The sequence below is a fragment of the Talpa europaea genome, assembly GCF_964194135.1.
Source record: "Talpa europaea genome assembly, chromosome: 4".
Lineage (NCBI taxonomy): Eukaryota > Metazoa > Chordata > Mammalia > Eulipotyphla > Talpidae > Talpa > Talpa europaea.
In genome coordinates, this window is record NC_140070.1 from 2,385,403 (window position 1) to 2,502,268 (window position 116,866).

The following is a 116,866-nucleotide window of genomic DNA, read 5'->3' on the forward strand; positions in this document are numbered from 1 at the left end:
GTTGTATTCGTTGTGCACACGCCACGATCTCCCCGCTCCGCTGCCAGTTGTTGGGCATTCGGGCTGGTTCCATCTTCCTCTTCTCAGAAAGGAGAGAAGGTGGGGGACAGCGGAGGATGCAGTCGCCGGTACTAAACGCAGATTATTCTGTGATGACGGTCACCAGGCAGCCCAGGGCCGGCCAGGCCCACTGACCCGATGCCCGTGCAGGCCCCTCACCAATGCCCAGGATGAGCACAGAGCTACCTCTTGCCTGGTTACCTCCCATATGTCAGGACGTCTTTCTCCTCTGAGGTGGCCACTTTCCAAACATAATAAATGGCGAGCTTGGCGGAGGCGGACTCCAGAGGAAGCAGGGCCGTGGCGTGGACGTGGCCCCTCTGGCTCCCCTTCACTCCCAGGTCCGCAGTCTTGAGTCTGAGGAGATTTGGGACAGCCTCTGAGGAGAGACGCCAAGCCACTGGGGAGGGCAGCGAAGCAGCTCCCTGCGAGTGAGAGCTGGGGTGAAGAGAAGGGGCCTGGTTTTTTCAGGAAGTCAGGGACTGAAGTCTCCCCGCTGAGCTAACTGTGGGGTTTGGTCTTGAATTTCAAAGTTTTTTGGCTCCTCAAGCCTGAGAGTTTGATAAACACAGTCGCCTCCTATGGTGAGTGCTCTTAGCAGGAGAGTGATTAACCAACCACAAATATTTCCGCGTCAGCCTGGCTCCTGGAGACAAATGCAAGGCTGAGAAAAATGCGACTCTCTCTTACTTAAGAACCAGGGGGGGTCAAGGGCCGAACTCTTTCACACATTTGCAGCGAGCTTTGCTTAAAAAGTAAAAGCAGAAACAGTACTGGCAACAGGCGCTAGCTCAGGGCTGGCTCATGAGCCTGGCAGAGACCAGGTGGGTTTGCCACAAGCAAGCCACGTGCCCTGGTCCTTCTGAGCCTCAGTGTCCTCATCTTTATAATGGGGATAATATGGACCCAGATATTTAGGATCCTTTTGTTTCAACCCCAGACTCTTAAAAGAAAGGGGGAAAGAGCAGAGCCCATGCACTTGTTTTAAAAAACTTTTTTTTTCCCTCAAAGGAGGGTTCACAGTCTCCTTTGAGGATCTGGTGAGACCATAGACACTGTCCCGGAATATGCACTTGTGCCCGCCCGAGAGCCGGCCCCCAGACACCCCAGCCCCGCGAGGTCTGGGATCTCAGACTCAGAGCCTTGGTTTGATGGTGGGAAACACAGGCCGAGGCCTGGGCTTGGTTTCCGCGTGAGTCATTTCAGTGCAGAAAGTCTGTCTCTGGCCAAGGACTGCACGGTACCACTGCCAGCACCATGGCCGACCCAGGGAGGTCGACCTCTATGAGGGGGCTGGGCCTAGGTCAGAGCCCACTGAGCCTCTGTCAGGGGCTCTTCGTTTTCTGCATCACGCCCTCCCAGGAGGGACAGGAGGACAGCCTCCTGCTGTGCGGGGCAGTGCGTCAGAGTCAGAGGGACTTTCAGAGCGACTTTGCAAGCCATGTGCTATTTTTGGTTTTAATCACAGCCCTGGAGAGTATGCAGAGAAAAGAAGCAAAGGTCCAGTTGAGGTGGCAAAATGGAGTTAACACCATGAGATGGCAAGCTTCGCAAAGATCACTGTGGCGACCTGGTGCCCTTGGGAAAATGCTCAGGGCTGGGAGGGAGGGAGGGAGGGAAGAAACTCAAGCAGGTCCAAAGTGCTGCTCCCCCACAGCTGGGGACTCTCTGAGGCCTGTGTCAGTGGCCATCCTGGCTCCCAGGTGAGTGGCTGAGAAGGTGGAGGCTGGTACCCTGCTCCAGCAACCCCCCACCAGCGGCCAACCCCACCCAGCCCCAGGGAAGGAGCCAGCGAGAGCCCAGGCATGGATTCTGGTGCCCAGGACCCTGCAGATTTGCCCTCAGCATCGAGCCTGGGCCTCTGGGAGCTGGGCACAAGGCACCAGCCCTCTCCACGCCCACAGCTGCGTGAGCCTCCGACTTCTTCATCCGCAAACCCCACTTGCAGGCTAATGTCCAGAGGCCTGAGAAAGTGACAGGCTCAGGTCAGGAGCCATTCCTGGGGGGCTGATGGCCACTCTCCCGCCAAGCCTGGGGCTCCCCTGGCTTCCTGCTCCCATTGCTGATGCTGGAAACAGACACAGGGTCCCCATGGGCGCTGGGAGGTTAGAGACTCTCCTGCCAGGCACAGAGAAAAGCATCCCAAGACTTCTGCAATACAACCCATGGGGGCAGGGGTGGGGGCCCCCACACATCAGCACAGAGGTCACCTGGCAGCTCTGCCTCTAGGCCCAGCTCCCCAGGTGGAGCCCTCCCTGCCCCTCCCACCTGCCTGCCTCCCACCAGGGGTGGGGTCTGGATGGGGAGCAGTGCCCTCCTCCTCCTGGGGTCCCCAGGGTCCTCCTCCCCTGGGGGGATGAATGAGTGAGTGAGTGAGTGAGTGAGTGAGTGAGTGAGTGAGTGAGTGAATGTTGAGTGAGTGCCTCCCTTGTCTGTGGCGCTGCTGACAGCCCCATGCAGACAGACGCTGGCCCTCACAGCCACCTCTTGCCCAGCTCCCTCAGGGAAGGTTTTCGGCCTGTGTGGATAACATACCCGGAGGGCCAGAGGCAAGGAGGCTGGAGCTGGCGCAGGTGGGCGGTGCCCGGAGCGGTGCTCTGAGAGGCAGGTCCTGGCCCACAGAGGCTCTGAGCGCCCCTGAGACAGAGGTTCCAGGCGGCCTCCCAGGCGGGGGACACGGGGCACTCACGGGAGCTCCAGCCTGGGGCTCAGCGCTTCAGCCAGCGGGTGTTGCTCACCAAGCGGCTGCCCAGAAGGGACACCGGGAGGCCACTTGCCTCCCCGACCCATTTGCCAGAGTAGGAATGTCGAGGCCAGAGAGAGGAAGGGACCTGTCCCCAACCAAGCCAGCACGGCCAGTGCGCTTCGGGAGCCGTCCGGGACACGGCTGGCCGGGGCGAGCTGGGGCCTGCTCCTCGGCTCCCCGGCCCTCCCGGCTCTTTCTTTTTGCGGTGTTGTGCTGCGTTGCAGCGCATGGGGTGACAACACCGCGTGCTGAGGTCCAGGGTAACATTTCTCCAGATGTACGTCCGCGTCACGCCGCCGACAAGGCGCCCAGGCCCTCCGCCACCCCCAAGGCCCTTCTCCCCCTTTGCGCCCCACCCCAGTTCCGCCCTCCAGTCGCTTCAATCGTCAGCCCCACTCCAGGCTTTGTTTTGGTTGAGCTTTTCTGTTCCTTTTTTGTTTCTCAGGAGTCCACGCGGGAGGAGATCACCCAGGGTCTTGCTCCTTCTGGCTTCACTCAGCGCCGTCCTCCAGCACATCCATGTTGCCCCAAACAGCAAGGGCTCATCTTGTCCGCAGCGGCATTGGATGCCGTGGGGTGCACGGCCATCTTCCGTCACCTGCTCAGCTCGGCCACACGGTGCCGACTGGCGACGAGGACAGGGTGAGCGTCCCCCTGGAGAAAGCGGGGGAGCCCTGGCTGCAGGAACGCAGATGCTGCCACTGGCTGTGTTGCTCCTGCCTGAGTGTGAATGGGTTCACCCCCACACCCCAGGGGGCTGCTCCCCACCACAATCCCTTGAGCCAGGCAGACACTAGCCCCTCTTCTGGACACGGAGGGATGGTCACAGAGGACACCAGCCCTGGCCATGACTTCAGAGCAAGAAAGACGTTCCCAGATGAGGAGGTGGGGTTCCAGGGGATCCTGGGGTGCCCTGGGGGCAGCATGTGGTTGGGTGGGCTAAGCGTAGGCCGGCAGTGGGGAGGCAAGAGGCTGACAGGAAATGCGCTCAGGCCAGGCTGCTCTCTGCGTGCCTCTGATTCCACCTCAGCGGTCTTCCTGTGGCTGAGCGGTCCTGTTTTCTCTCTCACCTGCTTCCGCAGCGGTGCTTTCATCTGGAGGGGACACCACCTTGGGACCAGGGCACAGCTGCTGGGGCCTCTGTCTCTGCAAACCTGAGCTCGCAGGCAAGGCCCTTGGTGGCTGCAGTTTGAGGGTGGCAGAAGCATGTGGTCCCCAAGGCCTGGCCATCACCCCGCAGCAGCTGGCTCTGTGTCCCCCTCTCTCTGCAGCCTCCGCTGCCCTCCCAGGGGGGCTTCTCAGTGCAGGCCACAGCTGCCGCTGGCCAGAGAGCCCACGGATGGTTGAGCCGGGGCAGATCTGGGGATTTCAGGGCCTTGCGCCTCGCTAGCTGCCTTATGGGGAGGGTGAGAGTGATGGCCTGAAGCTGCAGGGTGTGTGTGTGTGTGTGTGTACCCGTGTGTGTGTGCGTGTGTGTGTGTTCAATCCTAAACCTGCGGATAATAGAGCGAGGGCTCAAAAATGCACGCTGGTTGAAAAACAGGTGAAGGCCGAGACGCGTCACAGGCGCCCAAGTGCAGAGGATAGGGTGGAGCAGACCCAAAGGCCTGCCCGGTTCCCACGAGTGCCCACGTCTGCCTAAGGCGGGCGAGTATAAGGTTTTTTAGCTTTCATTTTGGAATAATTTTAGGTTTACAGAAAATTCTAAATAGTATCATGTGGAAACCTCCCGCATGGCACTCGGCGTCCCCTGCGCTCCGGCTCCCCTCCACGGTCCACCTGTCAGAGCGGACATCTGCGTGGGGACTACACGCGAGCAAGCCCCACACCCACGCGGGTGTCACCACGACTGTTCTGCTGGTCCGGCGTCCGGCCAGGACGGGACTTAGGGTCCAGCTGTCACGTGTCCTCGCTCTCCTCTGAGCTCTGACAGTTCCCCATCTTTCCTTATTTCCCATGACCTTGACCGTTTGAAGGTCAAATAACCTGGGCGGTGCAAGAGCGGCCTGGCCGCCAGGGTGGCGTCTGCCAGCTGCTCCGCCCAGGACAGGGGTCGCGCTCCTCCTGCGGGTGGGCACGCAGCTCCTTCCCTCCAACCCCAGAAACACCTGCAATCCCAAGTTCGCGGAGGGAGGAAGCAATTCAGACACGACCAGGAAAGGCGTGGAGACTCGTTCCCCTCCACTTTTCCTTTGCCCTTTTGGCTTTTCGCAGCAAGGCAGAGCTCTGAGCCGGAAAGCTCACCGCTAAGTCTACTCTGTTTCGTACCCCACCTACCCTGAGGGTCCACAACATGGAAAACCTTATTCAAAAACAAACAAAAATCGAACGAAGCAACGCCCATCGTCCACCCCGACTCAAGCGCTCACGCGCGACCTCTGGCCCCTTGGCCGCCTGTGGACACTGCCCGGCTCGCAGGAGGCCAGCGGCGGGGTCCCTGCGGCTGGGCTGGGCGCCCCTCCCCGCCAGCTGTCTGCCGTCCTCCGGGCCACGCTCACTGCTCTCTCGCTCAGAAGGCCCGAGCAACCGGCTCGGCTCTGCATGGATGAACTTTTCAAAATAAAAAGTAAACAAGCCACGGGCGACCTAGCCGCAGCTCCCGCCGAGCCTGTCCTCTGTCCTCTCCGGCTGCGGCGCCCGCTGCGCTCCCGCCCACCCGCCGCAGGCCGCAGAGGACACGCGAGGCCGTCTTCTTACCTTGGCAGAGCTCAGCGCCCGCTCACCATGGCTCTTGAAGGGCCCCGGGCAGCCATCAGCCACAGCCCATCCCGGGCCTCAATCTGGGCCCTGGCTTCCTGCCGAGGAGGCAGGGGGCAGGCCGGCGGCAGGCAGGGGGGCAGGGGCCCATCTGTGGCCACAGCTTCCCCCGCCGTCCCTGGGAGCCCCGCCCTCAGCTTCCGTGGTCTCCCCGGGCCGTGGGCTCTGCTGTCCCAGGAGAGCTGGCGAGGAAGGGCCTGGGCAGTGACCCTCTGGCCCGGGCCTCGTGCCCCAGTGCCCTCCTGCTGCCAGTTTTCCCTTGGGGTTTGGGTCCAATGGCCGGGGTGGGTTTTTGCTGCAAGGAGCGGGCAGAGTGAGCCGACTGCCAGGCTGACCTGACGAGGTGTTGGGCCCTGCCGGAGGGCCGGGCTGCAGGAAAGGAAGGCCTGGGCCCGTGGCCAGGCGCCCGTGTGAGCTGCCGCCTCCCGCCAGCCTTGCTGGTTGGTTTTCCTCTTTCAAATGGTGCTGGACATGGTGACAGCCAGCCCGGGGCCACAGAATAGGCTCTCCCTGGGGCTCATTTGCCCCTTTTAAGGTGGCCCTTGGCTCTGACCTCAGAGTGCTCAACTGTGTCGCTTTGCTGGGCTGTGAAGACTCAGAGGCGCAGGGACAGCGGGGCCCACAGGGGGCCGGGTCTGTCCCACACCAGCCAAGGAGCCGAGGCGGCCGGGAGAGGAGCCAGTCAGCCAGGAGGTCCGCTGCAGGTCCCACCCTGGGGTCCTGGGCCGATGGGAGCCAAGGGTGAGCCTCTCCTGCCCTCATGTCCAGGGCCTTGGGTGGGGTGGGTGTCAGAAGGGCCTGCTTCTGCCCCCCGTCAGGGACCACAGCCCGATCTGTTTCCTTACGGACTGTCTTCCCTTGGATTTCAGGACCGAGGCAATTCCTGAGACCCTACTTTTCTGACATCTGTTCATACAATAGCAGCTGCACCATGGAGTTTTGGGATTTGAGTTGCCCTGAAACAGTCTGCTTCATTTTCCCGAATGTTTTTGTGAGATTAAATGAATCAGTGTTTTCAAGGAAAACTCCAAACAGCTGGTAGTGATGGGGCTGTGCCCGGCCTCAGGCCCAAGTCTGACTTTGAAACTGTGTCTCCTCCCAGTCACAAGGCGCCCACAACTGGGCCCAGAATGCCGGCCCCACCCAGCACGCCATAACTATGATGGAGTCCTGTCCAGTCACCTCTGGACACGTAGGTGAGCGGTGGTCCTAAGCATGAGACACAGGGGAAAGAATCCCAGACTCCTTTAACGTGTGACTTTTAAAAGTTACTGAGATGAGATTGTCCAGTCTCGGTACTTCAACCCAGTGAACACCACTGGCTGGGACACGGTTCACTCCGGGCTGAGACTCACCAGCAGCTGGGGGGCAGACGCAGGCGGGCACGCCCTCCCCCAGGGGCGGGCAGACACAATCAGTGTGGACGCTCGGGGTGGACCTCACGGGGAGCAGAGCCTGCTGTCCCGAACGGTGCACTCCGGAAACTTAGATATGGCGCCTGCGATGGGACTTCATTAAAAAATCAAATTAAAACGAAATAGAGAATGTGGTGAGTGTGGCCGCAGAGCCTCGCAAGGCGCAAGGCGGGCTTAGAACAGGCGCTCCGCAGGGGGCCCTGGGGGGCAAGAGCGAGGACATGATCTTGACTCCGAATCCTGTAAACTCTCGGGGGAAGAGGCCTGGTTGAGCCTTTACTGAGCGCCGAGGCACTGCCTGCGTCATGCCCAGTGGTCTTTTTTGTTTGTTTTGTTTTATTTTTATCGGCGGAGCCTAATTAAGTGACTCTGGGACAAATTTTATACACTTGGACCTGAGGACGCAGAGAGCAGAGAGGCAGGGAGTCCACCTCCCGGGGAGAAGCAACCCCCCCACATCACCCCCCCCCCCGCCCGAGGCTCATCTCGTTGAGGCTGGAGCTGAGGGGACACGAGAGTTTGCAGGGGGTGGGTCAGGGAAGTCGGCCTCTGTGTGATCTGGAAAACAAGCCCCCGTTCTGTCCACCCCAACAGGGGTCAGGAAAGAAACCCAGAATGGGTCCCAGCAGCCGCTCAGCAGAGACAAGGAAACGACTTGTGGTGTCAGATGTGGGAGCAGAAGTGAAAGTTGATTTCAGCCATTTCCCCCCCACAGAGCCAGGGGACCCGTGACAGGGGTGTGGGCGGTGGGGGAGGCTGAGAGGAGAAGGTGGGGTCTACGAAGGCCGGACGGTGAAGGGGGGTGCTGCGAAGGTGGGGCCTTTGTGCCCCTTCTGGCCTTTGTGCCCCTGTCTGTGAACAGACTCCAAGGGGCTCATTGCCCAGAGACGACAGCCGGCTCTGACACCCCTCTTGGTGTTCAGCGCCACTGGCTCCCCCATTTATTTTTGCACATCTGAAAAGACTTATGCAAAACCCAGAGCTCTCCTACATCTCTGAGGCCTCATTTCTGATCAGAGCACAGAGTCACTTAAGGGTGGTGAGCGCAGGGCCCACTCCCTTCCAGGAACATAAGCACAAAGCTAGGCCCGGTATCAAAAACATGACCAAAGGCAGGCGACCATGGAGAAGGGTTTGACCTTGAAAAACCGCTGCTCGTCTTAACAGCCATGGCCAGAGTCTCTGGCTTGAAGGTTCTGTCCCCTCGCCCCAGCTCCGTGTGGGTGGGGAGCCCCACAGCCTCCCGGTGGGTGGCTCAGAGGCCATGGAATCAGCTCTAGACAGGAAGCGACCAGCGACCAGGACCAGCGGCAGCTTTCCTGCCTCAGGTTCTGTACAGAGAGGGTGGGTCAGGAATGGAGTAGGGCGACGGTGGGGAGAGAGCGCCGTGAGGACTGAGGTGGTGAGCTCCCCCTCCAGCCCTCCCTAGCTGCTAAATAAACACGCACCCTGGGGAGAGGGTGGGCACAGGGAAAAGTCCCCCACTGGGGACCTAAGGACTTCCTGCCTGTCCTCCAGCCTGCACCTCCTGGGGAAGGCTCACCTGCCAGTGGTGTCCGAGCATCTCGCCTGACCACCGCATGCCCGTGCAGGAGCTGGGCGCACCCTGCAGGGCCCAGGCTAGAAATTAAAGATAAAACTCACGCGGTCACGTTGGCGGCCGCACACCACAGGCCGGACCAATTGTGACCCTCAGGTGCAGACAAGTCAGTACTGCAAAACCCAACAACCGCCAGGAAAATGAAACCAGAGTCACAACAATGCCCAGTTTTCAACTAGAAATGACTGGACAGGCATAGAACCAGGCAACTCTGACCAGAAAAAAAGTCGGCAGATTCTGACTCCCAGCGGGCCTAGCTCTAGCATTTAGCAGACTTTAAAGTAGCTCTTACAGCTATGAGCAAGGAATTAGGGGGAAATAGGTTTAAAGAATCCAAGAAACGTGTCAACTGTGAGTCAACAAATAGGGAATCTCTACCGGGAAATAGAAATTCTGAGAGTCCGGTGGAATTTCTAGAGCTGAAAACTATAAAAACTGAAGTTGAAAATTCAGCTGCAACAGCAGAAGGAAGAAGCTTTGGATTTGAAAATGGGGTGATAAAAGCTCTGCAAGCCAAAGAAAGACAACAGGTGCGGACAGCTCCAAGGTTGTGTCTTAGCCCCTCGCGCAAAGATCGACAACAACTAAAGATTGTTAAGTAGATGAGCGAAGCCCCAGCGACTCGCTGGCAATCAGTGTACAGTGTGCGAAGGTCAAGGCAGCCGGGCTGCCGAGAAGGGGAGAAAGGCGGAGAACCATGATGGGAGGAGAAACCAGCCGGAAATTTAAGCTTCGCGCTGGGAATGTGTTAAGACCTAACCCCCAGCACATGGTTTGAGGAGGTGGGGCGTTCGGTCATGAGGGTGGAGCCTCACGCAGGTCAGGTAGACAAAGGTTTTCTCGCTTTGGTTTATCTGGAAAAGAATGAGCATCAGTGTCCTTGAAAAAGGCGCCAGCGAGGCCCCCTCATCCGCGTCCGCCTTGGCCAGCGGCGGCAAAGAGATGACCCAGACACCGGGTCTGCCGGCGCCGTGGCCTCCAGAACAGTGGGGGTTCCGTTTCCATGTCCCACTGGCGGGGACAATGGCCTTCTCCAGGCTTCTAACCCTCCTCGGGTCGCCTCCGTCACTCTCCCCGAGTCACGCTGCTTTACTTTCTTGGTGGTGCTTCTCAGTAGCTGGAGTTTCCTGGCGCCTTCCTTGGCCACTGCAGCAGGGAAGCCCCACAAGAAGGGCCCTGGCCATTCTCCCTATGGGTCTCTGTGACCCCAGCCCCAAGCAGCTGTCAGCACACGAAGGTGCTCGGTCACACTGGCAGGCGCTCGAAGGCCTCCTCCTCTGGTCTCCCGTCCCCGTCCCACAGGGTTAAGAGAAGGAACGCAGTTCGCTCAAGGCTGCCCGCTGGCCGGTGCGGTTACCAGGAAGCGGTGCCGGGTCCCGACCTGCAGTCCAGTCCTCATGGCTCCCTAACACTGGCCTCTCCCAAAGCCCTCCCCAACACCCACTCCGCAAACCACTAATGACGGGTTTGAGTTGAAAATAAAGGTTCTGGGAGCACCAGATCCTGAAGGCTAATCAGACTTTTGCTGCAGATCAGACTTTCTCAGCTACGTGGGCAGCTCTGGGTCCAGCCCCCCCAGGGGCCGCCTCCCCAGGGAGTCACGAGAGAGGGAGCTGGCGCGGGGGCTGCTCAGGGCTCTCAGGACTGAGGCTAAGGAGGGCCCTGGCCTCCCAGAGGGACGTAGCAGAGCTGAGCCTGAGTGGGACAGAGGAAAACAGACCCAGCCTGGGAGCAGGAAGTTGGGGGGAGGACTGGGCTGGGGCTGCAGGGCAGGGATCCGGAGACGGCTCCCCAGGGAGGTGGAGGCGGCCTCTGAAGGCCTTGGGGCCTCTAACTCACTGGGAACAGGCCCCAAATAGCTCTTGCCCTCTGCACCCCGCACTTGAAACTTCCGTCCACTCATCACCTGCTGTGGCCAGGCTGAGTCTAAGGACAGACGCACGCCTGCGGCATAACACGTTAGAGCAGCTGCGGGAACGTGAGTCAAAGGGGAAAACAGGTGCAGGGGAGTAAGGTGGAGCCAGGATGGGGAAGTTAGTGTGTGTATGTGGCAGGGGGTGGGGGTCAGGAAGGCGGGACCCCATGGGGATGGGGTTGCAGGAGGGAGCAGTGGTGGATCTATAGGCCAAGGGCACCCAGAGAGCTGTGTGCTGGGGCTCGGGCTGAGGATGGGCGCTCACGCAGGGATGGCAGGGAGGGGCTTGGAGGGCTCTGCGTGGACGGAAAGGACAGAGGCCAGCAGCCTGTGGACCTTGCGCTGGGGTTCCTCCGCAGGAGGGCAGGGTCAGAAGCCTGCTCTTGCCTCAGTCATCAGTGGGGACAGCAGACAACAGACTCCCCTTCGCTCAGGGGCTACCTTAGTCCCTGGGCTACCTTTGGGGCTGTGCCTGTAGGTGAGGCCACAGGCCCAGAGTGAGCAGTGAGGAGATGCAGGCTGCCGTGGCCTCCCAGGCCTCAACTCCTGTCAGGCCTCCCTAGAGGCAGCCTCCATGCTGACCGCTTGGTGTCATAGTGTCCTTCTCCAGCTTCTCCCCCACAGACTCTGCCTTACCTCAGCCCTGTCCCCTCACTACAACCCAGAACAATCCCCCCTCAGGGACAGGACACTGTGGAGTACTTAGGCCCGCACAGGGCCTAAAACCAGGGGGCCCAGATGCTCAAGCCTGTAGGAGGGATGCCCCCACAGGACACCCCCTGCAATGCTCTCCGGCCTGCTTCCCCCACACGCCAGCTGTCAGGTGTCCGTACTTCGCCATCTGGGCCTTGGGGAAGGAGGGGCAGCACAGACCTTTCCCAGGTGGTAACCACCAGTGGACACATCATGCCATGCCTGGCTCCTGCGCTCCGGACACTGCAGGAGGACAGTGGGGAAGGTGGGCAGTGTACGGTCCCCACACTCAGAGCTGGACTGGCAAGTCCAGCCCAGAGCCAGCTTCCCTGAGAGCTATGGAGGGACTTTTTCTAACTGGCATCTCCGGCTGCAGAAAGGTCATCTTGAAATTTGCCCCTGCTGACTTCCTGAAGAAGGAAACAGAAGGCCATATATCATAAACCTACAGCCAATGGTATACCTAACAGTGAAAAACAGAAAGTTTTCCCTTTAAGATTAGGAACAAGATAAGGCTGTCCACTGTTGCCACTACTGTGTTTTTTTTTGTTTTTTTTTTTAATAGAGGCATGTTTTATTTATTTATTTGTTTGTTTGTTTTGTTTTGTTTATACAAGCACTGGGTACAGTCAGAAGCGCAGGAGGGTGAGAGAATTCACCAGAGCCAGAGCGGGGAGCAGAGCAGGCAGAAGGACCGAAGGACACTGCTAAGGGGAGCAGCAGGGGGGCAGGAGGGGTCTGCGCGCCATGGGGGACCCTCCTCCAGTGGCCGGGGAGCAGCCGGGGATCAAACCAGCGCAACCCAGCGCTCAACTGCTGCGCCACTGGGGAGGCCCGTACTGTTTTATTTATCATTAGAGATTTTGGCAAGAGTAATCAGACAATAAGAAATAAAAGGAATCCAGGTTGGAAAAGAAGTAAAACTGTCACTGTTTACAGACAATATGAGGCTATATATAGAAAACCTGAGAGACACCACCAAAAAGCTACTAGGAACATAAACTAGAAAAGCGGTGGCTGCAAAATTAACACACACAAAAAAAACTGTTACATATTTATAGGCAAATGATGAATGAGAAGAAAATAAATTAAGAGAACAATTCCATTTACAATTGAATAAAAAGAATGTAATACCTAGGAATTAACCAAGGGGGTGAAGGATTTATAAAATGAAAACTATAAGATACTACAGAAAGATATGGAACAAGAAAAAGAGATGGGAAGACATTCCATGTTCATGGATGGGAAAGTTAATGTACTCAAAATGGCCCCATTATTCCAAACCAAATGCAACATATAGATTTCAAGCACTCCCCAATGAAATTCCAAGGATCATCTTCAAGGAGACAGAACAAAAAATACCAATTTTTCTATGGAACTGTAAAAGACCCTAAATAAAGGAAGCAATTGTGAGAAAAATAAAAAGAAGAAAATTAGAGGCATCATGTGCTCTAGTTTTAACTATCTTATAAAGCTTTCTTTAAAATAATATGGTACCGCAATAAAAATAGACACATAGATCCATGGAATAGAGTCAAAAGCCCAGAAACAAATCCGTACATGTATCCCGGTTTATGACAAAGGAGCCACAGCCATAAAATAGAGAAAAGAGGCCTCCCTGGTGGTGCAGTGGTTGAGCTCTGGGTTGTGAAGCTGCCCGCAGTCTCTGGTTCGATCCCTGGCTGCTCCCCGGCCACCGGAGGAGGGTCCCACATGGCGCGCAGACCTCTCCTGCCGCCCGCTGCTCCCCTCAGCAGTGTACTTCGGTCCTTCTGCCTGCTCTGCTCCCCGCTCTGGCTCTGGTGAATTCTCTCACCCTCCTGCGCTTCTGACTATACCCAGTGCTTGTATAAATAAATAAATAAATCTTTAAAAAAAAAAAGGATGCTGGGAAAACTGGAAGGTCACATGTCAAAGAACGAGGCTGGATCACTCTCTAGCTCTTTACACACACAGGGAGTGTCGGGAAAAGGAGAGAGAGAGACAGAGAGAGAGCTGCAGTGGGAAGGTGTGATGAGGCACCTAAGCGAGGCTGGCAGCAGCCCAGGCCTGTGGGGGACCGAGGCCTTGGGCGGAGTCGGGGTGAGTCAGCCGGCCAGTTTATTAGCACACACACTGGCCCCCGAGTCCAGGACACCGGCCAGGGTGGAAGGATGGGCTCCACCATCTTACTCCATCTCCAGCTACGAGGCTCCAGCCTGCGGGCTTGATCACAGCAGACAAGACAGCTCCCGTTCCGGAGGCTGAGGGCCTAGGCCCAGGTGCTGGCAGACCCGCGTCTGCTGAGGCCCCTCCTGGCTCACAGACGGTCATTTCCTGGCCGTGTCCTCCCGTGGGGAAGGGGCCAGGGAGCTCCCCCGGGTCTCTTTGAAAGGGCACTAATCCGTCAGGAGGCTCCGTCCTCTCATCCTCACTGCCTCCCAAAGGCCCCCAATGCCCTCACACTGGGGCTTAGGGTCCACCACGGGGACGGGGAGGGGGCGTCCATTCCGGACATTTTCCTCCTCTCCTCCCCTCCCCGACCCACCTCCTTCTCTCTCCTGCTCGCCCTCTTTCCACAGGCCCAGGGCATCATCCCAAGCAGCCATTCTCAAGGACTGCTGATCTGTGTGCTAGACGCTTCGATCGGATCACACCCTCGGCCTCTGCGTGCTCAGCCCAGCTCCGTGTGCTCAGTCCTCCCTCCCTGTCTGCTGCCGGCTCCCCATGAACCAGAAACAGCCCGTAGGAGGCCGCTGTCCGTCGGATGGCGCCAGTCACGCGGGCAGGTCATCCCCTGGCAGGGCGGAGCCGTCCACTCGGCCTGTTTGTGGGCTCTCTGCTCCGCCCTGTTTCCCTGGAGTCAAGAGTCCAGCAGAGCAGCCTCAAGAACACGAGCAAGGCCGCTGACGCACTCTCTCTGCAGCGTCTTCTGGAGATTCTTGCAAGTGTCCAAAGACAAATGGGCCAACGGGGCAGGAGGCACAGAGACTCACACTGGAGAGGAGTGGCCGGCAGCAGCGGCTCACCACTGGGCGCCGTGTCCTCTGCTTCTCAAACAACCCGTGGGTCAGGCCTGTAATCATCCCTGACGTTTGAGAGGCCACGGCAAACGCATGGACGCAGCCCACGCGCCACGTGTCCAAGCGCCAGAGAGTTACACACCAGGCTGGCGAGTCATTAGTCACGTTTACTCTTGACTGGACAAATACGTCTCTATGCCAGTGGCAAAGGCTGGCTTCCCTCCCACACCCCTGACTCTGGGGACGAGGCAGGCAGGCGAGAGAGGCCTCAGCCCCCGCCCTGGACCTGCCTCTCCCTCCTTCTGCTTAAGGATCCTTGTACTTAGAGGGGGGGGTCTCCTGTCTGAGAAGCTGACCTCTACCCTGCTCCGCAGGCAGGTCAGAGGCCTGCGCAGGCTCAGAGGTAGCCGTTCGGGCAGGAAGTTCCTAGGTCTTGTGTCCTGGGGACGCGAGCAGAAGGAAGAGTGGGCTTTGAGTGGGGACGTGCCCTGGTGCGTGGCCAGCTTACCCAGAGGAGGCCAGAGCAGGGGTCTTCAAGGACAAGCTCCCGAGGGTAAGGCCAGGGCTGGATGCAGTAAGTGTGGCTCAGAAAGTACGAACAGTCCTGGGAGGCGCCCATGGGCACCACAAGAGTCTAGGCTCCAGCTCCCTGAGGCCCCTTCCGCAGGCTGGGCCTCCGTCACCTGGAAAGGCAGCCATCCCTGCTGTGGGTCTGTCAGCCACTCTTTCTCCGTCTCCTGGCTTCCCGTCTCGCCCCCTCGTGCGTGCAGCTTCTCTAAGACACCAGCTGCCACCAGCTCCCTTCTTAACCCCAGGCCCAAAGATCTGCCCTGGTCCACAGCACTCCCAGCTCAGCTCAGCCTAGCTGATGCCCCCCCACCACAGGCCACTCCCCGCCCGGCCCCTCTGCCCCAGGCCTCCCTCTCCTGCCCACCTCAAGCTTCCTGCCGCGCTCCAGTTCCGAGGGGGATGCTGCCTTCCTTACCTTCCCACACTAATAAGCTCAGGCCCCAGTCCCATGCCCTGCCCCAGGGGCCATAAAACAGCTGACTGGACTAAAGGGCGCCATAAAGCCAGCCCCCCTCTACTCGCCCCCCCCCCCCAGTCCTTCGGCGATAAGGGCCACCTGGCTGCTGTAGCTCAGCATCTACCAGCGGCAAGCACTTCCGGGGCCGGGGTGGGCAGTCTCCGCATGGTAAATGGCCAGGCAGGTGGACTCTGGCCCAGGCTGCCAGCTCCAGTCACATCCTGGACCAAGGTGGGTACGTCACCCCCCACCCCCCACCCCGTCTGCCATACAACAGTCAGACAGGTCTCCCTCCTGCTCTCATGCAGTGAAGGGGTGGGCGTCCAGGAGCTGAGGCGGCTGAGCCCATCTTGGAGGAGCCAGCATCCTGCTGGGCACAGACAAGGCTCCCTGGCGAGGGAGGGCGAGGGAGGCCAGAGCAGGATGATGCCCACCACGCAGGTGCCCTGCTCATGGATGCCACCTTGCCATGTCTTGGAGGCGCTTGGGGTGAGGGCAGCACTGTATGAAGCACCCCAAATGGGGGTTCTCACCCCCTGGAGCCCTGTGCTGCCTGCTGTGCCTCTGAGGAGGCTGCGAGCTCCCCGAGTTTGGTGCTCCAGGGGTAAGAGAGAATATTTCTCGCCTCTTCCCTTTCATGGGATCCCTGTAGGGCCCAGAAACACCTTCACTCACCTCGGGTGCCCAGGCAGGAGGGCTCTGGAGCCTGAAATGTGCCGTGCTCACGTCAGCGAAGCTGCTGGTGGCAACACCTTTGGGCCAGACACCTGGGCCGGCCACCCACGTCTCACCTCAGGGACGTCCAGTTGGACCCACAGGGCTGACCCAGGCTCAGTGTGACCCCAGGTCCAGACTCACCCTCCGCCTCCGGCCAGCTCTGGTCCCATCGGCCACTGCGTCCACCCTGCGCTCCCCCGGGAGCCACACGCCAAGCGGAGGCCTTTGGCTCCCCTAACCCAGGGTCATCTTTTCTCTAAAACAGTATTTCTGGATGTTCCAACTACAAAAACTACACAGTGTAGAAAATGTAGTTCATGAACGCAAGTCCGCAGAGGAGATGTAGACCCTCCCTTCTCCTGCTGCACAGAGGTAATGGCGTCTTTTCTCTCCACATGTAAGAATTAAGGATCAGCGATGAGCAGGAAGGTTTCGTCATGTCTTCTTTGACATCTGGTGTCCCGTCTTTGTCACTTAGCATGAGGTCCTTAGCATCTTCCTCTGTCATCAAATATCCTTTGAAAATATCCTCCGTGTGGCTCCACACCACTCTCTGCTAGAACTCTCCGACTCGCCTGACTGCTGCACGTGGTTCAGAGTGGAGCCAAGATGGTGCCAGAGGGGCCTGGCCCCACCCATCCCCACAGACTCTCCTGTGCTCACAGGAACATGGGGGCAGGAGGATCGGGGAAGACCCCAGCCCTGGTTGCTTGTCCACGTGAAGACAGACCGCAGTGCACCCACAACAACCCAAAATGGAAGCCACGTGGCCACTGAGGGGAAGGGTGAAGATGGGGGAGCATTTCCAGATGAGGTGGCACAGCCCCACCTCAGAGGCACTGGTGCACTCAGCAAGCGCTGGCGGCAACACGTGGGTGGCAGGGTGGGCGGGGGGGGGGGGCATGTGCCCTGCAGTGGCCCTGTGGCTAGGGGATAGCCAGGCCCATGGGAAGGCAAGTCCCCAATGCCTGGAGGAGGCTTCTGCCTGCTGACCCAGCTCCTGCCCTCCAGGAACCTACAGTCTCAGCAGGAAACAGATACCAGCCAAATAAAGGTCAAATTATGCTGATGAGGGTGAGGTAGGTGGGGCTGTGAGGATGTGTGTCCTGGGGTTCACCCACTGGGGTGGAAGGATGGCCAGCCCGCTGTGGGAGGGGCAGGTATGTAGAAGGTTCTGGAAGAGCAGAGGAGCAATGCAAGGTGGCCCGCTGGGAGGAGATTTATAAGGGGCGGGGAGGTTGAGGCAGCAAGAGCGGGAGCAGGGCCTTCAGGAGAGGCTGGGGCTGGGGCTGGTGGCCGGCCCCTGGGCTGGGGCAGTGTGCGGGACCGGACAGGAGGGATGGCCGGCAGGGAGGAGGGAGAAGGCTCCTACTGTGCACCCCTGCTGGCGGGGCGCACTGCCTGGGGGCATGGGGAGGGGCCCACTGAGCAGAGGTCTCCTCAGACAGCCCCGAGGGCGGGACCCAGCACAGGGGAGGTGGGGCAGGGCCCAGTGGGGGACTGCAGTGGACACGGGCACCAGGGCGGGCAGCACCAGGGTCCTGGGCAACTGCCAGGGCTGAGCCCCACAGAAAGCAGGGCGAGCCTCTCACCCCTGGGGCCTGGGGAAGTCACGGGTGGCCCGGCACCCCAGGTCAGACAACACCGGAGGGCCCTGTCACCCCCAGCACCTACGGGTCTTGGCCACGTGCAGGCTGCGAGGAAGAGGCCTCCGTCCAGCCACGCGTCCTGGCGGGGTCCTGGGAGGAGGGGAGCGCGCACCCCACCCCGGCCTGCAGTCCAGGGCCAGGGGCCAGGACGCTGCTCCGGGCGAGTGGGGGGGCGCTGGGGGGGCTGCGCAGAGCAGGGGCCGGGGTGGCCCAGCGCCTCCCTGCGCGTCTGTTCCCCGGTGTCCAGAGGCCCCTGCGCTTGGCCGCGCACAAGCACCCCCTCAGCTGCGCGCGGGGCACAGCTGGAGGAGCGCGGCTGCTACTCCCTCCGCCTCTGCTTCTTCTCGGGCTCTGGGTCTCCGGCCCCTCGTCTGGAGCCCGGGGTGCCCGCTCTGCCCGCGGGGAGGCCGGGCCGGGGCGCGGGGCGCGGGGTTTGTTCCCAGGAGCTCAGCGGGGGCCGCGGGGGCGCGGGGCGCGGGGCGGGGGGCGCGGGCGGGGGCGGCGGGGCGCGGGCGGGGGAGCGCGGGGGGCGCGGGGGGGCGCGCGGGGGGTCGGGCGGGCTCTCCCCGCGTTCCCCGCAACCCGCTGCCCGCGGCCCGGCCACGTCGCCCCGGAGGGGCAGCGGCCGGGCCGGGGCGGAACCGGCGCGCACGCGGGCGGGCCGGGCCGGGCCTGGCTCTAGGACCCGCGGGCGTCGGGCCGCGCGGCCGGCCGGGGCGGGCGAGGGGCGGCGGGAGGCCGGCGAATAGCTCCGCCGTCGCCAGGCAACCGCCTGACGCAACGCAAAAAAAAAAAAAAAAAAAAAAAAGTCCGGGAGGGAAGAGCCGCCCGCGAGCCGCGGCCGCGGAGAAAGGCGGGCGGAGCGCTCGGCCCGCGGCGCCGTCGGAGCAGGAGCGCGACCGGTGACCCCCGCCCGGGATCGGGGCGCGCGACCCGGTGACCCCCGCTCGGGATCGGGGCGCCGCAAGGTGGGCTTGGCGCGCGCTCCTGGGCCGGACCTGGGGGGCGGTGCTCCCGAGGGGCGCAGGCGGGCTGGGGAGCCCCGTCCCCAGCGCCCGCGGGGACGCCCCGTCACCGCTGCCTGCCCGAGAGTGGGGCGCTCCGCTCTCCGCCGCCCCAGCCCGAGGTCCCCCCGCGGGAGCGGGGAGGCTGCTGGGCTCCTCCCCCGTCTCCCGCCCCTTCCAAGGTCAAGAGCTGGGTGGAGAGGTGGGGCCCGCGCGGCGCCCCCTCCGCTGTCCTCCCGGGCCACGGTCTTGTCCCGGTCCACTTCAGGCTCAGCCCCGCGGAAGTTCCCGGCCGGGGAGCAGCCCCGAACTCGGGGAAGTGGCCGGGGCGGTGCCTCAAGGAGGCTCTGAGGGGCTGAGGGCGTTGTGACCCCGGACCGGGCCTGTCCAGAGGTGTGTCCCCCCCCCCCCCCCGCCAGAGCAGGTCAGCCCGTCCCTGAAGAAGGGGGGACGGTCCCGCGTGACCTGGTGGCAGGCGACACCTGCCCGTTTGCCGGTCGGTCCTTGTGCTTCTTTAAAAACAAACCTCCCTTCTGTGTGTGTCTGGTCCTCGGTCCCTCCCCGGCGCGCTTCCCTGCCAGGGAGGCCGGAAAGGCCACCCCTCGGCCTTGACCCACAGGCAGGTTCTCCCAAACCCACTTTCCGGGCCTCTCAGCACTCCAGGGAGGCCGGCTGGGATGGGCCCATCCATAGGATGCCCCCCCCCAAGTCCCTGGGAAACTGGCTTTTCAGAGGCGTCGTGCAGTGCCCCCGGGACAGAGCTCCCGGCCCCCAGGCGAGGGGTGGCGGGTGGCGGGAGCAGGCGGAGGTGGCCCGGCCCTGACTAGCCTGACCGCCAGCCAGGAGGGGAGCTTCTGCCCGCAGTTTCTAAGCGGCTGGGAGGCCGCCAGGGGCTGTATCAGCAGATGCAGATGGCAGGGCTGCTTCCCCGAGCGTTCCCCGTGGCACACCCACCGGCCGGGCTGCCCTTCCGCATCGTGTCCCCACCGGCCGGGGCGCCGGGAGCTGTAGTGACTGGGTGCAGCTCACATGGAACACAAGAGTGGAGAGTCCACCTCCCTTGCCTGGCTGCGAAGAGGGAGCTCGGGGCACGGAGGCGTGAGCCCAGTGGGCGACAGCAGAGAAACCGGTGGCTCTGGTCTGGGACGGTCTCTGGCCACCTCCCGGGAGCCACGAAAGCCATTTCTTGAGCCAGGCGCTGGAGAAGGAGCTTCAACCACGTTGGCTGGCCTCCCTCCGCCCTCACCCTCCCGGCCCACCTGAAGACCCTCAACTTCGCTGGCCCTTGCTCCTGTCCTCTGGCTCAATCGGGAAATAACGGTGGAGTGGCTGGGCCTGGCTCCAACAGGCCTGGGGGCAGCACAGAGCTGTGTGCGAGAGTCCGAGCCCCAGGCCCACCAGGAAGGAGCTGCTTGTTAAGCTCCTCACACGCTCCACATTTCTCTTGGGAAATGTTGTCAGGGGGCCTCTGGCTCCTTCTGGGAGCCATGCTTCCCTACGGGGCTCCTTCTGGGAGCCATGCTTCCCTACGGGGCTCCTTCTGGGAGCCATGCTTCCCTACGGGGCTCCTTCTGGGAGCCATGCTTCTACGGGGCTCTGAGCCTGGCGGGTGCTGAGCTGCTGGCAGAGGGGAGCAGTTTGCTGGGGGTTTACAGAAGAGGGTGGGGCGGGCTCACTGGCTGACAGGAGTCCTTAAGGGTTAACTGGGATGGCTTTTATTATGCAAATACTCCCTGGGGTTTGAATTGGGGTGAGGGGGAGGGGCTGGGGAGAACTGGCTAGGAGAGGGCCGTGAGCAGGTGGGAGCTGGAAGGAGGGGGGGGGGTCCTCGCTTTGCTTTTCATCAGCCTGGGGCATCTGAGCTGGCACCAAGGGTCAAAGGCTGCAGATACAAGCTCTTCCGAGGTTAGGACAGTAGTCTGCTCCGCTCACCCAGCGGCCCCCACCCCTTCTCTGCCGTGGGAGAGGAAGGAAGGAAAAGGAGTCTCAGAGAGGGTGAGCAAGAGAAGGTGGAGGCTTGCCCCGTGGCGGCTTCCTGGCTCCCTGGCTTCAGAACACCAGCCAGCCCCGCCTGCAGCCGAGCTCTCCAAGAAGAGGGGAGTGTGGCATGTTGGGGGGGGGGCACAGACTGCTCCCTGCGGGCACTGGCTGCCAAGGAAGGTGGAGGGGCAGGAGAGAGTGTGGAGCTCCAGGGGCCTTGTCAGGCCAGAACAAGGAATTGCAGAGTCCCGGGAAGGGGTGGGGGATCAGCTTCACAGGGGTGGGCAGGGGGCGCAGACTGAGCCTCCAGTTCTTCCAGGTGGTCTCTGAATACGCCAGAAATTCGCTGTGGGATCCTGATCCAAATGTGGGAGCTGGTAATGGCCCCCAAAGACTTCCTCCTGGGGCTTATCCCTTGGGACCCTCAAGGCCCAGGTCAGAGCTGGGTTTCCAAGTCCCCTCCGCTGTGACTGCCCCTCCAAGGGTTCCTGGCGGCCGAGTGGCATTTCCTCATTCTGGGAAGCCAGCAGAGCCTCGGAGTGTGAGTGAAACTGGGTGGGGAGCGACCAGGAAGCTTCCAGATCAGGATCCTTGGCTGGGAGGCCAGTTAGGGCCGTCCCTCCCCCAGTGCCCCATCGAGTCAAAAGTGACTCCTGTCCCTGGGTCGGTGGCCAGGCTCAGTTCGCGTTCCCTGCTGAGAACCCAGAGGGAGGCGGAGCACCCGCTGGTGACAGCGGGATGACTTTTTCTTCTCCAGCTCCCAGGCCGTTTCTGTTTCTTCTCTGCCCTGCCCCACCTCACGGAAGCCCTTCACCCTGTTGTTTCGAGAGTCGAGAGTCTCACACCGGTTGGCTCACCCACATATCTGGAATACCTGTGTTCACCAGGGAGAAGCATTTCATATGTTTACTGTAATTATCAAATGCCATGGAGGTGGGGGCTGCTGCAGCACCTCTGGGTGGGGACTCTGCAAGGGGCGGGTGGGGCCCCAATTTGAATGCTGCCTCTCCCTAGAGGACAGTGGAGGGTTCCCATGAGGAAAGGATTCGCGCATTGGACCACCAGCCGGGCTGACGGTAAAGCCATGCTTTGCGCCTTCCAGACCCCACAGATGAGCTCATTTTGAGGGTGCAGCTGCTGTTCCCCCTTTCCATAGCCAAGGACAGTGCCCGCCCCTCTGTATGAGCAGGAGCTGCAGCCCTGTCAGAGGCTGCGTGCGCACAGGCGTGGTCTCGTGGGATCCTGCGAGGCTGCGAGGTGGTCCCGTCATGGACCTGTTTCATGGGCGAGGAGCCCGAAGCCTTGGGCTTACCCCGACTACCCAGGTGCTGAGCTAGCCAGTGTCCTCCTGGCCACGCGTCGCCCGCCCTCCCCAGCACCATCTCCTCCTCCTACCCGACCGACCCTTCCCTCGGCGAGGTGTGAGCTCAGCAGCCCAGCTAGGTCCGCTCAAGCTCCCCCAGTGCAGCTCAAGGTCACCACCCCGTTTCCGTCCTGCCTCCATGGTACCTGAGCCGAATGTCCCCTGCACGCCCCTGTGTGCTGCGGTGCTGCACCCCGAGAAGCCTGGGCCTTCTCAGCTGGTGAGGACCATGCGGTGCCTTCCTGCCTCCCTAGGCCAGGCCCTGCCTGGCCAGGGGATCCCCAAAGGCCTTCCACCCCTGAGAGGTCAGCCTGCCAGAGCCTGAAGGCAATTCAAGCTGTATCAGCGCTGACACCCGTGAGGCCCCTTGGGGTCTTGCAGATGCCCAGACTGGGAGCCCTGAGCGCAGCGCCCAGCGGAGAGCAGGGCCGTTCCCCCCAGAGCAGGCCTTGGTGACGCTGCTTATTTGGAGTTAGACCCGATGAGCTGTGGGTTTGCATAGACCTTAGTCTGCCTTTTGGGGGGCAGAGACAGTCTGGTGGGAGGGCTGGAGAAGTCCTGTGGTCCTGGCCCCTCCGGGGCACCCCGTGCGTCCGGCTGCGCATGGAGACCCCTGCTCAGACTCCCTTTCCTGAGCAGCCTTGGAAGGAAGGGCGTCCTATCAGGGGCTCGGGGTGGCCTCACCCCAACCCTCCCCACCCCTGTGCTTTCTCCTCTCCTTTCAGTGAGGCCACAATTCCCTCTGCCCCCGGAGCCAGGGCGCCCCCCCGGGAAGCACAGTGTTTCCTTGGCCAATCCTGTCACTGGGCGAAATGGTGGGAAAGGTCTCCCCATCCCGGCCTGTGCCAGGGGGTGTCCCCGGCACAGAGCCCCTCAGCCGTGAGTGGACAGGGCACTGCAGATGGCTCGGGCTCGGCAGGCGCGTCATGGCATCCTGTCCCAGGGGAGAAGCCCCCCACAGCTGAGGGCTGTGGCCGTGGCCCGGGGGCCCTTGCTGGGAGCTGTGACCCCAGCTTGGCCGCGTCTCTGCGTGCGTTTCTCTGGGGCATAATCTCAGGCCTCTCTGCCACCCACGCCAGAGCGCGCGGGAGGACCGTGTCAAGGGCAGCGCGACTTCAGATGTTTGCGTCCGCTCTCGTTGCTCCAGGTGCAGAAGGGGGCTTCGCGGGAGAAGCGGAGGGTGGCCGCGAGTGCTAGGGAGGCCCCTGGAGCCGCGCCGGGGCTTGCCCCGAGAACACGGGTAAGTGGCCGCCTCTGTCCCTGCCCCGGGGGGGTCACCACTGCCGTGGCCTCCATTCTGCACACATCGGGTGGAAGGACATGGAGAGCCGCGGCACCTCAAGCTGCACATGGCGGGAGAGTCCCGAGGGGAAGCCAGTGGCTGCGTCTTGGGGTGACTCCCGGGACAGGGCTCTGTCCCTGCCCGGCCTGGTCTGTCCAAGATGGATGTCTCATCCCACCCCCAGCAGAGAGCTGGGACCCGGGAACAAGGGGGTGCTCTCCCATCCCCTACGCTGGCAGCCTCGAGTCTAGGGGGCCTGGTCCAGGAGACCCCCAGTAGTACGTAGTGCACAGATGAAATAAGCCTGTCCCGTGTCGGCCACGGTCCTCAAAGTCCAGGAGTCACGTGACTTGCCCAGAGGGTTTCACAGAATGCTGGAAACTTCCTTGGGCTCAGGTCCCCCTGCGGCCAGGCCTGGCCTTCAGCTCCCTGCTCAGTAGAGAGTCCCTCTCGCTGGGCATCCTTGCACACCAGCCTGGGCAAATCGGGGCTTCAGCCTCATCTCCATGCGGTGGTGCGGTTTACAGGGATCAGAGCACCCACGGGACAGTCAAGCGTCTTACTGGCCTTGGGCTCCTGGCGCCCGGCCCGAGGGCCCCGGGCTGCACAGTGTGTCCCTGCTCCCTATACAGAAGGCTGTTCGGGGACTGGCCAGCGGTGCAGGGGGCAGGGGCCGGGTGCCTGCGTCCTCCAGGTGGCTGTAAAGCAGGGGAACCTGCTTCCAACCTCAGGGGAGGCTCCAGGGACAGCTGGACATCTGCCTTGGGGCCTTGTCCGTGAATGTGCCACAGGGACATATGGGGGTGTGCGCTGCCTGCTGCGTCACCGCCCTTGGCCCTGTGGAACAGCTGCTCCTTGCAGAGCCCTGGGCTTCGTGCTCAATAGAGAAAGCCAGGCCCTCCCCTCTGGGGAGAGGAAGGCCTCTTGGGGAGACAGGATACTCCTCAGTTCAAGGTCGTCCAGGCCAGTGTACAGTAGATGACAAAGCCAGTGCTGGAGAGGGTGGGAAAGAGGGGGTACCCTTGAGACAGCGCCAGAGAGCCTCCTGTCACCCCTGCAGTCAAGGAGTTGACTGAGTACCTACTGTGTGCAGGCGCTGTTCTAAGTGGAGGGCACAGCAGAGAAGGAGAAAGTCGCTCCCCCCCGGGAGCATAAACAAGTCAGCAGAGCCACAGACTCGCCGTAGTGAGGCCGAGAGCTTCCCAGGGACGAGGCAGGACACCCGCGCAGCCAGCCTGCTCAGAGCAGCCACGCGTGAAGGGCGTGGGTGATGGCCAGGCGGGGGCAGGAGCCACTGGCTTCCCACCGGGTCTTGTGTCCAGGAGGCAGGAAGTGGGGTTCTCTCCCGAGGTGCTGGGGAGGAAGGCCCGCTGTCACCAACTCTGACCATCCCCACTCCCTCCGCCCACCCCCGATCCAGCCTGCACTCCCCCACCCTCCCAACCCCCTGCACGCTCACGATCCCAGCACATTCCCCGACACACCCCTTGGCGCCGAGGGTCCCGTCTCTGCGCGCCGCCCCCGCCTCGCCACACCGGCGCCCACCCAGCCCTCGAGCACAGAGGATCCGGGAGGACGGTCTGGGCAGGGGCCAGCCCGGCCAGTGCCGGTCACCATGGCAACCTCGGATGAGGCGGGAAGCCACGTCCCTGGCAGCTCCCCCAGCCTCAGGCTCCTGTGGGCAGCTCTGTGGGGTGCAGGGCGGCGCCCTCCCACGCTGGGCTCCACACGTCCACACAGCGCAGACAAGGATGCCCCTTGTCCTCGGCCGCGGTCAGTTCCGAATCCCCACCTGGGCTTCCGGGTGAGGGAGCCCCGCACAGAAGCTGCCTTGCCATGTTCTCCCTCCCCTGGGGGACGCGGCCCGCGGAGCTCCCCGCACACCGGGAGAAGGAAGGAGTTGGCGGCTTTGGAAAAGGAAAGCAGACGGGTGGGGGGCACCCGCGGCTGTGCCCCCCGACGGCTTCATCTGCCCCTCTGCCGAGGCCCCCGTTTGTGACCGGTGTTGAGGGGTCTCTGGCTGCCGCGGAGAGCCCCGGGACAAAGCTGGCCGTGGGCGCCGAGTCAGCGCCGGCTCATGCCCCATGACGCGCCCTGCCCGCCAGCTTCTCCTTCTCGCGTCCGGGACACGGCCTGGGAAGTCCGGGAGAACTTCCTGAGGGAGGAAATCCCTGGGGCTGAGGGAGGGAAGGGCTTCGGCTGAGGCAACAGCATGTGCGAAGTCCTGGGGAGCCGGGGGAGATGGTGTGTGTGGTGGGGAAGAAATGGAACAGCGCTAGGGAGACGGGGAGGGAGGGGGCACCCCCAGGGCGCACCCCCGGGGCCTGGGGTCACTCTGAGAGAGGGGGAGGAGAGGCAGGGCCGGAGCCCACTCCCTGCCCGGGGCCCACCGAGGAAGTGGGCGGGAAAGTTGTCAAGGGAGCCGTGTAAGCGGCCATGAGCAGGGCGTGGGCTGGGCGAGCCGGCAGCACCCGCTGGCTGCCCCGGCAGCTGAGGATGAGCTCACAGCTGGCACAGGCTCCTCTGGGCAGCTGCCTGGGCGGGAGCCACCAGCCAGGGAGCGTGTTTCGACAGTGGCCCCGTGTGCCCCGTCGGTCCTGGCTGCTGGCGCCTCACTGCTGCAAAAAGGCGGGCGGGTCCCGGGACCTGTCTTCACCCTGCTGGGGAGTCTCAAGCCGCCTGCGGTCGGGGCTGCCCTGTGGGGGTTGGAGGGGTTACGGTCTGACCTTGCTCCTCCCGTGGCCTGGCAGCGACCTCGGCTTTCCTGCCCAGGCTGCCTGCGAAATGTGCTCTCAGAACAGGAGCCCCTTAGGTCAGATGTACAGAAAGCCTATTTGCCCGGACATTGGGGGTCGTCCCCCAGGGCCAGCGCCCCCAAATCTCTGCCTTGTCCGAGGAGGAAGCCTCTACTGTCCAGGGAACTAGAGCTGGCCTGCATGGGTCCCCTGTGGCAGGAGGGGCGGGAGCACCCCCACTCCCAGGCCTCTGGGCATGGGGACAGCCCCAGGACCGCGCCAGGCCCCCAGGAGAATAGGTCCTGCGCAGCAAATGCTCTCAACACATGGCGACGCCCTCGGGTCCTTGTCTCCCTCCTGGCTTAGTTCACTCGGCGGGCGGCGCCTCCGTCCCTCCACACGGTCACGGTCACGGCGGCAGCCTCTTTTTGTTGCTGAGTCGAAATAACATTTTTAAAGGCATCTCTGGGAGCCTGAGCTAAGGGCTCAGTTTATGTTATTTTATCCGATCCTTACCATGTTGGCGTTTTAACCCCAGGGTGGCTACGTGAATGGGGGGCCAGGGGCCCACGGTGCCCTGCGCCTGGGTTGAGGCTTCGCTGCCGGCTCAAAATCTTAGTGCTCTTTTAACAAGAAGCCTCCATTTTCATCATCACCGAGCCCAGCAGCTAGTGGGGTCACCCTCACTTCCCAGAAGGGGCTGCAGAAGCACAGAGCTGGGTGCCCTGGGGGCTTGAACCCCGAGGTCCAGGCCTCTGCAGCTGAGAGGCAGAGCAGAGAGCCCACTGGGGACTCGCTTTACCCTCCCAGCCTCAACTTCCTCATCTGTGAAGTGGGGTGCTGCCATGGGCTCCTTGGGGCCCCTGTGCACTCGAGGGTCTTCACGCACCCCATTAAGCTCTGCTCATCATGGCACCCAGCCTTGCCCCCAGTCCATGCTGACCCCTGCTTCGCAAGCTTTCTCTGAATGATTTAAAACCAATAATAAAATAAGCCGCCACAGAAAGTCACCCAACAGCTGTTTCCCACCCGAAGGGGGGAAACTTCCTCGCAAGTCCTGCCAGCTGGAGATGGCCCTGCCTGCCCTCTGCAGACCGTGCTTGGGGTGAGGGGGCGACCTCGACCTCCCACCCACTTCATCTGCTCAGATGCACGCAGGGAGGGCGCCCCAGGGTTCGACTGCAATCTGATCCTCCCCAAGCTTGGCTGGAACTCATCCAGCCCAGGGTGGAAGAAGCCGCCTGGGCACACTCCAGACGGGCTCTGGCACCTCCGCCAAGCGGCAGCGGCGCCTGGGAGGGGCCAGAGGCGACTCCTGGCCTGTGGGTCTAGAGGGAGCTTACGGAAGCCGCACAGGAAGGCCCTAGGAGGACACCCCACTTCACAAAACATGCTAAACCCGCGGCAATTGCTCAGTTCTTCCTTCCCCAACCGCCCCCACCCACGCTAGGAGGCTGGTGTTATCACCCCCATTTTACAGGTGAGGAAGCTGAGGTAAGCAGGCCTGGTGGGCCCAAGTCCGGAGTTTTCTGTCTCCAGACCAGTGATTCCCAACCCTGCTGCTGCTCAACTCGGGCCCCTGGGGAGACTTAGAAATATACTGATCCCGGGCCCCAGGCCTGGTTCATGGAATCAGAGCCGGGGGGAGCAGGGCCTGGGAATCAGTGTTTGTGTAAGTGCCTCGGGGGCTTCTCAGCTGCAGGGCTGGAGGTGAGAACTGGGTTTCTCTGCAGCGGTTGGGTGGGGACAGTCTTCTTTCCTTGGGGGTTCCCCCAAGCAGGGGCCAGCCCGGGAGGGTAGCAGCCCTGAGCAGGCCATGGTTGCAGAAACCTCCAGAACGGCCAGCTGTGCTCCTCTTGAGGTTCTCCGTGCCCGGACCGGGGCTCCCCGCCCCCGTGCATTACCCCCGTCGCTGCCTTTCGCCCCATTCCCGTCGCCCAGAGAGGCGCCACAGCTCCCGCATTGCTGACTCCTGCCAGAGCTCCCCTGCCCAGGCGGGTCCAGGTCCATCTTACCCCTGCCTCCCCGCCTGCTCACTCCGAGGTGTCCCTGTCCCTGTTCTTCGGGGGCGCCCTCCCTGGCGTCCGTCCGCATCAGCGCAGCGGCGCGTGCTCGCTCAGGGCACTGCCCAGACTTGAACCGGCCTGAAGGTCAGGGACGCTCTCCTCACCCACTCCCTGCGCTGCCGGCCCAGCTCCCGGGCCTGGGTCTGGGCACAGGAGTCCTGGCTCCAACTCAGGCCCTCTCTACCCGCCCGACTCTCTGGGGCAAGGCCGGGCTCAGCCTCCCCAGAGGCCGGGAGGCCCCAGCAGCCGAGAGCTGGCGCCCTGGCCGGGGGAGCCGTCGGGAGCCGTAGGTGCCCCTCTCCTGGGGGTGAATCACAGCCTCGCCCGCTCTGTCCTGGGCCGCTGCGGCCACTGTGGCTGGCGGCTTCCAGGGGGGGTGAGGTGAGGTGTTGGTCTTGGAGGCGGAGGCTGAGTGTGTCCCGAGGACAGGCTGTGGCTGGGGGGCGGGGCAGGGACCCAGGGGGCCTCCTGCCCCTCGAGAAGCACCCGCGGCCCGGTCCTCCCGGAGGCTCTCGCGAGTCCTTGCGCTCCTCGGGTCCTGCCTGTGTTCTGGGGACACCAGGGGCCACGGGCTGCAGCCGGCACTGAGAGCGAGGCCCCACGGCCACACGGGCTCACGTCAGCAGGCTCACCCCGCCTCGCGCTGGGTCCGGCCGTGGAGCCGCCTCCCGCCGGTGCTGAGCAAGCAGCCGGTCACCAAGCCGCTCTGGGCCTCAGTTTTGCCCTCGGGCCTGGGCCGGGAGGGACAGGGCTTACATCCTTCCGTCCTTCCTGCAGGCCCGCACCGGCCGGCACGTCCCCGGCTGCCATCCCCGCCAGCCTCTGATCTGCCGCCGCCAGGGCTCCCCAGTCTTCTTGGCAAAGCTGCCCAGAGATTCCTGCTCGCGCTTGTCTGTTCCTGCCTTCGGGGAGCCTGGCACCCACGGGGCTCCAGGCGGAGTCTTAAGCCCTGACGTCGGCAGCTGCTCCGGAGGCCTCGTCCGGGACCCCGGCAGCCACTCTCTTCCCAGCGATGCCCTCGGGAGCCTCGGCCCTGGCTGGATGAGACCATCCCAGGAGGGACCCGACCCAGCCGCCCACCCCAAGGGCCGCGCCTCCCTCGCCTCCCCCATGCCTGGCTGCCCTGCAGAATGTCCGTGCCCCAGATCCAAGTGGAAGAGGTGGCGGATGGGGGCGAGGGGGTGATGGCGGCAGCCCTGCCTCCTGACGACCACCTCCGGAGCCTGAAGGCCCTCACGGAGAAACTGAGGCTGGAGACCCGCAGGCCCTCCTACCTGGAGTGGCAGGCCAGGCTGGGGGAGCAGACGTGGTCCCTCCCGAGGCTGGCTGCTGAGAAGAGGGGGCAGGAGGAGCCCCTGCTCCCGCCGAGAGGGCCCCCTCCACCCGATGGGAGTGCCGGCGGCGGCCGCGGGCCACTGTCCAGGGGCAAGCTGGAAGGCTTCGAGAGCGTCGATGAGGCTATAGCCTGGCTCAGGAAGGAACTGGTGAGTGGGCACCCCCTAAGGGCCCCCAGAAAGCGGGCCCTTGTCTCGGTCTCTCTGCCTGCCCCCATCTCACTACCTCTGGCTGTTAGTCTCCGTTTCTCTGCCTCTGCGTCTCTGCCTGCCCACCTCTAGCCCTCCCCAGCCCACGCTGTCTCCCGGGAAGTCGGGGGGGGGGGGGCCTCATTGCAGGCAGCCAAGAGGCACGGGAGTGACTGTGAGAACCCGAGCGGGTTCGGGGTGTCCCCAGTCCTCTGATGTCTCTGGAGAACATGAGCCTCACACCCTCATTCCCAGGCCACCAAGGGGCACCTGGAGTGTGGCTGCCTCCGTCTCTCTGACATGCTCCCAGCTGCCCTCTGAGGTCTCATCCACATTTCTCACTGGGCGGCCCCTTCCTAAGAGTTGCCAAAGGCACCCTGTTGGACAGAGCATGGGGTGAATGTGGGGTGAGTGTGGGGTGTGCGTGGGGAGAATGTGGGGTGAGTGTGGGGTGTGCGTGAGGTGAGTGTGGGGTGAGTGTAGGGTGAGCCGTGGGCACTGCACTATGAGCTGTTTCGTGGGCCGTGGACACGGTCAGTGGCCCTGGCCACACCAGCGTGGCTCCGTTCATCTGATCATTTGCTAGAGTGCCTGAGGGTGGGTAGTCGGCTCTGGGCTGGGCACCTGCTAGGTGGCGTCTGTCAGGACGTGGGTGTGCAGGGCCACGGGCCATTGCAGAGCAGACAACCCCTGGTCCCAGGTGTGGTGGCCTGTCCATGGGCCAGGCGTGATGCTAGTTTCCCTATCACCTGCGGTCCAGACCCCACTTGCACCAATTGTGAGCCACAGGTGACTGCAGGTGACCACAGGTGAGCCACAGGTGAGCTGGTGATCAAGGCCCAACTGCCTTTCAGAGCCAGTGGGCCCACTGGCTCTGGGCCTAAGGGGTCAGTTCTGCAGGGTTTGTTCTGCAGAAAATAAATGGGCCAGAAATCCTCACGAGTTGACCTCAATAATGGGGGAGGCGGCCTGGGGTACTCGGGTATTGATTAATTGCAAAACTCTCTTTGGTTTTCGTCTTTGTCACTGCGCCAGCTGCCAGAGCACAGGGTCCCTGTGCATCTGCCCCCAGTAACTGAGCGTGACCGGCGGGAGCCTTGGGCCTCCCCATCACCCGGGGTGCTCCTGGGGTGGAGGCCAGGCCAGGCTGAGATGGTGCCGGAAGTGCACTGCCAGACTGGATTTCTCGCCAAGTCCCGTAAGCTGTGGCATGGGTCACCACAGGCAGCCCGCGGAGAGCCCACATCGGGGCCGGAGGCTGTCTGCAGAGGGTGCAGCTCCGCCTGGGGGCTGCTCTCCCCGCCCTGCCCCTGCTGTGCCACTGTGCAGTGAGCTGTGTGAAAGTGGCTGCTAACCGAGGCTGTCCGGGAGCCCAGCCTCACACGCACACCTCACCTCACGCTCACATGGTCACCTCTAGCCCCCACTTTACAGAAGTAGAAACCGAGGCTCGGTAGTGGCCGTGGGACGGGGCCCATGGTGGCTGGCCAAGCTCTCCTTGCCAACACACTGTGGGGAGCTTTGATTGTGCTGGCTGATTCTGTTGGGGTGCAGGGGAATGTCCCCCACCCCTCCGGGCTCTTCTTGGGCTGGATGAGTAATCAAAATGATATCAGACAGGTCAGCCAGAGATGCAGTCAGTCCAGGGCGTACGACAACTTACATGTAACTCCTAGAGCCATGGTGCGGCCCGCGGGCTTTTCATCCTGCGTCAGGCCCCGGGCATCAGGGACAGAGAGGGGAGGCTTCATGTGACACAGGACAGACGAGAAGGGGGTGGTGTAGTCTGAGCACACAGACGAGATTCTCCTAGAGGATGTGTCTCCTGATGCGAAACCTGCAGCTGGACGGGCCCCCACGGCGTCCTTCTGGGTCACACAAGGGACAGTGACGGCGTCTGCATTAGGAAGGGGCGAAGGATTCAGGCCAGGACGGCGCGCCCCTCGGCCTCCACCTGCCGCTCCCACCCCAAACCACCGCCTTCTTTGAGTAGGGGGCACAGGCCTTCGGGGCTCACGGGGCCTGACCGGCCTCCAGAACCCACAGCAAGGTGACCAGAGGCTACGCTGGGCACATTGAGAAAAGCAACCCCAATTCCTAAAGATGGAAAATGCATGGCACGGTGGCAGAGAAGCAAGATGAATCAGTGTCCCGGCCTCGCTCGCTCCCCACCTCCTGACTCTGCCCACAGACCTGGAGGCTGCCGATAGCAACTCCGTTTGACAGATGGGTAAACTGAGGCTCGTGGCGGCAGGTGGCTTGCCTAGGATTGTGTGACTACTAAGTGGCACAGCCCAGCTTGAACTCAACTTTGTCAAGGAGGGGCGGCAGGAGGAGGGGCGGAGTCCTGGAAATCTCTGTGGCTGCGAGCTGGAGGGCCTCTCAGATGCGGTCCTGTAAGAACAGGTTCCGACCTCTGAGTCGATGGGGGCCTTGATTCCAGATTCCCTCCAGGTTGCACCCCCATGCTGCCCGCTGGCCCACAGACCCTCTCCCCTGCCCCCTTGGGGAGCCAGGACCAAAAGGCAGAGCAGACTGTGCTCTGGGCTGGAGAAGGGGTTCAGAGGGCATCCCAGGACCCAGGCAGAGTCCTGAGCCATCCCTGCCGTAACTGCCCCTTCAGCTGGGGGCCCTGCCTGTGGGTGGACCCAGTAGAGTTCGGTGCACTCTAAACTGCATGGCCCAGGAACCACACGGAAGAGTCGGGGTAGCCTCGGACGTGCAATTCTGCCTGCTCTCGAGATCAGCGGCAGAGGCAGCCTGCAAAATCCTTGGGTCAAAGTGAAAACAAGCTCACCATTTGAACCCCCTGCCCATTCTCAGGTTTTTAAATCCCAGTCAAAATGTTACACACCGCTAGTCGCTGTTTTCCTGCCTCACCTGTTCATGTGTTGAAAGCATCTTTAAAAATAAGCTGCTTTTTTTTTTTTTTAAACCCAGCCAAAGAAAGTGGTTTCAAATAACCTGTTATATTTTGAGCTGGGATCAAGTGTCTGCTCTGCCCAGGACTGCCTCTCTGCCCTCTTGTCAGGTTCAAGTGCAAACGCATTTTCTCCTGTGGAGGCCGAGCTAGCAGGATGGAACTCAGTGGGGGCAGCTGGTGCCACACTCCCGGCTTGACAGGGGCGTGCGGGGCTCAGCCGTGGTGTGTGTCTAGCAGCCAGCCAGCTTGGCCGGTATCTGACATTGTAAGGCTGTCCCCAAGTGGTTAGGACGGGCAGCCAGCTATCAACGGGGACCCCCTGAGACACCAGCCATGGGGGTGGAAGGCCCCAGCCTCACCCAGACAGGGCAGTTCTAAGGCAGAGCAGCTGCCTACACTTGATTCTGGTCTAGAGCCAGTGAGGTCACCCAGCTCCAGGGGCCGCCTGCCTCCCAGCTCCCCTCTGGCGGGAAGAGGACAGCCACCTCTCCCTGGGACCCGCACAGAGGGAGGGTTTTCCTTCAGATTCATGCATCAGGGCTAGGGGCCCTCAAGTTACTGTGACGCCTCCAGGAAGGCCTGACCTTTGGCTCCTGGTCTCAGAAAATGTGTCACCTGGCAGCTGGGGGCAGCCTGATTCCTTCGGGCAGAGGTCCGCCTTGCTGTCCATCGGCCTCATCAGGGCCAGGCACTGTTGGGCAGCTCTGCCTGTCCAGGCCACACATGTGGCTCAAGGCTGCAGCCCCAGCTCTCTACCTCCTGGAACTGTTCTGCAATTCTGGCCTCACGAGGTGGCCAAGTGGCTGGCTGGGTGGGGAACCCTCAACCCTGGCCTGGCCCCTTAGCTGAGTCTGGAGGCCACCTTGAATACTGGACTTGGTCCCGGAGCTCGAGCCCAGGAAGAGGGGCTCTGCCTTGTGACTTCGCCCATTGCTGACCTGAAGACATGCTATATGTGGCTCCCGGCCCCCAGCGCACCCCATCCCTGGGGCCAGGGTCATTCTGCGGTGAGAATTGGGAGGCAGCAGGTAGCTTTCTTCTCCATGCCGCTGTGTGGTCCCCGTGGGGCCCCCTGAAAGGTGTTTATGGTTGTGAGGCCAGGGCAAAGGAAGCCAGTGAGTGTTAATAACTCCAGGGCCTGTGAGCAGAGCCTCAGTGGGACCCTGGGGACAGCAGCTCAATTCCAAGCTCTGCTGGTCGACGCTCTCGGCCGGGCTGCCCACAGGGCCCTGGGAGGACTGGCAGGTGCAGGTGCAGCCCTCTGAGCCTGACGTGACCCGTTTCTGCTGGGTGACATGGGAATGGAGTGAGAAGCCTGAAGGTGACAGTAACTGGACTGTGGTCTGTTTATCGCCCCCGAGGCACCTTTACGTGTAGTGCCCTGGAGCAGGCCGGGCCGTGTCTGCTGTGCCCACTCTGTGGATGAGGAGACTGAGGCTCAGAAAGATGACAGATCAGAGAGGTTAAGTGACTTGCCCAAGGTCGTATGAAGGACATGGCGCCTGTGGCTGCGGGTCCAGACTCTGCTCTGTACAGATGTTCACGGCGGGGTGGGGGTGGGCAGGAGTCATCAAAAAGCCGGGTTTAACGTCCTGCTGACTTCAGAACAGACTCATGTGCAGGTTAAGGAAAGTTAGGGGCTGAAATCCGCCAGTGCCCTTCAGTGGAGACCAAGGCGGCCAGGCCCTCGTCGGGTTCAGGGTGATGGCCCCCCCGGAGTCCCCCATGGTTATTGCTTTCACATCAGCATCCCTGTGCCTGAGGCTGAGCCCTCCCAGTGTCGGGTGGCCCCGCCCGTGTGCACCAGCATCCTGCATGGATTTGGGGGAGGGAAGGACACAGCATTCAGAGCTCAGCAGACTAGACCCTAAAACCTCAAGGGGCAGATACAGTTCTTCCGAAACCCTCACCCCATCCTTCTGGTAAGCCAGCTTCCCTGTGAAGATGGCAGCTTGGCCCAGAGTCTTCTAAGTTTGAAAAATCAAGATGTTGTTGTGTAGAGCTGGACTCCTGCTACAGGGGACAGGGTCTTCCTGGTGGGGCCGCCCCCACTCTCCTCGCGGCTGGCCTGGCCCGCACAGAGGCAGCGGCTCCCCCACCACCCCGCCCGGTGGCTTCCCACCCACTGTGCCCAGGCCCGGGACGTCCAAGTCACCCAGGCCGCCTGCATCCTGTCGGGCCCCCAGGTGGAGGTGCAGAGCTGGCTACGGTAAGGGGGCGTCACCTGCCAGGAAAAGGGTCCCCAGGAAATGGGTTCCAGCCTTGTCTGAGCTGGTAGCTCCCTGGACATCAAGTCACAAACCCAGTCACAGACCAGACCACAAAGCCTGGTCTCCAGGTGTTTGGGAAAAATGGTTCTGATTTTTCCCAGAAGCATCACCCAGCGGCTTGCTCAGTGATCCCACCCGTATCTCCTCGCAGCATATTCTAGCTCTTTCTCAGACCAAACCCTAGATCACATCAGGAGCGCGGTTTTATCCGGACTTCTAAGTGAGTACGCCCATGCAACCCAGATTAAGACAGTGAGCTGCGCCGTCAGGCTAAATTAAATAAACCTCTAGATGGGGACAAACACGGTCTCCAGGCTCAGGGGTGAGAGCAGAGTGAGCACGCTCCGTGCGCTCGTGCTGGGCTGGCCAGGACGTCTGGGCCCCACACCCGGTCATGCTCCCGCAGCACTGAGACCAGCGTGACCTCTGGCCGGAGGGTCGCCTACGAGCCTCGGAAGTGGGTTGTCCGAGACTTTGGATTGGGTGAAGGGCCGTTTGACAGGAGCTGGGGCGCAGGGGCTTTGTAGGTCTACAGACGGCCTTTTGCTTTCTTCCGTGACCAACCGCCGGAACAGGGCAGTTGCCATAGAGGTCAGCAAGTGGGTGTCTGTGTGGGGCTGGCAGGAGCTCAGCCAGACGCTCATCATCATCTCTCTCTCTCTCTCTCTCTCTCTCTCTCTCTCTCTCTCTCTCTCTCTCTCTCTCTCTCTCTCTCTCTCTCTCTCTCTCTCTCTCTCTCTCGGCCCCACCTCTCCTGTAGTCACGCTGCTCATCCTCACTGTCGCAGCCTTTTAGCCTCACCTCTAGGCTCAGGTGCTCATACTTGCACATGACACCCCCTGCTCCAGGTGTCCACCATCAGGCCCGCGTGCCTCGCGCCTGCGCTCCCAAGCGCCTCCTGCATTAGCACCATCAAGGCCACAGGTGAAAGCCACAGAGGCTCGTGGCATAAAAAGCCACTCACCCAGCAGTCCTCTTGCCTGGCCCTGGAGCCTCCTCGGCCCCTCCCCCCCAGCTCACTTGGCAAAGCTAGCGTCTCCCTCCGCCTCCTGCTCAGCAGTTTAATCAGCTTCATTACTGCTTCCAGCCACTTAATCCCTCCCTGGGGACTCACCTTCTGCCTCAGGAGCAAGTGGCTTTGGCTACAGCCCAGGCTGGACCCCGCGCACAGCCACCCTGAGGGGCTGCCACCTGCCCGCACCCCTCCTGGCGCGCCCTCACCCCTGCGCCCCTCACCCCGCCGGCCTGGCCCCCCACACAGCACCTCCCCCCTCGCACCATGCTGGGCCCTCACACAGGCCTTTATCCTGAGGGCCCCAGAGGGGCACTGGCCTCAGGGACAGTTTTAGGGCCAGTGTCTCATTGTCTAAAGGAGGCTTAGAACTGGACGCCCAGGCCCGCCAGGCCTCCACCTCGCGCTCGGGCTGGAGGGAAGGGCTGGACACTGAGGTGCCCCTTGCTCTACTGCTCGCCCGGCTTCTGCCGCTTGGCTGGTTGTCTCCCGGCTTCTCAGCACCCTGAGCGGCCCTGGCCCCTTTCCCTGGCACGGAGGGGCCCGGGTTCGTCCCCTGCCCCAAGCCACACAGCGGGTGAGGGCGGCGCTCGCGGACCCAGAGTCTCTGCTTCATCCCACCAGCGCGTCTGTCTGTCTCTGCGTCTGTCTCTGCGTGAGTCTGTGTGAATTGTGTTGTGCACGTGTCAGAATTTCCCTCTTTTTTCAAGCCCCCCTCTCCCCTCCCTCCTAATCTCCGAAGTGTCTCTGCGTTCATAGCCCCCCAGTCTGCTGAGCGTTCTGTCCTTGTCCCCGCTCCACCCGCGCCCGTGTCCCCCGGTGCTGCCCGGCTCCCTGCGCCGGCTCCCCGCGCCGGCTCCCCGCCTGCTCTAGCGGCATCCGTCTTCCTCCTGGCGGAACCGCGTGGCCTGGGCAGCCGCGGCCCCTCAGGCTCGCTCTGCGTCCTCGTGACGACGATGCTGCGTGAACTCTGTGCAGCGCGTGAGCTTGTGGCTGCTGGTCCCACGCGGTCCAGACCGGCGCTGAGCACGGGCTGCTGGCGGCCAGTCCTCCGACTGTTCGCCACTTCCAGGGAACCCTGCTCTCTCCGAAGTGGCTGCACCTGCTTGCAGTCCCCAGGTGTGCTGGGGCTCCTCTCTCCTTCTCCCAGCACTGTTGTTGGGGTCTTTTAATAGATGTAACTAATGTGTGCCCTCCTCACGGGCGCCAGGGGGCACCTCGTGGCTTTGACCCGAGTCTGCCTGATGAACAGCGATGACTATTTCTCTACCTGTTCACCTCTGGGCATCCTCTCTGGTGAACTGCCTACTCCGTTCCGCTGCCCCATGTGCTAGTTGGTTGCACCCAGATTTTCACCCCACCTCTGCCGCCTGTGGGGCCAGAACACCCCTGGGTGGAGGTGGAGAGGCCCCCAGCTCTGCGGCCCGTGTGACCCAAGGGGCCGGTGCACAGCTGGCTGAGCCCAGCCAGTTCCTCCCCTTCTCTGAGGCGGGTTCATCACCATCTGTAAAACAGGTCCAAGAACGACTGTCTGGAGTTGTGGGAAGAGCCCATGAAATCACATGTGAAATACATGGTGCGACGTGCGGCGGAAGTCAGCCGTGTCCCCCTCCCACCCAAGGGTCCCCTGGCAAAGAGGACAGAGAGGCTGGAGGGCTCCCCCACCCAGACCTGCTCTCCGTGGCACCCTGGGCCTACGGCTCCTCCTGCTTACTCCCAGATGTGTTCAGTGAAAGTTCCTGAAAAGGGTTAATTAGCCGTAGGAGCCTTGGGGCTCTGCCAGGTGAAACGAACCCATCACACAACTACAGATACCGGAGCAGGAGCCGCTTGCAGGAGTGAGGTTCCTGGAGAGACGGGACTCAGGTGGGCAGCCTGGGGCTGGGAAGGGGCGGGGGCTGTGGTTTATTGGCGTGAGGTTGCAGTTGGGAAGATGGAACGTTCTGGAGGTGGGTGGTGGGGACGGCACTTGATGCCCCGGCTGCAGCTTCCCAATGGTTCAGGCGGCGCCATTTTGTTATGTGTATTTTATCACAATGAAGAAACACTTTGGAAAAAGCGCCTATTGGCCTTGCACATTCTGCTGGAGCCCCCGGGAGCTGTGGGAACTTGTTGCATGGACTTGGATGACGACAGCCTTCCCTCTCAGGCGGGGGCTCAGTGAGTAAGTCACTGTGGAGTGACTTAGTGCCGAGTCACTTTGGAGCACCCTGGTGGCCCCCAGTGCCGTGGGACGGGGTCCACAGCTCCCGGGTCGCACTGGAGCGCAGGGTCCATGTGTGGCAGCTGACGCGGCGGCAGGGATCACACGTCACATGTCATCGCACGCCAGCCACTCCCTGCACCAAGACACGGCCCCAGCAGCCAGGCCACCAGGGAGGCGGCGTGCAGGCCCTGCCTCGTGTGCCGCGGGGCACGCACGGGCAGCAGCCACGTCCTGGCCTGCCAGGGCGGCGGTTTGGTTTCTTCTCTCCCTGGGGCAGAGCTGGACGCCTCTGAGCCGAGTGGGCAAGGCAGGGCTCCCCCAGCGCCCAGGACAAGCAGACATGGCCTTACTGTCTGGCTCACTGGCTCTGATGGGTTTTAAACCCTAAATTGTTCGCTAACCTTTGACTGGATGTTTGGGCCAAAGAAAACCAGCCTCAGCCCCCGTCTGCTGACCGCATCTCAGTGACTCGCGGACACCTGCTCAAACCTGCACTTCTCCGCCTTCACCGGATCTTCTCAGGCCTCAGAGCCAATTCCTGAGGCTGAAGTTCAAAGCTGAATCACAGGGCTCCTGGCTCTTCAAAGAGATCTGTCTTCCGGTTACAACATCCCCCAAAGAGACGTGGTTCGAGGGAACGTCCCAGCCGACGTTTTCAATCAAGGGATGAACGTGTGCCCGGACCATCTCAGGCAAGCATGACCGTCTCCCCCAGAAGGGCTCAGGCAGCACCTGCCCAGGCCCGCGCGTGACCAGGGCGCCACATAAATCAGTGACAGGCAACGCCACCGTCAGCGCCCCCGTCATTGAGTTGACGAGACTCTAGGTCCATAGAATTTTTGTGTGTGTGTGTGTGGGACCCTCACCGGCGGCCGGGGAACGAACTGGCGCTGCAGAGGCAGCGGGCAGCCTCGCAGCCCAGGCCTCAACCGCTGCGCCACCAGGGGAGGCCCAAGATCCATAGCATTTCTGATGGGCAATAATGTGGCTGTTCTGCCCAAGGATGAAGTAAACTAATGAGCTGGGAGCTGTAAACTCATGCCAATCTTGCATTACACCCTTGGCGGACCCCCAAGGCAGACCTTCTACCTTGCTCTTCCTCATCCACGAAACGTGGAGCAGGAGCAGATAAAAAACAAAAGAGGAAGAAAAAGCAACAGCAAATGGCTTCCTGCCGCAGTCGTTTGTGTTTCTGCCCTGCTATATGCCGGACTCCACACCCGGGAGGAGAAGGTTCGCGCCTCCCTGGCATTTCACGGTTGATTTTTCCCCATCAGCGAGCGGCACAGCTGAGCATCAGGGCGCTCCTAAAACCATCACCACTTGTGAGCGCCGGCGCGGCAGGCGTGAGAAGGAGCCAGCGCTCACGTTAAGTGGGAGCAGCTGGCCGCCTGGCTTAGTGACGGGGCTGTTAATGGAAAATGCTCCGTAGGGGCATCCTGTGAGGTCCCGGGAGCCCCCCCACCCCTGTTTCTGTCTCCCCCCGCCCCCACCTCTTCTGGACTCGGAGGAGGACATTCAGCCGACCTGCCCTGCGGCCGCTCCCAGGGCTGTGTGCAGATGAAGGATAGAGCAGGGAGCGGTGGGCATCACACCCCTTCAACAGAAGCGACACTGAGGCCCTAGAATTACCACGGACCTTCTGCCTGCTCGCCAAGCCCAGCCCTGGCTCCAGTGCCCCCCACTGCAGCCCCACGGGGGGCCGGAGCTCGCGGTGGGTCGTGTGGGTTCTGGAGTCAGACCCCAGGCCCTGTGCCCGCCTGGTGTGTGCAAGCTGGCGCCGACACCCTTAGCTGAGCCCCGGCTATGTCTGTGAACGTGGTGAGGCCCTAAGACCCCGTCAGAGACTAAGTACCCCCATTCCTGTGTTGAAGCCCTAAGCCCCACAGGTGGCAGTTGGAGGTGAGGCCTTTGGGGGTTGATTTGTCCCGAGGAGGTGGGTGGTCAGCGTGGGCCCGGGGTGGGACGATATCCTGAGGGGTGGGAGGGAGAGCAGAACTTTCCACATCACCGAGCAGGGGCACCTGCGAGCCAGGAGGAGGGGCTGGGCAGGATCCAGCCAGCTGCTCCTTGGCGGGGATTTCTCAGCCTCCAGAACCGTGAGGCGACCCACGTTCCCTCGAGCCAGCCTGGTCCTCCGGGAAACAGTCTCTGTCTTTATATTTGACTCTTGAGAACACAGGAGCATCGCAGGCGTTCCGAATGCTCAAAGCTGCCCAGCTGACCGAAGCCCTTCGTGCCTGTCCCCACCCCACCCTGGCCCGCTGCACCCCCGATTGCATTGACCGCTCCCGCCTGTTCGTTACACTGACCCCAGCGCACAGATCTGTCAACAGAGGCTGAGCTGGAAGCAGGACTGACACGTGCCTCTTCCAGAAGGAGCTGGACATTGGGGTCCAGCCTGGTGCCATGTTCCTTCAACAAGCATGTCTTCGCCCCCCCCTTCTGTCTGTCTTCTCAGCTGCTCACTCTCAGACCCGTGGGTGCCCCAGGCAGACCAGTCGGCCGTGCAGGCCATCAGCGGGTGTCCTGTGGGTGGCTGTGCCTACGAGGGCAGGCCATCCTCCCGCTCAGTGCCCACCCCTCCCTTCCAGGCGGAGATGCGGCTGCAGGACCAGCAGCTGGCCCGGCAGCTCATGCGCCTGCGCAGCGACATCCACCAGCTGAAGATCGAGCAGACCTGCGACCTGCACCGGAGGATGCTCAACGACGCCACGTGTGAGCTGCAGGAGCGGGATGAGCTGTCGGACCTGCTGTGCGAGTCCCCACTGGCCTCCTCCTTCAGCCTGTCCACGCCACTCAGGCTCATTGGCGTCACCAAGATGAACATCAACTCCCGGAGGTTCTCTCTCTGCTGAGAGCCCGGAAGGGGGCCAGAAAGGGGCCGAGGAGCCAGGACAGGGCAGGAGGGCAGGGGTGGGTGGAGCGGCCCTCGGTTGCCCCAGTGCCTCTCTGCAGACCAGGGCTTCCTGCAGCTGGAGAGCTGGGAGCCCCCCAGGCCTTGTAGACAGGAGCTCCCCCGGGGGGGCCTGGTGGTGGAATCTGGGGTCCCCCTGACTGGTTCTGGCTCAGTTCCCTGAGAGTCTGGAAGGGCCACTCCATCCAGACTGGGTGAGAGCAGTTCCCCCCATGATGCTCTCAGCCACACCCCTGCTTCTGGTATCATGGGTGCTGGGAGCTGGGATCCAGAGGACCCCCGAACTGTGATTCTTGTGGAGGCCTTCCAGGGTGTGATCAGACTGTCAGGGTCCATTTCGCTCTTGCTGCCCTTCAGGGCTGAGTCCAATTCACCTGAACAGGTGACCCAGCCACTGTACAGGGATCCTGGAACAGAAAACCAAAATGCATGACAAAGTAGAGCTTGGGGGTGCAGGCCCCACTCCAGTGCCCCACGGGCATGGCCCCGCACCCAGCCCTGGGCGCTGGGTGTGTGAGCACAGGTAACACGTTTCAGACGTGTGCTGGGATACTTTAGTGCCCTGGGTGGGGCATGATATGCGCCCTCTGTGGTGTCCTGGCCACACCTACCAGCCCCAGAGAGCCCCTGGCCACCCCCAGCTGGGCAGCGCCGAGGAGACCCCGTGACCAGCCCCGCAGTCCGTCGTGGGCCTCGGTCCTGGGTGCCCTCGGGGCCAGCAGCATTACCCACGTCACCAGCTTGTCCACCCCAGGAAGACCAGGGCCCGGAGCTCACCCCGCCCCGGGCCCCGGCTGACTCACTCTGCTTGAGTCAGGCTGGTGCTAATCTGTAGCTAATTTGTACAAGAGTTAAGTGTTTGATTTTTGTCCAAGCGGTGAAGTCAGCTGGGCAGGGCAGGGCAGGGGTTGGGATGAGAGTTTTCACCTGTGAGGACAGAGCCCCCCATAGTCTGGAAGGTTTGCCTGGTAGGAAGCCATGGTTGGGGTTCCCATCGGGCCTGTGGGGGCTCCCCTGTGAGGTCCCGAGTGGCCCCCTTGCTCGGGCGTCAGGACCAGGAGGGGGCAGGGCCTCCGCCAGGGAGCCCAGAGCGAGAGCATCGGCGAGTTAGGCTGCTGGAGGGTCACCGGTCAGTGAGCCGAACCCCACTGTGGTCCTGACGCTTTGCCAGACCCCCTGATTGCCACCCCCGCCCCTCCCCTGGCCCCTGCACACCTCCCACCTCAGAATATGGGGGCCAAAGTCAGCAGTGCCTGACCGTGGGGCCACGGGACCCCCTCACCAGCCACCACCCCACAAAAATGGGGTGACCTGCCCTGCTGCTTTCCCCAGTCCCTTCCTGTGGGTCACCTGGGGGCTGGGCACATGTCCACCTGCCGCACTCACCACACACGCACACCACTCGTCACCCACGCCACATTCACAGGACACACCGGCACACTCGTCCCACACTCACCACACGCGCACAAGACTCCGCAGGAGAGGCTGTTTTTCCTTGTGGGCCGGGAGTGGAGCAACCAGGGAACAGCCGTCTCGGGACGGCCAAGACTGTGGGCTTGTCCCGCAGTTCCGGAGCCTCCCCAGAGCCAGTCCACCCCTGCTGCTCATCGCCACACCGCGAGCTGCACGGGAGCACGGCCTGCGCCCCCAGCCCACCGGGCACCCCAGCCTCCTTGCCGACAGGCCCTGCGGTCAGGGCCCAGCCTGGCCCCCCACCTCATCACTCCCTCCAGAGACACCCAGGCCACACTGGGAAGCTGCTCTGTACTCTGGAAATAATGCCAAATTGATGCCTTCTAGAACCCAGTAACTGGGAAAGTCAGATCCCACTAACGCTGAGACGTGAGTCGAGTCCATTGAATCAGCGTCAGCTGGCGGTGGGCCGCCGGCGCCATCCTTTCTCTGTTCTCGGGAGGACGCTGAGCCCCAGGGTGCGTTTCCAGATGGGTTGATGTCTCAGCCATTCTGCTTCGCCCCTGCCAAGGGCACTTTATTTGGGGTGTAAGGGAGGAGGTGAGGCAGAGGGTGTTTCCAGCTCGTGCGGGCGCGTCTGCTCCTGGTTTCCATGTCAGCTCAGGAGAGGCGGGTCCATGAGTCCCGGCGCCGGCCCAGGGCAGCCGTCCGCTCCTGGGCCTGTCCCGTCTGTCCCCAGGGACCCCGGTGTGGACACGCATCCCCCGGGCTCGGAAGGTCTGTCCTCCTTGGCCCCGCCAGTGACCAGGGGCCTGTGACACAGCAATACCAAGTGCTATTATTACATAATCGACAATTTATAATTTTATTTTTTATGATCATCTGTTTCTATATTGGTGGTAGAAAAGTGAAATTAAAATATTTCAAAAGAAGGTGTCTGGAAAGAGAAATTTGCTTCCTTTTAGCTTGTTCCGGCACGCCCGACCACGCTGCGGGGGAGAGAGGTGGGAAGGAAGGGCAAGGGGCCGTGGGCCACGGGAGGGGGAGAGATGAAGCCCCCCCACTTCGTGCCTCCCCCGGGGCTGCTCGGGGGTAGCCGTTGGGACTCCCCAGTGTGGACAGCGAGTGGACAAGGTGTGAGTCAAAACACGCAGCCGGAGCGGAGCCGGAGCAGCCCTGTGTCACTCGCCCCTGCCAGCCGAGACGCGGCGCGGGTTTGGCTGAGGTCAGCGCGGGCCTGCCAGGGGCCTGCCATGGGCCCGAGCCTCGAGCCACGGTTATTCCATCCCCGCTGACGGCGCTTGGCGCCCGGGGCCAAGCTCTCCCGACACAGAAGAGCGGGGCCGAGTCCAGCACCTGGGGTCCCGCCACCGAGAGGCCCCACGGAGGAGGGGCGCAGACAGAGGAGACCGAAGACGCACCGGGGGGCAGAGGCGCCCGCGGCCTCTAAGGACGAATGATGGCGGGAGGGGAGTCGTCGGCCCAGGGCTGCTGAGGGCGAGGAGGCAGTGGACGGGGGACAGGCTTGGCGGGACAGAGGGCAGCGGTTGCAGCCACCTCCGTGCAGGGGTGGGCAGAGTGGGGGTGCAGGGGTGGACAGAGTGGGGGTGCAGGGGCGGGCAGAGTGGGGGTGCAGGGGCGGGCAGAGTGGGGGTGCAGGGGCGGGCAGAGTGCGGGCGCAGGGGACATGGTGGCGTGGAGAGGAGAGACGGCGCTTCCTGGCGGGCGTGCTGCGCGGGGGCAGAGAAACGGGGCCAGCTCTTGCAGTGATGTTCCATAAACGGAGCCGCCCGGCCAACGGGCTGGCGCCCTGGAGACGGAGACGCGGGGGGCGAGGGAGCGGAGGGCGCTGGCAGCCACCACGGCCGCGGGGAGGGGGGCACGAGAGGCTGTGCGGGCAGGAGACGCTGTGGTGGCAGCACGGCGGGAGGCTCCTGCGGGGGAGAAGGGCCGGCACATCGCCCTGCTGGCTTCTCGGCTGCTGTGGTTTCACAGGGGGCGGCCTGGGACGACCCTGCGCTAGGCGCCCTTGGTGTCGGTTCCCCCACAGCATGCACGTCTCTGCCACGTTTGGGGCCTCTGGAGACAAGTGCAGGCGTTCTGTGATCTCCGCCGTGGCCACCTGTGGTTAGAGACCTCGGAGGTCACCACCGTAGCCCTCCTCCGCGAAGACTGCCCAGCCAACGGCGCCCACGGAGGCCAGCGGCTTTGCAGCAAAGAATTTTTTCATCTAAGTCTCTTGTGGATATTTTTCCCGCATATGCTATCGCACACCGAGCAGACGGGAGAGCAGGAACCACTTCACATGTGCCGAGAGCCAGAATGTCCCCATGTGCGGCTTGGTGGCCCTGTGGGTTGGACGGCGGTCACTCGGGCCGGCGCTGTCTCCAAGGGGCCCTGGGGTGACCGCAGAGATCCAGAGACGGCGAGTTAGCACGAGAGGCAGGGGCGGCCAGTGCAGTGATGGGCGGTGCTGGCCGTGGCTGGGGCTGTGGTCACACTGGGGGCAGCGCTGGACTCTGTTTGGGTGGAGTTTTCTCCACCATGTCCACCCACTCACAGTCCAGGCTGGAGAGGATGTGCAGGCAGGGACGCAGGAGGGGCGGAAGGCCAGAGGCAAAGCATTTTACAAAGGAGCAAGTCTAGTGTTGGAGGGAGGAACCCAGGGGAGTAAGGAGGAAGGAAGAGACGCAGGGACTTGGGGTGGGGGTGGCGAGCTCCTCTGGGAGTGGCCGGAGTGAGCACCAGAGACAGCTGCCCAGGAGGGGAGTGACTGCCGCGGACCAGCACAGCAGTAGACGATGAGGCCACCTCAGGGTTGAGAGAAGCGTGCAGGGTGGTCAGGGCGTCGGTGAAAGAAATGACAAACAGACACACTTCAAGAGTGAAAATCTGAGTGTAATTTTCTTTGAGTTGGTGACCAATATATATATATGTTTTCCAAAAGCACAGGAATGAATATCAAAGAAATCAGCTTGCTCATGGGCTCAGCCTATCACCATCAGGGAGGTGATCTACATAACAAGCAATGACCATTACAGAAGAAAGGAGGAAGTTTAGAAAGACAGATAAGGGATTAAAGTTTGTAGTTCTAGAAAGACGGGATAAGACTTTTAGCATTCTTGTAGTGGTTCTTGGTGGTCGTTATCTTTTGATAAGCTTCTGCCTTTTTAGGGAACTTCCTCTGCTTCAGGGTGTTATGCTGTTCTCCCCCTGCACGCTGGTTGCCCAGCCGGATCTAGGGACCGTGGCGAAAGCCATTCCTAAAGATCACTGCGGGGGGAGGTGCAGCAGGTATGTAGGGTTTTGCTGTTCTCCCCCTGCGCGCTGGTTGCCCAGCCGGACCTACGGACGGTTAGCCCTAAAGGTCACTGCAGGGGGAGGTGCAGCAAGTGACAGGTGGGGTGGGTGCAGCTTCTGAGACCCGCCTGCCTCCCCATAGCTACTCTGTGTCCCCTGGAAATCGTGTGCTCCAGGCTGGGGATGGCCAGCACCCGGAGCCCATCTCGGCGTTCCTAGTTAGCAGGGGCGTCGAGCAAACACTCCCTTTGACAGAGCCTCTCCAGGAGGTTCTCAGGGCCCAGGCTGTGGTCTGCCGGCTGGGGCGGCTGTGGGGGCTGCCAGCGAACAGGGCCCCGCCACTGTGGCCACCGTGGCCACCACAGTTGGGGAGGCCCAGGCAGGCGCCTTCAGACTGGGCTATTTTAAATACCCTGTTGGCAGGCGCTAAGCAAGCAGGGGTGGAGACAGCGAGGCGGTCTCCGAAGGAGCGGATTCAGCCAGGGAAACCTCAAAGGCATCTGAGGGCCAGGAAAGCAGCCGTCCCCGCTCCGGCGAGGGGATGAGGGAGCCCTGGACGTGGCACTGCAGCAGGACAGGCAGCCGAGCCTGCGGGAGCCCCACATGACATCCCTGCAGGCCACGGTCCAGCCCTTGGCCCAGACACTTCCTGCACCGCAGGTCATACACACCCCCCAGGCGCCCTCCTCTCCAGAAGGAACTGACAAACTGACGAGGGAGGAAGGACAACTTGGCAAAGAAGGTGCGGAAGCCCAGACCTCCCCATGCTGGCCACAGGGAGGGGCGCTCCCCCCACACTGTGCTCTGAGTGCCCCCTGGAAGGGCTGCCAGGCCTGGGGCACAGGAGGGGGAGGGCAGTGCCCCCTCTATTCCAGCCATGCCGGGTGGGGAAGCACACAGGTCCCTCCCACTTCCAGAATTCGCTGCAGGGAAGGGGGGACTCACAGACTGGGGAGACTCAGCACTAATTCAGGGCTCGTGAAATTGCCTGGATTTCTGCGAACTCAGACTTTGGGGCTCCCAAAGTCTGGGTGATTCTCGAGCGCCCTCTGTCTGCCCCTCGTTCTGCCGCTGCCCCTGGGGGTAATGACTTCACATGCTATTGGGGGCCGACTTGTGACCCCTCAAAGCTCAATGTGGAAGCCCTGCCCCCAGGGCCTGGAAGGCGACTGTGCTCAGAGACAAGGCCTGCAAGAGTGAGGGCCCGTGGGGCCCCTGGGTGGGTCCTGAACCCCGGGGCTTGTCCTCATGGGAGGAGCTCAGGACACAGACGCCCACGGGCCAGGCCAGGTGGGGCCACAGGGAGGAGGTTGCAAAGATAAGGCGAGAACTCCTGGGAACTTCTTCCCCTTTCCACATGCCCCCAAGGCGCCTCACGTTGCGAGGCCCACGTTGTGTGCCGTGCAGATCTGTCCAGGGAGCTTCATGAACTTTCTGTGGGTGGAGGGCAGGGCCTGGTCCTAAGCGCAGGCCTCAGCTCAGCAAACACCAGCAAGGAAAAGGCTTCCTCCCTGGGATCCATGGTCAGCACTGGGGTGCCCCCTGGTGGCAGAAATCTGTATGACTGTCTCTTTTTTGGTCTTTTTCTTTTCCAGATTAATTTATTTGCGCACAAGAACTGGGGTACAGGCCAGAGGTGCACGGGTGAGAGGATTCACAAGAGACAGAGTGGGGAGAAAAACAGGCAGATCCACTGAAATCCACTGCTGAGGGGAGCAGCGGGGAGACAGGAGAGGTCTGCTGTGCCATGTGGGTAGCTCCCTGGCCGGGGATCGAACTCAGGCCGCAGTGGCTGCCGATAGCTTGATAGTGTTGTGACTTAACCTCTTGTGCTACCAGGGAGGCCCCTTTTCTTATTTTTAAAATTGCTTCATTCTGGTTGACACCGTTGTTGTGTACTGGAAGTGTAGCAGTCATTGCTCCATTAAAAATTACCCTGGGGGCCTCCCTTGTGGTGCAGGTGGTTGGTTGAGCGCCGCACTGTGAAGCTGTCCGCAGCCTCTGCAGCCTCTAGGTTCAATCCCAGCCAGCCGGAGAGAATCCCACATGGCACAGCAGACCTCTCCTGTCTCGCCCGCTGCTCCCCTCAGCAGTGTATTTCAGTCAGTCTGCCTGTTCTGCTCCCCACTCTGTCTCTGGTGAATCCTCTCACCCTCCTGCACATCTGGCCTGTACCCTGGTTCTTGTATAAATAAATCTTAAAAAGAAAACTATCCTGTACCTGTTTCCTCCATGAGGTAAGGCCCATGAAAGAAGGAGTCTCCATGTCTTAATGCCCTGTGTGGCCCTAGCTGATAGGCCGCCTGGCACACAGTAGGTGTCCTGGAAATACTTGCTGAATGACTAATTAATGAGCTCCTGTCTAACGCCTCAGGGGTGCCCCTCAGGGCTGTGAGCCAGCTGTTCCCGGATCACTGCAGGCCGCAGAACATGCCCCAGCGCCTCAGCACATCTAAGCTCACGGGCTGCAGGCTCCCGCCTTGGATGAGTCTCTGTGGAAGCTGCACATTTCACATCTAGACCTGAAGACTTCAACTGCTTCCACCCAGAAGCCCTGTCCTGCGGAGTCGCGTCACCGAGGACACCGAGCAGCGTGGTTACCTGTCTGTGGCCCCTGCAATGGAAACCGGTGTCTCCAGCCTGTCCTCAGCCCCTTCTGGCTCTGCTCTAAGAAAAGGGGTGTCCTGCAGCTTGCAAGCCCCCTCAGCTGCCAGCTGGGCTCAGCCCCGGGGGAGGCAGCACTGGGGATGGGATACAGGACAAGAGAAGCTGGACCCTCCCCCCACCCCACCCCCGCCCTGCCCAGACCGCACCTTGGCATTGAGTTTTCATGGCTCAGGCCCTTCTGTGGTCCAGGTGCTGCCAGAGCAGCCGGGCCCCTGGTGACCACTGGGCCGCCTCCCTCTGTCCCTCAGCCCAGACTCGCATTAAACTGTGGGTTGAGGCCCTCCTCCGCCCCGGTAACCAAATCCCTGCATTAGGTCTCCTTCACCAGAAATGTCTCCTGCTTAATCTTTGGCTGATGTTGCAATTTCAAAGTCAAATACCAACACCCCATGAGGAGGTTCTGCTCCCCCTGCCCCACCCCCACCGGCCTCAGGCTCTCGGGTCCATGATGCCCAAGCTTGGGCGGTGATGGCCACACAGCAGGGACGTGCCTGGCCACTGCAGTGCATGCTGCACAGTGGTTGAGACAGTGAATTTGTGGAGCATGTATTCTGCCACAAAAAAAAAAAGTTGGGAAAAAAGATCAAGAGGAAGAAAAGTAAAAACAGCAGGTCACAGGCCTCCCTGGTGGCACAAGGGGTTAAGCACCGTACTATGAAGCAATCAGCAGCCTCTGCAGCATGAGTTCGATCCCCGGCCGGCCAGGGAGCAACCCATATGGTGCAGCAGACCTCTCCTGTCTTGCCCACTGCTCCCCTCGGTAGTGTATTTCAGTAGGTCTGCCTGTTCTGCTCCCCACTCTGTTTCTGGTAAATCCTCTCACCCCCTGCATCTCTGGCCTACACCCCAGTTCTTGTATGCATAAATAAATAAATCTTAAAAAAAAAACCCAGCAGGTCACTTTTATGTTTAAGGGGGGAAGGGCAAGAATCTAGTGTTTGAATTGCTTGGGTATGAATTTCAAAGGCTCTGGAAAGATGCAGAAGAAACAAGAATAAGGTTTACCTGGGGAGGTGGGGGGAGGGTGGGAACGGGGCAGATGGGGGGCAAGGGTGGTGACAGCTGTAGCAGTGTCCTTCCCAGCACGTCCTAATTCTATATAAACAGTCTCAGAAGTTCCCAGCTGTGTATGGAAAAGCAGAAATGCCCCCTTTGGAGGGCTGCCTAATGGCCAGGTGACCGCCTCAGAACGGTGACTTCTGTGGGGTTTACCTTGACCTGCCACTGACCAGTGCTTGGCTTTCTGCCTTATCTCACCAGGCTAAGCCTTTCCCTCTGGAAACAGTCCCAGCCATTGAGCAGGGCCTGAACCCTGAGCTGACCCAACTGGGGATACGTCCCTCTGGAAAATTCCATTTTTCTGCCTGGGTTTCTAGGTCTCCAGGGACATGCCCTCACTTGGTGACGCTGTACCAAGCAGTCCTAGACCTGACTGCTAAGCCCCCGCTGTTAGGAAGGTTCAGGCCCCCTGTCTCAGCCTCTCTGAGTGCTGACCACTCCCAGCTGTCACAGTGTGGGGAGAACCCAGAGGTGCAGGGAAGCCCTCAGATGCTCCCTCTTCACTCCAAAGCACTTACCTTCCCTTCCCTCTACACCACCCCTTGCTGCCCTCCTCCTCTGGGGCCTTGGCTCTGCAGATCCTGCATTCCATCTCACATCCCATTCCATCCTGCAGACAGCTGAGCTCAGAGCTGGGACCTGCAGCAGCTTCGTGATGAGGAAGGTAGTACCTCTTGTAAAATCGGGAATTCCTCCCGGCTGGCCAGGTCTGTCTCGGGGCGACGAGGGCACTGCACAGGGCCTTGCTTCACAGCTATTTGTGAAACAGTACACTCCGCCCATGCGACTTTCTGGAGAGAGCAAGCCGTGGGCGGGAAGGCTGGGCCTGAACGAACATTAGCCTCTTGACGATGCCTTGGAAGCAGCTACTGTGAGAATCTCCTCTCTCCCAGCCCCGCCCCGCAGGTGCCTCCCACCCGCTGTCCTCTTTGCCCCCCTCCCTAGCAAGCTCCATGGGCGTAGGGCTGGGCGTGGGTGAGCCAGAGCTCCCTCCAGGTTCCTGGGGCCTGATTGGGGCTCCCCTCAGGGAGTTGCACCCTGATGCTCCCCAAGCCCCTTTCCTCCCCCAGCTGCCGGGCCCCACCTGAGAGCTTTGCACCTGCGAAGCCTCCTGGCGGTGCTGACACTGCATCCTGCACCCCCTGCGTCCTGGGGCCCAGGCCCGGCAAGACCAGAGGCCCAGGCCAGGATGGGAAGGAGAGCGGGTCTTACTGGGTAACAGACCCAGAGGCAGGGGTGTGCACTGTCCCGGATAAGCGCTGTGGGCCTAGGGGAGGGGCCCTGGGGCCTGCCAAGCTGCAGCGGGACACGCCTGCCGCCGTGTCGACAACATGGCATCCACCTTGCCAGGCCCTCTGCCAGCCCGGCGGGCCCTGGCACTGGCTGTGGCAGGGGAGGGCGCTGTCAACTCTCAGCTCAGCCCCAAGGTGAGACAGGCAGCTGATAAGCTAAGTGGGCCCTGGGAAGCGCTCCAGGCCGGTGTGCACCTGGCTCACCCTGACTCCATGGGGTGGGGGTGGGGAGGGCTGCTGGGCCGGCTCCCTGGACAGGGTGTGGGAGAGGACAACAAGCCCACCCCAAGCTTCAGTGTTTTCTCCCCAGCACTGAGGCGCGGCTCTCCACGGCACTGCACCCTGTGAGACTGATCAAAGCCAGCCCTGCGGAGCGAGTGCTGCCGGGAGTGTGGGCACAGCCAGGACCGCAGCGTGGGCGAGCGTCTGGGGAAGGCCCCTGTGCCCTGGAGGGAGGGTGTCCTGGAGAAGTGTGCGCACGGGTGGAGGGAGCAAGAGAGGCACTGTCTGGGGTGGGGGCCAGCGACACAGAAGGAACGCAGAGCCCGCACGGTGGAGTCAGGGGTTAGCGAGCCTCTCCAGGTGGCCCTGACCTGACCACCCGCCGGGGCCAGCCAGCGTGAGTCGCGGGAGAAGCCCCTTCGCCCTTTCTCTTTGGGTCGTAGGACACAGTTTTAGTACAAGATAAGTCCTGGAGGTGGCACTGGCGACTATCAGGCTGGGTCACTGTGGTGGACACACCCTGGGGTGGCCCCTGGAGTTCATACCTCTGGGGAGCTCTGCCCTTGGGGGTGGGCAAGCCCCTGGATCCGGGGAGGGGCACATGTGCCTCTTGGGATGGGGCTGTGGTCCTAAGACTCCCTCTCGCGGTCAGACTCACTCTCAAGACTCTCTTGCTGGCTTGAAGAAACAGGTGGCCAGGTTAGGAAAGTCTATGTGGCCAGAACCTTCCAGAAGCCTATAGAAGCAGAGGGCACCTGCCAATCAACAGGCTGGAAGCCCCAGGGCCCTTCAAGGTGAGACCACAGGAAATGAGGCTTACAGCCAAGTGAGCGAGCTGGGGGCAGCGTCCACCTGGTGGGGCTTCAGAGGAGGACGCGGCCCTGCCACCGTGAGAGCCCAAGCAGAGGGCCCGCCGGGCCGTCCCTGGCTCCTGCTCTACAGAAACCACAAGACCACTTGTGCATGCTGCCCCGGGGTGTGTCCACATCCCACACGGGGGCTCAGGAGTCCCTGCGCTGGCCCCCGTTCAGCGTGAGAAAGCCCTGGACACGGGCCGGGAGAGGACTCCTCTGTCTGGCCTTGTCCCTGGACTCTGCCCGCTGAGCCCCACGCGGCCTCCAGCGCACTCAGCTTCACTTCCCGGAGGGAGACCCATGTGCAAGGGGAGTTGGCAGAACCTGTCATCCTCTGGCCACGTCAGGGGTCCAGGCAGAGCAACCGCCCCCTTTGGAGACCTATTCTGTGATTTGGGGTTACTCGTGTGGCCCGACTTCTGATTACCAAGTCCTCTCTGATTTTGCAGGTTTCCGCTTATGTCAGGTGCACGCCTTGTTCCCTGCCGTTTGTGTAGCACCCACCGACATATTTTACGCTATTTAAATAGCACTGATTTGATGTCAATTGTGATTTGAGGACGGGAGTTGCCGGCTGACAGGAGCTGCTCAGGTGGGTCACTGAGGACACAGGTGAATGTGGGCAGAGGCTGGAACCCGTCTTGGGCTGCAGCGTGCTTGGCCTAACGTCATGTGCGGGGCTCCCTCTCCTCATGTCAAGGCTTCCCTTCATTCTTCCAAGAATCCAGTCCTAGATATGGTCCCAAGTGCCTGCCAGCCGGGTCCCCCAAACAAACGCCAGATTGGAGTGGTAACTATCGAACCCTGAAATTCTGAAAGTTGAGGCTTCCTCTGCAGGAGGCTGGAGACCCTCACACCCTGCCTGGCTTTGGGGTCGCATGTGGGAATAGGAGACCCCATCGTCAGGACCCCCCAGGCTCCAAGCATCAAGTTTCCAGCTGAGACTGTGATTGACTCGCTTCCCAAGAAGCAGGGCTCAGCTGTCTTCAGGGTCCCTGGTGGGCTCCTGCCGGGTTAACACCAGTCAGCGCTGGGCTGGGATCAGGGACTGGCAGGCTGAGCTGCTAATGAAAGCCTCCTTGAGCTAGAGACCGCTGACGCGCTGCCAGGCGACAGCAGACTGCGGGGATGAGAGCCACCCGGCAAGCTGCCGCCTGTGGCCTGGGCAGGGCTGTCCCGCAGGCTCTGAATGTGCCCTTGTCATCCTGGCTATATCAGGTTCCTTAAGAGGCAAAGGCAAAATGCCACTTTCGGATCCTGCCCGGCGAGTTTCCCTGCCTTCCCCAGGGGGCTGGTGTGCAGCCAGGCTGCCCAGGAGCCAGCTCATTGGTGCACCTGCTCTGCGCAGGCCCTTGCTTTCCGGAGCTGGTCCGTGTGCTTCCTGGCATGGTGCTGGACAAGCACTGGTCACAGCAAGCTTGTCTCCTGGCTCCCAGCTCGTTGTCACTAACACTCAGGATCCTTAAATAAGACCCCGGCACTATCAAATGTTGGCAAAGATGTGGAACCCCTGGGCACTGCTCGTGAAGAGGCAGGAGACCCTGAAGCTGAGTGTCCACTGTGATCGGCACATGCCATGGACACCAGGTCACTGCACAGCAGAAATGAAAACTTACGTCCATCAAAAAGCATATAAATGGCGCTCATAGCATGCCAGGTCCCAAAAGCCCCAATGGAAAACCAAACAAATGTCCATCAACGTTAAATTGCTCTTTTAATTTTTTTTTTTAATTTTTTAATTTTTTTTTTTTAAGATTTATTTATTTATACAAGCACTGGGTACAGTCAGAAGCGTGGGAGGGTGAGAGAATTCACCAGAGCCAGAGCGGGGAGCAGAGCAGGCAGAAGGACCGAAGGACACTGCTGAGGGGAGCAGCGGGCGGCAGGAGAGGTCTGCGCGCCATGTGGGACCCTCCTCCGGTGGCCGGGGAGCAGCCGGGGATCGAACCGGCGCTGCAGAGTCTGCGGGCAGCTTCGCAACCCAGCGCTCAACCGCTGCGCCACCAGGGAGGCCCATAAATTGCTCTTTTAAAATGTTGGTTTTCCATATACTAGAATACTATACAGCAGTGAAAGGTGAACAAATGATGAATCTCATGAATGTGATATCTACCAAAAGAAGCCAGGTTACCCCCCCCATAAAAAGGACTCTATGATTAAATTCATATATAATTCCACAGCATGCAGCTTGCCTGTAGGATTAGAAGTGAGGGTGTTGGTTATATCTGGGGCAGGATCCACAGCAACGGGTGGTGGAGGGGCAGGGGAAATTAGAAAACCAGAAATTGTTTTTACTTAAACAGAAGTGTTGAAAACAGCTCCACACAACTATATGATCACCACAGAACCAAATTCAACATTAACAGTTTTTTTGTATCTTTTATTAAAACAAAATCTTTTAAAAATCATTTATTTCTTCCCCTTAAACACAATGCCATCTGTTTCAAGACCGAATAAATATGTCTGCACAGCAGTTCATTTCCAGAATTTAGTAAACATAGCAAGATTAGTTTCAAAGCATATGGCAGATACTGAGCAATTTTTATCCCCAAGCAACTCTAAACTTAAGAAAACTAGGAGTTTTCCAAGAAGACACTCTACTAAACTGGTGAAAATATTTACACATCACAGACCCACCAGGGGTGAGTAGCCAGCATGTACAAAGGACTCGTGCAACTAGGAACAAAAAACAATAACCCACAACCCAATCAAAAATTGGGCAGAGAGCTAAATGAAGGTCCTTCTCCAAAGAAGATATGTAGGGGCCTCCCTGGTGGCTCAAGGGTTAAGATGCAATCTATGAAGCTGTCCGCAGCCACTGCAGCACGAGTTCGATTCCCAGCCAGCCAGGGAGCAACCCACATGGCGCAGCAGACCTCTCCTGTCTCACCCGCTGCTCCCCTCAGCAGTGGATTTCAGTAGATCCGCCTGTTCTGCTCCCCACTCTGTCTCTGGTAAATCCTCTCACCCCCTACACCTCTGACCTGTACCCCAGCTCTTGCATGCATAAATAATCTTTTTTAAAAAAAAAAAAGATATGTAGGGGGCAAACAAGCACATGAAAAAATGCTCATCACTTTTCATTCAGGAAATGCAAGTCAAAATCACAATGAGACACCACCTCACCTCAAAAAGACCAGAAACAATCAGTGTTTTCCAGTATGTGGAGAAAAATGAACCTTTACACTGTGGGTGGGAATGTAAACTGGTCCGGCCCAACATGGATATTTCTTGAAATATTAGAAATGAATCTACCACGTGACCCAGCAACTCCACTGCTAGGTATTTATCTACCCGAGAATATGAAAGCATTAATTTGAAAAGATATATACCCCTCTGTGTTTATTGCAGCATTGTGTATAATAGCCAAGCATGGAAGCAATATAAGTACCCAAGGACAAATGAGTGGATGGAGAAGCTGTGGTCTATGGCACGCTGGAATACCACTCAGCTCTGAAAAAGGTGAAACCTTGCAAGTGAAAGAACTGAAGGGGATTATGCTCAGCAAAGTAAGAGAGGAAGAGAAACACAAACACCATATGATTTTACTCATATGTAAAATATTAAGAAACAAGCAAAGGAACAGACAAAGCTAAGCAGACCTGTGGAATCTACCGCAGAACTGAGGCTCCTGGGAGAGGGAGCCCAGGGGAGGGGAATTGGTAATTGGCAGCCAGGTGTGGTGTGACAGGATTCAAAGAGATGTGAGCCTGTACCCCCAAATATACACAGTGCTGTAAACCAAGGTTACCTCAATCAACGGAAAGAAGTTGAAAAAAAAAAAATTCCCTGAAAAAGTTAAAAAAGAAAGCTAGTTTTCAAACTGCTGTGTGTCCTGCCCTGAGGAAGGGCCGCGTGACTCAGCAAGACAACCAGGTAACTTCACTTGGATGCGGAGCTGGATAACATTCAGAGAAGTATTTTTTGAAGGACGGTATTTAGACAACAAAACAGTTGTTTTGTTTTTTAAGATTTATTTATTTATGCATGCAAGAGCTGGGGTGCAGGTCAAAGATGTGGGGCGGGGGGAAAGGATTCACCAAAGACAGAGTAGGGATCAGAACAGGCAGATCCACTGAAACCCACTGCTGAGGGGAGCAGCGGGGAGACAGGAGGGGTCTGCTGAGCCATGTGGGTAGCTCCCTGGCCGGGGATTGAACTCATGCTGCAGAGGCTGTGGACAGCTTGGTAGTGTTGCGTCTTTAATCTTGCGCCACCAGGGAGGCCCTCTAGACACTAGTTTAAAGGAAAATTGTGACTCATCTCCTGTTGAACTGGAATGACTCACCAGGGAGGTGAGGAAATTCTCTGGGAAGTCTCCTCAACAACGACGCTGCTGGGAGGGGCTGGGGCCAAGGGGGCGCTGCCTCAGCACACCGTGGGCATGTGGGCTCTTCCTCACCATCACAGGGATGGATATTCTTCCCCAAGTCCCCTGTGTCACTGTGTAACATCAGGTTACAGTGCCGCGTGTGATTTAGGGGTACAGGCTCACAGCACCTCAGGTGTGTCACCACCTCACGCCTCCACCAAACACCCGCAGCACGGTCCCAGGTCACTGGCCCCCTCCCACTTTCGCCCCACCCTCCGCCGCGGAGCCTCAGTTCTGCATTCAGATTTCTGGGGTTCGTTTAATGTAACTGTAGGGTCAGGAATGGCCACGGTGCAGGTTTTCTAGGATCCAGCAGACCAGGTAAAGGAGGAGTCAGAGTCCTCAGTGGTTTTGCAGGTCTTTTATTGGGGTTACCAGGCATACAGCAGGCAGGGGCGCTGGGGGGCCAGCCCCCAGCAGGTCTTCATTCTGGGCTCTCGGGCCATCTCTCGGCTTCTGCTTTCAGCTTCTCTGCTTCTTTCTCGGCTTCTCTTTCGGCTTCTACTGGTGTCCCCGTGACGCCGCCCTCAAGAGCCCAGTCTCAGCCCAGGTGAATCCCATCTACCTAGGCCCACCCCCTGCTCCAGGCGCCGCCATCAGGCATGCGTTCAGGACCACAAGGATCCATCATCTATCCTGATGGTGGGAGGGCAGAAAAGCCTGACCTTTTTTCCTTACCCTACAGTAACTTAAAAAATAATTAGGGGCAGTTATATTCTAACTCCCTGAGCAAACGGACAACTCTGGGAGGTGGGGACTAGGCACCCCCAGAGCTGCCTACATGGCCTCACCCACAGGGGATGAGGCTGAGACAGGCAGCAACTGCAGGATACACAGCCCAGCCGAACTGCCAGACGTCACTTCTGTCCAGGAGCAAAGCTCGTCCCACAAGCCCACTCCTAACACGCGAGTGTGCACCCGAAGAAACAGACGCTGGCACGCGGCGCGGCAGCCGTGCGAGGGTGTGAGCCAGGACAGGGGGAGGCATCGCAGAGCCCCCTCTGCTGAGCTGTCTCCCTCTGGGGCCCTGGGGCCTGCGGACTGAGCTGTGGGGTCCCGGGGCCAGGAGAAGGGCTGTCTGCAGGCGGGGCTGAGCCGGCAGTGGCGCAGGGGTGCCAAGCCCGCCCGCGCTGAGGGAAGCGAGGGGAACGCCCCTGCATCTGCGCCCCACAGGCCCTTCCCCGCCCCCCCATGCACTGCCATCCTAAGGTTCATCATCAAGTCAACGCACGCGGTGACTCCGAGGAGACCCAGCTTCTCTGCTGCCCAGTGACCCCGCTGAGGCGAGCTTACCCCTGGCACATACTAGAAGTTTCAAAATGGAAAAACTCAGGAGGATTAGTTTGTCTTACTCGCCAACGCCAAGGACTTGAGGATCTGATAATGAACACGGCCGGGAAGGGGGTGAATCGGTCAACATGCAAAGCAGCTCGTCTGACGTCAGGAACCCATAGACACAACCTTCACGGGTGTTTGTTCCAGGTCATGCTTCTCACGAAAACCATTTGGGATAATACAATAGCATTGATTTGTCTCAAGTGAGTTCTTATTAAATTTTTATTATGGTAGAACCCCTTAAAGAGTTTATAATAATTTTTATATAAAAATGTCGTCCTTCAAAACCCCCAGGAAGTGACCATGTGCAGCCATGACCCTCAGGTGGTTTGAAGCACCACAGCCTGCTTCCCCCTGAAGCGCCCCTGATGCAGGTCTTAGGGCAACATGGGCTGAGCCAGCAAGGCCGCCAAGAACACGCCGCAGGACCGGCGCTGGGGGCCCCTGGAAATCTGCAGGAAGAAAGAGCAGGGCGAGGCCGACCGCTGTGTTTTTCCTTTTTGCGGGGTGAATGAGTTAAGAAGCAGGCTTTGCCCGCCCTCCTGCTGACAGGGAACTGCTAAGAAAAAGAAATCTTTCCCTGTAAAAGAGTCCTGGGCCTGGAAATGTAAAGTAAACAATAAGTTTGCTTCCTTAACAAGCACATCGAAACAAGGCCTGGCAGCCCGCTAGGCTGATTGCTCTCCCCGGCCATCCCGGAAGATCTGTGTCCTTCCCCTTGCCCTGCGTCAAGAGTGTGTACGCGAACTCACCGCCTTTATCAGTGTAAAGTGGTTGTGTGTAAAAGAGACTCTTTGTCTCTGGACCAGTGCTCAGACCTGAGGGGGACAACCTGGGTCTGAGGCCTCATGCACGAGTAACAAAGCTTTCCTGGCCTCACCATTCCTCAAGTACCGCTTGTTCTTCCCCTGCCTGGGGAAAAGGCTAGAGTGTATTTTCGCAACACCGCCATGGGCGTCTGGGACCGGCCCCTGCCGTCTTGCACGCACACCTTCACTATGGACGCCGGCGCCCGGAGAGCCTGGGCAGCGAGTGTGTAGAAGGGGACACCTGAGCCGCGAGGCGAGGGGCCATCGGGCGGCATCACTCCGGGGTGGGACTAGACAGGAGGAGACGCCGGAGAAATACCAGGAGAGAAAGCGGGTCAGCAGTAAGTATTGTCTTTTCACGGGGAGGAACTGAAGCTGACCGCCCCCTCCCCGCGCCCCGGTCTGGGGTGGCTGCAAACACGTACTGAAAATGTGGAGGCTGACCCGCAATCACAGCCTTGGGATCATCGAAGAACACGAAGCCATCGGCTCGGAAAGACATGTGCCGACAGCGTCGATAGCAGCGCAGGTCACAGCCGCTGGAGCGTGGACGCGGCCTCCGTGTCCTTGCTGCACACCTGGATCAAGGGGACGAGGCGCACTCAGACATTGTTCAGCTAAAAGGAAAGGAAAAATGCAGCCGTTTACAGCAGCCCGGGACGAGCCGGGGGCATGGGGTGCGGAATAACAAAGACGAGCACCGGCCATTTCCACGGTAGACGATCTGACACAGCGGGCTACGCACAAAACCCGGCAGATGTTTGTAAACACGGCAAGGGCTGAGGCCAAGAGGGAGGAGCCGGGCGGGGGACATAAGAGCTGCTGGTGGGGGAAAAAATGGATCTTTCTTAAGAAGAGCGTGTAGAGTGAACTTTGAGAACACTTGTGATGGGTTTCACCTTCGATCTAGAAACGCTGGGGCTGTATGGAAACAAAACCCTGGGCTATACGTGAAAGAAGCTACAGGAGAGAAAAATGAGAAATTTATCCTTACTAGCGGCACCTCTTACATGAAACCTATTTTAAAAGCTGTAAAAAGACAAAGCTTTTTTAATCCTAAAACAGTAAAGATATTAAAAACTTTTGCATTTACTCCCATCCTTTGCCTTCTAAACAGCGCCTCAGATCATTTCCAAATTAACCATAAAACATCCTCTTCCCCAGAAGAAAGGGAAGTGTTCATAGCAGACACCAAGTCCTCTCCCGGGATGCCGAGTGCACAGGAGCGTGTATTGAGCTAAAAGATCACGTCTAATTTGAGTGGTAACTGGAGGGCAAGGCTGTCGTGAACAAGCAGCACCTGAGTGCTGGGACAGCCACTGTCCCCTCACAGGCTCTCCCACAGGTGCCGCCACCAACTCAGGAGGAGGACAGGAAGCCTCCAGGAACCCCAAGTCCAGGTCGTCTGAGGAATCCGCTGGAAAGTCTGAAAGACCAGACCCAAGAGACACTCCTCCACGCAGGTGCTTCACCCCCCACAGGGAGAATTTCTCACTCCTTTAAGGCACTTGAGAGTAAATTAAGAGCTTAAGTGTAAACAAGGAAAAGGTGGTCCTGAAAGCCCCGTCAGCTACACAAATATTCTGGGGGGCCTTATTTGACGAAAAGTTACAACCCAAACGAGACCCAACTGACAAATGGACAAAAAACGTGCTCCAGTGAATGACTCGTGGTGGGACGATCGAAGCCCTCACCGGGCTGTGCCCTGGGGCTGTGCACGCGGTGCTAAGGAAGTTGCTAACATCAAGAGGTGGGAACCCCCCCGCCCCCCACACCTCTGCAGCCTTGTACAGACCAGGAGTCCTGTGCGGTGGCTGCTGGGGTGTCTTTGTGGGACGAGGAAACAGTCTGATGTTAATTTTCATGACAGCTTGTTGGGTAAGTGAAAAAGTATCAGGCTTTCCCGTCCTCCCGCCATTAACATTAATGATGGAGCCCAGCGGTCCTGCATGCTTAGGTGGGCACACCTGGGCTGAGACTGGGCTTATAAGGGCAGTGTCATGGGGACGCCAGCTGAATGCGAAGAGAACGAGGAGCAGCAGAATGAGAGCAGAACCAGCAGAGCAGCAAAGGAGGAGCAGAGACCGCGGGAGAATGCCAGAGAGCCCAGGAAGAGTGAAGACTCGGAGCCTCCCCGGTGGCGCAGCGGGTTGAGCGCAGTGCTGTGAAGCTGTCCACAGCCTCTGCAGCGCGCGTTTGATCCCCGGCCGAACCCGCAGGGGAGATTGCCACATGGCGCGGCAGACCTTTCCTGTCTTGCCCGCTGCTCCCCTCAGCAGTGTCTTTGGTCTGTCTGCCTGTTCTGTTCCCCGCTGTCCCTGGTGGGCCCTCTCACCCTCCCGCGCTCTGGCCTGTACCCTGGTTCTTGTATTTAAAAAAAAGTGAAGACTCGCTGAGGACCTCCCTGCTTTGTAAAAATCTCAATAAAATCCTGAAAAGCCACCGAGAGCTCCAGGACTCTCCTTTACATCTACCCAGATCAGAGATCCTGCTCTGCACCTTCCTGGCGCTGCACGGCTGCACAGCTGGGATGCTGCTAAACATCCTGAACTTCAAACCTAGTGAATTTTACCATATGTGAAAAAGATCTTATTAGAGCTAAAAAACACCACTCATGACTAGCTGTTTAAGAAAATAAAATGTGCACAGCCAGACTTGATAAGAAGGGGAAAAATTCAATCCACCTGATGATGAGACAATTCAATTATCTGGAGAGTTTCCCATGCAAAGCAAAATAGGTTTTCAACCTAGTTATGCCTATGAAAAACATTCACATTTTGACCTAGCAGTTAAGAATTCCAAGCAGAGGCCGGTAAGCATCTGAGAGAAATGCCTTTTGATCCTGGGCAGCCACTGGCAGCGGGTGAGGTTGGCCCTCGGTGTCTCCCAGGTGAAGCCACCTTCCAACAGCCGACGCTGCAGAGGGCCCAGTGCTCGCCCAAGGACGCCACCGGGCGGGTCACACACAGGAAAGCAGGGCTGGGAACTGGCCTCGACTAGTGGCGAAAGAGTGGGGAGACCTGGAGATTCAGTCCCATTTACTGAGCTGCTCTGAAGGGGCAGAGCCCAGAAACCTATCTACTTAGAAAATAAGCCCTGGGGGGCCTCCCCTGGTGGCGCAGCAGTTGAGCGCTGGGTTGCGAGGCTGCCCGCAGCCTCTGCAGCGCCAGCTCGATCCCCGGCCACCAGCGAGGGTCCCACAAAAAAAAAAAAAAAAAAGCCCTGGGGATGGCCACGGCCTGCACCAGGAAGGCACTCAGGGCAAGACAGATGTTACCATTAGATCATCTCTGATATTCTTAATTTCCCAGATATATCGTCTTAAAGAAAAATACTCAATGATAATTTTCAAAGAAAATCCCTTGAACGTTATGGACACAGGATTAATCGAACGATGTTTATACTCTGATAGGTCAGTCAAGGCATCTTTTAAATGAGAAGATCATCTCTAAAATGTCATCTTTGGTCTCTAGTCAAGAGAACAGTCTTATGAGAAACATCTGAATTTAATTTCATTTCACACACATCACACTCTGCCCTCCCAGAAAAGGCCGCTTCATCTTAATAAGGAAAGTGGGGACCTGTGTCGTGGGCCATCACTGTGCCGTGTGTTTGGACAAATGGCAAAGATCTTGAAGCCCACCACCAAACCCAGAGGCCGTGGCGATGGCTGAGGTGTCCTCCACTGGGCTGTCCACAACGGGCCGCGAGCCTCAGCTACCAGGTCGCCCTCTCCAGTCACCAGGCCCCCGGCCCACACCCTGGGGTGATGGCATCCTGCACCTCTGCCCAGGACCCGGTGCTCTGCCCAGCCCCGTCAGTTGGCTCGGGCGAGTCTGGCATCAGCCCCGCTGTAACTCAGCATCGTGGTCACCAGCTCGGGGAGGTCAAAATCGTGTTTCCATCCCCAGTCCTTCCGGGCGTTGCTGTCGTCGAAGTTCATGGGCCAGCTATCCGCTGGGTGAGACAAGGAAGGCAGCTTTGTTATTCAGGCTCTAGAACATTCTAGGTAATGGTCTATCATGCAAGGGACCTAAAGGAAACCCCCTCCTAGGGGGACTAGAGCAGCCATGGTTCTTGGACAGCTCCTCGTGCAGAGACCTCACAGTTATGTGGCTGCTGCGGCTGTACCTCCTCCCCCAGGTGGGGGACCCTCAGGGGGACCTCGCCCTTCTGGCCTCGGGGTTCATGTCTGAGGAGCTGCCGCTTCATGAAGGCGTTAGGCCTTCGGCCACGAGGTACCCACCGATGGCCTGCCGGACGGAGTCCACGTTGTAGGTGATCTGGAACCCCGGGATGTGCTTGAGGACCTCCTGGGCCAGCTCCTCAGGGGTGAAGCTCATGGCATTGACATTGTAGGTCCGCATGGAGAGGGCGGCAGCGGGCGCCTCCATCACCTGCAGCGTGGCCCTGAGGCAGTCCTCCAGGTACATCATCGGGAGCCTCGTCCCCGCCCTCAGGTTGCACTCGAACTGGCCACTCCTGACCGCATGGTGGAAAATCTGTACAGCGTAGTCTGCAAGAGAGCAGGCCTGGCCCTTGCCCTGAGCCTCCTGGGCAGAGGTGGTGGCTGAGCCCCTCACCCCAGACTCCACTAACGGGAGTTACAACAGTTACTGCATCAAAAGTGACCCGAGAACTGAAAAACTCCTGCATGTTAAAATGCCCCTCGCAAGCCTATCACATGTTCCTGGGTATAGTTCCTATGACAAACAGGCTCCAAACCACAGACAACTGAGGAGCAGAGCGGTGCTCCGCGCTGGGCTCCAGCCCCCCAAGAACAGCCTGCAGAGCCCCGCACCCACGCAGTCTCTGAGGCCACCCCGGGCTGGGGAGGACAGCAGAGGCAGGTGACCCCTGAGTGTGGCGGGAAGCCCGGGGAAGGGTCTCGAGGACCCCGCGGCCCCCAGATGCTCTTGAAGAAACGGCGTGTTAAGGCAGAAACTTTTAAAAAGTAACCAGACCAGTTACTTTACATCCCCTCAGATTTTGCCAAGTACCCTCCCTTCATGTTCTGTATCGGACCCTCCCAGGGAAGGGGCCCGTGTGGGAGTGTCTGCCACAGGCACCCCGAGTCCAGCAGGGGCACTGCTGCTACTGTAACAATACTGGTGACCCCTCACACCAGGCAGCTCGTCCGAACAGAGCTGCGTCCCGGGGGCCTGGAAGGGACCACGCTGAGCAGACAGTGGAGACACCATGTGTGCTCACCCACGTGCGGGGTATAAGGGACCAAGACAAAGAACAGACAAAACTAAACCCTAACCAACCCTTGAAACCTGACGGCAGAACTGAGGCTCCTGGTGGTGGTGGTGGCAGGGTGCTGCCAGGGTGTGCGGGGACTGTGGGTGCTCGGTGGAGGGCACAGTGCGGTGACATGCATCTGAAGGGGTGTGAGCCCCTTACAGCGTTGTAAACCCCTGTCACCTCAGCCAAAATAACACAATTAACAACAAAAGAACTCTGTATTAAGAGCCAAAGGCTGTATTCAAAGAAAGAGACTTTCTTATTTGGCTTCTTCCTACATTCTGGGCAACAAATTTCCCCTCCAGTGTTAACGATCTGGTTCCTGCACATTGTGTGGCCACCCCCACGGATGAGCAGGCGCCCTGAGAGAGCCGCCAGCTCTCAGGCGCACACCCGGGAAGAAGCAGAAGCTCCAGCAGGAGATGGCAGCCCCGCCTCCTCCAGACCCTTGGGTGGCAAGAAAGCTCCTCACACCAAGCTCCAGACCCCACACGCACCTGTGGTCCCGCCTCCGGGCTGGGAGTCGGCCGAGATGATCCCGGGATAGCGCAGGCACCGGAAGTCTAAGCCATAGCGGTGGTGGTAGTACTGCGGCGAGAGAGAAAACTCCCCTGAAAAAGGGTCAATCAGGTAGAGCGATGCAAAGGGCAGCCTTCTCCCGGGAACGCTCCATGCAGTCCTGCTAAAATACCCCAGGATCTCTGAAGTGCGTTATCAATAAACAACCCCATCTAAGTTGTCATCTTCAGACTGAGTGTTCAGGTCGGTGCTGTAAATAACGCAGCAGCCCCTGAGAGGTGTGAACCCCTCTTCAAAAAGGCGTTACTGCTCCTTGTCCCGACACTTCCCATCAGCATGCTCCTACAGGGCAGGTCTGTGGGAGGCCAGAGGGGGCGACTCCCCCCCGCAGCTGAGGCCCTGGCACCATCAAGCTGTCATTACCACAGGGCATGAAGGAAAAGAGGACACGTGAGCTGCTCTCCACAATGCCAAGTTCTAAACTCGTCACCCAGCTGCCGTGCAAGCCGGACTGCCAGCAAGTGAAGGTGGGGACAGCTGAGCCCCGGGCATGCGTGGCCAAGGGTGCCTCCCACTGCCATGTGGCAAACAGAATTGGTTTATGAGCACATTGGGGGATTGGGGGACTCCCTCCAAGGATGACGCGGCAGCCATCTAAGGCAGAGAGATCAGACACTGGGCTACCTTGCCTGGCAAAGCTTACCTCCCCCATGAGCTCCGCATGGACCTTAGACACCCCGTAGATGGTCCTGGGCCTCTGGACGCAGAGGTCGGGGGCCGGGTCCCGGGGAGAGGTGGGGCCGAAGGCACCGATGGTGCTGGGCACAAAGAGCCGCAGGCCGTGCTCGGCCGCAACATCCAGAACGTTGTGCAGCCCTGGAAGGGACGGACATGGGTCACAGGCAGGAGGAGCACCCCGAGGGGGCTGGGGCGGGGAGGGGGGCTTACCTGTGATGTTCACGGCCCTCGCCAAGGACACGTTGGCCTCGCCCACGGCGCTGAGCAGGGCGCTGTAGTGGACCAGCCAGGTGACACGGTGGTTGACCACGACCTCCCGCAGGTGCTTGTAGTCCAGGATGTCGGAGTAAACGAAGGGGCCTGTGGGAGGCGCAGGGTGAAGGGCCTGGGCTGCTGACTGTGCCTGTCCCTCCGCCCGTGGGCCAGGGTCCCAATCAACTTGGAAATGAAAGCCCCTGGACACAACACAGTGCTTGGTTCCTGCTAAGGAAGTCGCGCTGCCCGCGGGACGGGCACAGCCTCAGGTGTGCATCTCGGAGTCAGTGCGTGTACGCGCACGTGCTCACCACTAGTCAGTCCTACACGCTTCTCTTGGGCAAAAGCCACACCCTCCAGCTAGTCACAGCTCACATCCACCCAGGCCTCTCTGTGCCCAGGGGCGTCTGCCTGCTTGGCTCTCACAGCCCCGATGGCAGGTACAGTCCACTTGTGAGCAAACTGAGGCACAGGGAAACTAACTCACTTGCCGAGATCGTACTGAGTAAGTGGCAGGTTGGGTGGCAGCCAGGCGGCCAGAGCTGGCACGGGGACCACCCACCCCACACACAGGGACTGCAGGATGCTCAAAAGTGGCGAATTTTAAAAGAAACAGAGAAATAGGAGGGGAATAAACCCCAAAACCACCGCCCCCTGGCACAGAAGAAACCCCAATGGCGAGTCCATCACCCCACATCGGACTGGGGTCTTGTTCAGGGCCAGCTCCCCCTCATTCACAAGCTGCTGCCCGCCTCCCACGAGACCGGAAGGCTGACGCCAAGCCGTGGGGCCAGAGCAGGGCCACACAGAAACAGGACTAATCTCTTGAAATTTTTGTAAAGGGCCTTCTCCTCTGTAGAACTCATTGTCCGTTTTTTTCCCAAGTCAAGAAGTTGACTGAAAACACAAAGACAGAAGAAATCTTTTATTCCAAAGATGCAACTAGAAATAATACCAAAGACACGATGCCAAGACTCCAAGTTCAGGAGGCCCCATGCAGCCAGGCTGCTGGCGGCCGCCCTTCAGGACCACCGAGGACAGCACCAAGGACCCCGGGCGCTCACAGCCTGGGCTCGCCACCTCTCTCTCCCCCAAGCCCAGTTACCGCATGCAGATTCCTGAGCCGCCTCCCAGCTGGGCCTGCCAAGGAAAGACGGCGCACAAGCAGGCGCTCACCACTTTGGAAGACGTGGTCGGGAGGCTTCCTGATGTCAGACAGAATCACGTTGTCCTTCCCGAACCGCTTCCTGGAGGGAAGATCGGACGCGTGAGCTGCCTGTGCTGGTCCGCCGGCCCCTCCCACTCCCCAGCGCACAGGCCCACCCGCCAGCTTCTCTGTCTCCAGTCACAACCCTCCCCCCCCCACCCCCGTCGTCATCGCCGATTTCTCCCCATACCCCTATGTGTCTACCTCTCCCTCCTCATCCTTCCCGCCTCTCCTGCTGCCCATCTACCCTACTCTCCAGATCTCACCGGGGTCCTTTTCAGCTTCTGCCTGCACTCCCACCACCCCAAACATCTAGCAGCCCCGCTGGGGTCAAGTGTCTTTCTCTGGCCAACTCAGAGAAGAGAGGGCAAAGGGCATGCAGGAGATGCTGCGTGAAGGGCCTGCAGGCAGCGCGGGGAGGGACAGGTGCACATTGGCTGGACAGCTGCTCAGACACGGCCCTGGGTGCGGGCAGGGCGGGGCAGGGACCTTGGGCTGGGAAACCCAGGGAGTTGTGGACCTCGGAACACCGCTCCTCAACCTCACCGTGTCAGGGCTCTTACCTCAAAAAGTTAGCCAGTCCCACTCCAAGCTGGCCGAGGCCCCCTGAGTTAAGAGGAAAGATTTAGTCCAAATCTAAGCACCTGAATTACCCCCAGAGAGCAAGAACAGAATGATATCAACTTCGGTCTTAGCTAATTAGGAAGGTCACAGGTACCCCGGCGTCGGGGACAGCGCTCTGCCCAGCAGAAGTCACAGCAGCCAGACAGCCCTCCTGGGCCAGGAGCCCCAGCCCACCTGCCCGCCCCCTCGAGGGCCCTGGTGCCTGACACAGCAGCCGCAACACTCAAGGTCAAACAGATCCTCTGCTCGAGGGCAGTGGGTCATCCAGACCCCTGCCCCCATTAATTGGGTGGGGACACAGAGGAGGGCCAGGAGGTTCAAGAGGTCATCTGCTGAAAGGGCAAGGAACTTTAGTGACCATGGCAGCTTCCACACTTGGAGGCTCCAATGTGCCGCTTATAGAAGCGGGCGCCAGGGGCTGGAGCACATCCAGGCGAGAGAAGTTACTGAGGCCGCAGAGATGGCAGGAGGGTCTCCAGCAAGCTCTGGCTAACGTGGGACTAACGCCCGGACCCTGGAGCTGGGCTGGGGGTACTGGTCAGCGGAGGCCACCCGAGTGAAGGGGAGGGCCCGGGGGTGCTGACGACAGGATTCTAGCTGGCAAGTTCCAAGGAAGCCAAGAGGGAAGAGCTTCTGGTGAACAACAGTAGCTGGTGGTGTGACAGAGGATCCGAAAACAAGCAGCCACGCAGAAGCGGCACAGAAAGCAAAGCAAGACTCAGGCTACAAATGGGGGTGCGCGAAACCCAACCTGTAATTAAGACGCGTGGCCGTTCCAATTCTGAGGAGGCAGCATGGAAGCCGGCGTCGGCCGGGATTTGCCGAGGGGATGAGGCCAGATACCTGATGGAGAGGCCGGACGCCTGCCGACCGGGGCCCATGGCACTCAGCAGTCTCCCGAGGACCAGCATGCCTCTCCCTGCACCTGAAAGACAGCGGTGGCAAAGGTGACGGCAGAGCCTTTGTCCCCAACACACAGCCCTCTCGCCACGGGGAACTCTAGATCCCCGGAGGGCGTGACGCCAGTTCACAGTCTCTGAACTGTGATGTGAGGGCAAACTTTCAGCCCCTGGCTCAGGCCGGTGCCTGCTGTCTGTGCGCCCAGGGGTCTCAATTCATGAATAGCGAGCGGGGCCACAACCGGGAGCTGATCGTGTAGTGTTGTCAACTGTCACACAACAAACATAATTTTTAAAGGCCCCCAGTACTGTTTTGTCTGCTGGGATGCATCTGACTTAGCAGCGTCTCTTCAGAAAGGATTGTTTAGAAAAGCCGAGTTCTCCTTCCCAGGTCACGTCTGCTGTCAGACCAGCGTCCCCCACCTCCCCACCATCAGCCTCGCTGCTGACGGAGCATGAAGCCAGCCCGGCCTCAGAGGTCAAAGGGGTCAGATCGCATCTGGCTGAGGCTGGACACGCTCACGGGGCTTTCACCACCCTCATCAGTCCCCAGCACTGCGCAGGATGTCTGGGGAGGTTCTCAGAGCTGCTGCTCCGCAGGCGTGAAGCAAACCCCTGTGAGCCCAGGCCTGTATGCTGGGCTGGAGCCCAGGACCCCTGTCAGCTGTGAGCTCTCAGCTGTGTAAGTGGGAGATGGACCTCAGATGCTCGCCCTTCAGGCCAGGTCCAGCCATCTTGTATTCTGCACCAAAAAGGAGGAGAGGAAAACCAGCCACCGCTGAAGACATTTCCAGGTTCAGCTCAGGGCCCTGAGTCCTAGCAGTGACTGGACAGGCAGCAGGTGCAGGCCTGCAGCCCCAAATCCTGTCACAGTTCAGGTGACGGAGAACAAAAGGAGAAGCCACCATCTGAACTTATTCACTTTACACCCCTGGGTGGGTCCTGGCAGTCTGTGTTCAGGGCTCCTAAGGTGTAGAGCGTTGGGAGTCTGGGGGGTGGTGCGGGGCCCACTGTCAGCAGGCAGCCCCGCCGAGCGCCTGGGCCCTGTCCGGCTACTCCCCAACCATGGCAGAGGCTTCTCCGACTTCACTGTGAGGGGCCAGGCCAGGAAGACAGGTGTCCACACCTCATTCCAGGGAGGCCTGGCTTCTGCCCCAGCTCCCCTCCGAGGCCCCGAGGGGAGTTCATTCTTGCCTGTGGACACTGAGACCAGGTAAGAACTTTGATTCTCAAAGTCTCTTATTTCAGCAAATTCAAGGAGGGTGAAGAAGCCCATGGCAGAAACTCAGCATTCTTAGCTCCCAGAGCAGCTGGAGGATGGTGCCAGTGGAAAGCTTGGTTTTCCTTTCACAGGTTGGAGAGAAGAGAAAAGGCTAATGATGACCTCCTTCGTCTTCTCTCGGCCCCTCAAGGCGAAGGTGTGAGTGTCGTCAAGTTCCAGCACTGGGCAGTTCAGAACTGGTGCTTCTTAATCCTCTACAATTAACAGTGAAGAGTTGAGGCTCACTGCACTGAGCCCTACAGTACCCCCCGACCCCCTGTTTTTACCCACCCAGCAGCAGCACTTCCCAATGATGGATGGATTTGGGGAGCAGTGTAGGCATTATAAACAAAGTCAGAATCAGAAACCTTCAAGCATCTTCAGCATGCAGTTCTTCCAACATGTTAACATAAACATTCTCATGAAAATAACTATTTTCCGAAACACACTTAGGGAGGAGAGGGCTGTCAATTCACATTTTGTATGATGTTTGATGGCGGCTTAATAGAAAACAGCTGGTTTCTCACATCTGCTTCTGTCTCAATCAACCAGTTTGTTGCTTTGATTGAAATGCTGGAAGAAAATCCAGACTCACCCAGTGCAATAGTGAGGGATGGAGCAGGATTTAAAAGCCTTTGCAGAGAATTTCGAGTACTCATCTTCGACACCCAAAATCCAACACACGGTGCTTCTTAAAAGTCAGTGGCCGTGGGGAATCTGAGCTAACGGTTAACCTCCCTGCCCCGGCATCCTAAAACCCGCCGCCTGGTGACGCTTTGAATGGCTCTTCTGATCCAGTGGATCTGCAGGATTAAGTTCACACACTGGGCTTGTGGGCCCATGAGCTACACAGAGCTACCAACACTAACACTTCTCTCCTCAACCTCCACAGTCCTGCTGGTTAATATCATCCCGATCTCACCAGAAATTCCTAAGGATTAGAAAGCTGTCAAGTTCACGGTGGTGGGTATAAGTAGATTCCACACTTAGTCAATCCTTCCAAGTGAAATGTTCTTTAGGAAAAAAAAGTGGCCAACTCAGGCCTCCCTGGTGGCGCAGGGGTTAAAGTCTCAGCACTATCAAGCTATCACCAGCCACTGAAGCACCAGTTCAATCCCCAGCCAGGGAGCTGACCTACACGGCGCAGCAGACTTCTCCTGTCTTGCCAATTGCTCCCCTCAGCCTGTTCTGCTCCCCACTCTGTGTCTGGTGAATCTTCTCAACCCCATCCCACACCTCTGGCCTACACCCCAGTTCTTGTATGCATAAATAAGCAAGCAAACAAACAAACAAATAAATAAATAAATAGTGGCCAGCTCACAATCAGTAACACAAACAGAACAAGGGCAAATGGGCTGTGGTGGTGGGTGCATTACAGAAGCGACCGAAGGGGGTGGATCCTAAACTCCCAAAATACTGACAATTGTGTAAACCAATGGTACTTCTTCAATTAAAAAAAAAAAAATTACAAATAAAGGACAAGTGCATCCATCCACTCACCACGTGCCATACTAAAAAGATACGTCCTCAGGGTCAAGGGTTAGTAAAATGAATCACTTTCCCTGTTTGGTGAAGGCTCCTGAGCAGGATGTGGGCTCCGCCAGGCTCCCGCCCACCCTCAGGCCTGCCTCCCTGGGCAGGTTTGACAGCAAGTAAATCCATGGAAAGTGCCGGCTCCTGTGATTCCCTTCAGCGTGGTTTCCTCCGGACAAGGCTGTCTTGTATTTCTCCAGCAACTGCAACGTGGTAACTTTCCCTGTCGGAGGCTTCAACAGCCTTTTCACTTCTGGCCTGGAAGCTGACACGGGCAGCTCAGGGCTCCCCAAGGCTGCTGTCTACCTGCACGGACGCCCACTCTTACCGTGGAGGACCCGAAAGATAACCACGATCAATGGTGCCAGCGTATTATTCACAAAGCTTCTGTGGCCACATGCAAAGCTACTCCTCTAACAGCAGGAAGACAGGGTTGCTGTGGTTTGCTTGTCTGGCTCAGCCTTGCCTGTATCTCAGGCCTAAATCCGTCCCGCCCACGAGCTGGGGAGCGCTGACCAGAGGATGCAGCTTCAAGTTGAAAAACTTAAGTCTTCTAATTATCCCCCTTTGAAGCCAACAAGCTATCGTAAGTATAATAGCTTTCTATTTTAGAATAAAATATTTTTTCCCCAAATCAGTAAGAGCTTTGATTGCATCACCAATGATGACACCTCTGGAAACTGCCACTGTGCACTTGTAAGAGAAAGAAAAAAATAACATATTCTTTTAAACATATGATGTCACAGACTATGCATGGTTGTGGGGAACCCCAGCATTCCCTAGACTGCGCTTTGAGAACAGCTGTTCTAAAGTGAAACTTGCTTTGCCAAGCTACTTATTAAGTTTATATAAGGAAACCATCAAAGAGGAGGTTCAGTCCCTCCTCCTTCAAGGCCAGATGGCAACACTTTCCCTCCAAGCACCTTATTTATTTAACTGCAAGGGATTTAAAGAAACAGGTCAGCAAAGTTGCCTCCATAAACCAAGGGAAGCCTCCCCAGCCCGGCCTCTCTGGGCAGCTGTTGCACAACCTCTCCGACCCCAGCGCACACGCTCACCTGCACAGCCAGCCAGTGGCATTGGGATACAGGCTCAGGGCTCGCCCCCTTCGGAGACTGTTGGGATGTGGGGTGCCAAGGAGCAGACACTGCTCTGCTCTGCAAGAACAGGCTTCCTGGAGAAGCAGGTCTGGCAGGAGATGAATGGACAAGTTAGTTGGTTTAGGTGCTCAGAGGCCAGGGGGCTGCCTCCCCCAAAGCCCTGAGCAACACGCACATTCCCAGCATGTCACCCCGGGTCAGCGCCTCATCCAGCAGACAGTCAGGAAATCAAGTGTTTGGTTCCACAAAAAAACGGAACATCCCCATTCTCAGGAAAAATTACTTCATTTCTTGGCAGAGGAACAAATTCAATTGTGATAGATCTAAAGATAGATAATTCTGTTTCCTGAATAGTAAAAGAAACTCCAATTTGAAATCTGAGAACCCACAAAACATGTCTTTTCCCTGAAAAGGCACCATCTGCTTCCTGTAACATTTCTGCTGGCTTGTGATCGCCCTGAATTTCTAGTCTAGCCCTCTCAGCCATGAACAGTAAATAAGGATGCACAACGTAATGACTTCCACGCATGAAGTCAAAGACATCAGCACCCCATGGGTGAATGAGTAAAGGCAGTAGATACATATTGCGGAATATTACGTAGCCTTGAAGAAGGGGACCCTCCACACAAGCTGGGACATGGATGAACCTCAAGGACATTAAAAGTCATAAAAGTCAAGCACCCTGTGATTCCACTTACATGGGTTATAGGGGCATCTCTACTATCAACATTGCAGATTAGGAAGCTGACAGGCAGTAAGAGAGGGGTGGGCAGAAGGGGACATGAGTGTTTAATTAGTAGGCAAAGACTCAGTTTGGCTAGACCAAAAAGCGCTAGAAATCTGTCCTACAACAGTGTGAATATACTTAAGCCACTGAAAAGTACACTTAAAAATGTTAAAGGTGGTAAATTTTTGGTTATGATTGAAGTGATAAATTAAAAAAAAATTTTTTAACTATGTCCAGCCCCAAGCAATGGTTTGCGTGTAAATTGCTGAGAAGACAGCAAATCCGGGGTGGGGATGAGCCCTGCCCCAGAGACCTGCAGGCTCACTGTGGTGGCTACCAAGCCCCCCCCAAGTGTAACCCCCCAGCCCCTGTCTCCCGAACCCTGGGGGTTCTCTTCTCTCTGCTGTAAACCTGTTGAAACCTCTTGCACCCCACGGACTTTATCTGTCCACAGTCTCAGGGGTGGCCAGAGTGCCCCCCCTCCCACCGCCCCAAAGCGGATCTCACAGCTGGCCCACGCCGGCCCTGGCCGCACGCCTCTGCCCCAAGCACCCCACCTCACTGCGCTTCAAGGACCGGCAGCGCTTCATGGATGCGTCTGCAGAGGCCCTCGGCGCTCAACACCCCCCCCCCCCTTAGCCGTTTTCCCCAAGCTCTTCGGGCTCTTGGAGTGAGAGTAATGAGGGCGTCGCTGAACAACAGCGAGGCGCCGCCCAGCGCGGACCTGGGGGAGCCGCCTCCTTCCCGCGGCCCCCTGGACCTGCCGGTGCCCACGGCGGGCGGACCCCGCGGCCAGGCCCAGCCGCGGCGCCTCCTCCCCGCGCTCTGCTCCCCGCGCCCCTGCTCCCCGCGCCCTGCTCCGCGCGGCCCTGCTCTCCGCGCCCCTGTTCCCCGCCCTGCTCCCCGCGCCCTGCTCCCCCCTGCTCCCCTGCCCTGCTCCCCGCGCCCTGCTCCCCCCTGCCCTGCTCCCCGCGCCCCTGCTCCCCTGCTCTGCTCCCCGCGCCCTGCTCCCCCCTGCCCTGCTCCCCGCGCCCCTGCTCCCCTGCCCTGCTCCCCGCGCCCTGCTCCCCCCTGCTCCCCGCGCCCGCACGTGCTCTCGGGTACCGGGTGCAGAAGAGGGGCGCCCCGGGCGCGGGCCCGCCCGGTCCCCTGGAGGGGAGCCTGGGGCTGGCTGGGGCGGGCGGCCACACCCGCCGCTCCCCGTGACCTCGCGGGCCCCGGCCCCCGGGGAGGGCAGCGCGGAGGAGCGGGCTCCAGCCCTGCCTCCGCGGGAGACGCCGGACGAGCCGCTTTCAGAACCGCGCGGGCCCCCGATCCCCGGCGGGGCCCGTGCCTCCCGGCGAGGGGCGCCCCCCGGCGCGCTCCAGCCCTCCCCGGCCCCGGCGCGGACCACCGACCGCCAGGACCGCGGCGAGCCGGACCCGACTCCGCGGCGCGGCCCCCCGAGCCCGCCCCGGCCAGGGGCCCCGCGACGCCGCTGGACGCCCGGAGCTCCCCCCACCCGGCCGGGCGCGGGGCCTCGGCCGCCCGGCACTGACCTCGCGCGCGGCGGCGGGGACGCGGGGCCCGGGCGGGAGCGGCGGGCGGGGGGCGGGCGCGCGCCTTTATCCTCCGGGGCCCGACGGCGGCGCGCCAATCCCGGCTCCGGCCGGCCGGGGCGGGCCGCTCGCCGTTGCCGTGGTGACCGCCGCCCCGCCCCCGTCGGGGCCGCGCCCGCTGGCCCAGCGCCCCCGGCCGTGCGCCTCAGACCCTCGGCCGGGCGCGACGTCTCCTCACGGGCGCGGCGTCTCCTCACGGGCGCGGCGTCTCCTCACGGGCGCGACGTCGCCTCACGCGCGCGTCGATTTCTCACGGGCGCGGCGTCTCCTCACGGACGCGTCGGCTTCTCACGGGCGCGGCGTCTCCTCACGGGCGCCCCGGGCCCGGCCGTGACCCTCGTGGCGCCGCCGGAGCCGACAGCGGGTACGAGGCCGCCTCCCGCGCGCTTCCCCGTCAGGTCCCGTCCAGTCCGCGCCGCCCCGGGGCCCGCGAGCGTCCACGGAGGCCCCACCCAGACCCGCCGCGCTCCGACCGGGCCCCGGCGCGCCGTCAGGGGCGGGCCCTTCTTCCAAGCTCAGGAGAACCCGAGGTGCCGCGAGGCGACCCCCGCCCGCCGCCCTGGGGCGCCCCGCTTCCGGCCGAGCCCCCCGGGTTGGCGTGCGCGCCGGGGGCTGGGAACAGACGGCGCGGCGCGGGGGCCCCGCGTCCCCGAGAGCTCGCGGCGGGGCGCCGGCCGGGGAGGGGCGCGCCTTCGGCGCTCCGGGGCGAAGTTTTTGCGCATTTTATGACCGCGGGGTCCGGTTGGTCAGGTTCGGTGACTGAGGCGCCTCTCCGCCCCCGCCTCTGCCCGAGCATCTCTCCGGACCCGCCTCAGGTTCCTGGAAACTTCCATGACCTGCCGAGTGCGCCTCCCCCGCTGCGGGGTGTGGCCCCGCAGACTTTCCATCCCGCGTTCGCGCCCCGCGCCGCGTGGGGAGGCCTGGGGGGCGGCGGGACGGGGGTGGGCGCGGGGCTGGCCGCCCGGGCCGGGGCGTGCGGTCTCCCCAGTGCTGGTTCTGGAGGGGGTGCAGGCTGCGCCCCCGGGGCGAGGGGCCGCTGTCCTCCTCTGCGGGGCGGTTGGAGCTAAACTGCCTCTGGCAATGCAACTGAGTGAGGAGAGTGAGAAACGCCGCGGCGGCGCAGGGGTCTTTTGGGGTCCCGGGAAAGGCCGTGTCCGAGGGAAGGCCTGACGTTTTGTGGGGTTACCTGTGCACTCTGGCGCAGTCAGCAGCGTTCCTCCTCCTGATGAAGGCGCCTTCCCCTGGGGCTGCGGTGTCGCCCGCGGGAATGCGGATGGGCTGTTCGTTCCCAGCGAAGAGGAGCTGGTTTTGGGTTTTTTTTAAGATTGATTTATTTATGCATACAAGAGCTGGGTACAGACCGGAGTTGTGGGGGGTGAGAGGACTCACCAGAGACAGAGTGGGCAGACGAACAGGCAGGCTGACTGAAGTACACTGCAGAGGGGAGCAGCGGGGAGACAGGAGGGGTCTGCTGCACCATGTGGGTAGCTCCCTGGCTGGGGATGGAACTCCTGCTGCAGCCTCTACGGGTAGTTTCATAGGTTGTGTCTTAACCCATTGCACCACCAGGGAGACCCCGAGAGGAGCTGGTTTAAATCTGGTTTGTCCTGGCAAAGGCAGCAGCCGCCAGGGGAGCCCCTGAGTGCTGGGAAGGGCCTGGGGCCACAGACTCAGCAGCCCCCTGGGCACAGCAGGGAGCCCAGAGAAAGGTATTACCCCAGTTTCCTCAGGGCAGGGAGTATCCTGAGCAAGAGCAGTGTCAGGGTGGGGAAGTGAGGTGAGCTTCAAAGTGAAAAGGAAGGGTCACAGCCCACTGGCTTGGGTGGTAAGGTTTTACCTGAGTATGACAAAGCCATGGTTTTCTCTCTTTCATTTTAGGGCAGAGTGGGGGATGGGAAGGGCAGGATGGGGTCCTTTCCAGGCTTCTGGATGATGCTTCTAAGTGTTCAGAAGCACCTGATCATCAGGGGAGACTTGTGCAAAGGGGTGTCTGTCAGACGCTGTAGCATGTTAGGATCAAACTTGTGCAGAATAAACATTAAAAATGTTAGGGTCCAGTCCTATTTGCAGACTGAAGAGGACCAGAAATTGATATCAAATTACTGAAACATAATTTCCCCCCACCCTCACTCCAGTTATACCAACTGATTCCCGTAAAATCCATTGGCAAGTTAGTTCTAGTTTGTCTGTCAGGCTCTTTTGCATAAGCACAGTAAGGCCGTAATATTGCTGCCCTTTCAAGACTGGCTTTGCGGGAACCTCCACTTGGACTCTCACAGGGGCAGGAGATGCCACGGTCGCCATTTACCTGTAAATACCTGTACTTTTAGGTAAGTTCCTCTCCTTAAGTACATTTCGATCCCAAAATGTACAATGTACTGGAGTCTTCGGGACTCCCAAGGGAGTGACCTTCTTTACTCTTCTTGGCAGACCTCGGACCCCCAAAGTAAGGCAGGAGTCTTTGTTCTCAGGCTCTGGGATCTGTGGACCCCTGAGGCAGTCTGGTTTCCAGTCCAAGCCTCAGTCAGCTGACTATAGAGGAAAAAACTCTTATTGGATTTATGCAAACACAGTGCCACGAAGTACCAGTCCTCACATGTTTTATGTTTCGGGATAAGAGAGAGAAAAGCACATGTTCCCGTTTGCTCATAAAAGGACAGACTGCTGCAGACCACGTGGCCAGCTTGCAGGGCAGCTTTCTGGAGACAAAGGCAAGGCAGCAGGAAACATTCGCGGAAGGCACTAGTTCTTCTCAGGACATTCAGTAAAGTCTCCATCTCCCGTTAGCCACTTTTAGGAGTCCAGTTTTTCAGCAGCTCTGCAGTCTTCTCAGTTCTGTGATGCGCCTGTTTCCAGACCACAGTCAGTTCCTTTTTCTGTAAATTAATTTTTCTGATTATAAGGTTTAGTAAGCAAACATTTTAGTAAATAAGATAAACACACTTAAATTCTGAGTATAAAGCAATAGACGAGGTGGTTTGCTCATTTTTGTGACATACATCTCTTAAAATCAGAATTGACCAACAATATTGTAGCAGAATATTAGGTTTGAAGAAGTCCCATGTGCCTTAGAGCATTTAGATAACTAAATATTTAGATCACTTTAACTCAGTTAACCTATATGTTGACAAGTCTTACTATTTCAGACTTTGGATATCTGGAAAGTTTTATTATAAACTTACACAGATTTTTACAAAATAGTACTCAAATTACCCAGAATAGAAATACAGGTTTTTAAGAGTAGATCTACTTTTCAGATAAGGTGCTGATGGGAATAAGATTCCTCTCAGTTAACCTAACCTGAGGGTAGAAGAGCACCAAGATGTTCAGATTACCTAGATCTGTTATGGAAATCTAGTAAAAGCAGTTTTAAGAATAACTGACTCCTTTTTGCAGATGAAAAATTAAAGTTTGCTTTTATATAAGTACACTACTGATATTAAATTTAAATATTGTTGTAGTAAGTCATTTGAGCACATAAAATTTCTTTTCTTAAAATACCTCTCTCTCAGACCTTCAACACTTTATTTATACCATTTCATTTCAAAGGTAGCCATTTCATTTTGACACTAAATTCATCCCAGGACCTTCAAAATATCCATTCCCAATACATTCCTTCTTTTTAAACCCACACCTCATTTTACTTGCATTCAGAGTTATTACATCCTAGTTTTTATTTCTAGATTGTAGGACATTGTAATAGCCGCTATGGCTATGTTATCATCACTTTGGACTGCATGACTTACACATAAACACATGCTTTAATCTTCTTTTAGGTGGTAATGACATTAATACTTTGGTTTCCTTACAGTAAAACCCAGTTATTTTAGATGAAGTGATTCTAGATAGTAAACAAATTCTCATTATTAAACTTAGTAAAACTTTAGTTTTTATAGGTGATTTGGGTCACCATTTAAATAGTGATAAAAGGAACAGGTTCAAGATGGAGATACCAATTGTAGCTTTAGTTTCTCTTCGGACTGGTATTCCAAATTAATTATAGGGGTGGAAAGGAATTTATCCTGTACCCCTTGGGGGTTTTTCTACTGGCAGATAACTAAATAAGCCTTAAACAGATTGGAAAAAGCAAGAAAAATCAGAGAGACATAATACCTTATATACTTTCATACACATAAGAGCGCCCAGTAGGACTAACTCATCTAGAGGCTTTAGACGCCGTCTTTAATTCCTTAGCTGGAAAAGGGGGAAGAAAAAAGTCACTTAGGGCATTTACTGGAGGAACAAAAATATTTCTCCCCCAAGGGAAGAGATAAGTGGCTTAGTCTTCCTGGAAAAGTTCTTTACAGAGAGAAATTTAGGTAAAAACATTTAAAGAAAAGTTATCTTTGTTAACATAGACCAAGTCAATTACTGTTTCTCCCTGAATACCGTTGAGTGTCCCTTTTAAGTTAATACAAACATTTAAGAAAAATTAAATTACAAATTTAATTTTTAAAAATTAAAAATTAATTTTATTCTGTATTCTGCAGCATGTTAGGATCAAACTTGTGCAGAATAAATATTAAAAATGTTAGGGTCCAGTCCTATTTGCAGACTGAAGAGGACCAGAAATTGGTATCAAATTACTGAAACATAATTTCCCCCCACCCTCACTCCAGTTATACCAACTGATTCCCGTAAAATCCATTGGCAAGTTAGTTCTAGTTTGTCTGTCAGGCTCTTTTGCATAAGCACAGTAAGGCCATAATATTGCTGCCCTTTTAAGACTGGCTTTGCGGGAACCTCCACATGGACTCTCACAGGGGCTTATATACTTTATAAAAGCAAACTTTAATTTTTCATCTGCAAACGGGAACATGTGCTTTTCTCTCTCTTATCCCGAAACATAAAACATGTGAGGACTGGTACTTCGTGGCACTGTGTTTGCATAAATCCAATAAGAGTTTTTTTCTCTATAGTCAGATGACTGAGGCTTGGACTGGAAACCAGACTGCCTCAGGGGTCCACAGATCCCAGAGCCTGAGAACAAAGACTCCTGCCTTACTTTGGGGGTCCGAGGTCTGCCAAGAAGAGTAAAGAAGGTCACTCCCTTGGGAGTCCCGAAGACTCCAGTACATTGTACATTTTGGGATCGAAATGTACTTAAGGAGAGGAACTTACCTGAAAGTACAGGTATTTACAGGTAAATGGTGACCGTGGCATCTCCTAACATGCTACAGAATACAAGCAGTAACACCTGACTTTATAGCTTTAAGGGTTTAAGGGCTTTACTTTAAACCACTGAAGTTGGAACTAGTTGACTAAAATTCTAGATCATGATCTCAAAATATTGCGGGGCAACCCCAAAAGGAAATGGGGTGGCCTGGGTGTCAGTCCTCACCAGAGTGCTTAAAAAAACTTAGAACAGACCCAAGTGCAGGCACACACAGTAAGGTTCATAAAAGGCTTATTTACAAGGGAAATGAAGAGGGAGCCCAAGGAGGAGGGCAGGAGGAAGAGAGGGAGAGACTGGCAATACCGTCTGAGTTTGGACCCCAAGAGCACACTGAACGCTGGCAAAACCTAAAGCCCGTAGACCCACATCTTTTGGGTTTTATACCAAGCGTGGCAGCTTAACTCGATCCTTCGTGCCCAGCAATCCCCTCTTGAGCAAGTTAAGCATCATGGCAGATCAATGGCATGATGGGATTTGTAGTCCTCATCGCCTGGGAAGCTCTGCCACAGAGGTGGGGGGAGAGTCCATAAAACGTCAGTGGGAAGAGTTTACTCAAGACATACTGTCCTCCCCAACAAAAATTTGGGTTTTTTTGAGTTAGAATTTATACAGGCACCATTTATAATTAATTTTAATATCACCACATTCTGGAGACAAAAGATACAAAGACAAACACAGACACAGAGAGCTTTTTCATTTACAGTGTTGGCCATGTGTACTAAGTTATTTTTCCAGTATTTGTGAAGGCACTGAGAACGCTTACTGATTCAATTTTTGAATTACTTTTTATTAATTCCTTTAGATAAGACGGTCCTTAAGTTTGCACTTTTAAGAATGACTTTTTAGTTTTAAAGATGTGCACAGAAAAATCTCTTTTTTTGTATTACTTTCCTAAGGTCATAATTTTTTTCTAAAATTCTTGGAAGAGATTTGGATCACCAAATAAGTTTTGGGCTTTTTGTTAAGGCTTGGTACACCCATTTACCTAAGTTGGGGCTCAGGGAGTCTGCTAGAGTTACAATAACCTTAAGTCAGTGAGATTAGTTCCTTCCAATTCTTTAAGAGACAAGCCAGTGGAGAGTCCACAGAAATGGACTGGGCAGACTCCAGCACAATGAGTGTCTGGAAGAGGGGTGGAATCTGTCACGGTCAGATTATAGTGGGGGCAGCCACTATAGGGGTGCCCCCTTCCCCCAGGGTGGTGGTTGGTCACCACCTTCACCCTGTGCAAAGGTCAATGTCATCAGGGATGAGCTCCATGGACAGCACACACCCAGGGTCCCGGGAAGTGTAGTGTCCTTCCCCAGCCATGGAAACTCCATGGAATCATGAGAAAACAGCAGACAACTATTACCATCGGATCCAGGGGTTCTCAAATGTTATCATGTCACAGAATCACCCAGTGAGCTTGTGCCAACACAGACTTCTGCTCCCATCCAGCGTGTCTGATTCAGTAGGGCCGGGGTGGAGTCTGAGTGCAAACTTCCAGCAAGTTCCCAGGTGCAATTCTGGCTGCCAGCCAGAGGGCACACTTGGGGACTGCTGTTCTAATCCCTTTTCTCATGCAGTGTCCCTGTCTAGAGGGAATCTGGCCAGTTAGGGGCCCTTCCTCGCATTCAAGATGATAGTGAAATGTCTCCCCCATGTTCATAAACAAATTGACAACATATCTGTAATGTATCGGTCTAGGCTCCACATGTGATGAGATACGAGCCAGTCTTTGTCTATCAGGGTCTGGAATATCTCACAGTCACTGTGATGTGAGTGCAGGTGTCAACTCGGCTGGGCCATGGGGAGTCCAGATATTTTAGTTAAGTGAGATTCTGGGGGTGTCTGTGGCAGTGTTTCTGGATGACATTGACATTGGACCCAGCATTAAGTGAAGCAGATTGCCCTCCCCAGTGAGGGTGGGCCTGGCCCAACATGCCAAGAACCAGAGGGGGGATGGCTGTGTAGGGGACAGTCTGATATCTCTCTCTCTCTCCAGCCCTCAGACTGGGACACGGGTCTCCTGCCTCCACCTGAACTGGAACCACATCCATGTACTTTCCAGGGTCTCCAGGCTGCACATCTGGAAACTTCTTGCTTCCTAACCAGTGAGTCAGTTCCTTATAATCAATCTCCTGTTGCATAAATGGGTAAAGACCGGGTGGAGAGAGAGATCCTATTGACCTTTCTCCGGAGAACCCTAAGTCTTTTGAAGTGAACCCAGCAACTCTGGCAGATGGGACGTTACCTGATCTGGGGCAAACTCCCACACAGAAGTAGCCCCAGAAAATACTTTCTCAATGGAAAGACTTAACATTGACATGACTCTTTATTGAAATATTTGTGTTTATGAACAGAGTCAAAATATACCTCAGGTAAAAACGATGGAAAAGAGGCCCCTGTACCCCTTCCCATCTTAGCGCTTGTCGGTTCCATACAACAGAAAATCCCTTTTTTATTAGGCTGCAGGATCTCTGTTGCATGCGTGTGTAAACAGGGTCTACAGAAGAAATGTCTCTTTAGCATGGTTTGTTTATATTGAATTGGCGATTGCTGTGGTGGGCAGAAATATCGGGTGAGGCTGGAGGCTCCGGGGGTGCAAGAATCCACCAGGGACGGAGTGGAGAACAGAAAAGGTGGATTTGTTGAAATAGCCTGCAAGGGAGCAGGGGAGCGAAGGGAGCGGTCTGTGCAGGAAGGAGGGTTGGAGTCTTCTACGCAGTGTGAAAGTTTTCTAACTTGGGGCACCAGTTCACACCAGTTGTCTGCTGCGATGTCTCGTCTTGGGCACTGGCCTTTGACGCAGAATGGGCCCGGGCCCCGCGTCTGCACTCCTGGAGCGGGGCGGTTTTTCTGGCTATGGTGGTCAGTCTTATGGCCTGGTCCCAGGCGGCCCTGGCCGTTCCTTTACCTACTCAAGGCTCCAAGCCTGCCTGCTGGGCAAGGAGTGGGGGCTTAGTGTTTAACCTCATTAGTAGTGCCCCGACAGTTACCATGCGCCTTTATGGAGGGGTATTTGTGAATAATGCAGAAAGAATCAAAATATAAAACTGTCACTTGGACAGCTGCACTTTTAAAAGGTCTGTGTCTGAATGATGGATGGATAGGAGCAACACAATGATTGTTGGAAACAATGTTTACAAAGGTTCCTCTGCCTTTGTGTTGAACAATATATGACAATTAAAAAAAAAATAAAACAAAACCCTCTGGATTCAGTGGAGAGGGTTGAAATCACAACCGTGACCTGCTTTCCATCCAAATTCCTTGAAGTGACTGTAGAGGCATTGAAAGAAGCGGCAAATAGCGTGATTAAGAAGAGGATGAGAAATGGTCGCAGACCGAAGTCAGCATTCTTGAAGCTGGAAACTGATGACAGATACATGTTTTACCAGACCTGAGAACATGGAGCCCCAGCTGTTGGGTGGAGAAAAGTGAGAGCCAACTGGGTTCACAAGACACGGGTGCGGCCCTGTGCTGCCTGGCACCTCAGGTGGCAGCTGGGAGTAAGAACAGGCCGGGTTGCATGCTTTCACAACAGGAAGTCGGATCCTGGAGATCCCCCTTCCCTACTCAACACAGGCTTGGCAGCTGTGGGCCTTTGGTGCCCGGCGCTCAGGCCCGAGTCCCACGGCCAGGGCAGCGAGCTGCCCTTGCACTGGCCGGAAGTGGCTGCAGAGCTCTTGATCTCCGAGGCCCCCTGGAAACTGTCAGCCTTCCCAGGCGCCAATGAGTGGGGCCTGGCTCAGCATTGGAGGTGCAGACTTGACTCAGGCCTCCCCCTTGGGAGAGGCGCCTTGCGTGCCCCAGCCTCCTTGGCCCCCCCCCCAAGCTCTTCCCAGGGGGCAGCCCCTGGATCTTGGCGGTTTGTCTCCCCCCTGGTGCACGTGAATCTTAACAAGATCCCCCCACTACTTAGTGCCTGCTCCCCAGATCCAACAAAAATGATGCATCGACTTGTGGACCAGCCTGTGTGTGTAGTGGAGGTGGGCAACGTTTTCCGGGAGGGGGCGTGTCACTAGTTCGTTCAGTTTTGCCGCCAGAACTGCCCAACTCTGCATTCGTTACATGGCAGAGGCAGTTGTGAACACACACACAGACGGTCAGTTGTGTTTGCCGACTTCGAAAGGCAGCAGCTAGCCCAGCCACCGTGGGCGCGGCTTCCAGGCCACGGCCACACCCTCACCTCTCCCCTTCCTGTCCTGCCACCTGTATAAACCCCATCCCCGGGCCAGGCCGGCCCTGGCGAATCAAGTGTCCACAGTAGTCAGTCTGTTAGATCACCAGAGAGGATCCGGACCTGACTCTTACCTGAGAGTCCTTCCACCATCACACGTTTGAATGTGGCTCATGTCGCAGGACAGTGAGCTAGTGACAGTTGTGGCGGGGGGTGGGGGTGGGGCGCTGGTTTTGCATTGTTTTGACCTCAAGACACGCTGTAGTGTGTGTGTGCACAGAGGTAGGCCAGGCTGGGCTTTGGCTCTCCCGTGCACACAAGGGCTCAATGGCCTCATTGAAATTCTTGTCATTTGGCTTTTTGGTCATCGGTGAGTTGGAAAGACTGAGCGGCCGCGGGGTCCGTTTCACATGACTGCTTCACGGGCTCTGCCCTCCTGCCAACTGGCGGGGGGGGCTCTGAGGAGCCGGGCTCACTGTGCATGGAGTTCCTGAGCAGCAGAGGAGCGACTCAGTGGCCAGCCCCGGGCACTAGCCACAGGTGCTGTCAGGGCAACATCCAGGCAAGCTGGCCATGGCCATTCCCCAGGGCTCTGTGGCCCTGGAGCTGATAGGCCAGGCGTTCCTGTGGACAAGGCAGGCAGCCAGCGGGGTACTGGGGACAGAGGGCGTGCCCCATGTGACAGGGAAAGGGCAGCTACCGTGGGTCCTGTTCTGGCCTCCCAACCTCATGTACATGGGGCTCTGAACGTTAATGCTGACGCATCCAATAAAACTTTATTTACAAAAATGGGCCATCGGTCAGAGTTGGCCTACAGGTCTTCGTTTTCTGATCCATTTCACAAAGCAGCCAGACCAGTGTCCCTTCTGGCTCTAGTGTGACAGAATGAACAATGACCGTAGGCCTGCGGGAAGGCAAGGAATGAAGCTGAGGATCACGCCAGGGCCGCTCGCCCTGCTTCCTGCTCTTCCTGAGGGGCACTGGAAAGAATAAATCAACGGGATAATTTTTTTTATTATTTGTTCCCTTACATCATTGTTCATTTTGGGGACCATATCTTATCCCCTCAGGTGTGGTCCCCGTAATTCTCCCACCACCAAAGCCCCCCAATCCATCACCACAGTCCCTCGTGCTCGTCCCTCCCTGTTCTGACCCCCTCGCTCCACATCGTCTCTGGCATTTCTGTCTTTTCCAGTGTGGGCCAGTATTGCTGGGGTGAGGTGGCATCTCGTTGTGGTTCTGAGTTGCGTTTCCCCGCTCATAAGCTGCATGTTTTTTCTTGTGCCTGTTCCGGATGTGTACATGTTTGTGCACCGTCAGAGGCTGTTGTTGTGCTCTGGTACAACACGGGACAGCAGGTGGCCTCATGTGGGACGCCCCGTCACGTGTTGGCTCTTGTGTTCTCGATGGCTGCGCTAGGGCTTCCGGAGCCGATCAGGACGTTTCTGCCACTCGGAGGACATTGCATTTCTTGGACTTAAGAGACTCATGTCTTTCTTCAGGTTGGAGGTGTTCTCAGCCCCTCATCGTACAAAGAATCGTTCTGTCCCTTCCTCTCTTTGACGCCCACAATCCCGTTGTCCACTTGATGGTGTCCCATAGGTCTCCCCTGCCTGCCCACTTTGTTCTTTTTCTTTCTGCTCCTCAGACTGGATCCTTTCTATTCTCCTACCACCTTCTGCCTGGTCAAATGTGCTGCTGAGCCCTTCTTGTAAATTTTTCATTAAAGTGCTTCTCTCCAGTTTCAGGACTTGGTTCCTTTTTATAATTTTTATCCTACTGATATTTGCATTTTTGTTTGTACATTTTCCTGGTTTCCTTCAGCTGTCTGTTTCCTTTTAGCTCTGTAACTCTAAGACAGTCTTTTCCAGTAAGTCCAATGTTAGAATTTCTCAGGGGTAGGTTCTTACAATTCATTTTGTTCCTTTGCATGGATGTTGTCTGTTTCTTTGTGTGCCTTGTGATTTGTTTTGTTTAAAAATGAACATCTGGCCGTATGAGGTGCTAGCACGGACACTGGTATTCTCATCATTCCCCAGATGTGCTGAGGGATTTTTGTTTCATTTTTATTTTTCTATTCTGTAAACATTAAAATTTTCTTCACACAAACCTCACATATCACTTTGCTCTATTGGAGGAACGGTGTTGGATCCTGCATCTTTCCATGTTTACATTGGTCCACAAATCGTTTCTTTCAGAACCGTTTCAGAATCGTTTCTTTCAGATTTGTCTATCAAATATATTTTGTTTTCAAATTTATTAATTTTGGCTTTCAGTTTATTTTTTTTTAAAGATTGATTTATTTATTTATACAAGAACCGGGGTACAGGCCAGATTTGCTGGAGGGTGAGAGGATTCACCAGACACAGAGCGGGGAACAGAACAGGCAGACTGACAAAATACACTGCTGAGGGGAGCAGCGGGCTAGACAAAAAAGTCTGCCATACCATGTGGGACTCTCGCTGGCCAGCCGGGATCAAAACGGCACTGAAGAGGCTGTGGACAGCTTCACAGCGCTGTGCTCAACTGCCTGCGCCACCAGGGGAGGCCCTTGGCTTTTAGTTTATAATTCCTTTTTATGCTTTAGAGAAAGAGAAATTAGAAGGAAAATTGTGTGTGAGAACTGTTTTAAATTTAAAGGAAAGGTAGTATTTTCATTCATTCATTAAATAATTTATAATGCCTGCTATGTTTTAAGTTGGATACTAGACAACAGGAAAATTAAAATATATATTTTTATACTGAGAGAGAAGTTAATTCAGCATTTAAATCCTACTAGAACTACAGGGATGCTCTGCTAGAAATTCTGAACCAGAATTTTGGTCACACTGGCTTTCCCTGGCTCCACCCGTCACCACCTTATATGCTCCCTGGTGTGTCGGTCTGCCCTGTTGGTACCATTTTCATTTCTGAAATAGCTTCTAATCTTAATTTTACAGCTTGAATGGGCACAGTCTGCTGTTTTCTGTTCACTTTGTGCCTTACATTTTTAAAAAGTAATTTCAGGCTTACACAAGAAGTTTTTGTCTCACCCCCCCCCCACCCCCCTACATAGTTTTAAAAAAATACAAACTCTGCAGAATGTTCAATTGACCTTTGCTTGCTACTTCCTCATAATTCAATTCAGGTTGTGGTTTTGTTAGTTTTTACCAAAATACCACAGAAATGATACTGTGTTCTCAGTGGATGGTATAGGAAGGCAGAGGGCATGAAGCCCTCTGGCAGTATTGGTCGTGCTGGGACAAGGCGGCATCTACTGGGTTCCTTCACTGTAAGGCTACTTTCCCCATGGTCACTACCAGTATTTTATGGAAAGATACTTCGAGACCGTGAGCTTTTCCTCATAAACTTCTACCTGCTAGCTTTAGTGTCTGGGATGACTGGCCCTCTGGTCTGTCCCGGGCTCTCCCTTTGCTCTCACTGGCTTCGCCATCTCATGGGCCCCAGCAGGCAGCAGGCAGGACGCACTCAGTTCTCAGGAGGGGTCTGTGCGTAACGAGGTCTGTTGCTGACCCTCCATGCTTCAGCAAAATGATAGTGATAATGTACTCACACACCAAACAGTGTAAAAGCAAGTGTTAAAAGTGTTAGAGGAAAATGTGAACAATCTCCATGAAAAGTGCGTGGGAGATCATTGTACTATTTTGCAACTTTTTTTGCATGCCTGGCTTTTTTCCAAATATAATGTCAAAGAATGTAGCAGTTTTAATTGAGATACCATCAAAACCTTCACAGATACTCGAAAAAAATCAAAATCAGCCTAGAGATTTAATTTACCAGCATTTGAATATATTCAAATTTTATTACCGTTGTTTATAGAAATTTAACACTAGCATCTGTGTAACACCCTCTGAGGCAGAGGGAGAACACCACACACAGTTCTTGCACACTAAGGTAACAGTACCGTTGTCGACAAGACGGATTCAGTTAAGCACACTGGACAGAGCAGCCAACTCAAGGTGAAGATTCCAGTTTTAGAACACAAGTGAATCTATCATTTAGCGAACATGACAAGTAATATTAAAACGGCACACAGACTTACAGAAATTCAGAATTTCCCCCTCCAATTAAAAGTAGAGACAGGTTTGCAATATAGAAACCTGAACATTACAGCACTCAGGGTCGAGCAAAGCACACATACAGACACACTTGCCACACAGTGCAATTTTATTGTGTAAGACATGAATAATAGTGCACTTAAGTCCAAGTGTCACATTCAAATATATCAAGAGTGCAGTCCAGATACCCGGCTAGCGAAGAAACACACATTCTTTTTAACTAAGTTGTGCAAGGACATCATTTTAGTGTGGGTGGTACTGGATCCACAAAGACTCTGAACAACAGAACTCAGGTGCATTTCTGTTGACCAGCCCACCTCTCTAATAGGTGCATTTTTAAAAAAGAAGCAAATGTCTTGGGCAGACAGACACGAGGCAGTGTTGTAACGACTCATTTTCTTACATGTCACCAGCTAGTTGTCTGCAGCCTCACACCAGAATGGCTCTTGGTCAGGAAGCCTTGTCAGAATGGACTTTCCAGGACAATGTAGTAGCTGCAGTGAGCCCCAAATCTTTCACCAAATTCAGCACAAACTAGTTTTGCAGAGTAGCTCAAGAGAGAAGACAAGGTTTCCGACAGGGAATGCAGACAAGTTCAGACTTTCTAAGGCCTAGTCCTAGTAGAGCCTCAGGGGTCTCTTGGGGCATTTGGTTTAAGGAAGAAACTGCAGACACTGGATTTTAAAGATGCAGTGAAGGTAGAAGTTGTTTTATTCAAGGAAACAAAAGTTAGAAAACTGAGACTGTGAACACACAAGCGTTTCATATTATCTAAGACTAAATATTAATGGGACGTGTTCTTGTCAGGGCGGTGAGGTGCATAAAGTGACTGTGGCGCTGGTAGGAGAGGCGCAGGCCAGGTCAGAATCAGCAGCCCTGACCTGTCGCTGGAAGGCGCTCAAACCTGGCAGCAGACTGGATGGTCTCACTGTGCTAAGCCTCCAGGCGGCCAGGACATCGCTGATTCCGCCTAGTGTCATTCTGGCCCAGGAAATGCCTTCCTCATGAGGAGCGTGCTAATGCCCCCTTGTGGTTTTCGGTTCCTTCCGTTTGGGTTCACAAAGACCGAAACTTATGCCTCAGGGTAAGGTCAGATGATGAGCGAGACTGGTGTTCTAATTAAAACTGGCAAAGTAGCTAATCCTGAAGCCATGCAACTACAAGAGTGACATCTGTAAGCAAATTTGCTTTAATGCAGCAAAATCTTCCCATTTTTCTCTACAAGAAACAACTACTGGTCAGTTCTTTTCCAGGACAGTGATTTTTAAATTTGATACAACTACTAACTGAATCAAAGATGAAAATCTCATTAAATACCATCCTTTAAAATGAAAAGCAATGATATTTCATCTCTATAAATCACACCTTAGAATTTAAAGTTTTAAAATTCCCCATTTGGGATCTTAAGTGTCTACTGTCTTCCAAAGTTTTCCCAAAAATCATTTTCAAACCTTGCTTTATAGTCCTAATTTTTCTTGAAAATAAAATACATTTATCGGTACTTTTAAAACCTATTTTACAATTTTTCCTTTCTTTTTCCTGTTTAATAAAATCAAAATGATAAAGTTTTCATTAACTATTGAAAAAGTATCACCACCAAAAGTTTTAATATTTTTGTATGATCAGTGAACTCTGTTCTTCTGATTTAAAAAAAAAGTAATTTAAATCAAAGGTTTCTTGAACTGCTGACAGATGATTCTAACAGATTCTTTAAAAAAAAAAAAAAATTATTTGTGGGGCCTACTTTTCACATCCCCAAACTGCACACCAGCTTTCCTGGTCATGAGTAAGGAGCACGTCACCTGCATCCGAGTCCTTCCCCCGCCCCATTACTGCCGGCTCTTCCATGGCTTTGCTTGCTCAGTGGTTCTGCCAGTGTTCTCAAGAAAAATTTTAAAGTCACATTGACTGAAGACAAGTCTCCACACTTAATGTTTAACAAGTATCTTCTTGTGACGATGTTCAAGGTGTTCTTCCCATCTAGGGCACAGGTGGGTAACGTAGTAGTGTCTCTAAAAGCCTCTTTGAATGATGATGATTATGCACTTCTGACAGAGTTCTCGCGTGGGGAAAACCCAAATATTTGCATTATTAGATGACTCCTTTACAAATACACTAATGCCAAAGTTTGCTTTTATGACCCATAAACATAACTGAGGTTTGAGTGTCCTGACAACCGAGAGTCTGTCTCAATAAGAACCCAAGGCTGCTCGCAGTGCTCTGGGCGCGCACCAGGAAGTGGGCACAAATCGACAGCACCGGTTTCTCTGTAACAAGCCTAGTAAAAGCCCTCTTTGGGGCTCCATCCAGTGGCCAATCACATAACCAGGGGGTCCTTCTAAAGATGCAGTGAAAGCTCTGGAGCTTGAGCCCACTGTAGAATCTCCGGTCCCTTTCAAATTCCACATAGTTATCCAAAATCGATGGCTCACAAAGATGAGCCTCTCCCTACCAAAAGAAAATGATAAAACCTAACGCTGTCCCTACAAAGGGGCCGCTCTTTCTGGCTGCTTGTGTCTACGCAGTGTCTTTTGCTTTTCTGTCCCTTTTCTAATAAACCTGCTCTTTAAATATAAAAGAAAAAAAAATAAAGATGCAGTAAAAGGATCTCCAGCTGGTCTTCCTTTTGGGTCCACAAGCTAAGAAGGAAAGGACTCTCTCTTCATATCTAGTCTTGAGACATAGGAGGAAAAAATAGGGGCTGCGTGCACAAAAGCAGCAGGTCGTTTTGAGGGGCCGTAAAAAGCTGGGATGTTTGCTCTTTATAAAAACTAACACAGGCGTTTAGGGCAATGCAGAGCTGTGGCCAGCAGAGCGCGGCTTCCCCTCCTTGCCTGGCCAGTCGGTGCCGCCCCGGCGCCCCATGGTGCCTCATCACAGCCAAGAAAATACCCAAGAATAGAGCTGAGGTTGGAGGAAAAGGCAGGCGAAGTCACCAAGAAAGTTCCGACTGTGGGTTGTCGTCTGGCCTTTTGCTACCAGTCTGAGGAAATGGGAAAAGGGTGCAGCTTCGGCAGCTGGGGACAGGCACCTCTCGAAGGCTCTGCCTGTGGCCACAGACTTCGCTAGAGTCGATTTTTTAAAATTCTATTTTTAGCTCAATACATAGATCTAAAGCAGGTTCAGTTTGGGAGTGGTTTACACTGAATGGCTGTGTACAGATGGGGTGAAGTGCTAAAAAGGTTACTCTTCAACTCTCCCATTAAAGAAAAACCAGAGTTGGTCGCATCTAAACCAAGCAGGGCCACGAGCCAAAAGGTACGGGCAAGCTGCGCACTGCGGCCACCCCGTCCGGAAGAGCCCCGCACCCCAACCTGCCTCTGGAAGCTGAGATGTAACAGCTGAGTCGTGTTCACAAACTTTCACCTCCACTGAGTTCCACTGGCCTCACACTGAATGGACACCAGCAGGCAAGATAAATTGTCAAAAGGCTTAAGCCAACATGAAAGTTTTAACCTCAATATTAGTAAACTCTTAAAATACTTAAAATCAGACGAAACAATGAATACACACACATGTAAACCAGTGCAATAAGAACTTCAGACAAGGGCAGTGCATCTCTGGTTTAAGGAAAACATATTTGTAGCTTAATTATGACAAATTACCTCTAAATGATGGTTTAATGTTACACCCAGCATTTGATACATATTTAAAGGTGGGTTAAAAGAAATATCTGAAAACCAACCCAGCAGTTAACACCACCATATCAGTAACAAATTCCTACTTTATTTCTATATTGCACATTGTTTTAGTGTCTACTGTGAAAGTGAATTTACTTCTGAATGTAAATATCAGAGGACTGTGCCTGTTGCCTTGGAAAACAGTTTACCTGGACTAAGTATTCAGATTTTTTCTTGACAAACCAGAATAAGAATGGATTCCACTTTTTTAGTCCGATGCTATTTTAACAAGAATGGCTATTTTATGGGACAAATATATTGGAAAATGCATGTTAAACATGAAAATCTTGATTTATCAACCATTTCAGTTTTGAAAAATACTTTTACACTTGCAGTATTTTTTAAACTAACAAATCCTCCCTCGCGAGATGAACGGCAGCCTGCCTGATCTGGAGTGCTATCTGCAGAGTGGACAGAGAGAAGCAGCTTATGACGAAATGGCGTCTAACATGAATGGCGCTAAATAGGTCACCTATTTTACATAAAATGGCTAGCACCTCCTTCCTGTTCCCCAAGTGAGGAGGCCTAACAGGCCACACGATACATGAGTAGTTATAGTAACTTTCATTCGTAAGTAATGGGAAATCCACGACACTATGGGGTCCCCACATCTAAAGCCCAAGTCCCAGGTTCGTGGGTAGAGGTGACCTCGGGGCACAAGGGGGCGGTGGGGCACTGGTGGCTGGGGAGGGCGAGGGCACGCTCTTAGGGACTCGCCTGTGGCCCATCCTCCGTTTCCAATTCTGCCAGCTGCCTCCTGAGGACGTTCACTTTTGCTTGCAATTCCTTGTTATATTCTATGATGTTAACCATTTCCTCATATGCTTCATCCAAATGCCGGGAGGATCGATTCCAGCGCAGGAAGATACCTGTAGGGCCCAGGAAGGGTAAACAGAAGGGACAAAGCGACATCAGTGGGGTTAATGGTAATATATAATACCTGGGTTATATATTTTTTTCTCTTTTCCCCACACTTCACATCTGTGCTCTACTAGACCCTGGCAGATGCAGGCATTCTGTGGCGCTGAGAGAACGTGACTGAATGCAGGCTCTGAGAGGTCCCGTTTCCATGCACATGCTCACTGTGCTTGCAAAACCCACTGTCCTGAGAAAGGTCAAAAGTCTGTTCTGAGACATGTGCTGGGGAGCAAGCGACAGTCACAATGCCACAGGCGTTTCCTTACAATTCAGGGCTTATACCCACCCTTGTGTGACCTCCTACACACGGGAATTCACTTTTACTGGAAAGTGAGAGTAAACGCAGAACCATACAAATCATTGTCCCTTAAAAGCCTCTCTTCAGAGTCCCCCTGTGCTCGCAGGGTCAAGAAGGCCGCCAGGCTTACCCTCCCACAGCTGAAGACTCTGCGGGGCCACCGACGGCCAGATGACAAGGTTGTTGGCTTCAAAGAGAGGGTTGGTGAGTCTGCTCAGCTCGCTGGGCTGATTGACCCAGGACCACAGAGACATCGTTTTCTGCTGGAGCTTCAACTTACATCTGATCAAGACAGAAAGTTGCCATTCAGGCAATTAGTTTCTAACAACTATTAAATGCTCCTCCTACAAGGACACTTTTCTCTGTACAGGTTAGGGAGGCAGAAACTAAGACTTTTAGCAGGGGAACAAAATGTAAAATAAAAATATTTTGAAAAACCAATCAGCATTACAACAAAACGAATACTGTCTTACAGGTTTCCAAAACCAACGAGAAGGTTAAAGACAGAACCTGCTTGTGCCAGATTCAGAGTTAAACATTATTACCCAGACATTCCTGCACACACAAGCCCTTTGCTGTATCTGGGGTTGCATTTTAGTTTAAAGAAAAACTTCCTGACATTTGGTTGTTTCAGAGAAGACTAAGAATAAACTGGACTAGAAAGACACAAGAATTATGCGTGGAATTATCATTGAAAACAGAGGGTAAGTCAAATCCTAAAACTTACAATGTTTAAGATTTGTTTTTTTTAAAAAATATATAATTGCAGTTAGCACAGAAAAATCAACTGACATCCTTACATGGCAGGAACACTGAACAAACTAAGACTCCAGGGAATCTCAACAAGCTGAAGGGCACATAAAAACCCACAGCTGACATCAGCTCAGCGGGAAGGACAGACACTTCCACCTGAGAAAAGGCAAAGATTGCCAAGGAAGAACAACTATATTTGCAGACAAGATCCTGTTCACAGAAAATCCCAGAGAACGCACATGCATGCACACGCACACGCACACACACACTACTAGAGCTAACACTGCTAACACTGCAGACACTGCTTTCAGGAAGTGGCCCCAAGGAGCGGTGTACCCACCTTTCACTTTCATTGTTGCCCAGAAATGTTCCAAACTGTGAGGCGTAAGCGTGCTCAAAGAGCAGGATAAGGAAATTCTCATTAAATTCGAAAGAACACGGGAACTGCCGAAGGATCTGCCACACACAGTCCAAGAAGAGGAGGAAGACGGGCGACTCCCACTTCTGCCTGCTGCTGCAGTAGGCTGACTGCGCGCAGCGCTGCTGGAACGGGTGGCCGGCCTGGGGACAGGGAGATATGTCACGCCTGGGCGGCAGGTGGAGACATGTTCTGCTGCCATTTTCATACCATGCAGTGGGACTCGTTCAGCAGATAATCCTGCAACTAGGGCGGCTGCCATTTAGATGTTTTCTGGCTTAAACCCATTTTTAGCAACTAAGGGAAAAAGACACAATTCCAAATCCTCATGAGGTATGCCGTTAAGACGTCACCATTGGAACCGCTCTGCCCTTGGAATAGCAAATGGAAGAATAATGAACTTCAAGAATGATACACATATAAGCTTTCTTTCCAGGCCTGTGAAATTTGCAGCAGAGTCTGAGAACACAAGCTCTTCAGGTGTGGTTACGGCCTCTGTTTACCTAAAACATTGGACTGTTGGGAGCTACATTGCCTTGCCACTAAATGGAGAGATGTGGGCGTCTCATCGACAAACTTCAAAGGTTCTGGTATTAAATCTTTAATGACAGGGGAAGAGAGTAACTGTCGTGAAGAGACCTGCATGAATACCTTCACAGCAGAGACAAAACTTGTGCTTGGTTTCCCTCTTCTCCCAAGAACTGGAAGAGTCTGCCATCTACTGACCAAAGAAGATCTGAGGGTGTCAGCTGGCCTCCCCCAGAGCCCCAGGATAGACCCTCCCACAGATGGCAGCCTTTGGAAGGTCACACACCTGCTCTTCTTTGGTCTTCTGACTGCTTTATCTGACATAGCCAAAGCCACGAGCACTTCCCAGCGGCCAATGGGACCTTCAGACCCACTAAAATGGCAACAGAGAAGCCAGGAGGCAAATTCGTCTGTTTGCTGTGCCTCATGTGGACTATGGCTGAGGAGATCGTCACCTAACGTGGAAGGTGTGTTTAGGACAGCCTGACTTAAACAGAGATAAAGACCAGCATCAGGCAGGGTGGATGTCTGTGTAAGAAGGGCTAGTAATAACTCGCAACTGTATCGACAAGGCCAGAAATGATTCCTTTCCAGGGATTCTCTCACCCTCAAGATAGAGCTATACAGTTGTTTCCAGCCACAACTGCTGACTGAGTTACAGTCTACACTGCATTCAGGTCACCTGTGTCAGCTGCACGTCAGCACTGTGACAGCACCGGGCTGTGCCCGGGAGACAAAGAGGAGCTGGCCTGGTCCCCTGCCCTCACTGCATCTGGGTCCAGCTCAGACAACAGGGGCACACAGAATGGTGGACTTTATCCGTGACGGAGGGTAAGGTCCCACAGATGTCTGAAGGCAGTGGCATTCAGCTGGACCTCAGAGGACGAGGATTTCACCTGCTCCGGGAAGAGGACAGGGTGGAGTGAAAGACAGAAAGAGCTAAAGTGTCTGCTTGGCTGCTACAGCACACCGCCACAGCCCTGGCCACCGGCCACACCCACACGTGCAGTTGGCGTCTTTTACTCAGGTGAGACTAAGTGCTGTGAGACAGAACTGCTCACGTTCCCTGCTCCTCCCCTGTAGGTAACAGGTGCAGCCAATGAGAGTCTGTTAAGGGACTCAAACGCCCAGTGAGCTATACAGGCAGAAAGAGATGGGGTGATGAGAGGCTCCCTGGGCACCGCTGGCTTCTCAGGAGGGAGAGTTAGTGAAGATCGCGATCACTAAGAAGACAGGGTGACGGCCCCAGAGTCTCGCGCACTGCACCTGCCGCCCCACTGTGTATGGCACTTCCCTCACCTGCAGCCACTCTCTCTCCACGAGGGCCTCAAAGCCACGGATGGTCCTGCTTCTTGGTTCCAAGATGATCTGGGCCAGGGAGGTTACCTGAAGCGTAGAATCAGTTCCTTCTGTTCCGTGAATCAAGATGGATGCTCCTTCCCTGAGAGGAAAACCCAGAGCACAAGTGGGGTAGCCGACACTGTCACTCAGCTCTGTTACCAGCAGCATCACCACGCACAGCACTTCAAAGTCCTGTGCATGCTGCTCTGTCCAGGAGACTAGTGGGGCCTAAATAAGGGGCTGAAGAGAGCTGCCCGTGGGGGAAGTAAAACTACAATGAGTCCCAAATTTATTTATTTATTTTTTTAATTTTCTAGAGGCATGTCTTATTTATTTATTTATTGTTTGTTTGTTTGGTTGGTTTATACATGCACTGGGTACAGTCAGAAGCGCGGGAGGGTGAGAGAATTCACCAGAGCCAGAGCGGGGAGCAGAGCAGGCAGAAGGACCGAAGTACACTGCTGACGGGAGCAGCGGGCGGCAGGAGAGGTCTGCTCGCCATGTGGGACCCTCCTCCAGTGGCCGGGGAACAGCCGGGGATCGAACCGGCTGCAGAGGCTGCAGGCAGCTTCGCAACCCAGTGCTCAACCGCTGCACCACCGGGGAGGCCCCAATGAGTCCCAAATTTAAATGGAAGAACCCCTTCAAGTTATAACAGATCTCACACCTTTCAGCTGAGAATTTCCTCCCTTTACAAAACTGAGAAACAGTTCTCACCACTCACAGCAGGCACATAAGCCTTTTCTACTTCAATAGTTCACCTGAGCCTTTTTTCATCAAACCCAGAAACAAACACTTAAAGTTCCTTTCCTGTATCTTTTTATTTTTTAAAAGTATTATTTCTTTAAAAAAAATTTATATTTGTGTAGAACTGGGGTGCAGGCCAGATGTGTGGGGGATGCGAGGATTCACCAGAGACAGAGTAGGGAATAGAACAGGTGGATCTACTGAAATACACTGCTGAGGGGAGCAGTGGGCAAGACAGGAGAGGTCTGCTGTGCATGTGGGTCAGCAACCAGGCTGTCACCGTGCCCCCCGCCCCACTGACCTGCACAAGGTGCTCCTCACCTGTCCACACACTGGGCTGCGAGGCAGGCGGTGGTCAGGATCTCTTTGATGTGCGTCAGCCAGTTGGATGCCTCCAGTTTGCTGAGCCATCGGTCCATGTTATGTGTCTGGTCGTTACAAGCTTCTACAAGTTTGACGAGGCTCTCCTGCAGAACGTGATACCTTTCAAAAACAAGAAAAAGGAAACAAACAATGAAGAAAACAAACCAAAACTCAGCCTTCACTATATCCAACAGCAAAAATAGTGCCAAATACTAGAAACACGTTACCTTGCTAAGGATTAAAGGCCAACCTGTCAGGCTCAGCCCTCTCCCATGGCTAAAGGCGAGGAGGGGCTGGGCACCGCATCCCGCGGCAGGCAGGATAGCATGCTGGCACCTGCAGCCTTCTCCCAGGACCCTACCCTGGCCACCTCCTACCACCCCCATACTCAGGAGCTGCCCTGGGCTAGCTCAGACCCACTGTCTTACCAGCTCCACCTCCCAACCACACAGAAGACTTAGTGGCTACCGATGTCAAGCATCAGCAAGAGATGACACAGGCAGGGGGAAAAGGGTGTGCGGAGGTGGTTTGGGGGAAATAAGCCTCTCTTTTGACTTAGGAGCGTGTGGGTTTCAGGAGTTTGGTGATGGCTGGTACAGGAGTGTAAGAACAGACCTGCTGGCGATGAGACTCAGCTGACTGAGAGAAAGCAAGCAGCCTGACTCAAACTCCCCGCGGCCTTTTGTGATTTCTTTCTGCTTATCTGAGAGGACACACCTTGTCCTGCCAATTTCTGACTATGCTAACGTGTAGGAGTGTTTGAAAACTTGTGAATTTTGAACTTCATTAGCTCCCAGTAAGTCCATCCTGTCCCCAGAGCCTGTTACCTCTCAATGGACTTGTGGATCCGCCTCCACTGGGGATAGTGAGCTTCCTGCTCGAAGCCGCCCCCTCTGGCCCGGGCCTGCTGGGCCACGTTGAGGGCCCGGGTGTCCACGATATAGCCGCGCTTGCCCGCCCTGAGGGTGGCGTTTATCAGCTTCTCGTCTTCCTTGCACCGCCTTCCGTTTGTGCCTGTGAGGGGCTGGCTGCTTCGCATGATGACCTCGGAGCAAATATGGATTACAATTTAGTAACAGTTGCTTTTGAAGTTTCTGAAGACAGAAATGAATTAGCTATATTAAGAGTATATCAGAAACAATCATGTGATACTTGGAAATGGATTTAATCCTAAAACAAAGATATTTCTATATGTTGACAACAGTTAAAAACTGTAAAGCAGAAGAAGCCTTGCACTGCTACTTGATTTTTCTCTGGATGCTTCCACGTGATACAGTACCCGCTGCAGATCAAACATTGTTACTCGATTAGTCAGTGAGCAGGATACCCAGCAATCAGGCCTGCAAAGGAGATAGACACAGCGGCCTAAGAGCCAGGAAATTTTTTGAACTACATAAACTTGGCAGATTTTATAAAGAGTTATATAGACAAAAGGCAACAATGGCAAAATTTAAAAAAATTATGCACTATTCTTCATGGTGGAGGAATCATTTTCAATCTCTGAAATGCTGCTTATTCTCCAGTGGCCTCTCCCACCCTTCCAGTGCCTGAGACGTAACTACTGCATAGATAGTTGGTGGCGTAAAGACCTGCCACTTTGAAAGGTTTGGTTTTCAAATTTCTCTGAAGAAATCAACACCTAATATACTGACCTTTTCCTTGGTAGATGGTTTAAGAGTTATTTCAAGACACCCCAAAATATATACGGTTATCTTAATAATCTTGAAATTTAACCTGACCAACAGAAGTCACCCAGAGGATGACGAGGGCTCGCTTACAGACAGGGCTTGTCATTTAAACGGACTGACAGTGCATCTAACTGAGTCAGCGGTCACAGTGGGAAGCAACGCCCCCACGCAAGCCAAAGGGGGGCCTGATGCCAAAAGCAGCAAATTGTTAGAGACCTTGTCATTCTAAATGTTCCCATGTGACCAGGGGAAAAGGAAAATGGAACGTGGTTACAACTTACCCACTAATTACTACTGGGTCAAAACAAGAAGCAGAATTTACGGGCTGAGAGAAAGCAGGAGGGGAACAGATTTAGGACATGTTCAGGGAACAGACAGGCAAGGCAGCTTGCTGCGCCCGGAGTGGACTCTGGTTGTCATCAGTGACGCGCGCATCTCTCCTCTTTTTCTTACATTGTGGTTTATTTTTGTGCAATAGTTGATTTCTCTGCTTGTGTACAGGCCCCGCAAGTCTCCCGTCACCATGTCACCCGTGAACCTTCACCCTATCCCGTGGTGCACTTATGTTCGTCTCTTGTTCCTTTTGCAAGTAAACAGTCTGCTTAATCCGCCTCTCACAGGGAAATGTGGAGAGAGTAACTGGAGTGTTTACCATTATTCTGCTCACAGAAATTTATGTTTCTAGCTAAGCGTGTCATTTTACGTGTCAACACTGGCTTCCTCTACTGAGTCCTGACGATGAACCCGCCTGGGGTTCCCCAAGGCCGGGTGGCATCGCTGGAGGAATTCAAAGTCATGTCCCGATCACAGAATACACCCTCCTTCTGATTCTCTAAAGTTTAAACAGGTGTACGTTTAGCAGGAGACACTAATCACTTCAGCGTGAGAAAGGGAACGTTTCTAAGAAAAGTTCCTCAGACCAGGCCTCTCCGCAGTCCGGCTGCAGCACTGGGACTCACCATTCCGTTCTTTTTATGGTAGTAGCTGAGCACAGGGAAGCGGCCGCCATGGCGAAAGGCAGCTACCTTCCGAAGCGCCTCGTCGTCGATGGACTTGGGGACGAGGACGACGGGCGGGTAAGAGGGGCAGACCGCGAACTCCTTGTTGACACAGCTTAGCCTCCATTCACTGGTCTGAAAAACACAAAAGCACCTCAAACCTGAGCAATGGTCTCAATGCCAATAAATAATCTGAAATATTTTAAAGGCCCTGATAGACCAACTTTCACACAGTGGAGAAGCCAGCTCAGAATTTAGCCAAAGGGTACAGGGCCCACCCTCACACTTGCAGAGAAAAGCAGCTCCACGATTCCGAGTCAGTTTCCTGCATCTCGCCATCACCCTACAAGCTCTTCTTCACTGAACAATAACCACCGCTCTGCGACTCCCTCTATTGGCTTGACTATGATGTCGCTACAGGTGCCTCACTCACGAGGTGTCCTGTCAGACACTTGAAAGACAGTTGTTTCTGCCTCAGCCTTTTACGCTCCAGAGTGTCTACGGGACACGCCCATGATTGTCAGGGCTGACTCGTCTCATCTGTCCTTCGCAAATGGCGCTCAAACAGTGCAGCCGCAGGAAGGCTGACGGCCAGAGGTGCCCGCGTCAAGCCCTTGTTCCTCTCTGCTATTCGCAAACGGAGAAGGCTGTAGACACACGGGCACATCTTAACACAAAGATGACCACGCCAAGAAAAGTTATACTCCGGCGTCAGTGAGGTGATTTCTCACTCTGGGTGCGCGGGACAAATGCAAACAATATACTGTCAGATCACTCCTTATTTCAAACATCAGAATTGAAAACAACTTGAAGAATATATAAAAGATGTATAACATCTTTTATGGTACAAAAAGAATTTATGTAAATTTTGGTATGTTCCAGTAAATTAGAGTTGGCCACAGACAAGCTGGGGTTGGCAGCACCCAGAAGACTATTGTATTTTTAATTTTTTTTACTTTACAACATTATCCGTGTTGCCAAGCTCAGCCTCTTTATGCTGTTTCCAGACACACACGTCATCACTGTCAACACCCCACGTTGACGCAGACCTTTCAAGCAGCTTGAACTCTCTTTAGGATGGACTCAGGGACGTGGGCCTCAGAGGCCCTTTGCATTTGCTGCCCCCAGCGCCAAGCTGGGTCTGTCCCCGCCGGGCACACTTTCTTTCTGCCTTTCCCACCTCAGAGGTCTCTCACACAGTGAGTAGGTCACCCGCCCTTCAGTTCCACTTCCTGGCACCCTTCCCGCACGTGACCCCTGTACTGATCAGCCACTTCTTTATATTGTTACAGCGGCCTCTTCAGCAGCTTTGTAGCACTTTGCATCAGAATTGATTTTCTATAACGCAAATCTAATAATGTCATTTCCCCTGTGCCTTGTGGATGCTTTTGTCAGCACTTACTTTACTGTACTCAATCATTTAGATTATTATTAGACTTTGAACAAGTAGAAGGACAGGCCCATGCTCTGCTCATCTTCCCAGAATTCAGCAATAGTAAACTTCAAGCCAGGGCTTTAAAGATGTTCTCATTAAATCCCTGGGTTACAGAATTGCAGGAAAGTAGCAGAACTTCAAATATACAAATTACTTAAATAATCAGCGTAAACCAAAAACTGAATACAAACTAAGAAAAAAGCATTGCCTCTAAGTAAAAATAAGCATTACAAAAATGTACGCAGAATCATTTAGTAACACAAGATTTTAGTTTATTTCATTCATACTTTACTTAACAGAACAGCTAACACAACTTAAGGTTGCCTTGGAGTGTCACTAAATCTCCAATCTACACTGATATGGGGGCCTCGTTTCAAAGAGAATTAATGACAACTGCAGGCTCCACTGAGGATGGCCAGGGCAGGGTGGGGCCCGGGCTCAGTGTCAGGAGAAAAGGTTGAAAGAAATGCCAGTATTTCATCTACAGCAAAGCAAGCAGGCGGGGGCTCTCGACCTGAAGGGCAGTTCCTGGAAGGGGCCACAGGACGTGGGCCCTGTCCTCACTCACTGCTGCAGGGACTGTCAGTTACAAGGGCCTACGCCCTTCCCCTCGAGCCCTCTGGCCATTCAGAGGCGTGAGGATGAAGGGAGAAGCAAGACAGTGACACGGGAGAATGAAAGCTGCTTCTAGTTACGAGATCTTGGTGACCCAGAGGGAAAACGCAACCTGAGTCCCCGGAAACAAAGGCGCTGAGGGACTCGCCGATGTGGCGCAGCGGCTCCACAGATGGCTCCGGGGCTTAGAGCCCAACCACGGCACAGAAAGGTGTTTCTGGGGAGACACTTTAAAGCACCCCACGGTTCACTCAGAACATGCCAGGACTATATGAAGAGCTTAGTGTTTATCACTGTCATTCTCAAAACTGAAAAGGCAACATCTGGGCAGAGCAGGAGAGACGCGGCCTGTGCCGAGCGCTGGACAGTCTGCTCGCCAGAGGCCGCAGCACCGTGGTACCTGCTTCTCCAGGCACAGGGGAGCCGTGCACCCCGCCACTGCTGAGGGAAGGGCCATTTGCACAGGTGCAGCAGGGGGCTGGCTTACTTCTCGTTGCCCGCGGTTCTGAAGTTACTCACAGCAGCAGAGTGGAGCTCAAACTCTTGCTCAGGCAGGAAAGAGTGCCAGCCGTCCTCTATCACCTCAAACATGGGCCGGTAAAAGAACGGGTACATCAGCGTGATGGAGTCCAGGGTGGACAAGGCCTGCGGGCAAAAAGAAAATGAAGACGGGAAGGGACACCGCACAGTCTGAAACGTCGGACTCACGACTTGGTCACGGCCTGACGGTCACGGACACCAGTCGACTTCTCCAGCACCGCGTTCAGCGCTGGACACAGCGGTCATCTGATCCCAGCTGATTCTCGTGACCCCGACACCCCCGAGGGACCTGGTGCTCAAACCGACTAGGTGGGAGGGACAGACACTGAGCTGAGCCTGTTCCAGGCATCGTGGACCTCGATGCTCCCAGCAGCCTCAGCAGGCGGGCCCGGGCCCCTCCCACTTCCCAGCCGAGCTGGTCATGTCATTTAACTGGTCACGTCATTTAACTGTCTGGAACCAGAGTCCAGCAGTCAGACCCCAGTGTGACTCTGGCCCCGAAGCACGGGCACCTTTCACCTGGCAGCCTCCTGATGGGGAGTCATGGCTGGGAGAAGACCACCGAACCCCGCCGGCATAATCCAAACTGCGCTGAGATGGAGAGTGGGGCCGATGCGCTAATACCCCAAAACTCTCAAGAGTGAAGCCGCTCCCCGTGAGGACATCAGGCTTACAGAAGGACAGGCGTGCACACACTGGGAAGCACGTCCCCTGAGTTCCCACGTCCAGTGCTCGGCGTTACCTGGTGTTGCCATTGAGAACAGCCATGCTCTCGCTTAGCCAGCTTCACACACACAGTACAGCGCTGCTGCCCGCCTCCACCTAGTGATACACCAGGCCCCCCAAGCATCTCCTAGCTGAAGGTCTGTACCCCCTGCCAGCCTTTTCCTATCTCCCCATTCCGGCACTGTTCTCCTCCACGAGTTTGACTCTTGGCCTAGACGTCACGTAAGTGACGCGGCAGGGCAGTTGCCCTTCTGTGTCTGGCTCATTTGGCTCAGCAGTGTCTTCCAGGTCCGTCGATGGTGAGGCGGCACTCTCCTGAGATGGTGGCAAACAGGACCCTGCACACATCATAGGCCAGGGCACACCCATGTGCACACATATGCATATGCCCTGGCTTCCACACCTCAGCTCTTAAGAATCACTATCAATCATGAAAGCGGAGTGCTGCTAGCTCTGCGACAGTGATTTTGTCTCCTCTGGGTAGATCCCAGAGGGGGATAGCTGCGTCCCATGGCAGCTTATTTTGTTTCTGGTGGAACCTCCACACTGCTGTCCATAGCAGCTCCAGTCGTCACCTTAAATGCCAGCTGCGGCCGTGGGCCCAGGCGACAAGACAAGCTCACTTTTCCGACTTGTCAGACTACAGCTTATGTCACTCGGCTGGAACTTGTCCTTCAACACATGAGTGCTAAAAGAACTAGAAACATTTCAACTCCAAAGGCAGTTGAAAGAAAGAAAAATGTCATCAGACTTCCTGCCAGGCTTTGGGAAGTGAGAACAGGCCTGCCAGCCTCCTGTAGGGCCCTCAGGAGGCAGCAGGGATGCTCGGGACTTGGACTCTTGAGGGCAGAACCGTCTTTTATGAGCGTTCACTGGTTACTCTGAAACCGTGTCAAGATGCAGAGAGGGCGGGAAGGATTGGGTGCCAGGGAGAGGCCAGAGGCCCAGTTCACTGTGCGCATTCAATGAGCTATGAAGACGTCGCTACAGTCCCTCTGAGGTCACATTAGGAGAATGGCTCGTAACTTCTGGCTTCACTGCAGCCATTAAGGGCTTCTGGATAATGAGTCAGTTTCGATAGAGCTCTAGGTAATATGTCTGGCTAATTAAACAATGATTAGCGTCAGATCTAACAATGCTAAGTTAAGGCAGCCAGAAACTGGGTAGTGTGCTTTGCCCTGTTTCTGCACCACGGTGAGTATCTGTGGGCAACCTCCCCAAGGCACGCTATCCAGGTTTCTTACAAGTTACAAAGGGATAGAAAAGATGTCAGTGTAATCCCATCCCACAACTGAAACACACACACACACACAAAACCCCAGGCTCAACTGAAGTGGTATTCTCTGGTACATAGCAGGACGTGACCTCAGGATACCAGCCCAGAGCCTGTGCATTGCTTGCCCTGGTTACCAAATGTGACCAAATCAGCATGGCCATGTCCCTTCCAAGTGACAGACAGTTGGCTCATCTTCTCATTTCCTAGATTAAAATTTAGCAAAGGCAGAAAGAAAAATGTTACCTGCCATTGTCTAGTACCACAATAGTTGTTCTTCTCAAAAGAGAGAAATAAAACAAATAAAAACAAAAAGCAAAATCCTCTTACAGATTTTACGCCTTTCTTCTCCCTCTTAATAGTTAAGCAACAGCAGTTTTTTTAAGACAAATCCTAGATTAGTCAGACAGAAAAAAAATCTGTGTGTCTCTGTAATTATCTAAAAAATACTGTAAACATAAAGTTAATTGCTATAATTTCATGGTAGTGATCTAAAATAAGGCAATTTAAGAAGTGTATACCAAGATAGTTGGTTAGAAAGGGGAATACAATAGTGTGAGTTTTTCACTTTAAATGTTAAATTACCCAAATAAAGTTTACATTATTTGTAACCTAACAGAGTCAACACTGTTTATGCAGATATAAAACAAACACATCCTGTCTTAAGCAAACCTGACATAGGGAAATTCAAACTCACTAAAAACCAAAGAAGACAATATTTGGTGACAATTTCTTGCTTTATAAAAGTAGTGACGGGCCTCCCCTGGTGGCGCAGGTGGTTAAGTGCCACGCTGTGATGCTGTCCGTAGCCTCTGCAGTGCTGGTTCGATCCCAGCCGGCCAGCAAGGGTACTACATGGCGCAGCAGACCTCTCCTGTCTCACCTGCTGCTCCCCTCAGCAGTGTATTTCAGTCAGTCTGCCTGTTCTGTTCTCCGCTCTGTCTCTGGTGAATCCTCTCACCCTTCTGAGGATCTGGCCTGTACCCCGGTTCTTGTATAAATAAATCAATCTTTAAAATAAAATAAAATAAAAGTAGTGACTTTGGAAGGCTCGCCGTGCAGACACCTGCAGTGGGGTTCTCTCCTGGAGAGGCTGCAGCCTGGGTGAGGCCTGAGGATGCGGTGGCGGGTGAAGCCAGTCACCAACGCACAACTGTGTGCGCCCTAAGCCGTGATTGTTACAGAGACAGAAAGCAGAGGGGGGCTGGGTTGAGGGGGGTCGTCGTTTCACGGCCAGAGTTTCAGTTTTGCAAGATCAGAGGCTCTGGAGATCTGTGGCCAATGATGTGCATTCACTTAACACTACCGAATTTTACACTTAGAAATTGTTAAGGTGGTGTATTTACAGGTTTTTCATCACAATTTGGAAAAAGTCTCAGCATAAAACTTCAAAATAAATGACATAAGGTCTTCAAATGGTAGCTGCTGTTTGTCAAATATTATACTAAGCATCCTACATATATCAACTAATATAATTATTATAACACAACTTACAAGTATGTAATGTTATCCTCATTGAATAAAAACCAGCCAGAGTCAGAGAGGTCATTTACCCGTGGCCACGAGTACCAAGTAGTGAAATCAAAAGTCAAGCGGGCTATTTCAATACTATTCGGCCAGCATTATTACTTCTCTTCAAATCTAGGATTGCACCTATTATAAAAAGATAGACTGTAAAAAGTAATCCTGCGCTGGCTGCTGGTCTGGTGGAGAAGGCAGCTGAGCTTGGTGACTCTCTGGGCATTTCCAGTGTATCTGTGCAAGCCTGCGAGGGCAGGCGGGAAAGGCTGGATCAGCAGCCTCTTGGACCCCCTACACCCTCCTACTATAAAGTGACAGAAGCAATTTTTATAGTCATTACTTCATTGGTTTAAAATTCCACATAGGATCTTACTTAGGTAAACCCACTGGAGCTGAAAAAAGTTCATGAAATGTCTTTGGTATAGAGAAAATATTAATTTGTTTAGTAAACATGGAACATCAAGGAAAACTAAAATTTCTCCCAAGATCCTATTTCCTAGCTCCACTAATGGGTTCTCCAAATAAGTATTCATACAAACAGACAAACCCAGTGTTGGTTACTTGACCAATGAACTCAGGGATTGAAATCCCTAGGGGAGCTGGGGTCATTCACGTGAAATGCCATCACACAGCCGTGCAGCCCTCCTGCAGGGCGCCTGCCCCGCCACGGAACATGGCCACAGGCTAACGAAGACACACAAGAGCTACAAGGAGTCTTGAGTATGATGCCCTTTTTATTGTGGCTTACTTTCATCCAATTTTCCTTCTAAAATACTTACTTCAATGGAACTGGCTATATTCAAACATTCCTCCATTCCAGGAATATCCAACTGAATAATTCGAAAATCTTTACATTTTATGATGATTGTACCCAGAGGTCCAACAAACCTGTAAAAAATTATAAATCATGCTTAGGAACATGTACATACCTAGTGGAAGTATGTGGTTATTTCTTCGAACAAAGAATATAGCAGTAATTGCCATCTACACGCAACTTTCCTCTCCCAATTAGTCTAATTAGAGAAGATGATGCTTGCCTGCATCATTAAGATGTGAGCCACAGATCTAAAAAACTGTGTACTTAAAAATTTTTCAAATACACAAAGTAATTCACATTAGGCTAATTCATTTAATGGAGGATATTTGGGAGCCTTATTTCAAAGAACAAGAAAAAGACAGCTGCAATGAATGTGGTGTGTGTATGCAGACATTTCTAAAACAGAAAATTCATTTCAGATTTTACTTACTTAGAAGATTTTATAGCAGTGATTTAAAATACAAGCATCTCTATTTCTATCTTTCAATAACGATTAACTTGCAATTTCTCTTCTAAATCAAGGAAAATTTTAGAGTAAATGTTATAGCTAATAATAAATTTTGTACCACTAAGTTCTATTCACATTTAATTTCACTCTATTTGGGATTCCTGACTTGTATTTGTTGTGGTTTTGTCCGTACTTGCTGAGAGCTCTGATTTTTCTTTTGCTTTGCCACTGATTGTTTCCAGGTCTTTCCCATTCATACTTACTATTCCTTGGCCAGGAATTCTTAGATTGAGCAAAAGCTGACCATTATACTTGTACATGGTCCAGTTTAGAAAGCTCCTATAGCTACTCTCTTGAGCTCCCTCTCAATTGCAAGCACTCCGTGCCTCACAGCCCTGCACTGGCTAATTCAGACTGGCCAAGGTCATCAGCAGGGTCACATTCTAGTAAAAAAAAAAAAAAAGCCACTGGACACACACAATTGATCATCACAGGGGGCTGTGTCTTATAAAATGTACTTGGAAAAACCATACTCTTGGTGCTTCCATTTCTGACAAAGGTGGGATAACAGAAGCCAGTGTGACCCTCCCACCTGGAACAGTTAAAATAAGCAGACAAAATATAAAAACTGTTTTCAAGACAGTGGACATCAGGCAAAAAAGAACAGAATGGGATTCAAGTCTGCCCCAGTTTACCGTGTTAGGTCTGTTGGCTAATTTGCAGGGGGAGGGGGCCGAGGTACAGCTGAGAGCCCGCACACCTCTGTTAGAGGGAAGGTCTCAGATTCCACTTTGTACAAAAAGAAGAACAAATTAAATCCCAGAAGAGGAAATTAAATAGTAAAGATCAGAGCAAAAGTCAGTGAAATGGAAAGGAGAAAATTACGGAGGGAGAAAAAAAAAGAAAAACGAATGCTTGACAAAGGGTGCTAAGTCTTTCGTCCAGACTGATGCGGGGGAAAGAAAGTTAATCACAATTTATCAATATGGGAATGGGAGATGCCAGTCACTACAGAGTCCACAGGCATGGAAAGGGTGAGGGATACTAGGAACAACGTTGTGCCAATAAGTTTAACATGGCAAATGATATGGAAAAATCCTAAAAAGACACAAACTACTATAGATCATTCAAGAAAAAATTAACTAATTCTACAGTTATCCGATAGACTGAAACTTTCATCAAAATCTTTCCCACAAAGAAAACTGGGTAGCCTCATGATGGATTCTTTAAAACATTTAAAGAAAAAATACTATCAAATCAAGACAAACTCAGAAAATTGAGTTTGCCACTCACTCCGCAAGGTACTACCCTCACACAAAAACCAAAGCCACTACACAAAAACTATGGGCCAATGTTTTCCTCTATAATCTTAGATGCAAAATGTCTTTTAAAGAATTAGCAAATTAAATCCAACAATATATAAAAAAGGACAATACATCAATGACCAGCTGGGGTTTTCCAAGAATATAAGGCTGCTTTAACATTTGAAAATCAAAGTAAATTACCTTACCATACTGATACCATCATCTCAACAGATGCAGAAAAAGCATGTAACAAAATCCAACAATTCTGGATTAAAAAGAAACAAAATTGAGCAAGCCAGGAACAGGACACTGCCTCAACCTGGTAATAGCACTGACGGGCAACTAACGAGGACCACTCACCACTTCTATTTAACACCGTGTGGACAGTGACAGCCCAGTGACAAGAAACGGCAACTGTCTGTATCTGCAGATGAAATGATTATTGAGGCAATCCAGTGAGAACCACAGAGAAGCTACTGCAGTGAGCTCAGTGAGGCTGCAGGATACAAGGACTCACACAGAGTTAATGTTACTTCCACTCACTATGGCAACAATGTAGAATATGCTGAGGATTTTGTTTTTATTTAGGTGTGGGGAGACCAACAGGAGCAGAGGAGGAGATGACTGTCACTGATGAGCTGATTCCTTACAGGCCCCCAGAGGTGGGGGCGCACCATGGACAGGGGACACATGGGGAGGCAGGAAGGCAGTCCAGAGGCAGAAAGAGCAAGGAGCATGGTCAGGGCCCTTACTATGATGTTTCACAGAAAGGAATGGCAGGACGGGGCAGACACACCGATACATTAGGATAGGATGGTTGGGAAAATCGCCTCAGGTCAGAGCTACCAGTGGTCCCCGCAGTGACTTAGGGCAGGGGAAGTATTGCAGAAGAGGGGTACGGACTTGGGAGTGGCTGGCTGGCATATGAAGGGGTATCTGCAGGCAAGTTAACTGCCATCTCTAGGGACTGGCTAGCCCTAAGAAAGGCAGTCTCTCTCTGGGTCTACACGGCACTAAAATGAAAGTATATCAGATCCAGAAAGTAAAAAACTGGTTAGTACAAATGAGCAACTGACAAAATACCACCCAAAATGATGAAATACATAGGGGGAAAACCTGACAAAAGGTATAATAAGAGCTGCAATTGAGAACTACACATTATTGCTGGAAGAAACGGAAGCAGGCCTGAACAAGGCAGATGGAGAGAGATGCTTGGTTCACTGGGCAGAGACTCGAGAGTAAATATGTCCGTTCTCACCACATCCATTTCCCCGGGTCACCATAATTACAATCAGAATCACTGTACTTGAAGAAAGTGACAAGCTTCTCAAACCCGCAGCCCCTCCCTGTCCTCTCCAGGGGTGCTTGCCTCCCCCCAACCTTTACATGTTCACCAGCCCAGAAGCTCTCTGAAGCCCCTTCCTCCTGGGCTTTTAAGGGGGCTTCACCACAGACACAACTGATTAAATCACTGGCCACTGCCAAGTCCCAGGAAATGGGGAGGGGAGTGCAGCCCTGGCTTTCATTCATGTTGGTGCCCCTAACAACCAGCCCCATCTTAGGGGTTTCCCAAAACACCCCCCGTATCTCTCATGTCTTCCACCTGATGATTCACGTGCTCGTGCTTGAGCACTCTTCGTCATCGAGAGATGGCAGAGTGGGTAACTGCATTTCCCGAGGGCTGTTCGCGGAGGTTAACCAGCCTGAGGAGGGCAGGAGGCTCTGACTGAGGCGGTCACCAGAAGCGGAGATGAGCTTCACCTGGGGGCTCTCGAGCAGTGTCCGAAGTGGAGGGAGCGCCCGGGCAGGGCACCTGCTTCTGGGCATGGGGGAGCCTCTACATACCCACGGGAACTGGGCCCAGGAATCTCACAGCATAGAGAGGGGCTGAGTTATCAGATGCCCACATATCAAGGACAAAAAGCAACTTGGATCTGTACTTGAAACATAAAAACCCAGTCAAAATGGATCATATATCTAAATGTAAAACCTAAAACTATCGAACTTCTAGAAGAAAACATGGGATAAAGTCTCTGTGACCTTGGGTCGGCTAAAATACCACAATCCCAAATTATAACAGAACTTCAAAATTTGAAGTGCTCTTTGAAAGATACTGCTTATGAGGATGAAAAGACAAGTGGGACTGAATGACAATATTTGCACATCTTGTATCCAGTAAAGGACTTGTACACGGAATATATACATGATACATGCAATTTCAAAGCTCAGTAAAGGATTCTGGGAAGATGGTGGAGTAGGAAGCACCAGCGACCTCCTCGTCTGGACAGCAGCACTGGTGGAAGCTGTCTGCGAAAGGACTGTGGAACTCTGGGCTCCGGGGGAAGACTGGAGAATGAACTGGAGCAAGCTGCACACAATTCGCAGGCGTCAATGTGGACAAAATGCACCTTCTCCGCCCAGTGTCAGGAAACTGCTATTTCTCATCACAGGGGAGTGCAGAGAAGACAGCCACTGCTGCCTCCCACCCAGGCCGCTAGCCCTCCCCACCCCGGGGAGGTTCCAGTGGATTTAAAGGGCCAACTCCCTTTCCCATTCCCTTTCATTGTTCATTCTTTTATCTTTCAGGAGCTGGACGTTAAAGACCAGGACATTAAAAAGCACCCGCATATACGGGGAAAATCAGTAAGTATTCATGCATGCCCAGGGAAACTAAAAAAAGACCTAAAAAGATCTTATATTTACATCTCTCATTGATCCTTGGCACAGAGACAGCCTGCAACAAACAACCTAAAAATAACAAAAGCCAGGAAACCTGGGGAAAGAGGGTGGACTCAATCTGATCTGCAGATTTATTACCACATTAGCAGATTCAAATGCTCGGCGTTCAACAAAAAAATCACAAGGTACACAAATTAAACAGAAAAGTATGGCCCATTCAAAGAAAGAAAGAAATCAACAGAAACTGTTGTGAACAAAAGACTTGGGGGCAGGTATATTAGACAAACATTTTTAAAAAGTGGCTGTAATGATGCTAAAGACCTAAAGGAAGATGCGGGGAAAATCAAGAATATGAGGTGCAAACAGAATGAACAGACCAATAAAGAGATAGAAAACATAACTAAAAGCCAAAAATATTCTGGCACTGAAAAGTACAATAACTGAAATTGTAACCGGGTGGTCCCCAGGAAAGGGGGAGGTTCCAGTTTCCCTGCCCCACCCAAGGGAGGGTGGAGCTGAGCAGGAAGAGGAGAAGCTGCAGAAGAGACTGAGGAAGGAAGCAGGATAGAGCCAGAAGGAGACCTGGAGGAGGCAGATGGAGCCCAGAGACACGTGAAGAAACTGCACTTGTCTTTTGGTCGTGGACTGGGTGACAGAGATGTGGGTGAGACCCGTGGGGAGGTGACAGTGGCAGCTTTTATCTTGATGTTGATGTTGCTCTTTTCCTTCCGGGCTTGTCTGGTTGTTTCTGACCCGTTTCTGTGGGTCCCCACTGGAAGGTGCTTTAGACTGTGGCAGGTTTGGGGCCTTGCTCTGGGCCAACCCCATTTGGATGGAGTTTTTTCCCCTGAGGGGACGGGTCACTGTGGGTGCTTGATTTAGAAACTAGATTCTTTGCCTTTCCTGTATTGTTTCCTATTTGTGTTAAAGTTCCTTCCCGTTAAAGTCTCATGTTTTGTGTTAATGCGGCGGATGGCAGAACCCTATATAGAATAGGCAGGTTTGCGGAGTTTGGGCTGCCCCTCTCCCTGCCCTGTAACAAAATAAGAATTCACTGAAGGATTCCAAGGCAGACTGGGGAGGCAGCAGAGAGAATGGGCGACCTCGGAGGGCAGGATGATGGAAATCCTCAAGACTGAGGAACAGAAGGAAACAAGAGTATAGATGAGTGAACAGGATACCACCAAGCGGACGGTGCTCGGCAAGAGCCCAGGAAAGAGAAGGGGGCAGAGAGCACTTGAAGAAGTGAGACCGAACATTTTCCAAATCTGAGGACAGAGCTCAGCAAAGAGAAGAAAACATTTATCCCCCAGACAGCGATCAGCATTGCAGGTCTCGACCCTCCTGCTCCCTCCTGACCCCGCACTGGAAGCCCGGCCCCCATCTTTTGTCCTTAAATAGCCTGCAGTTTCCTCTTGAGGTTCTGCACCCAGCGAGAACCTTGCTAAGTAGTAGACTCTTGGAACAGGGACCCCATCAGTACCCCCTGTATGCACATCCATTTCAGAGCGTCTGCATCAGATCTGACTCCTGAGGTGACCCCCATCTCCCTGCTGTCAAAAACAACTGACAACAACATAGGCATCAGGCCCCAGTGGAGTCTGAGGCAAGAGCTTCTGTGCTTGGGACAGGCTCGAGCCATAGGCAGATGTGTGGGTCAGAGAACAAGGCCAGGTGGCGCCCCAAAGTGCTCTCCCAGTTTGCCCCCCCCCATGTTGGTCCTATTGCCACCGTATTCATAGCTACCTGGATATTACTGTCTTTCTAATTCTTGCCAGTTTGATGACTGTGAAATAGTATGCTCTTTGTTTTTAACTTGTACTTCTCCAGTTACCCGCTGGCTTAAGTATCTCTTCATGTCCTTGCTCGCAATTCCATTTATTTCCCTCTGAATTGCCTCTGAGTTTCCTTGACTTGCCGATGAAACTGGGTCTGTTGTCTTTCTGGTGTTGGTCTGTGCCAGTTCCTTGGATAGTCTCTAGGTCTTCACTTAGACACTGCAAATGTCTTCTCGGCTGTCAGCCATCTGTTAACTTTCCTATGGTATCCCTTGTGGAACAGAAGTCTTCATTTTTAAATAACATGTTAAAAGCAAAATATGTAAACTGTATACTTAAACAAGTGACTCTTCTGCATTTCAAACTTTATAAAACCAAATATTCTTGTCTTTGCTGACAAAAAAGTTCTTTAATCTTTTTTTTTTTAAGATTTATTTATGCATACAAGAGCTGGGGTACAGGCCAGAGATACGGGGGGAGAGAGGATTCACCAGAGAGAGTGGGGAGCAGAACAGGCAGACTGACTGAAACACACTGCTGAGGGGAGCAGTGGGAGAGTCAGGAGAGGTCTGCTGAGCCATGTAGGTTGCTCCATGGCTGGCCGGGGATCGAACTCGTGCTGCAGGGGCTGAGGATTGCTTCACAGTGCGGTGCTCAAACCCTTGCGCCACTAAGGAGGCCCCAAGTTCTTTAATCTTAATGCAAAATTCATCTATTTTTTTTTTTTTATGGTCTGTGCTTTTTTAGATTTTCCTTAAGTCCTTCCTTACCCCAGGCCCATGGGATGCTCCTCACTTCCTTCCTTGTTAGCGCTATAGTTTGATCCTTCATTTTCAGTCTTTAATTTGTTTGGATTCTACCTTTGTTTCAGGTGTGTTGAGTAGCCAACTCTTCGTCTTCATATACTAAGCCTGTGCTTCTGACACTACCCTGTGGCAGCCCACCCTTGAAGGTCTCATACACCGAGTGCCTTTCTCACCGTGTATGCAAGAGTCTGCTTCTGCTGTGTCCCAGACATACATTTGTCTCCAAGTATTTTCTAGATTTCCCTTGTGATTTCTTCTTTAAATCATTGGTGGTTTTAAAAACATGTATTTGATTTCTACAATTTTGTGACTTTTCCCATTTTCTTTTTGTTACTGATTTCTAACTTTATCCCATCATGGCTGGGGAGATGTGCAGGGGCCAGGTCAGGTAGGGCCTAGAGCTACTGTGATGCTTTTCACAGGAAGCCCTGGGTGCGTTGAAAGCAAGGAAGTAGCAACCCTTAGACATTAGATGATGATTCTAGTCAATGGCAAAAAATGGGCTGTAGAGGGGCAAAAAGGGACAGAGCCGACCCAGTTGGACTGTTGCAGTTGCAGTGAAAAGGAGAGTGACTTGGAGTGGGAACAGCAGCACCAGTTAGAAGGCCACGCCTCCTGGGGAGCTGTAACCGGGTGGGGGTGAGGGAGGAGTAGTTTAAGAGTGACTCCTTCACTTTTGCCTCTCTAGATAGGTGCCCTTGGGCAAGCTACTTAACCTCTCTGAACCTCAACTTCCAGTGCATAAGACAGCTCCCCTCAAATCTAGCAGCAACTTATATTTTAATAGGCTTGTGGAATACTTTTATGTAAATTGCACACATAATTTTATTTGATCCTTTTAGCACCCAAGGGTTTATATTTACAGTTTTTTATATTTAAGTTTTTTTTTTTAATGGACTCAGATACTGAAAACTGAGTTAATTTGCTCAGTTGATGACTTGTTTTCATGACTGATTCCCTACAAGGTTTCATCGGTTTATTTTGTTCTTCAGCCCTAGTTTCGCATCCACTTCCCACCTCGTCCTCAATCCCTATAGGCAGCTATGTCAGCTGCTGCTATTTGTCCGGTACAGATGCATATCCTGTAAGACACGCAGCACCACTGTGTGTGGGTGTCGTGCATGCATGTGAGTTTAGTTTACCAGGACAGGGTCATGTTGTAGATCTTACTCTACTTGACGTTTTAACCCAGTACTCTTTTTAAAGATTTCTTCATAATTACATCTCGGAGAGAGTTTAAGAATGACAGACATTAACATATCAGGGGACAAGCTATTGGGAGTAAGGGTATACACCAGGCAGAAAGAATACTGATTCTTTAAACAAGTTACTTTCAGGGCCTCCCTGGTGGTGCAGCAGGTTGAGCGCAGCGCTGTGAAGCTGTCTGCAGCCTCTGCAGTGCGGTTTCGATTCCCGGCTGGCCAGGGAGATTCCCACAAGGCGCAGCAGACCTCTCCTGTCTTGCCCGCTGCTCCCCTCAGCAGTGTACTTCGGTCCTTCTGCCTGTTCTGCTCCCCGCTCTGTCTCTGGTGAATTCTCTCACCCTCCCGTGTCTCTGGCCTGTACCCCAGAGCTTATTTATACAAGCTCTGTATAAATAAATCAAAAAAAAACAAAACCAGAATTTCCCAAAAAAAAAGTTACTTTCAGACTTTAATGTATATGAAAATCATGTAGGAATCTTGTTAAAATGCAAATTCTGATTCAGTAGCTCTAGAACAACTGAACTCTGATCTGACCACCTAGCTCTTGCTCTTCCCATTCCACCATGCAGCTTCCCAGAAAGGAGGCAAACACGTACATTTCGCCATTTCTTGCCTAAGTGATCACATGGTCCGTGTGGTGTGTGGTCTGTGTTCCTTCCTATCCTACCAGGCCCAAGGGTAGACTCTGGGCGTACATACATGAAGCAAAAGACTGCAAAGCAAATATAAAAAGAGAAAAATAAGGAAGGAAGAAGCTGATGGCATGGAGAGCCTCAGTCTGTCTCCTCCAGCCCCAGTGACTGTTCTGCGGGCAGTCCCTGCATTTCTTGTGTGCCTTGAGGGCCAAGCCACGCAGTGGGGAGTTTGGAAGGAGATTAAAAACCAATTGTGAGTCCTGGCTTCCAGGAGCTAACATACATGTAACTATCGAAACAGAAATATGGATATAGATTTACCAAAGAGATATAAAGAGCTATAGGTTTTCAAGGTGAGGGATATTATTTCTAGTTGTGAGATTAACAGAAAAACCTGTGAAAGAGGTTCAGAAGGCTCAACTGAATTCTGGTGAATGGCTAATAACGATAGCCTAGAACCTTCTGAAAAAAGCTGTATTTTGTTCATCTTGGCGCCCTTAATGTGTCATAAAATATCTGAATAGAATGACATTCAGTATGTTTAACAAACTGGAGAAGCGAGGCATCTGGGCAGAAGGAAGAGGGGAGGACGCAGCCCTGAGGGGCTACAGGGCGGGGGTGGGCAACAGTCCAGAGTGAGGCCGGGCTGGGGAAAGTGCTCATGAAAGGCGTGGCAAGGGCTAGGGGGGAAGAGGAGGTGAGGCCAGGCCGTGGGGTTTCAGGTGTTGTTGGGCAGGCCCGGGAGACCAGGGAAAACCTTTATACAAAGAAATGTGATCTGGGAAGTCTGGGAGGAGCTTGAAAAAATAAACCTATCACCACTTTACCCTGAGAGGTAACAGAAAAAGCTCTTGTCCTTTATTTCTACGTGAGTATAAACTGGACGCTTCATTTACCGTCTCCAGGCACAGCTCGCAGGGCGCCGGGGGAGGGGCTGTGACTGCGGGGGAGGGCGACCCCGACTCCGAGGCGCTGCCTGGGGAAGGCAGTCGAGGCTGCGAGGAGCAACACCCCGCCGGGCGCCAGCCTGCTCGGCCCAGGCGGAGGCGGGAACAGCCCGGAGAGGCCCGAGCCTCCCGCGGCGGGGGCAGCGCGTCGACGACCCGCGCGAGCGTCTGATAAACCCGACATCTCTAAGGGGAAAGCGCCAGGAATGGGGACTCCAGCCACCCAGTTCTTGGGGTTTTCCTCGGCAGCGTCAAGGAGTGACCGCGCCGGCATCTCCTCGGGCGCGGGGCCGGGGCCGGGGCCGGCCTCCCGGGCGGGCGGCGCGTGGAGGGGACCGCGGCAGCCCGGCCACCACACCCGCCCCGGGGAGCCGCGGCCCCCGCGCCGGCCCTGCCCCCCCCAGGTCCCGCGGGCCGGGCGTGCGGCGCCGACGGGGCGGTGCGGGCCGCGGGCCGGGCGGGCCGGGCGGGGCGGGGCGGGCCGGGCCGGGCGGGGCGGGCGGGGCGGGGCGGGCCGGGCCGGGCGGGGCGGGCGGGGCGGGGCGGGGCGGGCGGGGCGGGCCGGGGCGGGCGGGGCGGGCCGGGCCGGGCGGGGCGGGCCGGGCCGGGCGGGGCGGGGCGGGCCGGGCCGGCCGGCACTCACCGCTTGTCGATGGCGTCGATGTTGGCGTGCAGCAGCCAGAGCTCCTCGGCGCTGTCCTGGCGCGAGGACAGGATCAGGTGGTGGCCCGTGAGGCACAGGGTGCCCTCGACGGCCGGGTGGAAGGGCCGGTGCAGCACCACGTTGTCCACCCGCGGCGTCTTGATGAGCTCGGCGAACTCCATGTCCGCCGCCGGCGGGGGCCCGGGGGCGCCGGGGGCCGCGGCTCCGAGGCGGGGACGGGCCGCGCGCCGGGCGGGGAGGCCGAGCCCCGCCCCAGGCCGGGGTGGGCGCGCCGAGGCCTGCGGCCGCCGTCACCGCCGCGGGGCAGCGGGCCCGGGCCGGCCGCTCTCCCGCGGCTCCGGCCGCCCCAGCGCCGGGGCTCGGCTCCGGAGGCCGCCGCTCCGCAGGCCCGGCCGCCGCCGCCGCCGCCTGGGCGCCCCGGGCAGGCTGGGCGGGCCGCGCGGGCAGCAGAA

General features: G+C 55.6%; 3 protein-coding genes across 3 annotated transcripts; 1 reads left to right on the plus strand and 2 right to left on the minus strand.

The window, feature by feature from the left end:
* Positions 1-29,141: 29,141 nt before the first annotated feature.
* FAM167A (family with sequence similarity 167 member A) lies at positions 29,142-40,803 on the plus strand (the record flags this gene model as incomplete). Its single annotated transcript, XM_084231438.1, has 2 exons — positions 29,142-29,495; positions 40,540-40,803. The coding sequence occupies 2 exons, from the start codon at positions 29,142-29,144 to the stop codon at positions 40,801-40,803; spliced, it is 618 nt and encodes a 205-aa protein (XP_084087564.1).
* A 20,975-nt stretch (positions 40,804-61,778) lies between these two features.
* LOC311169883 (L-threonine 3-dehydrogenase, mitochondrial-like) lies at positions 61,779-72,885 on the minus strand (the record flags this gene model as incomplete). Its single annotated transcript, XM_084232126.1, has 9 exons — positions 61,779-62,142; positions 62,432-62,701; positions 63,930-64,020; positions 64,655-64,827; positions 64,900-65,049; positions 66,121-66,191; positions 66,715-66,757; positions 67,527-67,700; positions 72,858-72,885. The coding sequence occupies 9 exons, from the start codon at positions 72,883-72,885 to the stop codon at positions 62,003-62,005; spliced, it is 1,140 nt and encodes a 379-aa protein (XP_084088252.1). The 3' UTR covers positions 61,779-62,002.
* An 18,789-nt stretch (positions 72,886-91,674) lies between these two features.
* Positions 91,675-116,575, minus strand: MTMR9 (myotubularin related protein 9; the record flags this gene model as incomplete). Its single annotated transcript, XM_084231225.1, has 10 exons — positions 91,675-91,838; positions 92,316-92,467; positions 93,279-93,499; positions 95,184-95,325; positions 96,294-96,455; positions 97,163-97,380; positions 98,983-99,156; positions 101,591-101,716; positions 105,911-106,019; positions 116,394-116,575. 10 exons carry the CDS (start codon positions 116,573-116,575, stop codon positions 91,675-91,677), a joined length of 1,650 nt encoding a protein of 549 aa, XP_084087351.1.
* Between the last annotated feature and the right edge of the window lie 291 nt (positions 116,576-116,866).